Source organism: Eublepharis macularius, chromosome 1 (genome assembly GCF_028583425.1).
Source record: "Eublepharis macularius isolate TG4126 chromosome 1, MPM_Emac_v1.0, whole genome shotgun sequence".
In the NCBI taxonomy this organism is placed as follows: domain Eukaryota; kingdom Metazoa; phylum Chordata; class Lepidosauria; order Squamata; family Eublepharidae; genus Eublepharis; species Eublepharis macularius.
Window position 1 is genome coordinate 57,299,296 of NC_072790.1, and position 144,179 is coordinate 57,443,474.

The 144,179-nt window shown below is 42.3% G+C and overlaps 3 protein-coding genes across 5 annotated transcripts; 2 read left to right on the forward strand and 1 right to left on the reverse strand.

The window, feature by feature from the left end:
- Positions 1-15,944: 15,944 nt before the first annotated feature.
- On the forward strand, positions 15,945-30,551 carry ALKAL2 (ALK and LTK ligand 2). 2 transcript variants are annotated; one of them, XM_054977581.1, is made up of 6 exons: positions 15,945-16,403; positions 18,109-18,419; positions 23,262-23,315; positions 23,413-23,493; positions 26,918-26,994; positions 30,080-30,551. In XM_054977581.1, the coding sequence occupies exons 2-5, from the start codon at positions 18,155-18,157 to the stop codon at positions 26,980-26,982; spliced, it is 465 nt and encodes a 154-aa protein (XP_054833556.1). In that variant the 5' UTR covers positions 15,945-16,403; positions 18,109-18,154; the 3' UTR covers positions 26,983-26,994; positions 30,080-30,551. The 2 variants fall into 2 exon arrangements, with proteins under 2 accessions (XP_054833556.1, XP_054833546.1); XM_054977571.1 differs by having other exon boundaries at positions 26,918-26,983.
- A 3,854-nt stretch (positions 30,552-34,405) lies between these two features.
- On the reverse strand, positions 34,406-48,273 carry ACP1 (acid phosphatase 1). Of its 2 annotated transcripts, none has more exons than XM_054977558.1 (6): positions 48,143-48,273; positions 42,135-42,208; positions 41,763-41,876; positions 36,627-36,688; positions 34,865-34,970; positions 34,406-34,732 (listed from the first exon to the last, which is right to left on the reverse strand). In XM_054977558.1, the coding sequence occupies exons 1-6, from the start codon at positions 48,186-48,188 to the stop codon at positions 34,655-34,657; spliced, it is 480 nt and encodes a 159-aa protein (XP_054833533.1). In that variant the 5' UTR covers positions 48,189-48,273; the 3' UTR covers positions 34,406-34,654. The 2 variants fall into 2 exon arrangements, with proteins under 2 accessions (XP_054833533.1, XP_054833526.1); XM_054977551.1 differs by lacking the exon at positions 41,763-41,876 and adding an exon at positions 41,927-42,040.
- A 272-nt stretch (positions 48,274-48,545) lies between these two features.
- Positions 48,546-88,536, forward strand: SH3YL1 (SH3 and SYLF domain containing 1). The gene is made up of 10 exons (XM_054982579.1): positions 48,546-48,698; positions 57,999-58,109; positions 62,701-62,814; positions 65,591-65,655; positions 67,505-67,617; positions 68,598-68,726; positions 70,235-70,400; positions 75,197-75,257; positions 75,877-75,951; positions 88,207-88,536. Coding segments are annotated over exons 1-10 (1,029 nt in total). The 5' UTR covers positions 48,546-48,697; the 3' UTR covers positions 88,401-88,536.
- Positions 88,537-144,179: the final 55,643 nt, after the last annotated feature.

Sequence of the window (144,179 nt, forward strand, 5' to 3'; positions counted from 1 at the left end):
TGTGCCCTAGGAAAGACATGTGGAGTCCAAGAAGGGGGCAAAAAGCACCCCCATCAATTCCACCAGCGAAGCCAGAAGCTGTTGCTCCCCCCCTCAGTTTGGTGTAGTGGTTAAGAGCGGCAGGACTCTAATCTGGCAGTAGAGAGCTAGTTTGGTGTAGTGGTTAAGAGCGGCAGGACTCTAATCTGGAGAACCAGGTTTGATTCCCCACTCCTCTGCTATAAGCCAGCTGGGTGACTTTGTTGACTCACAGTTCTCTCAGAGCTCTCTCAGCTCCACCCACCTCACAGGGTGATTGTCATGAGGATAATAACAATACACTTTGAAAACCACTCTGAATGTGGCATTAAGTCGTCCTGAAGGGCAGTATATAAATCGAATGTTATTATTATTAATGTTATTACAGTGCTCTGCCAAATGAAGCACCGTTAAGGTAAGATACTCTATTCTTCTGTGTGACAGCAAGTTGGAATGGATACCTGTGCCTCAACTTTTGTAAGATGTGATGTTTCATTTGAGCCTCAGCTTAAGAAATATAGAGCTGGGTATCATCTGCATATTGGCAACATGTTCTATTGTCTTCTCCTTGAAGAAATGGACTCACTCAACAGGACAGAACGAACAATTCCATTCAAACATTTGACCTGTGACCCACACTCATTCAATTTCCAACTCCTTTGCTGCTAGGCCACATCTCCAGAACTCCTGCATGACAGTTTTTCTTCAAAGAGCCACACACCAGATAGTCAACTAATCATGCATGAATTACATATCCCATCCCAGATCTACAGATGATCTCATCTAGCAGCTGCTGGTGCTGGTGCACTGGAGATGCCTCAGAGCAGCAGGTCCCTTAACCTGCCCCCCTGGTGCCCCGGGAGAGCAACGGGTAGGCAGAAAGGAAGACCTTGATTCCCAGAGCAGGTTACCTGACCATCTAATTGCCAACATCAGTGGTGATGAGATGACCTCTGTGTCAGCAATCAGATTCTACCTCCTCCCTCAAATGTACAACCCCGATAGGGCACTCAGGACAGCATGGGACTCTGAGGGCAGGATAATGGCCATCACGCCTCTGAAAAGGGCAGCCCTTCATCTCGCCTCACCACTCAGCTACAACCTGGCCCACTGGTAATCCAGGCAAGACCCTTTTATACATCAAAATTGAAAGACGTAGATGAAAGCATGAAACCATACAGGTCCCATACAGATCTTGGCATATAAAATGAAAAATGTCTGTCCTACCAGACAAAAAACCTTAAAGGTTCTGCTGCCATGTTTATAGAGGTAACTCACACTGAGACAAATAGATACAAATATTGTTTAACAAATCACTTCACCCCTCCTCCCCAAGTTACATGCTCTTCCTTTCTTACTTTGGAAAACTCTGGTTAATGACTGTGAAGGTTCTGTAACTAGATGACGCTGAATAAATTACAGATTGAGGTGAAAGTTGTGGTCTTACTGTTTTTGATTCTCATTTCACCCTGCTGCAGAGAACACAGTTAATCTTTAACATCATGGGAAAGAACACCGTGAGCATTTAGACTAAATCCCAGTTCACATATCAGCCAGTATTCCAGGTCATGTGGTACAGGAAGGGGTAGGCACCTCTCTTTGCCACTTTGCATATAACATAATCTGTGAGGCTGGTGTTCCACATAGAGACCCACAGAAACAGTGACCTAGTTTGCGTGTTCTTTGGCCCATTTTTAAGAAAGTAGAAATGTGCAGATTGAGTCCCCCCCACCAACACACATGCAAGTCCCCATCAGACATTTCAGTTCATGGCAGAAGCAAGGACCACACCCCTCCATTTTCATTTTTCCACCCAGATGGATTGACCGATTGGTTATATATCTTCAGAGAGAAAAGTTTTTTTACTTAGTAGCTATCATCTTGGAGACAGATGCTAGAAGTTACTCTCTTCAAAACTATATCCTTTGTGTATCTATTTGATTTTAAAAGTTAAACATTGGAAAACTGAGGGGAGTGGAAGATGTGGGCTTTCAAAACAGGATACATGGAAAAATTGAACCAAGTAGCATGTTTCAAAACTGGCTGTGGTTGACTCCAAACATATTGATTTGTGTGACGGCTGCTCGAGATAGTGTTGAAGATGCTCTCTTGAGCAAGGCAGCTTGATTCCCTCACTCAAGAAAAGATGAGCAAACTGAGCTTCTAGGACTAGAAACCACCAGGCGAGCATCTAGCCTCATGGCTGCAGTAGATACACAAGTAATGCATGCTCCCTCGGGATGGTAGGTCAGAACAAAGCGTGACTACACCGTGACTATGTCTCTTAGATATAGTCAGATGCCTCAAAATAACACTGTTGACTTTTATTGTCATTGTTTTGATAATAAACATTATATAATATAGTCCTTACTAACATCTATTAAAAGCATAAGGTATGAGAAGGCTGGGATCCAAAAAGATTCTTTAGTCATGCCTTTGGCAGGCCTATCAGGATTTAAAACTTTTTCTACTGAAAAGCAGCCCGTCCTCCTTCCTTAAGCCAATGCCACAACACAAACTACTTTTGAAAGTCCCCTTCATGGCAAACTGCTTTTGAAATAATATATGAGAATTAATACTTTAAGCGAAGAGGCCCCAAGTGGCATGCAGTTGTCTGACTTCAGAGGGTCCCATCAGTATCTTTAAACTCTTAATTTTTAGGGAACCTCAAGACAGATTATATAAGTAAAAACAAGGGAATGTATCTCCTGATTCAGAGGCAGCCCTCTGCAGAAGCCCATATGTGAGCATGCTGTAATGGCTCCTGTTTTGTAGTGTCCGACATGAATCCAGAAACTGTTCAGTTACTGCTTCACTAGAGAGCTGATTGAGCTGTGAAAGACTTCCGTTCTCCATCCCATTAAGTGTTTAAACTAAGCATCAATTAATTAGTGTTGTTTGGTACTTTCCACACAGAGATGGGCTCGTGCAGTTTCTCCATTGATGGTGCAGATGCAGATAAGGCTCAACAACAATATGGCTTCCAGATGTCAGGTTTCCCATCGTTTCCCTGGGAATTCAGACAACATCATACATATATTGGTATAATGTCATATCAATATGATATCCGTGCTGATTTCTTTAAAAAAAATTAAATGCCCCTGGAGGCAGGGGAAGGATATGACTGCTGCAGGAAAAGGGTAGGGGAAAATGGCTATCATATGAGCAGGAAAATCCAACCACACAGTAGCCATTCAGACTGTACTGTGATCTTTTCCAAAATGTCAGAGCAAGCCAGGTTTGAGAAAGATCTGAGAAAAAACAGGGAAACCCAAGATGTGCATGGGGAAATGGGGAAGAAAACACTTCCCAAAAGCATTGAACCTAGGGCAGATAACCTGGGCAGAAATTACCTTTATTTATTTGTACTTACGTATCAAACAAATATAACCTGTCTTTCTCCAGGGATTCAAGGCTGATATAATGCGGATGGCAAAAATAGGATGAAATCACATTAAAACATTCTGAGAATCAGAACACTACAAAGCAACTTGTCTCAAGTAAACACACTTTTTTCACCTTCACTGACATAGGTGCAAACTCACAGAAACCCCTCAGCTAAAGGCCTTCCGGAATAGGAAGGAGTTGTGTATCTTCTGGAAAATAGGCTGTAATTGATTGGTCCAGTGACCAAGAAGGCCACGGAGGAAAGAGAAGAGTGGTATATAGCTCCATGAAAGAGCACTGTTAGTAACAAATGACTGGAAAACATTTGGCACACGAGCTCCTCACATGGAGGTAGAGAAGACAAGCAACCTTTGAGTACAATCCTGGTTCCCTGGATCTCATCCATCATATTTCACTTAATAAAAGCATACATTGGTCCTTATAGCATTAAAAGTGCTTGTGCTTTTATCATTCAAAGACAAAAATGTGCCAAAGATTCCCACTGAGAGGAAACAGTTAAATCATTCTCCATAGCTGTCAAGCCCATGCCCCCCCCCTTTGTAACAGCTCCTTATGACCTAAACCATCCCTGACATGTGTTTATCCAGCCTTTCCTTAAAAACCTCCAGAGAAGGAAATTCCACAGTTTCCCTGGGCAAATGGTTGCATTGCCTAATTGTTCTTTGCATTAAGGATTTATTTCTTTCCCAGCCTAAGGGCATGTCGGCACAGGAGTTTCACAGTGTTGCTGATTCCAGTACTTCAGCAGAGAAGGGCAAGACAAGGTAGCCACAAAAAGGAGGTGCCTTCCTTCTCTCTGGAGCTGTGCATGACCTTTTCCGATGTGGTGTTAGGCACTGTGAGGTAGTTGGCTTTAAGGCAAAGCAGATTGGAGGGGGAGGGAGCCCACCTTCCAGTTATATTTTTTCTACAAAAGAACTTCCATCAAGAGTGAGAAGTTTTCATCAGTTTTGTTGAGGTAAGACAGGGGTTTTTTTTTCTTCAGGTGCAAGATCTCCTGATTCATTGCACTTCTCCTGATTAAGAGAATGGACAAAATGCTTTATTGGTCTCCCATATAATTTTACTGGACTTCATACCTTTCCATTCCTTGTGGTTATTATTACCACTAAAAATGCTATCACAAACAACCATGTTGCAGTCAAGCTGCAACATTACAAGTATAATGGCAAAAATCCTTAGGATTAGTTTATTAAAATGAATGCCTTTGTTAAGATCTACCCTATAGATACGTTGATCTACACATTTATTGCCTTTCAACATCTGTTGCTTCATCACATTCCTACATTACAAAAAGTTAAAATAATAATAAAAGCTGGAGGGAAGGGGTTCTTCAGCTGGGCCTGGATAGTGATGCAACGGATCGGTGCTTGGCTGCCAGCCCCCCTTCCTCTGCAAGAGCCAGTGTAATGTAGGGCTTAGACTGTCAGACAAGAAAGTAGGGAGACCTGGGTGCAAATCTACACTCCTCTATGAGGCTCCCTTAAGTTGGTCGTTTTCTTCCAGTGTAACCTACTTCATAAGAGTTGCTGTGAAAATGAAATAGAGGAGGAAGAACCATGCACACCATCCTGAGTGCCTTGGAGGCAAGACAAGGCAAAAATGTGATACTGAATAGAGACTATGAATGGTTATCACATTATCACAGGTAACAGATTCTCTTTACAGAGGCGTGATCTGGGGGAGCCCAGTGATGCCTGGTGTGGGCTTTCGGGGACCACAGTTCTCTTTGTCAGATGCAGCTGGCAGGGAGAGCTGTGGTTATCGAAGGCTTATACTACATAGGAATTGGATACTTTCACTGCTACAAACTAATACGGCAAACTGACTGCACACCAAAAGGAGATGTTTACATTTCCAAGCAAAGGAATGTTTTGATTGCCTCCACGCTAATTGCATTCTGTCCCCTTGTGATATATGTCCCCTTCTTTCCTCTCTCTCTCTCTTCTCCCCTCCTCTTCTGTATCTGCCCAGTTTTGATCAGGCATCTGACGAAGAGAACTTGATTCTCGAAAGCTTATGCTACAGTAAAATTGGTTAGTCTTAAAGGTGCTACTGGACTCTATGTGATACACTGGCCTCATAACTGGGTTAGAAGTTGGAGGGAGGAAGTCCTCCGCTGGAACTGGACTGAGGCACAGTGCCTGGCTGCCTCTTGCCTGCTCTCTGATGGTCTCTGCACCAGCAGCTGGAAACTGAAGTGGTCCTCAGTGAGAGCTGGCCCCTCTCGCAGACCACCTCACTCATTGGAAGCTGGAAGGAGAGGCCCCTCAGCTAGATAGGGATCCAAACACAACAGTAAAGTACTTGGCTGCTACCTTCACTCCTTTCCGAGCAACAACTCATTATTTATTTATTAACTAGATTTATATTCCACTCACCCCACAAGTGGGCTCGGGGTGGATTACAACAAAAATTATAAAATCAACAGGGTAGCATAAAGATATAAAAACAGGAGCATAAAATTCATTTAAACAGCAGTGCACATCTTGTACAACCCTCCAGTGTCTACAAATCTGTAGGGCAGGGTAGCCAATTGATAAGGCAGCAAGACCAGAGGGGCATACGCAGAGGGGCATACGCGGGTGGGCCCACCCGCCTCAGCTCCCATATGCCTGGCGGAACATCTCTGTCTCACATGCCCAGTGGAATGATAACAAATCCTGCTGGGCTCAGGTCTCCTCAGTCAGAGTTCCACCAGGTTGAAGCCAGGACTGAGAAAGCCCTGGTCCTAGTCAAGGCAAGGCAAACCTCCTTGGGGCCAGGGATCACAGGGAACATCTTATCTATCCATAATTTTATAACCATCACCAATTTGCTATTAGCAATTTGTTTCTTCCAGGCAGGGAAATGCCTAATTCATTATTTTAACAGCCCTTTTTACACATAACTATAGGCAGATATAGACTGATAGGCAGGAAAACATCTACTGGTGGTCCCTGGCCCTAGGGAGGCTCAACTGGCCTCGACCAGGGCCAGGGCATTTTCAGTCCTGGCCCCAACCTGGTGGAATCTTCTGTCGGAGGATACGTGGGCCCGCCAAGACCTTGTGTCCTTTCGGCTGGCCTGCAAGACAGAGATATTCCGCCAGGCATTTGGTTGAGGCCAGTATTCAGATCCACCAACTGGCCTCCCTGCCTGTCTCCTATTAGTGGGGGGCTATATGAGTAATCTGCCCCATGTAGGAATGGTGGCAAATCATGCACCAACTCATGCCTCCACCCTTTTCTTCCCCTTATGGTTGACAGGGAAGGGTGAAGTGAATCCCACCCTGGGATATTAGGAACATCGTACAGAGTTTGTTTTTATGCCCCTAAACCTGGCTTTTATCATTATACTATATTATCAATGTTTTTTTATTTGTATGTTGTGATCCGCCCTGAGCCCGTTCGTGGGGAGGGCGGACTATAAATCCTATTGTTGTTGTTGTTGTTGTTGTTGTTGTTGTTAATAATAATAATAATAATAATAATAATAATAATAATAATAATAATAATGCTGGCTTTTTAAAAAATGCTTTTCTGCAAGACTGTGGACCTGTCTGACAGGAACATCAAAGTCATTGAGGCAGTTTCCCAGCAACATGAAGAACTTAAATTTGGCATTCATGTGCTCCAAAAAAACTCCAAATGAACAGGTCTGAACACAACTAAGTTTTTAAGTGCATATTTTAAACATCATTGTAATGATCCAACATTGAGCAAGCCAAGTCACACATGGGACTGAATGCTGAACTGCAGGAGTCTCAAACTACACTAGCGGCCAAAATTGTGGAAACTTTTTGGAAAAAGTGTATTTTTGAGGATTGATGGCTCATAACACCACTTTTTTTTGGAGTAATACCATAAAATTATATATCGGTGGAAAGATAATTTAATCAAGAATGTAATGCAATAACTTTTATGAAGGAAATCTTTTTAGAACAGTAGTTATAAAGAAGAAAATTGAAACACACAGAAAAAATGAGTTATACAACAGTTCTCACCATGTCAGTTAATACTTATGTTGGGTAACCTTTTGCTTTAATTACAGCCTTACAACACCTTCCCATGGAGTGAACCAAGTTTTTTAGTTCTGCAGCTGTTATAATGTGAAACCACGATTGAGTTATTGCTTCTATTAATTGCGGTTTATTGCTGGGTTTCTTCTCACTAACCAGTTTCTTTAGTTGGCTCCATAGATTTTCAATGGGGTTAAGGTCTGGGCTATTCCCAGGCCATTCCAACAGTGGAATATGATTATCTTGAAACCACTTTTGGCACACAGCAGCAACATGACATGGAGCTGAATCTTGGAAAAGATCACGTGTGGAAGGCTTCAGTTTGGGCTCAAGTATTTAATTTATGTATTTTGGGGCATTTATATTGCCATTTATCACGCAAATTCTGCCCACACCTTTTGATGCCATACAACCACATTTCATAACACTAACTGGGTGTTTCACGGTAGGTGTAATGAATCAGGATGCAAATCTTCTCCAATTCTTCTCACATATTTTATGCCATCACTACCAAACAGGGAGATTTTGGTCTCATCACTCCAAATAACACTGTCCCATTGTTCCGCTGTCCAGTTAACATGGGTTTTAGCCCAGTTTAATCTTTTCAACCTTTGTTTGAGAGATAACAATGTTTTTTTTTTCGTGGAATTCTAGCATTAAGACCAAATTCCTCCAGTCTGCACCGAACAGTCCTTGCACTCAACTTCACATTGAATTGCGCCATTTCGTTCTGTATACACCCCGAGGATTTTCTTCTGTCACCTAGGCTCAATCTCTCAATTCTTCTATCATCCCTTGCTTGTGTGCACCTTTTCCTGCCTTTACCAGTCTGGTTTTGTAGTGACTGAGTTGCCTTATACCTCTTCAAAAATTTAGAAATGCCACCTTTGGTTAAGTTTCCAACAATTTTTCTTCTAATTTCTTTGTAACTGTAGCCTTGTTCACTTAATAGTACTATTTTACATCGCTTTCTGGGTGACCAGTCAACTCTTTGTGCCATTTCTTTAATTGTATTACATTGAATGGCTACATTCAAATGAAGGAAAGCTACTTCATATCAACCTAAGCAAGTTGTGCTTCCTTTTCCTGGTTATTTGGCTATAACATTTGATATAATACAGATAATTGAACAAACTTTGTTGCATTACATTCTTGATTAAATTATCTTTCCATTGATATATAATTTTATGGTATTACTTCAAAAAAATTGGTGTTATGAGCCATCAAACCTCAAAAATGCACTTTTTCCAAAAGGTTTCCACAATTTTGGCCACTAGTGTAATTTTGGATTAGAGGAAGGACATATAGGGCATAAATGTAGCAACAAACAGGTGTCATAAGTGATTAAACTGAACAGTATGGGATTTTCTCCTTCACGCACTTTAGCAATTCTGATATAGAAACGGGGAAGGACAAAGGATTGAATTTAAGCTAAATTTTCCACTAATGGGGCAATTTCCACTGATTCCTCCGATCCACTGTGAACCCTCCACTTGTTATTCTTCAGGGTCCCCTATCCCCATAGAAAGAGCATTTTGTGGAGATCAGTGGGCTACAGAGGGGGAGGGGAGGCAGAAAAGTTCCATTCCTCTAATGGAAAATTTAGTCTGGATCCAACCTCTTATTTCTAAGAACCAACTATACTTGCAAAATGCAAGCTAGTTACCAGTGCTGATGTACATTTATTGTATTAGTAACTTGTGTGACTATTTCATATGTATAGTCTATTTAGAAACAAGATACATACCCCATAGAACTATGGGCCTGAATTCATTATGCACTTAAGAGAATTTTGATAAATGATCCGGTACAATTTGTATGATGGCTCAAATCATCACTGGCAAAGCTATGGAAATGTGGCCGTCTGATCAGAAACCAGAGTCACTGGTTTCAAGAGAGGTACAAGAAACAAGTCGTGTCACTTTAAACTTTTGCACATGATTCATGGGCTATTTGCTGCCCATGGAAGAAAACATAGGCTGAAGCATTGCTTCTTTTTCTTTGCCTGAAGAGGAATTCCCCAGAACTCAGCAGTACCAATTATCACCACTCTGGGTCGCTATTATTGCTCCCCAGATAGGGTGAGTCTCACCTGACTCTCAGCCTCTTGTCATCTTTTTCTTTGCACTCAAAGCATTATTTTCATTTGTAAGTACTTGATTATTTATTCAAGTGAGCAAGAGTGCATCCTGATAATCTCTACTACTCCTTCACCATCTCTGCCCATTTCGTGCAGGTTGTAGAAAAGAGTCACAATGTCTGATCCAACTTTCTGTTTACTTTATTAGCAGAAAAGGGAGAGGTTTATATACACACCATTAGAGCAAATAGAGTTGTTCCACTGGATCCTGGTTTGGTAGAATATATACACATATATTATATTGCTTAGGAGGCACCTTTAAGGAAATAATTCTTTCTTGATTTAAAAAAATCAGTTTGCTCTGTATTTTGTAGATATCTTTTAAAACATTACACATTCTTTGTTCATTATTGTTGTTAATAATTTAAGTAAGCCTTTCTTCATGCATGATGTAGCTTAAGAATCCTTAACTCATTCATTTCCATAACAAACTTGTCTCCATTTTACAGGTGGAAAAATGAGCCTTACATAATCTTAAGCAGAGTTATACTGACTTCAGTGGACTTAAATGGTGTACTTTTGCTTTGTGAGTCTGTGAGATAGCATAGATATAGAGTGAGTTCAAGATGCAGTTTTTCATTTATGAAAAACGACCTACAATTGCATGTAAATCTGTATACAATTCTAATGTGAATGGAGGACACATAGGAACATAATTTTTTTAGTATAAATCAGAGGTATGCAGTCAGGACTGACTTTTAAACTGGTATTTGAATACAAATAACTTGTGCAAAGCAAAATTAAAACTATATCTTTGACTACTTCAAGTATTACAAGTTAAGAAACTAGGTACCATTTGCACACTGACATCTGAAGAGGGTACATGTCACTAAACAGCAAGAAGCTGTGACTGGTTGGAACTGCCCATTGCAAAATGCACATGTGGCAACCAGTAAAGGATCTCCTCCAGCACATGCACATTTGGGGAAGTGGGATATAGTTTATTCCCTTATTCTTTCCCTCTGTATAGAGTTACAGGTTGGTGGTGAAGAGTGGTGGCAAGTCATAGCTGACTTATGGCGACCCCTAGTGGGGTCTCCATGGCAACAGACTAACAGAGGTGGTTTGCCATTGCCTGCCTCTGCAACCCTGGTCTTCATTGGAGGTCTCCCATCCAATTACTAACCAAGGCTGACCCTGCTTAGCTTCTGCAATCTGTTGATCAGGCACTCCTGGGCTATCCAGGTCAGGGTTAATAAACTGAGTGGTGGTAGAGAGGGCTGTCAAGTCATAGCTGACATGGCAAATCTGCTGGGATTTTCAAGGCAAGAGGCTGACAGAGGCAGTTTACCATTGCCTGCTTCTGCAGCCCTGGTCTTCATACCACTGCTCAAATTATGTGGAGGAAGGTAGGATGAATCATGACCAAATGAAGCTACCCCCCCGAGCCTTCTAAAAGTAGTTGATGAGGATTTATTACAACTTTGTAAACTGCTCTGAGTGGATGTTAAGTCATCTTGAAGGGCAGTACATAAATTGAATGTTGTTATTGTTAAATGCTACAACTCAGGCAGTGGTATGCACACCCAAGAATGGATCACCAACAATACAACAACCAAAAACATACATATTACATCAGATACTAAGAAGCCCATATGCACACCTTACACTTTTATCTATGATTGTGAGGAAGAAGCTCTATACCTGCTGGATTCTCCTGAGGTAACAGATAGATGGCCAAGAGGAAGGGAAGGCCGCAGAACGAAATAGGAATAAAACAATTACACCTTACATTACATTGACTGAAAGTAAAATATAGCTTAAAGGTGGGGGAGGAGACATTTAAAAAGTTGAGAAACAAAGGCTGTGAGTGCCAGCAAAAGTGCAGGAAATGAGACAGACAGTTTCAGAGGCAGACTGGGAGGTTCATACCTGGAACAAAACACAAGGGTGTCTGCCTTCTGCCAGGAGAACTTAGAAAACCCGTAACTGCCAGGAGTTACTCCGCTCTAGAAGTGTTTCTTCAAGTCCTCTCCAACCCATGTGTGGTTGAATGTTGCATATATTTATTTATGTTATTAGGTTATTTATAATCTGCCTTTCTCACTGCAACTCAAGGCAGATTACCCAGTGTAAGTCAATATGAACATTGGCGGGGACGTTTAATCAACAATACAATAAGGTATGGATTATGGAAATTTGAAAACAAGCAGAAATCCAATACAGAACTGAAACAATGCGGAAACAAAACATAAGCAATTTAATATGACGTATTAAAACAATGCAAAAACTACCTAGTAGGAGCATACTTGCAGTAACAGACAATACGCAATAGTATAGTCTACAGTTCCTATCCCTTTATCAAAGCATCTCTCTGAACCATTTCCTTACCACACAGCCCTATTACCTGTGTAAAACAGCCATCCTGAATCGTTCTATTTTCTATAGTTTGTAGAAAGCCAGGAAAATGGGAGCTTTCTTGACCCGTTCAGGCAGGCCATTCCATAAGATGGGAGCCACCAATAAAGCATGCAAATGTACAGACAGCTGCTGTTTTTTTTCCATTTTCAGGGTGGTACCTGCAGAAGGCCCTGTGCAGATGAGTGAAGCTGCTGTGATAAAGCATAACGATAGGGCAGTTCCGCAGATATGAGGGTCCAATGCCATGAAAGTGAAAGCTAATACCTTGAACTGAGCCTGATAACTGATGGGCAGCCATTGGAGTGACTACAGAATGGGAATAATATGCATACTCTGCCCAGCTCCTGATAATAGCTAAGCTGCAGCATTTTGCACCAACTCCAAGTTTAGTCTTGACATTATCGTGGCATGGATCTGGGTGATCACGTTGGCCATATTAAGGTAGGAGGCCCTCTTCTAGGCTAGACTGAGTTGGAAGATCGCCTTTTTTGCAGCTGCATTTATTTGCTTCTCTAGCAGCAGCACTGGATCCAATTAAGGTTGCCAGCTCTGGATTGGGAAATTCCTGGAGATTTTGGGGATGAAGCCTGGGGAGGGCAGGGTTTGGGGAGGTTAGGGGCCTCAGTATGATTCCAAACTAACCATTTTCTCCAGGGGAACCGATCGCTGATGCCTGGGGATCTGCTGTAATTCTGAGAAATTTCTAGCCACCATCAGGAGGCTAGCAACCATAGATCCAGTAGAACCTGTAGCTTCTTAACTGAGGGCAAAGCTACAAGTGACGAATGACACTTGAACGGCAAGTGTATTTCTCCCTGTTCACTTGCCCTCCACTCAATCCACTTGCCGTTCAAGTGTCATTCGTCACTTGTAGCTTGGCCCTGAGTCTGCATTGGTCAATTGAACCTGATCAAAAGTAAGGAGTCCAGTGTTCTTCAAGATCTCTACCTTTCCAAACAGTATCACTTCCATCCTGAGTTCAGATTCAGTTTGTTCACTTTCAGCTATCAGGCGGTGACTCAAGACCTAACAACAACAAACAACAACAGATTTATATACCACCCTTCAGGACAACTTAACACCCACTCAGAGCGGTTTACAAAGTATGTCATTATTATCCTCACAACAAATCACCCTGTTTTGTGGGGATAATAATGGGTGGGGCTGAGAGAACTCCTAGAAGTTGTGACTGACCCAAGGTCACCCAGCTGGCTTCAAGTGGAGGAGTGGGGGATCAAACCCGGTTCTCCAGATTAGACTCCTGCGCTCTTAACCACTGTACCAAACTGGCTCTCTGAAGCAGTGGATCTGGGTAGAGAAATATGGATCTGGATGTCATTCACATATTGATGACATCAAATACCACAGCTACAAATGATTTATCCTGAAAGCTTTACATAGAAATTGAATAATGGTGTGTGTGTGGGGGGGGGGTACAATTGTACCCTGTGGAACCACACAAGATAATTCCAGTACTGGAGACAGCTGGTCCCCAACAACAACTCTATGAGTCTTTTCCATGACGAATTACTTAAACCTGTTCAAGGCACATCCCCTGATGTCTACTTCTGCCTCAACAAGATGGCATGATCTACAGTATCAAAGGCTTGTCACCAGACAAGGAGGAAACAAGCAGCAGCAAGGAGGAGACAGGCAGCAAAGGCACCAACAGAGAACTGGAACGCCAAAGAGGGCCCAGGTGTTGACAAGCCCTCCTCAGCAGGAGGCAAGCTAGATGGCAGCTCCTGGGTCCTAGCCACCGCTCACTTCCCATCCAGGCCCTTAGAGCAGCCCAGCCTAGCTGGAGAAAGAGGGCACAGGGGGCAGAGACAGTCAGCCCATGCCACCACAGGCAGCAGATCATGGGCAGCACCGGTGGCACAGGATTGCACCCCAACCCAGTGGCAGGCACGGGAAGAACTACAGCCCAACAACCCAGCAAACAGACTAGAAGGGATGGAAAAGGGCCAGGAGAGGCTGAGGGCAAAACAGGCACAGCTGTGGCTACCTAAGGTATCCAGGGCAGCAGCTAAGTTGTTGGGGGTGGGGCTAGGAGGTGGTGCCTGGGAATGGTGAGGGGACAAAAGGGAGGTCCACCCACAAGTGGAGGAGGGAGATTGAGAGGAGAGTGTAGGAGCAGGAGGTTTGTTTGTTTCTGGAGTGGAGGTCAGTCTACTCAGGATTGTAGAGGGGCCCCTGGGAAGTACCCAGGACCAATCACCCTGCTTCTGAAACCTTCAGGAGACAATATCCCTGCAGCTAAGAGGCGCTAGTGGGCCAGCAGTGGTGGAGTAGACCCAAAGGCCAAGAGGTAGAAGTCAGATAGGCGGTGGGTGAGCACCACCATGGCAGAAAGAGACACGTGAGGGGTGGAGCATGCCTGAGCCTGACAATACGAAACTACATTTTTAATAGAATGAAGCTAGTTTAAGTCTCAGTGTGGCTTGGTGTGTGGAAAAAGGCTGTGGTTCAGAGATGGGCTAGACATCTCTCGTGTCCAAGGCAGAAAATGCAAATATATATGATTTCTTTTTTGCCACGACTGGCCCTGCTGTGAGTTTGGTATGAGGGAAAATCCCTTCACAGGTGTTCAGAAGAAACCAGTTTTCCTGATTATCACTTTTTCCAGAATGATCTTGGAAAGCACATTCCAGAGATTGATCTGTGGCACAAATTAAGACCTGTCTTGGTTTATCCACTGGTTTGGTTAAAGATTCATTGGGTGGTCTTTTTAGCAACTCAGCAATGATTTACCTGTAAAATTGAAAGAATGGTGTAAATAAATGTAAACAAATGTTGGAGAATGATGTAGAAATCTATCCCTCAATAGTACTGTAACATGGGGTCCCCAATGAAACTGATGGGCAACAGATTAAGGCAGGGGTCCCCAATGTGATGCCCATGTGCTCCATGGCACCTTTCCTGGCACCCTTGGAGTGTTTTTGGTGGGTGGGGCAGTTGCATAGCAGGGTTTCTAACTGGCCACTGGAGATCAAATTGGCGGTGCAGATTAAAATATTGTTTCAGGAGCAGTTGTCACATCCAAGTTAGTTTTATTCTCTCTCACGCCTCTTTCCTACTATTTTAAAAATTGCCCCTTTTCCTATGTGTGGTTGGCTTCACCGCCTGTGGCCATTTTGTGGTTGTGCCCACCACCCTGTGTAAGAATTCCAAAGGTGCCCACAGGCTCAAAAAGGCAGGGGACCCATGGATTAAGGATTGGGAAAAGAACAGTTCATAATGAACGAATTTGGCTGATTTTGACTATTTTATAGGGACTAGGCAAATTCATAGAGGATAGGCCTACCAACCAATGTGACTATACCGGCTAAATGTAATCTCCGAGGTTCAGGGCACATGGAAGATGGTTTATACCAAGTCAGACCCATGCTCTACTAAGGTCAGTAATTTTTATTGTAAATGGCAGCAGTTCTCCAGAGTCTCAAGTACAGGCCTTTCACTTTGCTTCTTACTCGTTTCTTTTAAACTGGAGATGTTGAGAACTGACTACGGAATCTTCTGCACCCAAAGCAGATGATCTACCGAGATATGGCCCCATTCCCTAGACTTTATGCTCGCTTCTAAGGCTGTGGCTGGCAGCTAGACTAATAGGTCCTTGGAATGACCCAGTACGTCGCTATCCGATTCGAGGCGCTCCAGTTTTGAGGGAGCTGCGTCGACACCACCTGGGCTTCTTTCCTACCGCAAGGAAGGCCCAAAGGCGCTCGCCTGCTTTCCCTTCCTTCCCGCTGAGAAGCAGCTAAGTGGGAAGCGCATCGATCCGCAGCTGCCGCCGTTTCCCGCTCGGGCAGCTGAGCTAATCTTCCCCACCCCGGTTCCCCGTCCTCCCACCCCGCCCTTTCCCGCCCCACAAGAAGGAGAAGACGAAGCCCGCAAGCAGCCCCGCCAAGTTGCTGCTGGTAATCCCTCAGGCGCAGATGCCGGAAAGATGCAGCCCAGGAGGGCGACGGCGAGGAAAGGGGGGCGTGTGACGAGGCAGGGCGTCCAAGGAAACCGCGGCGGGGGGGAGTGAATATTGCAGGCATGCTTTCTCATTGAAGAAATTTGGGGTCTTGCCCCCCACCCCGCGCAAGCCAGCTTGGGCTCTTTCTACGTCTGCAGGGAGGCAGCATAAGAAGGGACTGGAGGCAGCTGCCAGGGGAAAAACTTCTGTGGCGGCGGCAGCAGGAGCAGCAGCAGCAGGCGAGCCAGCCAGCGGCGCTTCGCGGGGTCGCCTTACGGGGGACTGGGAGCTCGCTCGTCCACCCACTTGCAAGTCGATACCCGGCGCTGACTCTGCCGCCGCCGCGGCCACCCCACGGACACCTTCGGCGCCTATATAAAGCTCGCCCATGGAGTAGGCGGTGGAGACGGGACAGCGTGCGCGCTACGGAACTGACACCGCGCAGGGCAACCGGCGAGGCGGGCTCTCCGCGGCGGCGGCACAGGGGAAGCGTCCGAGGCAAGCGGAGCCAGGTAACGCGGGCGGCGGGGCCCGCGGCTCAGAGCGCAGCAGCAGCAGCAGCAGCGCGCGGCAGTTCCCGCCAAATCCCGCTGCCTGCCTCGACGCTAGCTGAGGGGGGAGGCTCACTAAGGCCGCCCGCCACTGGTGCTGGGTGGCGCTTCCAAGGCAGCGCGCCCAGCCGCTTGCTAAATGGGGCGCCTGAGGAGAGTAGGGAGAGGGCTTGCCCGCAGTCTTACACCTGCTCAGAAACTAGGGCGCGGGGAAGTCCTCTTCGGCACGGCCAGCCGCTCCCTGCCTGTACGAGTTACTACTCGGTGACGGTCGTCTGGACCCAGCGTCGAGCTTGCAAAACTTTTGCTCACGGTGCTTTGCCTTTTGCTCGCGCCGCTGTAGTAACGCAGAGTCGCTCCGTCCCGAGCAAAGAACGGGAACTTCCCTGCCTACCTGCTTCTGTTCATTTATGCTTAAAGAAGCTCCGAGTAGTTTAGGGTCTTCCTCTCTATTTTAGTTTCGGGGCAATCCTGGGAGATAGGTTAGGCTGTGAGTGACTGGCCGGGGGCCAGTGAGCGGAATGGGGATTTGAACCTGCGTTTCCTTGCTCCTAGCTGAGCACCTTAACCACTATCCCGCACTGTTTCACACTCAAGCTGTGATTTGACGCTGACTCTCTCCGTTGGGTGAATTTAACCCTCTCGGGGGAGGGGGCGGCTTCCTTCGAGTCTGCTTATTGAAAAAGCACAAATTCCACCCCCACCCCACCCCCCCAGAAGACCATCCCAGTTTGTAAATGGGTAGGACTGAAGACACAAACAAGGTTGTGGCTTTTTAGAGGCAGAACTGCTGGGCTGGGCTTCTTAATCCAAGGACACCAGAATTGACGGGAGATCGGCGGCTGTGAACGGATTGGCTCGGATGGGAGCTCTCCAGAATCACTTAGAATCCCAAGTGAAGACCCAGCCCCCATAGCCACTAGGTGACACTGCTGTTGCCTCCCTCCAAACGAAACTTTAACGTCTATGGGAGGGGGTAGCTGTGTCCAAGACTGCCCATCGTTAATAAGAGGACCGAGTAACCAGTGCGCATGACGCAGCCTGCTAAGGCTCCAGCCAGTACCAGACAAACAGAAGAGTTTTCTGCATGGGTTTCAGAACCTCTCAGGCTTTGCTTTTGACAGACAGTTCGGGAAAGTTTCTGTGCCAAGCCTGAGGGTCACATTCTACAAGCCAACTCTTCTAAAGTTTCTTATGCCCTTACAAGATCTGGACTAGTGCAGAAGGGAGAGGATTTGCGTTTCTGCCTTGCTTTCTAAGCTTTTTTCTCCCCCAATGAGCTTGGATCTTGGAGGAAGAGCTCCGTGCCTTTTCTGGAAGGGGCACCTGCCCGCCGCCCCTTCCTTTCCCCCGGTATAGCGTGGGTGGGGGGAGAGGTCGTCTGGATTCCCATCTTTCCTTATCTAGTGCCGTTATGCTCAGGAGGACTTCCAAGTAGCGGATCGGACTATTTAGTCGCGCGCCAAGTGCGCTGCAAAGTCCTCTGGCCAGGATTGCCCTGAAGAGCACACAGTCGCGCTGCCGTACCGCGGCGAATCTGAGGAAAGACGCCAGAGATCAGAACACCCGATTGTTTCGCCTGTTGTGTTTCAGCAGCTGGCAGCCTCGACCCTGACACTTTTCTCCCTCCTTTTCTCCCCCGCCCCCCATCCTTCCCTTTTTGCAGGGAGTCAGCTAGGAACGTGGCTCCATTTCCTCGCTCTCGCAGTGCGATGTGCAGGCTCCTAAGGTCTCCTGCGCTGTTGGGACTGGTGTTGGTGATGCTTTCAGCGGGACACTGCAAAGAGAGACTGGAGTCCAGTGCAGGGCTGAAGGAAAGACAAAACCTCCTAAACCTGATCATGGAGATCATTCAAGAGCTGAGAAAGTATCACCTGGAGGAAGAGGAGGAGAAGGGAGCTCAGTACAAACAAGACTATCTGCTGGACCGGAGGGAAGTCACTGACTATGGAGCATACTCAGACGAACAGAGAGTTGGTAAGCACTGGACTGTGTTGTGTCAAGAGACAGTAATTCAGTTCAGGTCTCTTTCCTCCCCCCCCCCCCCCGCCCCACCTTCCTGGGAGAAATTGACCATCACTTTAATATTTAGATCTCATTTGAGAAACCACCCTAACTTGTTCCTTGAGAGATCTTTTTCTATTTATCTCAGTTGTTAGAAAAAATACTTCAGTGACTCCTCAACAAGAAGACTGGCCGTGAGGGAAAATCTGATTCCTCAACAAGAAGACTGGCAGTGAGGGAAAATTTGAGTCTAGAAACTCTCCCCTCCTCCAGGCATAGCGGAATACAATAGGAGGGATTTCAGTGCTTTTCACCATTGGATGGTGCTGAAGAGCACATTCTATAGACTGAAATCAGAGAACTATCATGTAAAGATCCCTTTAGAGGACGGTCCATAGTCTGGTGGCCCCTTGGCTGTATTTATTAGTATAGTTGATCACGATTTGAAAGGCTTTTCTTCCAGTCTTTTACTTTTAAAAAACTGTTTCATAGCTCAAGAAGTTATTTTCACTGTACAAAGCCTGATTACGTTACTTTTTATCTCCCGTGATACTCTATTCTCTTTTCAAAGGCTGTTTTCCTACGTGATCCAATAGTGATTTGTGTTTAATAAACCATCAGTGCAACTTCTAAGCAGACTTACTCCAGTTCAAGAACTTTGAAATCTGCAAAAGACTGCAGTGTAAGGGTGATGGCTTGCTCCTGTTAAATTAATGGGAATTTCACTACTGGTTTGGTTTTGAAGGATGGTGCCCCTAGTGGTTATATTGTCTTTTGTGCTCTTCCTCTGTGTAATAGACTAGAAATCCTAATACAGCTCCCTTTTTTGGAGATTTTGTTCAGGTGCAATCATGCTAAACACTTTAGAAATGTATCAGACTGTTAACTTCTGCAAGTGCATACTAAGCCTTTCTTGGTGCCTGTATAACACTGAAATTGTAATCTCTTGACTACTAGGTATCACAAAGAGGTATCAGTTGGTCTGGCTTTCTACTGTTTGATTTAACCAAACTTTTACATTGAAATGAAACTTTTAAAATCCCATTGACTTCTCTGGATAAAAATGATGAAGCATGTTTAATAAAGCACATGCTGACTCTCGTATTGTCCTGTCCTCCCATTGGCCAGTAGCAATTAACATTAGCTGGGCTACTGGGCATTATGATTTATGTAAGGTGTTCATTTATTTGTTGACACCTAAGAAATCTAAGCATGTTTCTGGTTAAAGTCTACACCAGTGACAGGGTATTTTTTGTTGTTGTGGGTATTTCCTGTTCAAGAAATCACTTGTGCTGCAAACTTGGATTGTAGTATGTTTTATTCTTATTTATGGCAATGGAAATAAAACTGCTTACATCTGAGCATTTTGGTTTAAAGCCATTAGTAACTGTGTACTAATAATTTTTTTTAAAAAAAACTTCAATAGAATGATTCTTTCTGTTGACAGTCATTTTAGGGATGCAGCTTTAGGCATATTTAGAAGTCTGCATGCTCTATACAGTACCTTTTAATATCAATGAGACAGGACTGTTCATTTCATCCGTTTTACTCTTCTTTATTAGTGCAGACTGTTATACATGAGGTAGTACTGTCTCTCTTCAGACTTCAGGTGGAGGATGTTCCCCATGTGAACAACTATACAGGCATTAAAGACAGCTGTTTTAAACTTTTTTCCTTGACACTCTAGTTCTCTACATGAAGAGAATTATTTTTTAAAAATATGGTGCCATCCTTTCTGATATTTGTGTTCATGAGTAGAATAGATTTTGACAACTAAAAACCTGTTCAATCTGATGGATTAAAAAGCCTACACAGCAATTCTATATCACTTAATTAGAATATAACAACTCTGATAGTAATGTGAACCTGTTATAATCAAAACAGAGCAAGTTCTGAAACAGAGTTCCCAGTTTCTGGAATATCTTTTAAAAATTATTGTCAGAATAGATATGCTCCTCTCTCTGAAAAGAATGACTACCTAAAACTGTTACTAATCTGTTGTCTGTCAGGGCCATGAGGAACTTTTGAGAGAAACATGTCTTTTCTGTTCTATATGACACAATTAGGTCAACTTTGATAAGGTCAATTCTACTGAGGCTGCTTCTACTAAGAAATAAGAATGAGTTTCAAGAAATGTTTAAACTCACCAGTGAATCAGATCTAGTTTGAAATGTTCTAGCTGTAAATGCGATAAGAGGTTCCAAGGGAATTCAAAGGCCACTTAGACATTCTTCTATGGTAAAATAAATAAAGTACCATGTTTCATGTGCAATCAACATTAAGACAAAAATGCAAGTAACTAAAAGCAATAAAAGATGACAATGAATCAAGGAGACAGCCGTAAGTAGTGAAAGCAGATTTCAGTAAACTAGTTATATTCCCATCTACTGAATACAAGATGTGGGAAAACTACCAGGAGCACAGACAAAGTACTTCATTGGGCACATTTTCTGTTATGTTTAAAGCTTCACTTACATTCCCTGTAAATATAAAGGCATTGATTTATGTACATTAAGTTTTTTAGACAGTGTTGAACAGCATTTTCCCTGGATCTGTCCAATAGGACATTATAGGTCCATGAGTGGTACAGCAAAATGGGGATACAACATGGTAGGTGTTTCTACTTACTCAGGAAATTCTCTGAAGAAGCAGAAGAGTACGAGTTTGTAAATTTAAAAGGAAGAAAACTTGCTTGAATGCACCAGTGAGCACTGAATATACTCAATGCCTTCTTACAGCAATACTGAGCATCAGTTAAAAGTATAAGTTATAGGATCCTGGAGAATGAGTTTATCATTTGGGATGGGACACATGTTTCTCCTTCCATTCCAGGATACTATAAGCCTCTATGTATTCTGACCACTTTAGAACTAAAATAAAGGCCTGGTTTGGGGATGAAAAGCACTTCCAGCCTTGGCACACTAGCGAGGGATGACATGATAGAGGTTTACAAGATTATGCATGGGATAGAGGAGGTAGAGAAAGACGTATTTTTCTTCCTTTCTCAAAATAGAGGAACTCATGGGCACTCAATGAAATTGCTGAGTAGTCAGGTTAGAATGGATAAAAGGAAGTACTTCACCCAAAGAGTGATTAACACATGGAATTCACTGCCACAGGAGGTGGTGGCAGCTTCAAGCATAGACAGCTTCAAGAGGGGATTGGATAAACATATGGAGCAGAGGTCCATCAGTGGCTACTAGCCACAGGGTATAGATGGAACTCTCTGTCCAGGGCAGTGATGCTCTGTATTCTTGATGTTTGGGGGGGAGCAATCAGTGGGAGGGCTTCCCTTCCCCACTGGCAGACCTCCTGATGACACCTGGTTTTTTGGCCAGTGTGTGACACACAGTGTTGGCTGGATGGGCCATTGGCTTGATCCAGCATGGCTTCTCTTACGTTCTTATGGGATTCCTCAAGTTGTACAGGGAGCACAGCTCCTAACAGCAATGATTCCAGACTATCCTAGAATGAGGCAGAGATGAAATAAGAAAGGGGTGGAGGGGATAGGAATGCCAGGAAGTGTGCATTCTTCACTCCCAATATCCTTCTCCACTCTTCCATGCAGCACAGAGTGGTAAAAACATTCAAACAGGATTTCATATTCATCCAATCTCAGAGTTTTATTATGGATGTGGAATAACAGCCTCTCTGAGATGACATCATTCCCTAAATTCATATTAGTGACCTCATACCTCAGCATCTATCTTCTGTAGAAGGTCCTGAAACAGTTCAGCCAGTTGGTATGACCATAGTACTATGAAAGACTGTGATGTGTAGGCCCTGATGCAATGCAACTTAAATGTTGGCCATGGACCTAAGAATTCAAGTGTTTATAGTGAGGGGGGATGAGTATACTGAAGGACTGGGGGCAAATCCCTGTCATCCGAAATTCTTACTCTTGTGTGAGGCCTGATGATATGGTGAGGTCAAGTGATGTCACATTGAATAGTATTACTCTCATGTTCCACTAACTATTGTACTGTCTGTGAATATAGTCACAGTTATGAAGTTTGGAAGAGATAGATTATGTGCTAAATATAAACTGTAGTTCAGCTGGTAGTGCCAGATACTGCATCTCACCTCCAATTTACTGATGCAGCTGTTAACACAAATGAGCACACAGAGTAAAAAGTGATTTTCTTATGAGTCCTTTGATTTAATTATTTCACCTATATTATTCCTTTAATTCCAAATGTGTGTGGTTATTGCGTGAAGGAAAAGCCCTCTGCACATGAGCAGAGTGTTTGCAGTCTTAGTATTCAAAGAAGAGATTGTTCTTGACTCAGATTTAATTACACCCTCCCAAAGACCTTATTTTTCTGTACTGAAAGGTGGTGGTGCTTAAGACTGGCTGGATAGTATACCTCCTCAGTCTTTTGCACTCCTACAGTGAAGTACTTTCTCTGGTAATTCTATAGTATAAGTAGGCCTGAATATTATGCCTTTTCCATATTCTACTATAGAGACTTCTTTAAAAAAAGAAAGCTGGAAAATTTATTTGCCCCCTCTAGTTATGGGCCTGCCTAATTTACCAGTCTATTGTAAGTAAGTACTAATGAAATGATGGATGTAAAAATGTTCTTTTTATTTTTATTCAGGTCCTCATTAATTTGGATATGATTTACTCCTATGTAGTTTAGTGGTTGGATTATTTTTGAGGACGGAGAATGATTAATTGTGCAAGTAAAGCAACTATACATAAAAATACAGTTGTTCTTTTCAGCTGTCTTTAGTTATATCTTAAGAGAAATGTATTGGAGAATATGTTGCAGAATGTGAATGAGTATAATAAATGTCCATTTCTTTCAACAGAAATAGTTCCTAGAGATCTAAGAATGAAAGACAAGTTTTTAAAGCATTTAACAGGTAAGCAAAGTTTAGCATTTGGATATGTTAATGTTAATTGTTATCCTGTCTTCTGATGCAAATTCAGTTGATACATGTTTTCATTTTCCCCCTCTAGGTCCACTTTATTTTGGTCCAAAATGCACTAAACACTTTCACAGACTTTACCACAATACAAGAGACTGCACCATTCCTGCATGTAAGTGCCGCCGTTTATAAGCAATTGCCAGTTAATGAAAAGGGTAGGTTAAGTTGTTAAAGGGCTGCCTCCTTGTGCAGTTGTCGTTCTGTTCCTGCAAGGAGCTTGTGGAGTTAACAAAAATTAATCAAGCCGCAACTTGTTGCTAAAAATATAATGAAGCTCAAATGTGTAAACACAGTACCTATAACTGTTGATTGTAAAAGATGCATCACATCACATAAAATGATCATCCTCAAGTTGTATTCTGTAGAAAAATATTTTGCTGTTGATGCAGTTCCTTGGAGAGGTATTAATGGCTCTCATTTCATATGCCATTTCTACAGTCAACGGGTGGCATCTCAAGTCAAAACAGACTGCTTGCATATTCCAATTATATTAGTCAACTCCTTTATCTCAGATTTGCAAGATATTAACTCTACATGTAAACACACATGCTGATATACATTAAGAAATCAAATCCACTTTAGCTTGGGATAAGTTTGTTTTTTTTTTTAAAAAATCACCATTGCAATTGTCAGAGAAATTACAATCAATGCTCAAACAGGCCAATTAAGATATATTTTGCCCTTCATTCTTAAGAACAGAGGCGTATTATCAGCATCTCAGATAGTTGTGTGTTTGATGCTTTGCAGATATGTACTAATCAAATAATCACAGAAGGTCACCTATGGAATGTGATACCTCCAGTGAGACGCAACTGGAATTTCAAAAATGCTTTCATCCAATCTATTCATAAAGTACATTTTTATTTATACATATATTAAACATATCATTCCTTCAATGCCAGGCAGCTAACAATTCAACAACCAGGTTGCAAAGATACAAAATATACAACTCCAATGTATCATTTCTAAATTGCAAACAAAGGCAAAATGAAATGTGTACATATTACATATTTTTGTAGGCAGCTTCCTGATTATGTATTGTGTCATTTGTCATATGCAGGCATTAGTTTGTCTGTAAAATGCACAGACAATAAAGCAAGAATGGAATTCCGCTTATGTTTCATTTAAATAGCAGATAATACACACTTTTGCAGTTGATATATTTTGTGCTTGGGTATTTGCGCTAAAGAACAAATATTGTGAGAATGTTGCCTAACAGAAGTAGGCACAGTTCTGCTTTGGGCCCATAGATTCCAAATAAATATTTTATTCTAGGAATTTAAGCAAGTCCTAAATTCTGGATTGCTGATTATGCCTTTACAAGCCAGCTGAACCTCCCATCTATGAAATATTTTCCCTTCCTATTGTACAGTGCTGGTTGAGCTATTAGTGAATCTTCAACACTGTCAAAGCCCTTCTACCTAATAAGTAAACAAATGGGTATGTTATATTAGTGTCACATTCTTCAGGACTGCTTAATGGAGCATCTTTAAATTGTCTTACCCTTCCCTCAATAACTTTAGCTTAACTTGGCAATCTTCTAATACAACTTGGCTCATATTTTAATTTTAGGTTTAGTTTACATTCATTTTTGGCAGCAATTCATAAGACACTTACTTTGCAAGTTGGACAATTGTCATTTGCTGCATTAGCAGAGTTATTTTGATGCCAGCTACAGCAGAGTTTTCCATGCTATATGAACTTGACAGTATTCAAAGGTTAGGCCTTAGACAAAGAAACATCCTAATGTTTGCATTTTAACTCATGCTGAAGGAATTCTCAACTAAAAATATGAAGCTTCCCTAAATATTTTCCTTTCTAACTATTGTTTCAAATTGGATTTCTTGCATAAGCAGTGCTGGCATGGAACGTCTCTCATCCTAGTTCTCAAGTGTTCTACTGACAACTTGTTGCATATTAGTAACTCTTTGTAGAGGATGTTTCTCACATGGTGTCTGTAAATCCAGGTTTGTCACCAAGGCTGCATCCACATGACACTTACTCTGTTGCATTCACTGTGGCAGCAGAGCCATGGAAGCTCACAGGGTGACCTTGGGCCCAGTCACACACTTTCAGCCTAACCTCACAGGGTTGCTAAAATGGCGGAAAGGAGAATGATGTAAGCTGCTCTGGGTCCCCATTGGAGAGAAAGGTGGAGTAAAATGAATTAAATATATGAAAGGGGCTAGAATTAGGTTTATTTAAAAAACGAAAGCTTAAAATGTAAGAGAATCTAGTGGATCGTAGCAGCAGATTGCTTTAGCACAATAGCACTTTTAAAAAAGCCTCCTGGTGGTCCACTGAGGAAAATGGCACCGATGTGAGAAGAATCTTCAGACTGTTACACTTTCCCATCCAGATGGTGCTTGGACTGCATTCTTTAAAAAGATATATATTGAATCAAAACAGGTTTGGGAAAAAATCAGGGCAGCCTGGAACGTGGATGATTAGAGGATGATATTGTGTAAATGCTCAGAAGTCAGAAAATAAAAGCACACTTCTGTTTGGAAGGCAGATCGAAACGTCTGTGTGGAAGCAGCAATAGTATTTGGCAGGAAGCTGCAGCCAAACCTAGCTCCAACTGTAACTTTGTGATTAATAGATTTGTAAACACAAATTGGTCATGTTCACACAGTACAATTTTAGTGTATTTAAAGCAATGTGTAAGATAGAAAGTAATTAATAGAGCATCCTTGCTGAAACAAGTATGTATGCGTTTGGTTGGTGCCTGAATGGAAGGCTCCAAGTAGTCCCGGGCACCTCCTGCATGCGACTTGGAATTTTACGATGGAGGAAAGGCAGACTGTAAATGCAATTCATATCAAATGATTTTTCATGTATCACAGTCTTTCTATAGCCATGTTAACGAAAGACAGCACTGTAATTCTATTCTGGTGCTAGATTTCAAAACTTCATGGTTGCTGTACTACATCCAAACTTGCACGTGCATAATACACAATGTCTCTTTCTGTAGCATATGTGCACGGACATATGCTGTTCCACTATCCAATGTCCCACTGTCCACTACCACATTTGCATCCAAGCTCTTAGGCCCAGCACATCTTAAGGAGTGCCTTCTCCTATATGAACCTGCCTGTCCGCTTTGCTCATCTTTGGAGGCCATGCCTCAGGTGCCCCCACCACTTGAGGTCAGATCAGTGGCTACTCAAGAATCTTCTTGATCATGGCACCAAAACTGTGGAACTTCCTTCCCAGGGAGATTTGTCTGTCACCCTCATTTTGTCTTCCACCAGAAGATGAAGACTTTGTTTTGTTAATATACCTCCAATAACTATTATTGGCCCTCCTCCCTAGTTGTGGTGTTGTATGTTTGTTTTTATTGAATTATTCTATATATGATTTTAAATGCTGTTTTAGTGTTTAAATGGAAAGGCAGCATACAATGTTTTAAATAGGAGTAATTTGCAAGATGAACTGTAATATTTTTTAAAACAAAAATACAGGATGCACAGGGGGTTGCGAAGTCAATGGCAGCATGCTGGTTCTTTTAACTTCTATTTATCTTTTCATTGTAGACTATAAAAGATGTGCCAGGCTTCTTACTCGGCTAGCAGTAAGTCCAATGTGCATGGAAGGATAAGGTAAGCTTTTGGTAAGAACTAAATGGAATATTTTTAGCATATGTATAACCCCAGCTACATTGTAGGTATCAAAATAATAGATAGATTTCAATGTATTGACATAGGTCATCTTTTTATTTATAATTGTAGAGTATGTACATGTTTTAATAAATACATGTGCCTATTTTATACATAGGCACATATATTTATTAAATAAGTCTATTACATAATTCAGAGGAGTTAGCTGTGTTAGTCTGTAGTTGCAAAATAGTAAAGAGTCTAGTAGTAGTGTCGAAGGCTTTCACGGCCGGAGAACAATGGTTGTTGTGGGTTTTCCGGGCTGTATTGCCATGGTCTTGGCATTGTAGTTCCTGACGTTTCGCCAGCAGCTGTGGCTGGCATCTTCAGAGGTGTAGCACCAAAAGACAGAGATCTCTCAGTGTCACGATCTCTCGTGACACTGAGAGATCTCTGTCTTTTGGTGCTACACCTCTGAAGATGCCAGCCACAGCTGCTGGCGAAACATCAGGAACTACAATGCCAAGACCATGGCAATACAGCCCGGAAAACCCACAACAACCAGTCTAGTGGTACCTTTAAGACTAGCCAACTTTATTGCAGCATAAGCTTTGTCACATGGATTTCTTTGTCAGATGCATCTGACAAAGAGAGCTGTGGTTCTCAAAAGCATATGCTACAATAAAATTGGTTAGTCTTAAAGGTGCTACTGGACTCTATTATTGTAATTCACTTATACTCCTAAAAAAATTATATGGATCTGAGGTTAGGGTTGCATTTATAGCTTACTGAAGTACGTGCTTAACTAATGTAAGCAATACCAGAAATCTCAGATGTTCTAATAATAGAACATTCAAAATGCACAAAACCCCATAATTCACTCCTACTGAAATTAGCAGAGATGCAGTATCTTTGAAACCTTGTAAAAGGAAACTATTGTAGCTATTTAATATAAAAAACAGACCCACAAATGAGTGTATTTCAGAGGTATGACTCAATATTCTTTTTGATAGCTCTTGTTTATTTTTTAATTCGTTAAATTTATTATATGTATAGTGATGACAACCACAAGTAGGAGAAATCTATGACTTTCCAAAGGCAGGCATGGCTATACAAGATAGGAATCAAGGGGAGGCATAAGAATCTAAGCCAAGTTTGTTCAAAAGTTCCTTTGCCCCCTCCAAAAAAAGTACGTGCAAGGTTAGTTCTAGTCTAATCCAAAAGGGGTATCATTTCTCCATTTTCATGTAGACCATAAGGGAGAATTGCCCTTATTCTGTGTTATCATTACAGATGCATGAGATACTTGCAGCCGGCAGACCAGCTGCTCTCTTACTGTGTGTGAGACTGTCACGTTCCCTCCTAGGTGCTTTAGACATTTGTTGAATGATATCAGATAAATACATAAGAGACTGGAGAGTGTAAACACTATTTGTCACACTGCCATCTCAGTAAGCCAAGTAAATCAAGATTCAAAGCAAGGAGGAGGGAGACTTAGTTCACTGTCTATAAAAACTACTTCCTGGGCTTTATTCCAGGATTTAAACCGATCTAATGAGAAGAGAATTTGTCCTTTCTGAGATGATGACCAGTTTAGAATAACGTGCCAAGCAGACATGTTTCATCTAAGCTCTTGTTTTCTCTTAAGACCTGTTCACACAATTCACATCTGCATGTGGTAGCCATGGAAAAAAGCGAAAGGAGGAAGGCTAACAGACAACTTTTATCGAGTCGGTTACACAAATTCACTACACCGAACATTACTAGTTGTGAGCAGAATTCTGACCACAACAGCAAGTTGCGTAATTGGCTTGGAAACCACATGCAAAACTCAAAATCACTGTGGTGCACTCAATATCTGAATGAGCAGACAAGTTCATAGTACCTTTCAAACTGAGCATCATGTGTTATACATAATTGTCTAATTTCCATAGATGGCAACCATACAGTGCAGCTTTATATTTAATAGGTTTATAATCTTACTTTTTCTGTTAACAACTCAAACCAGCTAATAAAAAAGTGTAAACAATAAAGCCAAAATGTCTTTAAGCATTTCCATATCTGCCTGTGATATCAGCATGATGTCAGTTAATGACACTGCTTTAGCACAGCTGCTGATATAATTGATCCAAAGTAATTAGATGCCAGCATATGGCAGCTGGTATTGGTTAGGCATTGAATAAAGTTGACATCATTAAAACAGAGCTGATCCCACAAAATACTTCAGTTTAAAGGTATGAGGCGTACAGTTATAGACTCCGCAGTGGTTTTAAGGACAGAATAAATTGTAACAAGTGCCCATCCAAAATATGACTGTAATTGTACTAATTTATGTGCACAGCCAATCAGTAAAAGTATGGTAAAGATGAAGAAGTTATGATATTAAATCAAGTTTACCTGTGAGTTTATTGCTTAATAGAACAAACAATATAATGCATTTAGCTTGGGCACTAAAATGACACTTAAAACCCAAATAAATAAATCACTACTTTCGTCTGTTGAGGAACAGCATACAGATATATTTGCTTGGGGTTGCCAATGGAAAGCAGAGCACCTTTCTCCCCATGGCATTTGAAAATACTCAAGACGTACAAGCCTGTATACCATCTCTGACACAAAACTGATGATGATATCCTCTTCCCAAAGCTACTAAAACCCACCATTACCATCCAGACATTTTTTTTACTGAATATGCATTTCTATAGCTGTCCTGTTCTAATATAGTGATTGGACTTGTTTGGTGGTGCAACAGTGCATCTTCTACTGAATTTTGCAATCTACTGCTGTTTAAAATATGCTCATTTCTGCCTTCTGTCTCAATTACATTAGCACTAAGATGCAATTCCACTAGTGAACTTCCTATCTGATGGTGCTGCTCCAGTTCTAAAGTAAATAAAATAACTGAATTCTGTTTTCAAGTGCGTCTGGGGAAAAAACAAACCAAGAAAATTTTTCAAAGCACTTTTAAAAAAGATCTTTTAGCTCATAGAAAGAAAATACTGCACAACCAATTATAAATTAACCAGTTTCTTTAAAAATGTGTGTGGAGTTAATAAGAACTGATATTTCATGAAAAAAAAATCTTAATTTTTGTTCCAGATGTTACCGCTATCAAAGAAAAAAATAACTATCACGAATCAAGAAAAGTGCCTTGGAAACTAACAGGGAAATCAAATACCATCTTTGTAACATATTCCATTGTGAACAAGAGATTTATTTTTGCAAGTTGATGGACTAATTCCCATAATTCTTTAAACATGTTTTTTGTATACTTGTCACTGCTGTTTACAGATACATTCTTTGTGGTAGAAAAGCTACCCCTAGAAGAACTTCAGCGTTACTTTTAGCTGCCCTACACCAGAAATGTTGCATTGCCAAAGATCTAGTAGTATCACCCTTTTCAAGTACACAAACATTCCACATTCTAATACTTTGTGGGATATTGGTCAAGGAGAAGATACTGGACCTTTCATGCTTACGCAATTTCAAAATGTTTGGTTACAACCTTATTCATGAATCCATATGTAAAAGTCAAATCAGACTCCTAAAGTACAAATTGCATGCCATGTGCAAAAGACAAATGTGTTTTAAGTGGAACTTTGGATTCTGACACATGTTTTCTGTACAATAGAGGTATAAACATTCCAGCTAAATGTGCAATATGTAAATATGTAAATAACATGAGTAATAAAAGTGTTTGGTATACAACTTAAAGCATTTTCTTCCTGCTTCTGAACTGTAGTTTCATAGGTGTAAAGTTAAAAGAAACATTGTAGTTTGATAACAAACTATAGCTGGCTGAAATAAACTTTTCAAATGTTAAGACGCCGCTTACACTAATGGATAGGAGAAAACATGAAGCTTACTGGGACAGCATCCTTTCAAATAGTTCGAACAATCATCCAACATCTACTCTACAGGCCCTACTTTATCCTATGTAGCACTTACCAGCCATATAAACTGTAATTATTCTTCACCATCATCAAAGGCCATCACTTTTAGGCTAGGTGGAAAGCCATTCCGTATGCACAGTCAACTCAGAGGAAGGCTATATTGCTTTGTTTATGGATGGCTCTGCTTCTGTATCCCGTGGGGCAGTGGAATCAGATGGATCCTAAACTACTCAGAAAGAACAAAGCACAAAGCCTTATTTCATCCTTTTTTTTTAAAACTGGGAAAGGCCTGTTGTGCTAAGGGAGGACTAGGCAGAACTATGTCTAATGCAAGCAGCCCCTTCGTGATTTGGTAACTGTGTTCAGTATCAGGGCTTCAGATAGTCATCTGTATTTCATGTATAATTTTGATTATAAGCTATATTCACACAATAGCCGCGCACTTTACAAAAAGTACAGATGTAAATAAGAATTAAAAAAATTACAAGGAAAAAGTATCATTTAACTGGTCTTGCATACCATTTTATTTGGTCTTGTACTTTTTAGGCATAGCCCTGGATGTTAACTGTTACGGCTGTAAAATTTCTGGGAATAAAACCTTTATTAAGAAGAGATTTGTAAGGAATTTAGAGCATCAGCAGAGTATAGCACTTATTCAAAGAAATTATGGTTTTTACAAAGTGTCAAGAGTCTGAGAAACTGCAGGGGGAAGCAGCACAAAGTTTGGTTTGTAACAAAATAAGTCATGTACAGCCCAACAGAATCACTCTTCAAGCAAAGCTGAAAGATACCAAAATTATGGATCTCTATGAAGATCATTTCTGCTAATTAATACAGGCCATTTGTCTTTATGCCGCCCAGAAAGATTCAGCAGTGTCCCCCCCCCCACATTCCTCAGCCTCCCACTATTGTAGAATGCCTGCATTATAAGAAGTAGCCAGAAGAGATGAAACGGTTTAGTGTACTACACAGATTTTGTGCATAGGGAGTACAAAATTCTTCAACAGGCAACGTTTACGACTACTGTTAAGAACACAACAATTTCCTTATCTATAGACTGCATTTGTTAATGCAGCAAAGTATGGACTGATACCAAGCACCAATCCAAGAATGCTTCACAAACTCAGTTTACAAAGAGAAGAAATGCATTCACCCTCTCTGTTCATACCTTATATGGTGTATATTTTATAATCTTAATTCAAAGCATAGTTATGTTCACAACGGTATCTTTTCCAAAATAACATGAAGATACTGAGTCTCTCTACACAAGACATCTTACATGGGTATGCTCCAGTGACTTACTTTCTGTGTGGTCTTATATTCAATTGTACTCTGTCTCCTTAGCAGTGCTCAGGTATCCACAATGGAAGAAGTGTAAGATCTTTCACTTGATCCTACTCATGTGAGATGTCTTGTGTAGAGAGACTAAGTGTCAGCACACTATGGCAATCCAACATTTGCCTCTGCAAATGAGTTTTTTTAAACAAAACCCCCAATCATATAAACTCTAAATAGAATGAGGTCATAGAAGGGATTTTGCTGCCTTTTTTAAATACAGCCAGTTAAGCTGCTTAAGGGGGACCTTAGGTATCACATGATAAGTAACACAGGTGGCAGTTGGGCTGCACTTGGAGAAGGAAAATCAATAGGAATTGTCCTTCACCTTGGTTGAGCCACAGAAAAACTTCACACCTAGGATTTTTGCCAACTACTATAGCTTCCATGCCCCTAAAAAGCCCTATTTTGGGTTCAAGGAATTTTCAGAAAAGTGGTAAAGGTGGCAAAAATCCCTCTGTGAATCAGCTTTAATGCAGAAACTAAAGATTTGCCTTCCTTTCTCCATGTAAGATAGAGAAGAGGCAGGAAGTGAGAGAGACAGACCAAGTACCTTAACTTGCAGTTGCATATTACTGCCAGACAAGGATTTTGTTTCTTATCCAAACTTTGTTGTATCTAGCTTTAAGCCAGAAGGAAAGTAATGCAAACAATGACATAACACAACACAAAAAGACCCCTTCCTTTTAGAAACTGAACTAGCTGGATTTATAATCCCATTGATGGTCTGTTTAAAGGAAGAAAATTGGGAATAACATTAAAGGCCCTTCAGTTATTAAGTACTCTAAAATAATGTTCTTATCCCCCTGCATCATACAGAGACCTTCCTGCAGGATTGTGAGACCCTATAGAGCTATTTTTACTCACTTCTGAAAGGACCTGCTACTCAGGGAGCAGGGTGCCACACCTCCTCTTTGCAGGCATATTGAGAACATCAGGAGGATGGAGAGTATTCCAACGAAGTTCGGACCCTTTGCTTGTTCCTTACTACACTATGGTGCTTGGCTTGTTTCTTGACCCTAAATCTTTTGGTTTTCTGCTTCTGGTCCTGGCCTTTACACTAATGAGGTCATAACTCTGGCTCCCCTTCTTCTTAACACTTAACTGGTATTAGCATCGTAGATTGTAGCTAGCATAGTAGCAGACAATGAAGAGTTTCACAGAGATGGGAAGAAAGATTGTGATGGAAGCATACAATTCTGCCTAAGGACATTCAAGAACTGCACTCTTACAAGTAAGATAGGCATGAAGTGTACAAATTAAGAAAGCAGTGAAGTTGGATGTGATCTATGAGAGATATGTAGCTATAACCAAAAAGAAAGCATTTAATAAAGAACAGAAAAGACAAAGGAAATCCAGCTTCTATTTTTGCTAGAGAAAAGGGAAGATAGGATGCTTATTTTACAGAAGGAGCTGGTCAGAGTTTCCACTGTGACAATTACTGCTTTTTATTCCTACCTCCAGGGCTGCAGACATTTCCATTTTTAACAAGCCCTGACAAGGATATGTATACTGATGCTTTTAAAAAGTGCTAAGTTGTGATTCTGCTCATACAAGGAGTCCTACTGTGAGCGGAAAGGCACCTGTGGAGCTTGGATCCAACCAAAAGTCACAATTCTTCAGCAGGTCTGCAATTTGTATATATTTGTATGAACAAAGCTCATGTACGTATTTTCGCATCATTTATTCCATTTGTGCTAACAATGGGCAGAATCAAGGGCACTGAAGACCCACTTATGGTAAATCTCTTTCAGTCAACCTCCTGACTTCTGAGATTTCACAAGGCACTGCCTACTCACTTTCAAGCATCATTTCAACAGTGAGGAAGAATAGAGCTTTTTTGGTTAAAACAAAAAAAGAAAACCAAGACTGAACTCTGCCAATTAGCACATTTTGAGTTTCTCCTGTGATTATGCTAAACTGCAAAACTCACACCTCAATTACATTATTCTAAAGGGCTTGTGAGCATTTACAAAAAGGTTCTCGGCTGTAAACATTCTTGTTTTCAGTACCTATTAATGTGACAAACAAAAGTGCTTATGCAAAAAACTTCTCAAACTGCCTAGAAGTGTAAATGTATTTCCAACAAAGGTTAAAGGGTTAAAGTTAGGGTTAAAGTTTTGCCATTTAAAATGTCCCATATTTAGAAATTGTCTGTTGATACAAGTTCTTATATATACTATATAGAATACATATATTCAGAGTTGCATCTTTATTCTGTTTGTCGGACAATCTTTCTCTCATTACAGGGATGATCAAGCACAATACTTTTTTTGGTAGTCTACTATTTCTCAAATAGGAACTGCTTTACAAAACTAAAATGAATAAAATTCAACTTGCATGTCTCCTAGAGGCACATTATTACAATTAAGATATTAAGTATGTTTTAGAATACTTCTTCTATAGAATAACTACTGTTGGTTACTTTCAGGAACACTCAGCGATGTTAATGAGGTTTCTCTAAAAATGCTTTACAGCATCTAAGGCACTGTTCATAAACAGTATCAAAATCTTCATCATTTCCCTACGGCAAAAAAAGAGAAACAGAAGATTAGTGATCAAAGGGACCAATTCCAGATGTAAAAAGATTTATTAGATACTATATTACTATAACTGATTTTATGCTGAAAAGGGATAAATGGGTTGGGATACTTACATAGTATGGATCTTCAATAATAAGCTGTTTTTGTGGATCATAGCTGCCTAACAGTTCAATTAGAGCTTTGCAGTTCTTAATTTGATTGCTTTTCCTTTTTAGATCTCTGCAATTGAAAAAGTGAAGCAGTTCTTTATCATGAAATACATAACACGTTTTGTTTTTTTTTAGTTGGACATCAGCATGTTTGTAATTAGAGTTTGTAAAGTATGAAGGATACTGAAAAACTGGCAGCGGCACTTTCTGCATGATGCACTTTCCCTACAAACGGTATTGAGGACACTGTGTATCTCTGCCTTTCACTGCAATAAGCAAATGACAATAAGGCTAACTGGGTATTGTCGGTGAAATGCATTTACTTTTTCTCCCCAATTCTTTTCCCTTATTCAACTTTAACTTTGTGTAACAAAAATGTTGTTCATGTGCTTCTAGGAGATAATGGAAGCACTTCCATGCTTCCATTGCACAATACTTCTTTGTTTAAAGTTCCCTTTATTTTGATTCCAGTTCACACTGAAAACAATATTCTTCATGAACATTCTCCAATAATGCACCAATGACTGAAACAATGAACAATATTCCTTTCTACCATATCTTCACATTTTTTCAGTTTTACAAAAACTAGAAACTTCACTTTCTGCTCCAGGCTTCTGCCCATCATCACTGACTTCTAAGCCAACCAGGCAATAGGCAGTACGTGGATTTTCCCCACGAATGAGTTCCTCCCATCAGTCCCTTTTGACCCTAGAAAAATGGATTGCCGCAGGGTTTTTCTTCAAAGGGAACGCACCAAAACAGAGAATTGGCACCTCTTGGGCATGCAGAACTTGGGCTGAGAGGGGAGAACATCATGAACACAGCATCTCTTTTTTGTTGTTTTTTAGAAAAAAAACTGAATGGCTGTAATTGTGGGACCCACACGGATGAACAGCTGTGCAGTTCGAGGGGCTTCAGTGAGGAGCCCCTTTCCCATCCTCACTGCAGCCCACCAAACTCTGGGGCTGTTTATCTGTGAAGGTTCTGCAATCCCAGGAATAATCTTTCCAAGGTTAAAAAGGACATCTGGGGTGGGGGAGGGGGAGAAAACGAATGTAAGGAGAATCAAACTTCTTCTGGCAGGGTAACAAGCCAATTCTTCTACAGCTGTCATCTCTGGTTTATATGATGGAAGTGTAACTGGTAGCCCAGAGTCAGATGTGGCTAGCCAAAGACAGACACCACCCGAAGGTCTCTTTGATTTTGAAGGCAACTAAATGTATGTAAAACAATGCCTTCAATAACCCCAAAACAATTATAAATGGCAGCAATCTTGTTATGGATTTCAGACATTTGTGAGGAGCTCAGTTTCTGTGGCAAGATACGCATTTTCAGCCCTATCACAGGAGAGGAATTTAAACACTTAACAATTCTACAGGATGTTTTGATACTCTGCCTTTGAATATAATGATTCGTCACAAAATCACATTCGTGTCAGCAGCTTTTTCTCCCACTGCAAAATCAGACAGGTGATCATTTGCTTGCAGGGAGAAGAGATTACTGTGCTGCAATTAAGACAACACTAGTCTGTTTGCTCCCTGACAATCGCCAAGTGATTCTTATACTTCGGAAGAAGGATGTTGTGGGAGTGCCTTTTTAAAAGGCTATTGCTTCTATAAAGTGAACAGCTACTCTAATGATAGTTATGAAGCCTCTAATGAAGCCTCAAAATGTTTTAACAGAAACAACATCAATAAAGGCAAAATGATTCTTTTTTACAACTTACCGTAAGTTGCTTTCATCCATACAAAGTATATAATCGTATGTCAGGAAATCGTCCTTTGTAATCTAAAATTCAACAGAGACTGTTAGAGATCAATGGCACATGTATGGAATACTAAAAATATACACATGGTTAAATAAGAATTCCACATTATCAGTTGTACATCTATTCACAGAAATGGGGTTGTTAAACAAAGAAACTGAAGTCTAAATGCTGACAGAAGTTCTGTAAAATCAGAAGTTTTGTATCCATGCTAAGACAATTAGGCTATCTCAAAAATATAGTGCAAAAACTGGTCTCTTGTAAGCATGCATTCAGACAAACAGGGCTTTTTTTCAGGGGGAACACGGGGGAACGGAGTTCCAGAACCTCTTGAAAATGGTCACATGGCTGGTGGCCCCGCCCCCTGATTTCCAGACAGAGGGGAGCTTAGATTGCTCTCGGAGAGCAATCTAAGCTCCCCTCTGTCTGGAGATCAGGGGGCGGGGCCACCAGCCATGTGACCATTTTCTCCGAGGGCAACCCACTGAGTTCCCCCACCTCTTTTCCCAGAAAAAAAGCCCTGCAGACAACAATTGTATTCCCTACTTTCTACGACCAAACTATTCCAGGCAGAGAATCATGAGTAGGTGATAAAAACAGTAATATATATGGGAGAAAAAAAGCAGACCACAGGGTTAATTAACTAGGCTAAAAGCATATACTAGCTAATAAAGTTTGTTAGACTTGAAAGTGCCTTCGGTCTCCTGTTTTGTGTAAAAAAACCCTTCTACATATGAAACAATTTGCTAGATGCATCTTGACTTTCCTTGGACAAGGAAGGTTGCTGCTAAACAGGTAGCTTTTCCCCCATACTTACAAATGTGAATCCATAGATTGCAGCTTACAAGTACTTAGGACAAAGGGGCCAACAACTATGCTAACTAATCATTGAATTAAATTAATGTTGCAAAAAGGGTTTTAAGATTCAAGCATGTACAGAAGTCCATCTCATGCTAGAATCAGAAAAGGCATAAAAGGAAACTTTCTGCTTTACTGGCTATTTAAAATATACTTTACATTTACAACAGTTTCCAAGTGGCTTACAACATCAAGTACAAAAGACAATCAAAGCTAACTGAAAACCAGAATAGAGTGGCAAGTAAAACATAAATCACAGATAAAAATACTTCTATATCATGTTGTGAAACAACGTGCATCCTTTCTGTTCCAACTCATAATGTATAATAGAAATTAAAGGCCCAAGCCCAAAGAATTCTGCATGTAGTTCTGTACACACAAGGGGATTTGTGTTCCATGCACAACAACCTTCCTTGTTACATAGCAAACCCTCATGAAAGTTTGTTTCATGGAGCCAGGCCTGTTCTTCAAAGCTAGGGATGTGCGTCAAATATTTCTTAGGTGTGCCTAAAGAAGGTCATCAGTGCCTGACTTAAGTTTGAAAAAACCTTAATGGTTTCTGTGTATATTAGAAAAAAAGAGGCAGAAGAACACTGATTTGAGATTAAACCTGAACTTGCATTGGGATACCTGATATCTTTGTGTGAACACATAACCAAGAAGATTGTTTTTTTTTACAGTACTCTTCAAAAGATCTCATGTACCAAACATTCTTTAAAGAGCATATAAAGCTCTTTAAAGGAGACAATCCTGATCGTCCTGTTTACTGTCGGAATGTAAACTGTGCGTGTTTCATAAGTTTTTATTGGTTTAAATTTTTTATATATACATAGTTTTAAATGCTGTTTTAGTATCTTTAATGTTGAAATGTTTTGATGTTTGCTTCCTTGGGGACTCTATTTGGGTGGAAAGGCAGCACAGAAATGTTTGAATGAATAATTAAGAAATTCTGGAACACAGCTGCTAATATCATGGAGATATTTTAAGGGGTTCCCCCATTCCTTTTCTTTTGAATTATTTTAAGGAAGATATTCACAGATAACATTTTGATGCACTGACAGTCACAGGTAAATGTATTATACTTTAACTACAGCAAAGATTTTAATTGCTAAATACTGGAAAATATCTTAAAATGCTAACAAAACTACATGCCCCCAAAGGTAGAGAGAATCACTTAATTGCTGGAAAAAATATATGCTCAACTGTATCGGTAGGTAAGATGGGCTAAAGGGAGCATAAAGTTAATGATGAGCATTAGCTTAGCTAAAAAACGTCATTAAAACGATTACTCTATTTCTAAAGGCAAAAAACAAAGTGTGTTATAGTGGCAGTGTGAAGAGAACAGAATGGAAACATACATTTGACCTAGCAGAAAGGCTACAGGCATCATCCCAGCTAATATACATCTTAAAAGGAAATTTTATATGTAGAACAATTGAAAAAGTTACATTTTAAAGATGCGATTAAGCATGATATTATTCTTTAGCTTCTCCCTTTATGTTTAAACAGAGTCTGTTACATGCAAACGGCAGAATATAAGCGCTGGTGTCACTCAAGCATAAGTATTAAAACAAGCACTATTTATCTTGCTCCCAAGTGATCTGGAGCTAGGAATGAGCAATGAAATAGCCGAGTTTGCTGATGATACCAAACAATTCAGCCTAGCAGGAACACATGCAGATTGCTAAGAGCTCCAGAATGATGCCCTCCAAACTAGATAAATGTGCAATAAAAATGACACATGAGACTCAGTGGAAGCAAACATAAAATAACATGCATTAGGCAAGAAAGAAATCCTAATATACGCACTGATTAACTCTGACCTGGCTATGACAACCAGGAAAGAGATCGTCATATTATGGTGGACAGCCCAACTGTCCCTGTGAACTTGGCATACAGTGATGGTAAAAAGAAAAAAAAATCCATGCTGGGGACTACTACGAAAGGAACTGAAGATAAAAACAGGTTGGCTATAATTACAGTAATATATCTAATTCTCAATCCTGCCAAATCTGTGGATACTTAGATCTGGAAATTGCAGCAGTGAACAGACAAGACAAATTTTTCTAAAAACCTGAAGGTTTGTGGAAAAATACATTGGGGATGGGGGTTTAACCTCCCCAAAATGATAAAAGGAAAGCCTGTAGCTTTAATAAACAAATGCCTTCAATAAGCATTGCTAGGCAACCACAATAGTTTTGCTAGAAATCCAGGTTTGGTTTCTGTCAGCAAAAGCTGGGGGAGAGGACAGGGCACTTTCCAGGGCTGTTATGGCCTTTGAGGGAGCACTCACCACTGCCAGGGGTGGCAAGAACCACCAGGCAACTTGCTAACATGGGACTTGCATAACTCACCAGGACCCAAGGACTTGCTACTATTTCACAGCAACCGCCCTACAAAAGCCAGTGTAGTGTAGTGGTGCAAGTTTCAGACTAGGTTCTTATCCGTATTCTGCCATGGTAACTCACTGGGTGACCTTGGGTCAATACACATTCTCATCCTAATTTACCTCATAGGTAGGGGTGACAGATTGGCCATTAAGAGCACCAGGAGGCTTTGAAGTGGCTAATCCTCCCCACCCACCTGGACTGGGCAAGCCCTATAACAAAAAGACTGAATCTGCTCTGCCCTCAGATGGCATCCCAAGCCATGTCCCTAGGCAGCTGCCACTGAGCCCTGTCCCGAGGCAAGGGAGGTAGCACCCGGCTTGGTCTCCCTGAGCCTTGCATGAGACAAGGTGAGGGAAGAGGTGCTCTTCCTTCCTTCCTTCCATCTCCCCTCTTTGGAGGAGACAGGGCAGGATCAGGCAGTCTGCCTCTGCCTCTTCCTCTTTTCTCTCTTTTGGGGGACGAGGCCAAGGCAGGCTGGGAGAGGGGTCCTTTCCAAGGGTTTTTCCGCGACTACAAGAACATTTAACTGGAAATGCTGGGGGGAATTGATCCTGGGTCCTTCTGTGTACCAAGCAGATGTACTACTCGCTGACCCATGGCTCCCTCCCATTCTCTTGCAAATCATAATTTGAAGGTCTTACTTCAGCCTATCGGTCTTAAGCTCAAGTCACCATGTCACAGACTGGCAGAGCACCTTTGCCAGAGAGTATCAGTATCACAGAACCATGAAAAGACAACAACTAATACATGTAAGTGCAGATTGCTCAAGGGAGCTAAATGATCTGGCTTCACCATTTCATGAAGTTTGTTTAATTTACATGGGAAGTAAAGTGAATAAGTTACTCAAAATGCAAGCCATATTCACCTAAAAAACTACCAGACCTAAACATGAATATTTGCAACATGATAGTCAGATGTGGCTCTAGCTGATGTCTTTTTTACAGACCCATCCCCACGAAACAGTATTTCTTGGTTGAAAAAGTAAAAGATGACCCTCAAGATCTGGATGCAGCTTTCTGTGGACACAGGAGAATCTAGATAATTCCCACATTCTCATCCTTCCAGCAGCTAATTTCAACCCCAGGAAAAGTCCCAGGGTTGCACATGGGCCAGGAAGCTGCAAGGGAAAAGATAAAAATTACACTCTCCCATTAGTACAGCTCTAGGGGCATTTTTCCCTTCCCATCAGCACAGCTCTGGGTTAATTTTTCCCATTCCTCCTCCTGTTAGTCCGAAAGGGTCCTACAACTTTCCCCAAGCTGGAAAGGACAGCTGGGATAGGAGGCGAATATGCAAAGTTCTACGACCATCAGCTGTCAGATCACTAGATCAAGCCCTTTGCTTAGTACTCAATAATATCAAGCCCCCCCCCCCCCCACACACACACACAAATAAACACCACTGGGTGGGATCCAAAGTGCCATGAGAAGGACAAAACGCACAGAATGGGACTTTCTCTAATCCCTGAGGAAGCATACAAATCCCCTTGAACTCTACTTCTGTGGATTATGACTGCATAGTGTGCAAAGGAGTGGCTTGCAGCGTGTGCATGTGGTGGGGGAGGGGAGACAGGCAGAAGTGCTTCTGCTTTTTTGCTGGCAGAACAGCACCCAAATCCAACCCACTTTCCTAAATATTCAAGGTAGAGTATTCAAAGACACTAGAATCTGACTACACCCGATTCATCATAAAGATGCTATCAACATTTCCACTTACTTTAAAACAAAGATTCTGATGCTTAGTACTTTGTCACTGCATGTACTGAACAACACCATTACCAGGACTTGACAAGGATTACAGAATAACACTCCCATGATGTCTGCCAAACAATGAAACAGATTCCTTCTACCTGTCGTGCTTTATGGGCCGTTTCAGTGCCATGATTTCTTAGACAGCTTAAAGCTCTTGCATCTGGGGAGCGCCCCACGTTCCAGTCAGAAACAGCAGCACTGTCTATCATCCACTGCAAACAACAACAATACACACACGTTTAAAGGAACATGGGTACAGTACCTGCCTGGCAATATGATTCATGGTAATGCCATGTTTCCGCATGCAATTCTGGCCCCGATAATCTGGAGGGTTTCCTATTTCATACGTAGATGTTGCTGCACTGTCTATCCTCCACTACAGAAAAACAAATTCAGATATTTACATTTTCTCTTCACATTATTATAATACTAAGAGAAGTATGGCTCTGATGGCCAGAAAGAAAATTTACCTTGTTTTCTACATTCTGATCAATCACAAGTTTTCTGAATACAGCTTCCGCTATAGGTGATCGACAAATATTCCCTGTAGAAATAGAAACAGAAAGATTTAATACAGTAATTCCAAAAAAAAAATGACATGCATCTCTACCTGAAAAATTCCCAGTAGCTATTGAAGCAGTGTAGGTAAGTTGGTAAACTAGTAAAATTCTAAAGTAGCCACTTGTTTTTGAACATATTAAGATGGCATACAAATTAATCCTGCCTGAAAAACAGAAAATGGGCTGACTGCACTTTTGATAGCTTATTGATTCATGCATGTCTGAGACCCACAGCATTAGAACTTCAGCTGGGTCATGACAAAGATACAAGACAGCCCTCTGTGAATGCTGAAGACTCTTTCTATATTATTAAATCAATGTCCTTGCCAACTTCCAAGTAAAATGTTCATTGCTTGTATCTTCTGCCTGTGACTTACTGTCAAACTGGAAGCTCTTTATTTTGCTGCACACCAGTATTCCCCAGGAGTGTTCGGCAGCTCCTCAAAGCTAAGCACAGACTGACTCTGAAAAGTTATTATGGATGGCAACAAAATTCCTTTCCAGGGTTCTGAGAAAGTAAGGCAGTAATGTTGCCAATGACCGTTCAAGCCTTCATAGCTTTGGGGCATGATTATCTTAATGTACCTAACATAAGACTACCTTGATGGATGCTTACAAGTTAAGACTTTTAAGTTCTGAGCTAACTGCTGAAGAGTGGTGAGGGGCGTACTAGTCATGTGTTCTAGGGGCTTTTACTATTTCCAGCAGCATTACTGACACAAGGCACTTTTATTGACTTATGGTCTTCAAAAGATTGAGCCCTGTATGTACATCAATGCATCCCACTGGAAATCACCAGAATTCAACCATTTCCAGATTTTAACCCTAACTCCAAATTACCTAGTGAAGCCAGAGCACCTAGTCCTTTTGTCCAAGAGCAAAGAATGTTATGTAGTCTTCATATAAATATATAAAATTCAGTTGAGCCTGCATATGGAGATCGACTTAGTTTTGGAGGCTGCATAAAAACCTGCATGTCCTGTTGTCCTACCTTGTACCACATGTAGCTTTCAAGGCGGAATTAAGCGGCCAAGATGACACTGACCAATCTTCTCCCTCCTTTCAACTTCCTAGTCAGTATAATCCAGACTACAGCCTGCCTCTCCATTTGTATTTATGGATGATACTGAGAAGGGGATATTAATGGATTCCCCCTCCTAATACAAAAACATCTCTCTATTGAGCTTCATTCTATTTATCTCTCTGTACTTCACCCTTTGCTGTCTATTTTTCCTTGAAGCCCATTTACAATCCATTAATTCAGAAAGAGACACACTAAATAGATTCTAGTTTATTTCCCCAACACTGAGCCAGCTTTGCTGCTAATTTGTAACAGTCTCAGATCTAGACTGAAGACATATACTATGATCAAGGACTGAACAAATGCATTTGCAAGCTCTTCTCCCCCTTTTAAGTTAGCCAGGCTTCTTTGGTGATTTAAACTACTGGAAGGGCCAGTAGTTACCTGTTAATGTAGCAAGATGCTTTAATGTTATACTCAACTTAGTGGGAATGGCAGGCTGAGGAAGTATGAACAAGCAGAGGCTTCTAACCCATGCCTCTTAGGAGTCAATCTTTAAGGAAAGAGCCAAGTCAACCTTTAAAGAAAGAGCAGTTCCACAGAACTGTGTACGCAAATCATGACCAGCAGATGTGTGTTCTTGTTGCACAGCATTAACTGAAAAGTTTTATCTCTGGAAAAAAGCACTCAGAGATGTTTTTAATCTAATAAGTACTTCTTCCATCAGTCACTGGGGCCTAGTTTGCTGGAGTCTTTAGCTTTCAGTTATGTTATACATTTTCGGTTATGCCACCCCTGGAATATAATTAATTTAGTAAAATATTAATCCTGGTCCATATGGTACAATCTCTTCTTCTACTTCTTCATAGGTCATGCACTCTACTTATTGTTAACAGCAGGAGAAATTCACAAACATATAACTTTGCAAGTATTAACTAGATTAAGGATTGCTATGTAAAGAATATCTGCTACTCCTGTTACGACCAGAAGGCAGATGGTATAGTGATATTTGACCAGCTTTATATTTTGAAACCAATGTAAATGTTGCCAGATGCCTTGCACCATGCAACAAGGGCCATAAGGTCAAGTTGTGACTGGTTAAGTCAAAATAACTATAAATCAAGTCCCGCCTAATTGCAACTAGTTTATACCACAAAGGATTAAGCATGACTAGTTGTCTTCTGCTTGGGCTACAGCAGTGTTTCCCAACCAGGACTTTGTGGCACCTTGGGCTTCCATGAGAAATCGGTCAAGCATTCACTAGTCGTGCAAAAACAAACAAGACTAAGTAAACCTTGACTTTTACTCTGGATGTGAACTTTATTTTGATGTTTAAGTAAACTATGATTTGCTATTTTGGTTTTTTTTAAAAAAATAGATAATACAAAAAGAAAAAATGCTTCACATTTTTCTTATGATGTAAGTTGACTCGTGTGTGTATATAGCAGCTCCTTACAAATATGTTTTCTTGACAATAATTTAGCAGTAATTGAAATATACCTCCTGTTGTTGACTTTTTCTGGCCTGTAAAAGTTTTCAAAGGTGGCCGTTCCTCGGGATTTGAAAAATTAACTTAGGGTTCCTCCATAGGAAAAAGGTTCAGAAATACTGGACTACAGTCTTTATGTAAAGAATGTACCTGAGAAACAACAAGATACACACAGGGGGCACATGCTTTAAACTAGAGAATGGGGTCCTAAGGAGTCATTCATACATTTAACAAGCAGGGAGAGAGTTGCCCTGCCATGTCCAGCTGTGATGATCAATTAGATACTAAAAGCAAAGTGAAAGCATCATGTTCTCCCACTGCTCCCAGACGTTCAAGGGATTTGTGTCTCTCATTTGGTCTGAAGACACATTTGACCAATGGTTGATGTTTGTATTTTCAGTGGATTGCTTCCATTCCACATTTGTTCTTCCCAGAATGCCTGTGCCTACCATTGGCTGAAAGATGTGTCTTCCCCCTGCCTGCACACATCATTTAGGAAAAAAAAACAAAATATCCACCATGATGAATAAATATAGAGAACTCAAAAGCTAGCATGCTGTTTTGCATCATTTTGGCTCATTTTAACAAATGGTATCTGTAGTGTTTAGATTTTGCTCTGGACCAAGGCAAACTAATGCCCCTTCCTACTCGTCAAGGAGTTGAGTATTGAAACTCAACATGTACAAACACTTACATTATCCTCTAGTAAATCTAGCTGGTGAGCTTTACATTTGTTTTTGAATGTATTAGTTTTGAATCCAGGTAACAAGAGCCTTATAAAGTAATAGATTCAAGATGTATTAGTATAGTGAAACAAATAAAAAAAATTATCTCAACTGAGTACCATCTGCTTCAGTATCATGTGGGCCCAGATGTTTCACATTAAATAATAGCAAGTAGGGACCTAGAGCATCTGAATAGCGTACAAGGATACTGGGCCTTCAAAATGCTTCAGCCCTCAAGGTTCTGCTTCTTGCCATTTTCATAATTAGAAAGAGAAGATTCTGAGATTCAGAGCATTCAAACAGCAGCCTTATACATACAACTGGAAAACCTGCCAAGGTAAGAGCTGCTTTCAGTTGACAGAAGGAACTGGTTGGCTCATTTCTTTAAACAAAAGACTACTCCTACAGCTTAGTGAACTGCAACATGAGCCACAATAAAAAAAACCTAAACAATAAAAAATTCTAAACAAGAATCAGAAATGCATGAAGCATGATGTCACTTTGCAGCCCTGTGACTGCCCCTTTCAAGCAAGTGAACAAATGGAAAATTACTAGGCATCATTTAGAAAAAGCATAGTCTAAGGAATGGCTCCTCTTTTATTATTTCTTTATTTAAATACTAGCTCAATACCCGTGCTTTGCTACAATATTTAACCTGCCAGCCACACAGGAAAGCCAGGCCCCACAGGGAGACTGGCAACCCTAGCAAACTTTTAGGGGAAGACTGAGAGGTGCATTTTACCTCAGGACACATTCAATGACTCCCAATAGCAACTGCATACTGTTTAGAATGGGGGGGGGGGCAATCAGGCTGGCCCAACCAGGGAAGAGTGGCCGAGCTGGCAGTGGCGCAAGCAGGCAGCAAGATGCCAGTGACACAGGGAAGCTGTATCCCTTTTGGAAAACACATTTGACCCCTTTTACGCCCTTAGGGGGTGAATTTCTTAAAACCCCTGCTTTTAGAGGGAGACGGAGAGTGTGCGTGCGTGTCCTGCTTTTCTCTGTGGCTCAAAGTGGCTTACAAGTAACAGTTAAAATAGTACAATTTAAAGCCAACAGAATGAACTCCCAGATATCCCTCTAACCCTCCTCTCTCTGCAGGTCTATAAGGCTATTTGCAAAATGATACTGATTTAGTATAGTAGCTTGGAAAGGATTTGTGACGACTTCAGAATTTACCAATGGCATACAGCAAGGATTGGGGAAGAAAATGTTTTGAAGTTTCTCCTATGTGCTACTCTTCTGCAAATTTGAAGTGATTCCTGTCTAGGTAAAGGCATTGCTAGGCGTCTACACACTCTTATCTTTGTAGCGTGACAAAAATAACAGTTGGGATCACTTAGCAGACCACATTCAGACAATATAAAGTTAGTATGCAACTAAGAACTGTGGACCAAGTTCAGACTGTGGGAAGAGAGCCAGTCCTTGAAAGAGCAGGAACTTGAAAAGTTCTCCTAGCGAATGTTTATAGGATATCCTCATTTTACATTATAGCTCAAACGTACAATAGCATGTTTGTAAAAAGCTCCTTCCCTAATAATTTAGGGAAAGCAAAAATTACTCCCAGACAACCTGGGAGCTGAGGTTTCATCAAATGGGAGACTGATGCCACAAATGATTAGTAGAACACCTAGGTACACATAATGATAAAATTATAAGTTAGTAATTTTTATCACCCTTTCAACAATTGGACAAAGAAGCAGATCAAGAGCCAAAGAAGTGATTTTGCATCTTCCTATACTAATTTTGCCACACTCATAATACAAAAGAGGCTAATTAAGAAAGTACACAACAAGATAGTGTAACATAGTAATTATAGCTTACAATGTGATCTTGTACTTTATCACATTAGCAGATTAGATTGTACAAGCACAATACTCTTTACACCAGCTAGTTAGTCCTCTGGACCCACGGAAGAGATACATCAAAGGAGGAAAATCACAGCATGATTATTTTTTAAAAATCCCTAAGGTTAGCTGCACCTGCTCATTTTTTCCGACACAACTATTACAAATGCTTTAACATGCTGTCATCTCAGAGCCCACAGAGCACTTTCTAGATGAAACCCTTCCAGGGCCACACCCCCAGAAAGGCATGCATATACATGTCTAGGGGGGTCTCATTTCACTGCCCCCCTTCCTTCCTCTTTCTCAGCAAGGATTAAAGTCAACATTCCTAGTCACACTTCCTCACAACTAAGTCTATTAAACTCAATAGGTCTTAGTGCCAGAGAGACCTACTTAGAACTGGCTATTACCTTATGCACACGACCTGGGAGCGCTGAATAAACATGCATAGGAATACAGTGTAAGTACCCCCCTCTCCGAGGCTGGGGCAAGCAGCGCAGATAACAAAGGGAAACCTGGAAGAGCAACAGCCACGTCAGAAACAGCAGGAAAGAAAGATAGAAAGAGAAGCTACTGCTGACGTTAGATAAAAAAGGAACGTAATGCAACTAGAGATAATACTACAGTCCTGCTGTATTGAGTAATTAGAACGAAGGGCAAGGATGAAAAAGAGGAAGTTTTAAATCAATTTTCTGCCCAAGCTGCGTTTTGCGCCTTCGTCCCCATCTCGTTCGCGCCTCCATCTTTTGGTTTCTACCCAGAGACCCTCTACCTTAGCTTGCCATGCAGCCTCCCCACCTTTCCTTCGCGCTTGCCCCGCTCCTTCTTCCACTCACCCAGGCACACGAACAAGACCGACCTCGCCTCAGTCGCCATCTTCATTCAGGAGCCCCTTGGCAGAGGAGCAGCCAACGGGCGAGGGAAGACCAGCCGCCAGCAAGCGCGAAGCTCCGCTCTAGAACTGTCGCGAAACTCTTTCGCTGCTTTACGGCAGCAGACAAACGAAAGCCCCTAAAAGTCCGTTCTTGTATATTGCCTGGCTAACAGGTTGTTCTTCTTTAAATAAAAGGGAGAAATAAACATTGTTCTTTTCTAAATTAAAAAAAACACATGTGGTGACTAGAACATGACTTCGACACTCTCCTGTTTTCCTTCACTGAGAAAGGTGCCCTAAAACTCAGGCACTGGGTTGGCCCGCTATTCTCATGCCCAATGCACCTGCTCCAGGTGAACAGCAGCTTCTCTTATAGGTGGGGCTTTCCCAAAGGGCAGTGGCAGCATTCTTTCCTCTCTCTGTTTTTTAGCTAAGTGCTTGATGGGTCGCTGTTAAGGTTGGGAGACTGCTTTCCAGCGAGGGCTTTTGTGCGTGTATATGTGAGCGCACTGAAAGGAGTAAGTATATGGATACTTATAAATAAGCTCAGGTACTTTATTTGTCGGGGAATCTTTAGGGGAAAGTTTCTTTCTCCTTTCTGGCTCTGCTGTATTGCTGTCTAGCTCTCAGTGAAATACATGGAATATTTTAGTAATGTTTTGGAATAAAAGGCTTATATATCTCAAAGGTCTTCAGTTTGGAAAAGCGACCTGTGATTATTAGAGCATAAGGCTCCTAGTCCAATTGAGAGAGAGCTGTAACTTTTTCTGTGTGCCTTGTTCACAAATGACTTCCCTGTGTGTTTTCGTAGTGTCTGGTAGCATGTGGTTGCTTTTAAAAATGGTATTGGGAACTTAACTGAAGGGAGTTGCCCAAGTTGTTTTGCCTAATCTCTTTTGAAATTGTTTATTCCATTGGATTTGAGGATAGGTTACATCCAAAATTGAAGGGCTAGTAATGCTATCCTTTCCCTTGTGAGAAGCAGATCAACCCTATGGCTTATGAACTAAATCAATATTGTATTAACTGGACCTCCTCTTTAAGCGTAGTTATGTTAACCATGGGCTAAACCAGTTTACACTCAGTTATCGTGGTGTGCCAAAATTGTGGATTGTGTTAAAAGTTGGTTCACTCACATGTGCATCTGTATTCTTCAGTGCTTAAAAGTGAGCTTATAGGAACTTCCAACGAAAAATATTGTGCTTCAAGTAATGACAGCTGATATGAAAGTTCTGCCTGTGTTGATTGTTGTTGTTTGATGGTTGTTCTGCAAATGAGTTATTACTGTGCATTTGTAAATCTGGACTCTTCAGTGTTTTCTTGTTATGTTCAATGGCATAATATTCTGGAATAAGATATTTAATGAAATCTTATTGCCGATAGTTATTAAGGTTATATTATTCCAATTCCTTTCCCACTCACTCAATAAAAAGTAAGAATTATTGCAGCTGGTTCCTGAAAGCACAGACATCTCAGCTTGTTAAAGATCATTTGATGAGGAAAGGTAGGCACACCCAGCCAGATTTTTAACAAAATTATTCCCCACTAATCTTTTACTCCTGTATTTAGTTGCCTGCCATTGAAATTAATGGGATTTTAAAAACTTAATGTTAATTGAAATGTATTTAAATTGAAGAGAAATAATGGCTTTGTACAACAATGCATTTCTAATTAAATGGAATTGCATAGGAATAGTAATTTATGGGGCATTTATACAGGCTCATCTCCAACTTGTAGCCATCTCTTCTCTGACATCTCTTCAACTGGTATCAGCGATATCAGAGATAAAGAGGAAACAATTTGACATTCTTATATTATTCTTGTTCTGACACCTCACTGAGATCCCACTCCTTGAGAATCTTTTAAAATTCTGTTTTAATCCGTATCAGTAGCAGTTTTAAATTGATGTCAGCGGCTTTGGAAGACAAAGTTTGATTGAAGAGTAGGGAAAAACAAAACAAGTTGTATTGCACCAAATAAATAGACTGTTGAAGCTATATCATATACATTATTTGGGAATCCTTAACGCGATCCTGCAAGACGGCCCCTATGTTGTTATTCCCATTCTGCAGGTGGAGACAGAAGCCAAGAGAATGAACACTTTGCTTAAAGTTACTTATGTCTAAAGTGGGATTTGAATGGTTTCTTCTTAGTTTAGGCTATTTCTTCAACACCTTCCCAGGTCTCATGGATATTTATTAAAACAAAAAACGATCAGACTGTACCCTAGAATCGCCACTGTATAAATGGAAATGTGTATGTGTGTGTTCAAAGCCATAATTCAAACTCTTGAAAACATCTTGTTTGCAACGCTTGCTGAAATTCCAAAAAGAAAAAATAAACTACTGGGCCACTGATACATAATCTACAAGACGACAGGGATAAAAGGCACACACACTATAAGGGAATGATCCTAAGCAGGCATACTCAGAAGTAAGTCCTATTTTATTCAGAGGGCTTACTCCCAGAAAAACGTTTTTAGGCTTGTGCTATGGGGCTCTAATGCAATTGTTAATTGTATTTAGATAAACCTGTTTACTTGTATTGGGGATCCAGAACTGCCCAGACTCTGTCCTGCTTCTCCTTCCATTTCACCTACAATAAGAAACTTTTACATTAGTTGTCAGGAAAATATTTTATTTATGTGAGATTATGCAGGCTGATTTATTTATAATTTAAGCAGTCTTTTCTGCATTCATGTGGCCTTAGTAGGGACAGGACTAATTTAATTCAGTGTCTTCCAGCTTGTATACATGTTGCTGCCTCAGCTTTTATAGATTTCAGTTCTAAGGGTTAGGGTAAGCAGAGCTTCCCCGGGATGACTTCACAGTCCTAGGAGAACTCATCCATAATTGTGGAGAGAGATGTCATCAGCATGTTAATGACACCCAGCCCTATATTTCTGTCATGAATCACTTGAGAGCAATCCTAAGCAGATCTACTCTGAAGTATGTCCCATGTTATTCAATGGGGCATACTCCTAGGAAAGGATTGCTGTTATTGTCTGTGTTCTGAACCAACATCTCGAAATCCATACAAATCAGAGGGGATGCCCTCAGGTCCTCAAAGAATCTAGGTTATAAGATTTCTCCATCAGAATGAGTACATGTATTTTATATGAGCAGGGAGGAGGCTGTGCTTGGTAGCTTTTTATTACCTTCATTTGTTATGGAAGTTCCACCTCTTCCTTAGCAGAAGGACTTTTCAATGCTGATTCATGCTTTTATGACCTCTAGGCTTAACTACTGTAATCTGTTGTATTTTGACTGCTCTTGAAGACTCAATAACTTTAGCTAGTTAAGACTGCAGCTGCTCCGCTCCTATGAATTTGGGGGACTATAAACAACTTGTATTATATCAATGGCACTTCCAGGGCAGGCCTAATTGTATTTATTTATTTATTTATTTATTTATTTATTTATTTATTTATTTATATTCTGCCCTCCCCCCACAAGCAGGTCCAGGGCGGATTACATCAAATAAAAACATATATAATAATTTACATCTTAAAATCAACACGTAGCACAAAAATACAATATGTAGTTAACATATACAGCTAATTTGAGGGAGTCAATCTGCTAATTATAACTAGATGGTGGACGGCTCGAATAGGGAGGGATCTGGTCTTTCCTTCTCCTCTGTCCAGGCCAGTGGAGGCTAGGCTAGCCTCAACCATATGCCTGGTGGAACATCTCTGTCTTACAGGCACGGTGGAAGGATAGTAAATCCTGCCTGTCCCTGGTCTCAATAGACGGCGAGTTCTACCAGTTTGGAGCCAGGACCGAGAAAGCCCTGGCTCTGATCAAGGCCTGGCAGGCCTCCCTGGGGCCAAGGACCACCAATAGGTATCTCCTGATCGGAGCATCCTCTGGGGCACATATGGAGAGAAGCGGTCCAGATATGCTGATCCTAGTCCACATAGGGCTTTGAAGGTTAATACCAAAAGCTTGACTCGGATTCGAATCAGTACTCCATTGGCTCATTTTAACCCTTTAAAGCTGTTAATGGGTTGGCTGGCTGGCACCCATTTATCCTTAGGAACAGTCTCTCTCCCTACATGTTCCTCTGTACCATCTGCATAATTTTAATCAGTTCTTGCTTCATATTCCAACAGGGTGTGAGGTAACAACTGTAGCCACTACAAGCAGGGGCTTTACTTTGATAGCGGAACTATCTTTCCCCTCAAGTCCAGGGTATGTTTTCTTACTTGCGTTTAGAAAAAAGCGCAACTGCTTTGCCTGGCATTGCGTTAATGAATTTGCTGCTGCTTTTTTGTTGTTTTGTTTTATTTACGTTATTTATAGTCTAGCTTTCTCACTGAGTCTCAGGGTGGATTACACAGTGTAAATCCATGAGATCAACAGCTGGGACATTTAGTTAACAATACAATAGGGTAGGCATTGCAGAAATTTGAAAAGAAGCATAGATTCAAATACAGTAATACAGAGAGATTAAACATTGCTGAAACAAAACCGGTAATTTGATGTGATCTATTAAATAACATGGAGGCTACCCAATAGGAGCACATCAACATCAATGGTCTCTGTCCCTTTACCAAAAGCATCTATTTAAAACAAAATCAATGTTACCTGAAAATAAATACTTTTCTGAGCACTTCAGAAGGACTGTTAGTAGTAGTGGGCTGTTCGCAATGGAATTTGTTCAGAGAGTGTGGGCCCTACTGACTGGACCCAAAAAATAGATTGGGAAACAACTAAGCTGGTTAGGGAATAAGTTCACTGCTTGAATTAGGGAAACGTATGTAGTTGGGGAAAATCATAATGAGCCCAATAGCATACATGCTGCTTCCCCATTTATTAAAATAGACTCCACCTTTTCCTTGTAAGCCACTTGGAGCCACTGCTCATAATTAAGACTCCAAATGTCGGTTAAAGAAACCAATTACAACTCCAGCATGTGCAGCAAATTTTCTACCATTTGAGCCATTGCCCCATCTCTAAAATACCTTCTGGTGGAAGAGCAGCTGTAGGCATACTTAAGATCTCCTTGACCTTTTCATTCTAGTTTTAGGCCTGGCTAAGGCACAGCGACTGTGTTTGTTGCACTGGTGGATGATCTCCATTTATTTCGGGAGTTGCTGGAGTATATTACTCTCATGGTTCTACAGTCTTACTTGTTTCTAGGTCCAATTCAAGGTGCTGGTGCTTCCCTTTACTTATTTATAACCATTTAAAATGAATATACCCACCTTCTCCCAGGACCGAAGCCTTTAAAGCCCCCGCACTTGAAGGACTGTCTCCCTCAGCATGAACTCATGTGGAGGCATGACACTCACAGGTTGTTTCACTCGCACAATGAGAATGTGTACTGCTATTGCCTGTTTACAGTCTTTTTTACATAGTTACCCCAATCCTTCAGAATGGCTTCTCAATAAGAAGGCCTCGACTCTGAAGGAGTTCCCCGACTAAACTTTTAAAGAGAACCCCTGGGCCACCCTCATATTGGAGAAGATTTAAGGACTTATCGATTTAAAGGCTTATACCACATACATAAAAGAAGATTGTCTAGAATTTGGGGGCATTGGACTGCTAAATGGGCATTATTGATTGTATTGGAGAGATCTGTGAGTTACAAGGTCAAGTAGTATCTGTAATTTGTCTTAATTTGTTGGCCCTCTAAGCTGTAGCTGGCTGTTTACAGTTGTTTTAATGTTTTATTTTTGTTTGAATATCCCTTAATTTGTTGTTGTTACCAACCTGCCTTGGGTCCTAGTTTTCTGGGATGAAGCTGGGCATAGAAGACTGCTAAGATTTTGATATTTTCTGTCAAAGAAAGCTAAACCTCATCTAAAGCTGGGAGTACAATCCTCTCAAGAACAAGCACCTTACCAGGCAGCTGCACCTCCATCTTGTTCAGTTTTCTCTTCCTCAATCACACAATCTCAATCCCTGACCCTAGCACGCAGGATTTACTGTTATGTAAAAGCTGTATTTTAGATCCTTTTGGATCTGACTGCTTCCCTGGATATGGGGGATCATTCCATTCTTTTACAATGGATTGCGAAATTGATGGAGATTCAAGGAATGGCCCTTCAGTGATCCTGATCTCTTTTATCTAGGTGAATTCACATCATTCTTATTGGCTGTCTAAATGGCTATCCTCCCCCTTCTGTGTGGGATTTAGTCTTTGGAATATTAGAAGGCTCCATTTTGTCATTTTTTTAAAAAAAAAATATTTATGTTCAGCCACTGAATGAATATTCTGAAGCTTTAGTCTTGGGTGTTGTCAGTATGCTGATGACACCCAGCTGTACATTTAAGTCTGCACAAGTTACTGCTGTCTTCTTCCTAGGCCAGTGCCAGGATTCCATAATGAAGTGAATGAAGGTGAGCTAAGACAAGTCAAAATTAATACTGGTAGGAAGTCCGATGTCCTGAACATGGGAGTGACAGTATGAAGTTATTCTTAGTAGACTGTGTTTCAGGTCTAGGGATCTTAGTAGAACCGGCTTAGTTAAAAAGTCACCCCTGCAACATGTTGAAAACCATTTTTTCCCTCTCTATGCCAGGTTCATAGGTTATCTATTAATATTTTTATATCCCATTTTCCCCCCAATGCGTCCCTAAAGCAGGCTTACAGTAATGTTCTCCCCTCTTAATTTAATCCTCAAACCACATCCCTTTGAGGCTGAGAGTGAATGAATGGTCCAAGGTCATGCAGAATGAGTGAGGGAATCATCCAAGGTCCCCTCCGTGGCAAAAGGGATTTGAACTTGGGTCTTTCAGATCTTATTCTGACACTCTAACCACTACCTCACACTATGGTTATTAGCCACCCACCAGGAGAGGGGGATCCCCTACCCCAGCTGCTACCCTCTGCCACCACTGACATGGCAGACAGGGGAAACCAAACCTTTATGGAGGAGGCACATGCCTGAAGCACATGTACGCTGCCTCATCATACCAGAAAATGACATTTTCAAGAGTGACATAACAGTGATAGGTCACGATGGGAGCCAATTTTTAGTGAATCAGCCCCTGGCAAGACCCATTGCTTCCACATTGTGCTAGAAAATGATGTCATTTTCCAGTGCAGTGGATGGGTGTGTGGGTAAGTACCAACTGCTCCCTGCACCCCCTACCACCCACCCACTGGTTTGGTTCCTTAGGGCATGACAGCCCTGCACCACACTGGGTTTCCACCAACCTGGACCGAGCCAGTTTGGCTATGCTCATCTGTTCTACTTTAACTTCTAGATTAGGCTATTGTAACATACTGCATGTAGACTGCCCTTGAAGACAATCTTGAACCTTTCACCATACAATGGCAGTTTTGAAGCTCTCCACTGGTTTCTTGTTTTTCTGGGTTCAATGTAAGACCTTTGTTTGTAACTTTAACCCGTCGTGGTTTGGAACTCATACATATAGAAGACTTTCAGAGGATATTCTTGTTAAGTTTTGTGCATATATGCACATGGGTTATTTCTGTGACCTGAGTGGTTTTATGTAAAATGTTTTAAATGATATGTTGTTGGACACCTTGGGTTCTTAAGGGGAAAGGTGGCGTATAAATGTTCAAAAAAATTAATAAATAAACATTCTGACTTTTTAATGAGACAAATTTCTGCACACCTTTTGCCCCCATATGTCCCAATGAGGATAGGTTTTTTCTCTCTCCAATGTATTTCAGGTTTCATTCAGAAAGATTATCCTGCTTAGGAGGATGTTAGACAATTGTTTGTGTTTACTTAGATGCTCAGTTCCAGCTGTTCTGTAATACAAAAGTAATTTCCTGTGAGATTCATAAAATCCTGTTGTTAATATTTTGTCTTTTAATTAGGTCATCTAGCAGATTTCCTTGAGATAAAGTGGTAAAATAAATTCGAAGCATCTTGTCAGGAGCTTATTTAATGGCTTCTGAGTTGAGGCAGTAAGCCCATTCATGAGACTATATTCTTAGATCACAGCCCAAAGCAGGATTTCCATGATTAAACTATACCTTGTATGCTAATATTTTAAAAATAGTACCTGTAGTCAGTACTTCTGTTGTTTTATTGTACAGTGACAGAGTACAATGAAAAAGCAATTAAAATCAGCAAATGTATCTAGATTTCTATCACCTGAGGGCTGTGGGTTGAAATCTAAGTTGTCTTTTCGTTTTTTCCTATAAACACACTAGTTTCCTATAAACGCAATCTGGTTGGCACTTGACAGTGGATCAGGACTCAATGTGTTCACCCTGTAGCTACACTGTTGTTTCTTTGAGGCTATCTTGACTCTGTCATTAAGATCAGTGCCTGTTGTCTATATCTCTCATATGAAATACAAACTTGCAAAAGACAATTTGTACAATAGTCTGTGGAGAGATCTGCAAGTTACAAGGTCAAGTAGTAGCTGTAATTTGTCTTAATTTGTTGGCCCTCTAAGCTGTAGCTAGAATTCAGCTGTCTCTAAAAAGTCTTTGAGGCAATTACAAGATTCCCTTTGGGATTTTTTTCCTGTATATCTCAAGTTGCAATTTTTTGTAAAAACATCTGGACCTAGTAAAATGTAACCTATTTTCTAAAATTAATTTTTGTCATTTTAAAAAGCCCCATTTTGTCTTCTGTTTTGTAAGCATTTTTTAAATTTTAGTGCAGGAATAGGTGTATATTGTTTCCCCCCCCCCCCTTTCTGTTGTGAAGAATAGGTTGCATAATTTTATTCACAATAGAGCTTATGGTCCACATAGGTCAGATCAGATTATTTATTTACAGTTAATAACCAGTACAGACTTATAAAAACATAAGTAAGTATCATACACAAAATACACCGCTTTGTTAAAATAATTATATAAATATATAATTATATAAAAACTTGGCAATATAAATACAAAAGTGTGGGCTGGTCCACCACATAGGGTTGCCAAACTCCAAGTGGGGCCTGGAGATCTGGAATTCCACATCTCCAGACTATATAGATAAGTTCCGTTGGAGAAAATGACTGCTTTGAAGAGTGGATTCTGTGGAATTATGCCCCACTGCAGTAACATCCCTCCCCAAACCCTCCCCTCCCCAGGCTCTACCCCCAAATCTACAGGAAATTCTCAACCCAGAATTAGCAAATCTTTGTCCACAGGTTCTGTAGATCAATTTTTTATTCTTGTAACTTGTCTCAGTTTGTCAATGAAAATGACAAGCTTTGCCTTATTAGGGCCGTAAGTGTGATTATTTTAAAGATTTCAGCAAAGTCATCAAAGTAAAAAGAAAGCTTATTTAATAGGAACTGTGCCAACATAACACAGCTGGAATATTAATTATGGACTGACAAGCTTCCTTTAGAATCTGCACATTTTCCAATGACATTCTGCCCTGGAGCATGTTGCACAGTGCTGATTCAGATGTGGTTCAATATCATCTTTTTTGAATAAGCATTTCTTACCAAATACTCCAATCTATCAATTAGCAAATCCCCGTTCTGGAACCTCTGGTTGTCTACTTCCTGGCGCTACGACCACCTCCACCTCCGAATGCTGTTGGAATGGGAATTGGAGTAATTCTTTATGTAGCGTTAAGCACAATTCAGACCTGCTGAAGGAATGTGTCACCTACCCACAGGCTTTATTCCCAATGTTGTGATATCAAAATAATAAATCTTACTGCATTTGATTGGTGTGATTTCCCAAAAGTCCTGCTATTATTACACTGAGATTGATGGAAAGTTGTATAGTATTATACATTTTGTGCTAAATTGGATACTCAGGATCACAACTGTCCAAACAATGCAGATTGTTAAAATACCATGACTCCTTCCAACCCTCTGATATTCAAGGTTTTGTTCTACTATCACTTTTATAATGTTACCAATTTTTTTTTCCAGTGAATAACCCTATACCTTCCAATTTGAAGTCAGAAGCAAAAAAAGCTGCTAAAATCTTAAGAGAATTTACGGAAATAACATCCAGGAATGGACCTGACAAGATCATACCTGGTTAGTAAGCAGATTTTTAAAAAAACATTAAAACTTTAGTTCATCAGTCTGTCTTCAAGCAAAGCTTCCATCTTGGCTCTTCTCTGAGAGCTTACTTGAGATGAGAATAAAGACATGAGCTCTGTCTGTAGTGTCAGATGGCAAAACCCTGTTGTTGAGACCACAGCTGTCTATAAATTGTTCAAGTGGGAATGTACTGAGTCTCATTCCAGGAGTCAGTAGTGGCCCAAGAGCTCTCTCAGCTTCAATCTTAAAATAAATGCCTTGGTCAGTGAAGATGTTGAAGAACATCTGGATTTTGATGTTCTTCAGCGTCTTCACTGAACATGGCAAACTCTGGTTTGCATTTACTTCTCTGCCATCAAACTGGAAATGTCAACAGTGATATGAAGTTGGTATGCAGTGCAATGTTTGGACAGACTATAGTTTGGGTTCTAACCATGGTTTGAGATTGCGCTCTGGCTTTGCCTGGACATAGAAAAGGGAGTAGAGAGAGAAAACCAAATCACTCTTGTGGCCCTCTATCACTAATGTTTTCCTATATCACTCCTTCCTATTTCTTGGCCTCTGCCTTGTCTCCGTGCCCATTTCGCAGCTCTACTGATTTTCAAAATATTGCTGTTGCTCAGATTATTCCTTTTTTAAAAAGGTAGGTCTAACAGGGCGCGCGCTGATTACGCAGTCTATATTTATTAATAACTGTTCGATGTGAAGTCCATAATTACAAACATCTAGGACTTTTCCCCTGAAATAACTCCTGCATTCAGAATCATAGATGTTATCTGTCTTAATCCCATCAACATGTTAAAAAATGTGTAAAGCCACAAATGGGTGCAGCTGGCTTTTTCGGTACCCTACACTGAGGTATAAAGTGTACAGTGATCAGAAAGGATTCACCATGCTACTATAGCCCTACCCCAACGATTAGGCATGAAACATGGAAAATAGCAAATGTGTACTCTGTACAGCAAGTTGAAATTTAGCTTCCCCAGTATCTGGCGGAACCCTCGGTTACTTTGGTGCCCGTGGTTCCTTTGCAACACATCCCATGGCACGTGATCACACCCTGTCCTGGCCACCGTTGCTCATCAAGACAGACATCAAATCCTATCTTTTGATGTCACCTGAAACTTACCCTGGAGTCCAAGACCAAAAAAGCTATGGCTTGGTCCAACCCAGAAATTGGGGTTTTCATAGACTTATAAGTAACTAACAACATTCAAGATGATCTGCAGGACCCATTTTAGCAGTGTATCTGATGAAGGGAGCTTTGACATGAAAGCTTATACCCTGTAAATCTTGTTGGTTTTTAAGGTGCTACTGGACTCCGGTCTTGCTCTTCTAGCAATGTAACTTAATTCAATACAGATACAAAGAGGAACTTGAACAGATTGTCTTCACAATTAAAAAGTAATTCGGGTGCTCTGGTGTTCAGCAGAACCATGCTGCGTTTTTGAGAAGCTGGCACTGATGCTTCTTGAATGGAGAGAGATGACTACCAGCTTTATTGTTGGTAGTGGAATAATGAAGGGAGCAAGCGATGGAGGGCTAGCAAAACAGCTGCTATTTTTGTTATTCCTGTCATTATCTCTGGGTTAAGTAAGGTGGCCCTCAGGGTAATAACCTCAACAGATTGTCATCTGCCTGTGGAAGCTATCTTGACCATAACAGCAAACAATGCCAAAGCCTAGTCTTCAATACACCCATCAAGTTCCCATAGTGAGACCCCAAAACATGATGCCCCACCACAGAAACATCTGTGGAGGTACCATAAGGCTCACTCAGCCTTGCCTGCATGCAGAGAGGTGACTAAGATACCCATGACCACAGGAGCCTCCCTCATGGTGTATGAGCTGGGTAGAAATGTGAAGATTCCACTGCACTATCAAATTTAAGGAAGACAAGTTAGAAGGTATGGACATTTCTGAAGACATGGCGATTGCTGTGGAGTATATGTTGTATTGGTAGGATCCATCATATGACATTTATCTGGCTTCTTTGGCTTTCTACTTGTTCACAAATTTCCTCCCCCAATACAATGTTTCACTTGGTTGGATCACAGCAAACCAAGTTTCTGTGATAAAGTTACTGAAGAAGATACAGCAAAAAACAAGCAGCCCTTCTAGAATGACTCATGATATCCTCTCTGATTGATCAGCAAAGCGAGTAAACATCATGCTAATGTTCTCATTTCATGCGTTCCTTTCCATATTCATATCCAGTCATCCAATGCATTATTGCCAAAATAATGCATTGGGTGATTAGGAGTGGTTGATGTATGTGTGTGTGTTTTGAGGGGGGAATGTTTTCTAGCAATGCATGTGCTTACTGATCTCCCAAAATCCATACAACGACCATGCAGAATCTAAAACCCATTTCTGCTGCCAAGTATAATAGAATTCCAGTGATGAATGGCAAGTGTGCTGTACCAATAGCAGTACCAGTTCAAGAAACACTTATGCTATGTATTTTCTTGTCTGGTTGTCACTTACAAAACTGTCTTCAATATCCCTCTTAAATCAACTCTCTCATCTAATGCCTATTTCCAGCCAAACTAATTTTCCTTTGCCACTGCTATATTGTACAACAAACATCCAAAGTCCGCTAACTGAATTGACACTAGTACTTAGTTGGGTATCTGTTTTGTGCTCAGGTTCAAAAGATATATTACCATTCAGGGAGGCTGTGGTGTAAAGCACTTCCAAGGAAGATATGGTGCTCCAAGAAGAGCCTATTCATAGGGGAGGCAGTGGGAGTCAACTAAAGTCTCAGAAACCTAGACTACTGCAACCTCTAGCTGGTATCCAGCCTGTCCAAATGAAACTACTATCCATTGCTGACTGGTGAACCCAGGGAACAGAAGGAAGATGGTGAGGCTACTGTGTGCAAAATGGGCAACTGAAACTATTTGGACTGGACAAAGCCTCTGTACTAAAATGATTGTCATGAATACAAGTGCACCAAGGAGGTGTTTCAGTGACCAACACACAATGGTTTGTGTGTCGCAAGAAGTAATCAAGGGCATGTCTGAAACCATCAGTAAAGCCTTAGGAGACTTCTCCAAGTTGGTGCTTGCTGCCCTCAGGGAGTCTGACACTATGTCTGTGCAGCAGACAGAGGCACATATTAGGGTACTAGAGGAACCACAACCAGGCCACAGCAATCAATGACCATGGTCTGAAACATTACAGAGGGCTACCCCAGAGCAACTCACAACCAAATGTGATGACTAGCACATGGGAAATGTGAGCAGAACTGACTGAGTGGCTTCCATCTTTTCCTACATCCTTCCTTTCATTAGCTCAGCATTCATAAGGCCAACTGCATAAGGGGAAACTTTGCTACCTGTGGTGTGATATTTAGAAATATATGCCTAGAAAATTATTGTTGGTGTGATCATATCAGCTAATGTGACATGACACAGTGCATCTTAAATAAAGTCTACTGACTTAAATTGACTTAAAAGGGTGTAACTGTGCTTAGGTTGGCCCTGCTAGTGTGGCTTCTTGGATTGGAGAACTGGAACATATGGTAGCTTGCATGTTCCTTCCCCTGATCTTTTCTTTCTTTCCCAGCACCATTTTCTTGGAATCTTTTCCTTCTTCCTCTCATCCTCCCAATAACTATTGTTTGCTATGTTGTCCAAATCGAACCAGTTATGGTTAATGCTTACTTTTAAGCCATGTTTTTCTAAGTTGGCACAGCAAAACATAGGCTGGTCAACATAAAAACTGAGGGAGGAATCTACACATAAGGGAGAGGAATGTGAAGTGGTCAAGCCCGTAATATGTTTCCATTTTTCCAAAGTATTGTCTGAATTTGTGTCTTAATCAAGTACATCTGTGTAGCAATACTGCCAAGACATTCACAAGAGAACTGAACTGATGTGATGTGAAAGGTACATGCATTTTAGTAGAAAAGTATTGGTCACTTGATCCAATTCTTTTTCATCTTCAGTTTAAATTGGCAAGGGAGGGATTAGAATGGTTCCTTAAATTTAGAAGAGTGTTATTACTGAAGAGATGTAAGAGAAAGTGACATTCTTCCAAGTGTACATATGTAAGATTTTGGCTGTCTTCTTGTTTTCATTTCCTGTAATCTTGTCATTATGGTTTGTTCCATCATCTCTTCATTCCTATACATGAAAGGTATATAGAGTATATAAGAGAAATCCTTGGCTTTTGTTTTATTTCTTGCAGGATTAACATTTCAGATCTCTTCTCTAACCTCAACCCCCCATTTCTGTAAGCAGTTTTATATTTATCTAGATTTCCAATGTTAAAAAAAATTGAACTAATTCCCCACACTCAGGAAGGATTTTGGATTTTTGTTTCTTGATGTCACATCCCCACCACACATGATGGTGAAACATAAACCAAAGGCAGTTGCAAAAGCAATTTGAGATAAAGTACAGGGATTTGCTTCTTTGAGAAGAAAAAGTAAGATATTGAATTGAGAAACTTCAGCTTTAACTGCAGTGTTTTGCAGCAGTTTAAAAAACTTGGTTAGGTCTAGTTTGATTAAAAAAAAAGACTTGCCGTTTGTAACATTTATTTTCATTCTTTAATCTTTAATTGTTCTTTATTTGCAGCCCATGTGATTGCTAAAGCAAAAGGCCTTGCAATCTTGTCAGTTATCAAGGCTGGATTTTTGGTAACAGCACGAGGAGGCAGTGGGATTGTGTTGGCTCGTCTGCCTAATGGAAGTAAGTTTGCCCAATCTCATTAAAAGAACTAAGCACATAATTCGATGTTCTACTTGCAGGAAAAGTTGCATGAGCAATTCATTAGCATTTCCTAGCATGCATGTTATGCACAAACTTTGTGCCTTTGTGGTATCTTTCTCTCTCTTAGCCAATCACTATAAAATTAAATACTCCCGGAGTCCTGTTGAATTGAAGCAAAATAGATTGTTTAATTAAACAGTGGATGAGCTCCCCCTTACATGGAAAGTAAAGGGATTCCCTCATGCCCAGTGCTCATCCAAGCTACAATAGAAGTGCAAAACAATTAATACCCTCAGGTTAATTATAATAATATTACAATAGTCTAATATTTGTTATCTTATTGGCTCATAGTCTTTGACACAGGTGTCTAGGATTAGTTTGATTGGAAGGCGCAATTCTGGGTCAGCTACCTACTTGGGGGAATTCCAAATTTTTGCATCCCCTTATCTCGTCCTTGTGCTTGTTCCCCTTGGAAGGACATCTTCTGCCTCCACTTTGCCCACTTCCCTTTTGCTACTGTTACCTTCAACAGCGCCATGGAGTCTCATCTTGGCAGCCTTGGGGCCTTCAGATAACTGAGGTCCATGGGCAGAAAGGAATGTTCCCCCACTTCTGCACTCTCTCCCTTTTTTCTGCCTTGAGGGAGATAATGCCACAGGTGGCCGACCCAGCTTGCTGCATAAATCAGTTTCTACAAAAGGCTCTCTTGTATTGATTCCTATTGGAATCCTATAGGAAAATATAACGTGTGTAATATTTTTATAGGTGCATCTCTACAGGCAATATATTGTTTAGTCCTCCGTTCTTACAGAGTTTCAGCGTACATTCTTCTTTGGTCTTCTCGTTTCAAGTGTCATATTCTTACAGGTTGCATTACAAATACTACATTGGCTCCTGAGCATAGAAAAAGTGCAAGGCATGTAATACTGAAAGGCACAGAAGTGGTATATAAAATCCCTTTCTTCAAATCCATATTCCTCACGCATGCCAAAGAATTCCATTGGGCCCAAATTAACATATGCAAACAGTGTTTCAAGTCTAAATCCATTAGCAGCTGCTAGGGATATATATGTAACAAAAATCTAAATTGAAAATTATCATTATATCTTTCTTGAAGAACTTTCCTTCCAGGCTCAGTATCTGAGCCTGGCAAAGAAAAAAAATGTTTACAGACCCTCAGATCATCCCTTGCTTTCTTAACATACCAACATAAATATTTCAGGGCTCCTCTATTTATTGTTGTCTGTGCTACTAATTGTCTTTGTGTGGTACCACTTGCCTCCTTATGCCTATTCTGCAAGTGAGAATTTTAATTCCCTGTAAGACAGGGATGCTTTCTCTTCTGTATCTGACATTTGACAAGAATCGTTCGGGACAGGATACACTGCCCTAATGTTTCATCTGAGATGGGTAAAGAGGGGAAACAGAAAACCAAACTGAGTAATTGAAACAAACAATATTAACTAATTTAATGAAACGAGATCAGGTTTTTCAATAAGAAAAAAATTATGTACATTACTCTCAGCTGAAGCGGACAGAAGAAAGGAGCAGAGCATTCTATTCAGATTCAGTTGTAAGATTACATCATCGAACTTGGCAGTGTTAAGAGTTTTTTTATTTAAAATTGTGTCCATAAGAACAATGGCAAATTAGTTTCAATGCAGTACTGGATGCTATATGTTCCATTCTAATGCTATGAACATTTTCAGTGCAATCCAAAGAAGAGTTAATCTAGTCTTAGCCCATTGAAATCAATGGGCTTAGACTGGAGTAACTCTTCGTCGGATGGCACTGTCTGATACCTGTGAATACTTTCTTGTTACTCATTTGGTGACAGGCTGTCATCTTCTCCTTCCCATGCTTCTGGAGAGCAATGGAATTCATGAAAAATGAGGTCAGGTTTCTGTCTCAGTTACTAAAACTGAGACAGAATTGAGTTACTAATGTAGCCGCATGCTTCAGATGTGTGTGTTGCTGGCAGACACCGATAGCCTGCTTCTTTAATTCTGAAAAATAGCTACAAATGAATGTTCTCTTTGTTTTGAGTCTATACGTACCCAGAAAGTATTACAGGAGTCCACTGTGGTATATAACAGCTCATTATACCCTGTTGTGAAACTTTTCAGATTAAATAATGAAACCATTTCGGTAAGCAAGAATCAGCTGTTCAGTTAGTTCTCACAGCTAAAGATTACTAATTCCAGGAAGCTGGATTACTAATTCTAAGAAGAAGAATAGCCTGACAGGTCAGCCAGGATCAAAGTTGTGAGGCTGCAGCATTCTCTGCCCCCACCCCCCAATGATATCACAGCTACATACTTGCAAATGTAAATCTGGAAGGAGTCTTTCTTGGGGGATGTCGAAGGAGTTGGTGCTTGGGTCACATTCACAGGCAACCATTTCTGGCTTTATTATATTTTTGATACCCCCATCTAGCCTGCATTTAATTTGGCATGCCTAATTTGAACTAGATAAACTATTATTGGTATAAAATTTCCAGTGTTAAATTATGGAAAACTGAGAGATCTTAAACTATGATGTAGAATGATGTTCAAGTGCTTGCTCTTCTCCCCCACCCCCCGCCCCACCCCCTTGGATAATGTAGTATGCAAAATGGCCTGACTTATTTGCAAATGAAAGTTCAATAAAAGCGACAGATGTGAGGAGTACATCTTCTCATGTTGCATCAGTGAATGCCTTCCTTGTTCTGAAGGATGCTATGTCACCAACACGTATCTCTGTTCATGTTATCCAGGCTGGTCCGCTCCTTCTGCAATAGGGATAGCTGGCCTTGGTGGTGGATTTGAGATTGGAATTGAGGTAAGCAGGTTATGTATAGTAAATATATATTAATATTTTCACAGGCATGCATCTTCTGTTCAATACCTGACAAAGGATTATTGTCTGGCCTAGGACCTTACAGCTCTATAGCCATATGCATCATATGCTAATTTAGTAAAAGTTTGAGTTTATGGCCAAGCAATAGGCATTCTTTCCTATGTCTTCTAAATATTTCCTTCGTGATGGAAGTTCTGTCTCGATCCAATTGGGGTGGGAGGGTGGGGATCTGCTACAGCCAAAATAAGTCTTGTGATGCCTTAAAGACAGGAAAATTTACTGCGGGATGATTTTCTCCAGTTTATGCTGCAATATGTTTGCTAGTCTTTTTAAGGTGTCACAAGACTCGTTGTTTTAATAGCTGATAGTTTCGTTTTGTAACCTAATTTACTGCTAATGTTCAGCAGTAATGCTTTCCATGAGAATGACTCCCTAAGAACAAATCAAGGGAGAAGCATGCTGTTTCAGAATACAGAAAGCAAGGAACTGATTGGCAAGGCTACAGAGCCTCTAGCACCATCTGTGGGGACTATCCTGTAACCCAGTTCATTAGCATATACACCTCCTGACTGACCTCTAGCCAGAGAAGTATCAAACCCTATCTTGAATCCAGCCAGTTAAATCAAGCAACCAGCTCCTCTGCCCCTGCAACCCAATGTTATGTTCGCCAGGCCCAATCACATTGTTTAGAGGGTAGGGAGGAGGCGGAGGTGGCTACTAGACTGCTGATCTGTCACAGAAGCCAGGATGGACACTTCAGTAAATATATATAGGTGGAATGAAGACTCAAGGGACCATACCACTATCAGCTCTGCATCGTTAACACAACACAGGAAAAACATTTTAGGTGGGTGGCTGTGTTGACAGGATTTGAGTCCAGTAGCACTTTATAAGCCAACAAGATTTTCAGGGTATAAGTTTTGAGAGTCTGAAGAAGGGAGCTCTGATTCAAAAGCTTACACTCTGAAAACCATGTTGGTCTCAAAGGTTCCACTGAACTCAAATTCAAACATTCGCCTTAATCTTAAATAGTTATTGTTTTACAAAGGTCTATCTCCACAGCCCCCCTCAGTTGTTGGTAGGATGAATATACAGCACAATTAATAGCCTATGTAACAGGCACGTATTTCTCAATAACCTAAGTAACAGGCACACATTTCTCAACTTCCAGGTTTGTTATCTATATTTTTTCCTATACATATTGTAAACAAAGGGACTTTTTTTTGTCACTGCTGAAGGCATTCTTTTGCTGTTTTATGCTGAACTAGTAAGTCTTGAAAGGCATGACAGATTACTTGCCACTCCCACTCTTGGGCCATACTCAAATCCTGTTCCTTTGAATTTGTTGTGGCGGGATGTAATTGTTGGAATGGGGTGACACCTCCTGCACAGCTGTACTGGAGGGGCAGCCTTGCGGCTCTGTGTTAAAAAGCTACACATCAATTGAAAGTTGAGTCAGCAGACATGGGTTTAAAACCCAGGGAACCCATCGCTTGTAGTACTGCCCCCCTAACCTTAGTAACTCCCTCAACTGATCTCCCAACGGATTTTCAACTGTCACTTGGCCCAGCATTCCACCAGCTCTCTTTGCTGTTCCTTGGGAGAGACTAAGCTGGAACCAGCTCTGTCCATCACACAGGCCTTATATACTTGTGTGCAGAGAGGAGCACAACCTCAGAAAAATGTTACTCAGCTGAGTTTCTTTCTTAGCTTATCTTCTAGTAAAAGATTTTGATAATACCTATTATGTGAAATGTTTCCTATGCTATTCTGCTGATTGGAAAATTAAACAGATCAAAATTTAAGGATTTCCCCCTTTTTCCTTCTGCAGGTATCAGACCTTGTAATAATATTGAACCACGAAAGAGCCGTTGAAGCATTTGGAAAGGGTGGCAATCTTACCCTGGGAGGAAACTTTACAGTGGCAATTGGGCCTTTAGGGAGGTAAAAAGATGACTTCTTTCCAATTTAGCATACCTTTTCCTTCTGTAGGTTGTTTTTTCTTTCCCCTATCAGCCTTTAAAGCAGCCCTGAAGAGGTGGGTATAATTTCCAATAAGGAAAACAGCATGGAGTGTAGAGACAACCAGGGCGGTGCGGAGGGCAATCTAAACTCCCCTCTGTCTGGAGATCGGGGGGGTGGGGCCACCAGCCATGTGACCCTTTTCTTCGAGGGCAACCCACTGAGTTCCACCACCTCTTTTCCCAGAAAAAAAGCCCTGGAGACAACTATTTTTTTCTGTCACATCACAACCTTGCTCCTTCCTCTCATGCTTATTTTTGGTTCTAGTGAAGCTCCAATCACAGAACTAGAGTAACCTGTGATTTGCTCATGAGAAGTGGGTAATACTACCAGTCAGATATCAACATACTTGTACTTGTGGCTATCTTCAGAATTTGGGGAAAGGGTAGTGACTGCCACCACAAAATGGCTTCCAGGGGTGTTAAAGGGGCATGAGCAATCACAAAATGTTGGGAAGTTCCAACCCAAGTGTCCTCCTATGATGAGGCAGCTGTTTTTTGGTATGAGATCTCCCAGTAGACCCAACAGACTACTCTAGTCTCATTTAGAAGTGCCTCCTGCTCCAGTGACGTGGAGGAAAAACAGGTTTGGTCCTTTGTTTGGGAGAAGAGCCACCCTGAAGAAGAAATAAATGGGAACAAGGAAGCACATCAGCAGACACTTAGGTGCTGACAGGTTGTGCATTGGGAATCACTGGTACAACCACTTATGGGACTCCACTGCCAATGTACAGTGCTTGGAAGCTGTAGTGACTTTTTGCAAATGTAGTTTGATGAAGAACATTTGTAGAAGTGTATATATGTGGTTGAAAAAAGATTGTGCGTGGCAAATGAGAAATATGTAAATGCTCAAGCAGTAACTGCCAGCCAATTGTTACGAGTCTCTTTTTCTCCCACCCCCAGGAATCTAGAAGGTGATGTAGCCTTGAGAAGCTCTGCTGCTGTCTATACTTACTGCAAATCCCGAGGGTTATTTGCAGGAGTTTCTTTAGAAGGAAGTTGTTTAATTGAAAGGAAGGAAACAAACAGCAAGTAAGTTGTAAGAATATTTGTTTGAACGTTTAGTTCCTGTGGTGAGGATACGTTAAACAGGTGTTACTGCTTTTAAAGTCTGATGCTAAATATGCTGCATGCAGTTGGGGAAGAATTATCGTTCTTGAGTCTGTCCAGGAACTGGTTCAGTGTTGCAGTCACACAGTAAAGTTCACCTTTGTGCTAAGTATGTTCCTTCCTACTGGAACTACAGTTACTTACGTTATTTATAGTTTCTTTCTCACTAATGCTCAAGGCAGATTACACAGTGTGAGTCAGTATAGTCAGTTTCAGAGACATTTCAGTAATGTCTCTAGGGTATATGCATGCAAATTTACAAAGATTTAAAACTAGCAGAAATCCAATACAGAGTTGAAGAAATAGCGAAACAGAGCATAAGCAATTCTAAGACTGACATTTTAAACAACATAGGAACTACCCCGTAGGATCCTACATACAGCAATAGTAGTATAATCTAGTCACTCCATCCCTTTACTGATGCATCACTTTGAAACCACTTCCTTGTATTACAGCTCTCCTATCTGAGTAAAAAAAACACTCTTGATTTGAATAATTCAGTTTTGCATAGTTTGTGGAAAGCCCAGGAGAGTGGGAGCTTTCCTAACCTCTTCAAGTAGGCCATTCCGTAAAGTGGAGACCACCATGGAGAAGGCACCACGGAGAATGTAAGGGAAACTGTTGATTTTGCCCATGTGCAAGGAGGCACCTGCAGGAGGCTCTGCGGGTGCTTTGGTGGAATACAGAGTGAAGCTGCTTTGGTGGATAGGTGGTCCAGTAGATATGATGGTCCAAGGCCGTGAAGAGCTTTGTATGTGAGAGCTAATACCTTGAATTGAGGCTGGTAAGCAGATTGGATCCCACCAAACACTTACTGCCTGTTTCCTATTGCACCCCCAAATGCCCCCAGGAATGCTGCTTCTGTGGGTCACAGGGACCTCCAGGAACAGCATGACAGGGAGTCAGAGGCCTGTCATGGGAGGGAGCAAAAATTATCCCTTATATTAGCAGAATTTTTCTACCGGGTTGAACCCATTATGCCCATTTGCCCTGATCTAGACCTCTTGGCCCTCAGTAGAACCAGGCCTTTAGTTTGAGCCCCCTGGGGGTAATCTCCTTTTTGCTAATTTGGATCCACAGCCCCCAGCATCTGCTTCTCGGGGTCAAAAACGTTACTGGAAGAAAGGAAACAGAAAGAAGATTTGCACCTGCCAGCATCTTGCCTACCTTTTGAGTGTTTAAAATCTGAACAAACAGATGCCATAAACCTGAATTTCACTTGTGTTTCTCTTAGAAGCATTAATAAATGCAGCTTAATTTTCATCACATGCTCTAACAAGTATCCCAGTGTTAATTCATATGTACTTGTCATTTTCCTTGGCTAGAAATCAGTCAAAGACATTAAATGCGTCGTCTTGTGACAAATGCAGAAGTGAGGCGACGCTTTCCTTGACCAGTTGTGTACCCCACTCCCCCTATTTTTGAACTAGATTCTACGGTCGGGACATCCGTGCAAGTGCCATTCTGTTTGGTGATCAACCTCCTCCTGCCCAGGCACAGGATCTTTACGATATTCTGGAGTCTTTTACTCTGCAATATGAAACTCAGGAGGGGAGGAATTATGGATGGGCACCAGTGGTAAAGGAACCGAAAAAGGTGGGCACAATTGTGTTCTCTATCTGTTAATTCCTTCAGTCATACTCCTCAGTTTGTTTTTATGGCACCATTGACTACTTTTAGAGAACAGTGAGTAAGGCTGGGCTTGAGGCTCAGTTGCAGAGCATCTGCCTTGCATGCAAAATGTTCTAGCTGAAGTCACACAGGTGAACGGCCCATGTGCAGAATGTTCTGTGCCTCCTCCAGAGCTCATATTACTGCCCCACCCCCCACCCCCAGTTGCTTGACTACCAAAATTGTTGAGTGCAGGTACTTGAAACAAGTAAACTTCAGTACAAATGTGGAAGCACTTGGCCGTGTTTTGGGAGCTGGAGAACGGAAATTGTGAAAAATGATGGGTATGTGCTCTGGGTGGTAGACAGTATTGTAGAAATTGTTCCAGCATGGCAGTAGTTGGCCGTATTGTGATCAGAAAGAAGAGGGGGTTCTTTCTTGTAGTTCTTTACTAAGTGGGATCTTAAAGTAATAAAATCAGCAAGTCAGAGATTGGGTTGTTGTTTTTTATGCTGTTTAGGTAGTCCCAGTAAGGACAGAGTCTGTGGATATGCTAGTAATTATGGGTGAGATACCCCCTCAAGAAGAATGGGAATAATTGGATAAAACAGTGAGAAAAAATAAAGAGACAAAGAAGAAAAGATAAAGAATCTCTTCAGCTGCAGTTTTGTGTGCCTTACTTGCAATATTTTTAGACAAGAACACTGTGTAAGGTTACTGGCAAATTATGACCTGCCAGAGGGCATTGTTTTGAGCCAAACTCACATCCAGATGTCCAATGTGAAGTGCACTGTTCTCCTAGCAGTGTGAGGCAACTGTACATTTATGTGCTTCTTGGCAACCCTTTAAAGGGAGGGCACCATGGTGCCCTGTGCACTAAACATCTCCAGCAGAGATGCTTAGCATCCCTTCCTTACAGGACACCTGGGGTGGAGAGCACCAGAGGTGGTCACAGGATGACCGCCCCCTGCTAGCTTGCTGGCAGCCATGTGGTGCCAATCTCTCCCCCCCCCAAAGAAGCACTGCCTGGTGGTGCTTCCTCATGGGGTTCCTGAGGCTGGTCATCAAGAGATTATTCACATCCTTCTCTTGACTGACCTGAGCCCTACAGTGTCAAGTCAGTCAAGGACACTGCAGGGCACTTGCATACTGGGGATCTTCCGTCTTCTGGAAATGCTCCCAGTCTTTGGAGGACACGGAGGACCACACTGCCCTGCAGCTGCAGGCACCCCAAGAGACACCTCCTTTGAGCTGCTCAGGCCAGATACACTGTGTCTAGGATGGGCAGAAGATAGCCGAGGGTGAAGGGTTAGAGATGTAGGGGTTACCACTTCCACAATCTCTTCCTTTTCCTCCATCATCCTATTCTCCTGCTTCGCCCAGGAAGGCCTGCTGCTGGCTTCAGAGGAAACTGCAGAAGGTCACCAATAGTGGGCCCCTCCGCCAGTTCCTTCAACATCCTCCAAGCTCCTGGGGTGAGCACAAAGGATGGAAAACTCATGTCCCCCAAGCCCACGCCAAAAGACCACTGCTGCTGCTCCTCCTGCTGCTGCTAGGTCTCAACAGAGTGCCAGCTCCTGCCTCAAGCACCTGTGGTGGGGGTGGTGCGACTGCGGCTGCCTCAGGAAATAGGGCCTTGTGAACTCTCTTACTGTCACCAGAAAGCAGGCTGGTGAATGGCAGCTGTGCTGGGGTGGGCCTCCTCTGCGCAGGTGGAGGGAGAGCAGCATCTCTCTCCCTCCCTCCCTCCATCTAGTCTTATCCCTCGTCTTTCCACCAGGACCCCTTCCTGGTCTCCTATCACTCTTTTTTCTGCCCCCTGGAACCTACCCTAACTAGCAAATAGTCTTATGAAGCAGTTAAACCCACCCAAAGCACCTAGTCAAAAATAAGTTCCTTTTAAAACTTGCCTGCCTACTCTGAAAGCTTGTTTTTTATGTGTCTAAACCTGGAGATAGACACACACACTTATTTTTAGAAGGCCCTCTTTAGGTACGTGTTGGCACTACACTATCAAGCAGCTGAATTCCTCTTCAGGTATCAAGCTACCCCTGGGCCTGAACCCCAATCTACAGCTAAGCCTATAACAAAAAACCTACTTCTAATGTGCCTGGCCTTGCTCCAAGGGAGCCAGAGGTGGACAGGGAAAACCTACTTAAATGTCAGTAACAGGCAGCCTATATATCTATAGAATTTCTTAATTCCAACACAAGCTTATTAAAGGAGAAAAAACTCTTTGGACCCTAAAGGCTACCAGTTAAGTTTTGCTTTACAAGATCTGCAACTAGTCTATCTTAACAACACTTTTTAAATGTTCACCCAACCCTTTCAGAGATTCTGAATACCCAAAATACACCCAAACATCACTAGGTGATCCAAGCATCGTCCCTACCAACGCCCTCCCCTACCAGAAGAACAACCAACCAACAAAAATCTACAGAAAACACCAAGCCAAGCTTCTATGCCAACAGAAAACACCAACCAAACTTCTATAAAGAAAGAACAGCGCCAACAACTGGGTAAAACGGCCCCTCCCCCTCCCACAACCAGCAAAAATTTACAGCAACAAAACACGCACAACAGGCAAAAACACAGAACATCCCCTCCCCCAATAGCAAGTGAATCTAATAAACAGGGATTATAAATCAGCAAACAAAGCATCCCAACAACAGGAAACAAAGCACCACCACAACAGGAAAAAACAGAACTTCCCCCCTGGAATAACAGCAAAATAAACACTATAATAAGTAAAACCCAAACCAAAGAACCCTCACGTACACAAAAGTCAAACAAAACTGCACCCCACCCCACACACAGCAAAAAAGGCCAGCTTTTAAAATGCAAACTAAAAAAAACTTCTCCCTTCCCTCCCACCCCTATCCCTCCTGGACACCAGGCCAACCCCCTACCCCTAAAGAGAGAGAAAAACCAATGAGTCTACGACTCTCAAACCAGGCAGCAGTAGAAGACCTCCAGGTGCAGGTCTCAGCAGGCAGCAGCAGGAAGGAATCCACTGGGCAGCAAGATCCAATTGCAGTCCACATCAAGTCCAAAGCAGGCCAGGCCCAGATCAAACCCCAGAAAGAGAGTCCACAGCCAACAGCTGCGTCTCAGATCTCTCCAGGCAGACAGAGCACACAAAATGGAGGCTGCTCTGAGGGAAGCCTGACTATTTAACTCCTTGTCGAGTAGTTTAAAAAAGGTATTTTCTTTCTAGAGAATCCCATTGGTCAGAGAAGGAGAGCTCCTGCAAGGATTGACCACTCACTCCCCCTCTCTTCCTCCTCCCTTCTGCCTCTGCCTAATTCCCCTCTCCTTTCTCCCCCTCCCATCTGATTAAAAAGGTATAAAACAGTGTTCATATTCCTTAGCAAAGGAATAGCCCGGCCACTATTACCAAAATTTACCAAATTAACCCAAATTAATTTGGTAAACTTGAGTTTGGGATACCAAATCTGATTCGATATTCCTTTTTGAGTTCAGTAAATTTTAAAATTTGCTATTTTTAAAGGAATACCAAATCTGAATTGCACATTCCTAATAGCTGTTCTGAAATCTGTGATGGCCTTATGTTTACTTTTATAATGAGTGTCAGTGATAAGTTTTATTATCTAGTTACCAACTTAAATGGAAATAATACTTAATACTATTGATACACTTAGGCAGGATAGCCTTGTGCTAGTGAGGCCCGGCAGCTAAAGTGATCCTCTGACATCCATGACAAACCTACTCAACTACTGCTCGGGTTGCCAGGTTTCTAACCACTAGGAATCAGTTGTCTAAAGGTATGAACAATATTAATGTGTTCTTTCTATTTAAGCTGGTGACTAGATAGAATGCATAATACTTTGTACATATTAATGGAACACAACTGTGACTGGAATTACATTAAGTAAAGGGATCCGTTCCATTGCTGTAATTTTATTTTGGTTAAATCCTGAGATAAATGTGAACTTTTAAAAATTATTCATGGGATTTTTAAATAGCCATATGAAATACTGGGGAACGTAGTGGAACTGGCATCTTCAGGAGGCTCAGACATCATGTCTTGTGTGCAAGGATTTATGTGCAATTTCTTCACAGGAAGACCAATTATACTAGGAAGACTAACAGTACAGTCTTAAAGTCAGTTAGAACTTTCTAGGCCTGTAGACTTCAATGGACTTGGAAAGTGTAACTCTTCAGGTTGTACTGTTGGGCTACCACACACAGATTTCTCCACACTCAACTTTTATAAACCTCCTTGAAGTCAGGTTTGTTATTTGTCTTTACAGTGTGAAAAGCAGGAATGTATTTTGGGCAAATGTGACTTGAGACTGCCAAAAACTTTAGGTCAGTGCTATATTACTGGATCCCCATAGAGCTTATGATGATAACATAGCATGTTTGAATAGTTCACTGACAATTGGAAGATGAACACGGAGAAACAGCCATTAAGATGTAAGATTCCCTGAAACTCTCCATGCCGAGGCAGGTGTTGGGGTTGAAATACATTGGGCGATTTTTATGTTAGTTGCACTTTTGATTTCACTTTAGTCACTGTAGCTAGGACCAAATTTTTCCCAGCAACTGCATGTGGATTGAGATTGATTTTGATTCAACAACGCAATCAATTGCTCTGTTTAAATAGCTGAAAACTAATACTTCTGCATAGTAAGTTCTGTATGAATTGTGCTGTGGGGTTAGTGTCTTTGGATTTCCTCAGAACTTTGGGTTGGATTTCACTGTGTACTAAGGATGTTTCATTTCTTCTCCCTTTCGCCCTCCCCCCTTTGCTGTAGACTAATGAGCACTCCTCAGGGCAACATTCACGCAGGACTTCTGAGAGCTCTACACCAGAAGGTATTGTATTAGTAGGAGGGTAGGTTCTCTGTCTGTGTGTGTCTGTACAATTTTATGTGCCTTCAAGTTCTGTCTTCCTATATTGTCTGGTAACTTTATAATAACAATTGGTAAAAACAAATGTATTCCTTGTGAACCTTTTAGTATTTGTACCTTCTTCCCAGTGGGTACACTACGTGTACATAGTCATTTATGTATACCTACTTTATGCAGCAAATTTTTCCTGCCACTCCAGCTTCTCTATTTATTTTATTGAGGGAGTGAGGGGTGGGACAGGGGAACACCCTTCTATGTACATAAAATATGAGTATACTGCATATACATGTATGTAAAACTGCCTCCCTTCATTAAAACAAACATGGTAGGCAGGACTAGATGAAACTATTAAAAATGCCCTTTCCCAGCTCCAGTTTTTGTCAAAATGTTCAATGCATCACAAAGGCAGGCTATTAAAATGGAGGTTTCCTTTAATACTTTTGTGATCTTTGTCTTTCCCCTATGTTATTTCTTTATTTTCTCTTGTTCTACTTGTTTTTTCACTAGTTCTGAGAGAACCATTATAGCTTCACAATATCAAACTGAGATGAATTAATAAGATATGTTTTGGATTCTTTGACAGCTGTAAGAGCACCAAACAGACTGTATCCTGAACTTCCCAGTTACTCTGAGCTTCCCAGTTACTCTGCCACAGTGGGTGAGTGCTTATGAAATTATAAGTGAGGACCTGCAAGGAACTTGCCAGGCTGAGGAGCAGCAGTGATGACCTGGGGGGAAGGGGCAGGGTCTGGCAGTGATGCTGGGAGCAGTACTAGGCCCGGGGGAGGGCTGACATTGGGGGAGGGAGCCACGCTAGGCTAGGAGTGAAGTGGCAGTGATGGGGAGGGGGAGGCAGGGAGGCTGTCAGTGACGGTGGGGAGAGGCATCCCCGCACTGTGCCCACCCACCTCTCCCAGGGGAGAGTAGGCCAGCTTCCTTACCTCTCTTTTGTGGCAAGGCAAGTGGCTGGGGCCAGTGGCGAGGTAGGCGGCCACCCACTGAGCTTGGAGCTTCGTTAATGGAGGAAGGAGGTAAGCATTTAGCAGGCAATTTAAAGCACCAAAAGGAATTTTTTCAGGTTTTCAGATTTTCTGCAAACCTGGGGGGACCCCCAAGTTTGCAGAAACTGTTTAGTAACAGTGTGGCCCTGATCCACAGATTTAAGTATCTCCTGGTGGTTCTGCACTTGCCGTTAGAATATTATAGTTTTATACAAGTCCAAGCGGAGTTTAATTCAAGACATTCTTTGAGAGTGATTATGCTATTTAGAATCCAGATTAAGTCGCTACTCCATGCATAGACCTAAAACTGGAGAACTTACACACATTTCTATTGCTTTAATATTTGGCAAATGCTTAAGGAAAAAATTGTGGTTTTTTTTAACAAGGTTGAATCAAATCTATTTTGACATGGCCATATCCCAAGGGCTGTGCTACTTAATGCTAACCTTTATTTGCTGTTATTGCTGGGAAAAGCAGTGCCTCTAAGATTTTTTGCTCCCTTTTATCGAGTTTTGTTACAATACAGAACCAGTCACACATAATTAAGCAATCACTGTAGCATTAAATGGAAATCGCAAGGCCCATGAGATCATCTCCTTAGTGTTTCTGTATGTAATATTATGATTTTTAAACATTTTTTGATGTGGCTTTCAAAGCACTGTTCTTTTCCAATATAAACTTCAACTATGATTCCTTCATTTCTCTTTTAATTCCCATCTAGAAACACACAGTACATGAGTATCTTCTGTATTTTAAGTTGCGAATAAACCAAAATGACTCTTGTCATTTTGTTTGCCACCCACACCGTCTCACTTCCATTCAACAGCAGCACCATATTTTAGAATTCTTTAGTCCTGTGACTGTCTACACATAGTCCCGAAACACTGCCCTCCATAACAAGGCAGCCTGCTTGCAGTAGCATGATGAAATTAGCTTGTGGAGAAAGTCACAATCATTAATCCCTCAAGAGTGCTTTCAGATCCTGGATACAGGTTTTCTAAGGCTTGCATTGCACCACCTCACAATCACTGCTAATAAAATGGTGAGCTGTCCTTCCCTTATCTGTTCTCATCGCTACCTATCTGTTGTGGATGGTAGGATGGGAAGGGCCAGCCTCAAGTCATGTCAATGTGATGTGTAACACCTGGAAACTTTGTAGAGCATCATTAAATCTGTATTAGTGGGCAAAGATGGATGTACAGTAGGGTTCCAGAATGGGCTACTACATGTGGATGGTGCTCACTGCCACAACAGTGCCGCTATTCTGCTTTCAATGGATTGTGCAAGAAAGTCAGAACAAGTGTGAGTGAAGCCTTGGCTTACGCATACTGCTTTTTCCAGGTGAAGGCTTGCTTTGCATACCTTGCTAAAGGTTCCAAATCCATTGTTGTACTGGGCTTGGCTGTTCAGATTTGAGATACCAAGTCTGAAGCAGGAGACGAGCACAGGAGAGACTAGCAGTGGGAGAGGGGCACCTAGTGTCGGCTCATACGCTTCCTTGGATTTACCCATGAACATCTACTGACAGTGCCATCCTCTCAGGTAGTCCAGCGGGTCTCTCCAAGGAGCCGGGCTTTCTCAGGTGTTGCTCCCCAGTTATGAAATGACTTTGTCCCCAGCTGGTCTTTCTTCATGCCTGTAAGACCTCCCTGTAACAGAAAGCATTTTTGTTAACTCTGAATCAGATTTATTTCTGTGGGTTTTTCTGTGAGCATGAGCATTCGGCATAACCCATCCCCCTCACAGGATGATTGTTGTGGGGATAATGATAACATATTTTATAAGCCACTCTGAGTAGGTGTTCAGTTGTCCTGAAGGGTGATATATAAATCAAATGTTACTATTTTGTCATCAAGTTGCAGACAATTTAAGGTGACCCTGTAGCGGTTTCAAGGCAAGAGATGTTCAGAGATGGTTTGCCAGTGCCTATCTCTGCATAGAAACCCTGGCCTTCCTTAGTGATCTCCCATCCAAAAACTGTGCAGAGCCAACCCTGCTTAGCGTTCAAGGTCTGATGAGATTGGGCTTCCGGAACCATTTAGGTCAGGATGGTTCTGACTGCCATGCCACAGGCTTTTTGGTAATAAATGGCAGCAGAAGCTCCTCTAAGTGATGAAAGGAGCCCAGCAGCTCATCTATTTTTGTTAGCAAGTAGCTGCGGCAGCTATACTTTGCAAATGTCAGCATTGGTTGATGCAGAGCTCTAGTATAAGGACCATTTGGCTTTCGATCCCCAATTCTTTGAGAGCTTCTTAAACAATAGTTTTCCCTTGCCTGTTAACTGTTGTGAAATAAATCAGGCTCATGAAAACATTGCTTATATTTGGGGATCTGTGTTCAACTTCCTGTGTTCCCCAGTGTTATTTCAGTATTGCATTAACCTATCACTAGCTTGCACAGCGCCTTCCATCTGAAGCTTCCTTTTGGACAGTGCAGCTTTGCTGACAGTTGCTTCAAAGTCATCTTAACATGGTCCTGGTCTTATTTGCTTTCTTTGGAGCAGTGATCTGCCAGTGTAATGCATATGAGTGCCATCATGTCTGCCAGTGTCTTTCCTAGTACTCACTACTCCCTCAAAGCATCTCTTCCTTCAAAGCAAAAAGCCAGTCTTAGCTTTTTCCTCCTCCAGATCAGAGCAGGAGAATTCTTCACAAAAGCCCAGGAAGCATCACCTTTGTGTCTTCTGGGAGTACCTTTTCAGAATCAGCTGCCTCTGTTAAAAGAAGAATGCTTGGCATTAAATTCTGCAACATTTTAGTATGGAACCTTCCAACAATTTCAGTATTGTGATTGGCCAAAGCTGTCCCCTTCCGCCATTCTTGTGTGGTGGCATCCGCTACGTAATCTGAAAATTCCAAAATGCCGACAGGTTCAACAGGTTGGGGAACCTAGACTCATGAATTTAACAGCGTAGATTACTACACTGTTAAATTCATGAGTCTAGGTTGTTCGAAAAAAGTTCCATTGTGCCCAGTGGGGCTTGCTTCCAGGTAAGCATGCATCAAATAGCAGCTTCAACCACTTTAACACTTGTGACATCATTTTAGCAACCATTTCATAAGGAAATGTCCCTATATTTTATTGTGTGTCCTTTACTACAGGACAGACAGCTCACTTGACAAACAGTCATGATAGCAGAGTTATAGAAAGGAAGGGTGCTCCAAATTAAACATCACTGCAGTTTTGGCAGCAATTTTTGCTTCTCTTCCAAGCGGTGCTGCGTTACCCTGAGAAACACTGCCTGAGGAGGTGATCCTCAGCATTTCCATAGTTAAATGCCACCGCACAGATGCTACAAGCTGTCTAGCTGCTGATTAAAGCCTTCTCAATTCAGAAGTGACCTATAGTAAACCTATAATGTTGACAAATCCCAAGAGCGCATTTCTATCTTTTTCAAAGAACAGATGTTGAAAGAGAACAGGAATTGACCCCATATCTCCATGGTTATTAATCCAATTCAAATACAAAAGTATCATTTTTATTTATGCTGTCTGTACTCGAGAAAGAGACTTGTAGCTTCTGCCACAACCGGTCCCATCATAATCTCCAATCTCACACTTACTGCCAAGGGCTCTGAGCATTGCACTGCCACCCTCATGTCCCCTGAGATACAGAGGTGCTATTTAGAAATACTGCTCTTTCTCCTCTAGATTGAAAACGCAGGAGGGCAGACAACGTACCACATATTTAAAATAAAAATACAAATTTAGCAGCCTGAATTCTTGTTCCAGTTTCTCAGAAGGCAGAGGAAGAAAACAAATAGGGACGGTGAATTTCTATATGTCGTTTGGGGCTCCTCTTTCTCAGTGCCATGTTCCCTATCAGTAAGAAGGACCCCTACATGCAAATGGGGATACGGTATCTCCTTTTAGACGTAAATTGATATGCTTTTCATCAGCATAACATTCAGAGATCCAGAGAACAGCTGTAGAGCACCCTTATGTGTATGCTTCTGTTTGCACAGGCATAGTTTCCCTGCATGGCAAAAAGACTGAGTGTTTGTGACAGTGATGTTGCAAAGGTGCAGGGTCAAATTAAGTGGAGCAATGGTTGCCTTGACTTTTGATTCCTCTGTGACGGACTGCAATTTTTAAAAGTTTAGAAGTGCTGTACAAAAAGCTGAAGGACTGTGAAGGGTTAAAGCTTCATAGAAACAGAGAGCTTTGAGTGACAGACTACTCCAAGGAATCTGATTGGACAGCATGAGCTGAACAGAGAAAGACCTCTGAACTGGATGCTGGGGAGAGGGGAGTCTGATTTTAACCCTAGTTGAGGAGGAGTCAAGTGTCCGGGGTCAGCAGCACATCCCCCGGCCTTGCTGACAGGCAGCGGCAGGGGACAGCCGGGAGACAGCAGTTCAACTACTCTGTCTGGCAAACAGAGCCAGAACCTGCCTACTCCAGGGGGAAGGGGTGAAAGGCCAAAGCCTCAGAAGGCTGGAGGGAGCAGGGAGAAGCCAGCTAGTCCCCCCCTTCAGGGGGAAGAGAGGGGGCTAAGCAGGCTAGAGGAAAAGGGCCAAGGCAGGGGGAATAGGGACCCAGCAACAGCCCAAACAGAGCCCTTACCTGCCAAGGAGGAGAAGCATCCACTACAGTCCAGGGCCACACCCTGGCTAGAGGACAGCAGCCTGGCTCAGGAGGTGCTAGGAGCCAAGCCCCTCCAGGTGGAGCTGCCACAGGCATTCTGGGGGAGGAGATGGGTAGCCCCACCCGGCATCAATGAGCAGGCAGCCCAGAAGCTGGTCAGGGCAGCTCCTCGCGAGCAAGGCCAGGCATGCTCAGCAGCACAGAAGCTGGCTGGGGCAGCTCCTCGCGAGCAAGGCCAGGCATGCTCAGCAGCACAGAAGCCGGCTGGGGCAGCTCCTCGTGAGCAAGGCCAAGGAGACCTCAGCTGGGGATGGCTCATATTCAACCCCACCCTGCCAGCAAGGCAAGGAAGCCAAGAAGGGATTAGTGGTAGGAGGGAAACACCTGAGGGAAGGCACAGCTGGGCCAAGTCAGGAGAGGGAACAAGCCTAGAAGGAGGGCAGGGCAGGGAAAGGAAGCCCTATATAAGGTGGCTAGGAAGAGCTCTGAGGTGGTGGGTGTGAGTAAGGAGTGATGGTGTGGAGTGAGAGCAGAGCAGTGCGAGAGTGGAGGCTTGGAGGAGAGTTCTGGGAGGAGGAGATGATGGAGGACGCAGAGGGTAAGCAGGCCAGGTTGAGCAGGCCAGTGAGTGGACTGAGAGGGAGTCTGGGTGATGTATACCATCCCTCCTTCCACAGAGCAGGGTCCTGCAGTATCCCTGGCGCCCCTCTGACATCAGGGCCGGCCCAGCTGGGGCCCTGCCCAGCGGCGGCAGCGACAAGCCCTGACATCAAGTACTGACAGTTTCGAGATTCAGCCCTGATGAGAGCAGGTTAACACAGACAGGAGAACTGGGGAAAAGTTGGCAAGGAAGTTTGGGAAGTAGGTGCAGACTCCCATTCAGACCAAAGAAAGGGGATAGATCTCTAGCGAGAGGAGAATTTCCCTACCCAGTCAAACAGGGAGTTAGCTCTGCAGACTGAAGAGATCCCTGGTCTGGTGTGCTTAGAAACTGCCTTCGGAGACCTCAAGGTTCAGTTAAAAACTCAAAGACAAGTACTGATGTTTCAGGAGAAGGGGTTTGAGTACTGGAAAGAGGTTCCAGCCTTCTTAAAACCAAAAGAGTAAGAAAGTACTTAGAGAAATGTGCTAGAGTGATTTGGAAAAACAGGAACAAAAGCCTCCCAACATAAAGATTTAAGTAACTGTGAAGAGCTTATGAAACTCTCATTAGTCTGAAACACAAGAACCACAGTCTATGTATTGATTTTACCTACGATTTATTTATTTATTTATTTAATTCAATTTATATTCCGCCCTCCCCGCATCAGCAGCACCCCGCATCTGGGTGGATTACAATTGGTATAGTAATTTAAAATACATATAACTTTAAAACCAATAAAACCACATAAATATTTAAAACACACAGCAGCAGACTTCTCCAATAACCATCACCACCACCCAACCATCTCCAAAGTATTCTGGGTAGGTAGGGGGGTATGTTTTCCTCTAGTTGGCCAGTGGGGAGGCCCAACCAGCATCAACGATATGCCTGGCGGAACACCTCCATCTTGCAGGCCCGGCGGAAGGATAACAAATCCAGCCAGGCCCTAGTCTCTTTAGACAGAGCGTTCCACCAGGTTGGAGCCAGGACTAAAAAGGCCCTGGCCCTGGTCGATGCTAGGCGGGCCTCCCTGGGGCCAGGGACCATTAACAGCTGTTTGTCGCTGGATCGAAGCATCCTCTGGGGCTCATATAGGGAGAGGCAGTCCTGCAAATACGTCAGTCCCAGTCCGCATAGGGCTTCATAGGTTAAAACCAAACCCTTGAATCTGATGCAGTACTCCACCGGTAATCAATGCAGCTGGCGCAATACTGGTGTAACGTGTGCATTAGAAGGCACTCCAGTGATGACACGTGCCGCCGCATTTTGGACCAGTTGTAACCTCCGGATCAAGTTCAAGGGAAGCCCTGCATAGAGCGTGTTACGGTAGTCTAACCTAGAGGTAACCATTGCCTGGATCACTGTAGTTAAGTCATGGGTTGAAAGATAGGGGACGAGTTGTCTGGTCTGTTGGAGATGGAAGAACAACGACCTGGCAACCGCCATGACCTGGGCCTCCATTTTCAAGGAGGCATCCAGGATCACCCCCAGGCTCCTAACTCTTGGAGCCGGTGTAAGCACCGCCCCATTGAGTGTAGGAAGCATGGGCCCCAAATTCACACTTCCGCGACTCAAGTACAGGATCTCTGTCTTTGAGGAGTTTAACTTCAGCCAACTCTGCCTCAACCATCCAGCCACAGCTTCAAAAGCATGCTCTAGAACATCCGGGGCTGATCCAGGCCAGCCATCCATCAACAGGTATAGCTGGGTGTCATCAGCATACTGATGACAGCCAAGCCCAAAACTTTGCACCAGCTGGGCAAGGGGGCGCATATAGATGTTGAACAATAACGGGGAGAGTTTTGCCCCCTGCGGCACACCACACACTAGTGGATAGCGGGATGACAACTTCTCCCCTAGTGCCAACCTCTGTCCCCAACCGTGGAGAAAGGAGACAAGCCACTAATGCTGTCCCTTGAATTCCCACGTTGGCGAGGTAGTGGGTCAAAAGATCATAATCGACTGTATCAAACGCTGCCGAAATATCTATGTATATTGAGTTACCGCAAAAATTTTCAGCCCTGATTTCACCTGACCTCTCCCATCTACGTTAAATAAAATATTTATTTTTTAATTTAAAAATACCTCTAGTGCCATTTAAGTTATTTAAGTCAAAAGCAAGGGAGGGCGTCATAGCCTTTTCATGTATAAAGCAAAAAATGAGAGAATACAGTTTAAACAAAAGAGATGTCTAGGTGAGAGGAGCAGAATGTCTGCTCTCACCTTACTTTCCCCACCATCCATTACCCAGGCTCTTTTCTCCCATGTTAGGTGTTGGAGTAAGGCTGCAAGTTTGGGTGCTTTACATTGGGGGAGGGGAGGGGTAAGACAGAGAAGTGGAGGAAGACATCTGCATCCCTTAACTGCACACTTCTCTCACCATTAGAGTCAGTAACTCTGTGCTGATGTCTGATTCACACACATACCACATATGTGAACAGAGCAGACATGAACAACAAATGAGGTTGCACTCTCACATTTGTATACTGAATGAGCAGTAAAGTAATTTGAGATTTGGGTCTATCAGACCTCCGCAGTGTCCTTCAATGATCTATTCATAGGTTTCAGATGATCTAGACACCTGCCTGTCATTTGCTGCCTTCATAAGCTGATAGGCCTCAGCCTCAAGCTTCGAATTATTGCTGGATTGGGGAGGAATTCAATCATTTTGATTCTTGACGGCTTGTTCATTCCAGCTGTAAGCCATCATTCATGTACTAAATATTTGTTTAGTCTGTAGAAGTTGCACAATTGCTATGAGTTAATCATTCTAAAAAGGTATGTTTTTTAGTGTCTGCCAATTACTCAATTTAACAAAATGGCATTGACTGAACTGCACCTAAAACCGCACCATTTTCTAGCCTTATCATGCACAGGCCTCAGTCCCTGCAGCTTGCATTTTCAAGGTATTTATTCCCAGTAGGATCCTGAATTCTGCTTGGTACAACCCTCCCCCCCCCCACACACACACACTTCATTTCAGTATAAGCCAGAAAAAGAACCTCAATTTAAAGGGCCATAAATAGTATTATCCTAGTAAAGCAATCATAAAAATAGACTTAGAAATTATTTCCTGGGGATTTCCTGCCTTATGATAAGCATTAAAGCAGTCTATAATAGTAACAGCAGAGGAAGGGAAGCACTGAGAAGGATGTTTATTTTAACTGAACGTAGGCTACAAGCCTGATTAGGAAATAGAAAACCCCCAAAAGAGAGTGAGCCTAGGCTACAATAAACTCCTTTAAAAAGAAGAGGGAGGTTTTCAACTCTTCATATTTACGAAGTTGAGCACGTCATCGGGCTTATAAACAGATATACCACATTATCCCTACTGGGTAAGAATCTTCTGGTACAAATATCCATTAGTCACCCTGATGGAGTATGTTGTTTTTATCATTCATAATCAGCTATGGGATGCTTTCTAGAAATTATTACAAACATACTGCCCTTGTGAAGTGCAAGACGGAACAATTTCTCCTACTTACATTCTCTAAGGCATGAGTCATGACATCACATCCATTCCAGCAGAAATAAGTCACCATTATGTTCTACTACGTATTAAAAGGTATTGAGCAGCACCAAGTTGGGGATAACTATGTGGATTAATTCAGAGAACTCTCTTATTCCAAATGGAAGCCTTGCTTATTATGATCTGTGTAATTCTATTCCTACCCCTTTTTGAATCCTACCATTTCCCCATTTCGATTATAAACCTTTCTATAAAGACATTTTTGGCTTTCTTAGTAAATACATTTCTCTGGGACATTTCTTTGAATCTCTTCCTTACATGCCAAATCACTAGGGTGCTACATAGTTGCTATTAGGTATTTTCCAGGGTTTCCACCCTGATGCTTATTGTGCTCGCTGGAACAGCATCTTCTCAGTGCGTCAGTCTAGATGTTCTCAGGAGAGAACTGAGTAGAGGCAGCTGGTAACCAGGGTGCTTTCCAGGGAAACTTTGGACTAGGATCTGGGAGAACCAGGTTTGAATCCCCACTCTGCCATGGAATCTTGTGGTGTGACTTTGGGCTAGTCACGCTCTCTCAGCCTAAACTCCCTCACAAGGTTGTTGTGGGGATAAAATGGAGGAGAGGAGAATTATATAAACCATCTTGGTTCCCCATGTGGGATGGGGTGAAGTTATAAATGGACCCTCATACCTACAGGACTGCTTCTCCTGGTATAACCCCCCACGTGCCCTGTGGTCTGCAACTCAGGGCCTGTTAGTGGTTTCTGACCCTAGGGCCATTTGATGCTCTTGGACCAGAGACACTGCTTTCACAGTTGCGGCTCCCTCCATCTGCAATGCACTAACAGAAGAAACTCCCTCTGGGATTTCGTAAAATTCCAGAGGGCCTGCAAAGCAAAGATGTTTTGTCTTGCATTTGGAAGCAGATTCAGATATTTTTATTGGCTTGACTCCACATGGTTTAATTATTATAGACAATGAGCATGAGTAGGATTTAGTGATGGCACTGTTCTTTTAGATGTATGGGTTTTAGTGTTTGTATTCTACTATGCTATTAATGTTTGCACTTCTGTTTTAATATCGTATGACAGATTTTAATGTTTGTATTTCTATAGTTTTAATACTGTGTTTTATTTGTATCTTGTAAACTGCCTTGAGCACTAAATATGGTGGGGAGGTATATAAGTCAAATAAATAAATGATGGAGAGGTATAGAAGTCAAATAAATAAATTTAGTTAAAAATCCTTGCTCTAGTTCAGAGATCTTTGAATACTCTAATGGAGAACAGCTAGTCACTTATGGAGATCAAGAAACTTTCCCTGGTGATCAAGCAAGAAATCTTGGCAAATGTTGGCTTCTAAGATTTATTTTGATCACATATTTAGCGCAACAGGGCTGGTGGTATGAGCTAGCAAACTCTGTGGACTCTTTTGTTAGATTGTGGAAATAATTTCTGGTGCTCTCTAGAGAGGGAGAATTAATTTCCTGGGAGCCCGCTTTCTTGTTCAAGAGCACTATTGTGTGGATGCCAAGAAAGCATCATTTGGGAGTTCTGGGTTCCTGAGTTTCCTGAGGGTGTTATTGTTGGTGGTGATTTGAGATATTTTATGCCTTGTTTTCCCTCAAAAAATGTGCCCCAGGCAGCTTTTTAAAAAACAATTTGCCAAGCATAACTTTTTACATTTCTGGAGTTCTCCGATGCACCAAGCTGTTAACCTAGTCCCCAAATAAAGCCACAGGGCAGAAACTTCCTGCTTAGGAGGACCTAATTAACAATTTGCACTTATAGAGATTCCGTGGCCTATACAATTTTAGGTATGGGAAGCTCTAATGCTAAAAACATGGTCATCTCTGAAATGGTGCTTGGGCCAGTGGCTTCCCTTTCTTCCATTTCCCAAAATTAAAAATGAGAGAGCTGTGTTTGAAGGCTTTTTTTTTTTTTTTTAAACAACTACTAATCATGACTTTCTAAATTATCAAATGACTTCCTTCCCCTTTTAAATTGGATTTACTGTAACAAAGACATGGGTCTCACAGTTAACATCATCATAACTTATTTGGTTTGCCAGTTTCATCTTAACTGATCAACACAGCTTAGATATTTGTTGAATGTGGCACCATAGCACCATCTTGTGTGGGTTGGGCGGGGGGGGGGGGGCGTGTTCATTTCGCTCTTCAGAGTACAAAAAGTTTTGTGATGAAACAAATTATGTAACAATGACTTTGCACTTACACAACATTTCAATTAAACTGGCTTCTATACACGTGAAGAAGCTTTTGCTTTGCTAGCATTACACTTAAATCATGCCTATCTTCTCACTTAGTTTTTTCTTGGTCAGTTTCCACTCTGGTTTCCTAAACAGTGTTGACAATTAAGGTAAACTCCTCACAAAATGAATTTCTGAAGGTTAAATAGTCTCTGCTTTTCTACATGCTTTGTGAGCCTGACTACTTTTTACATATTAATTAAGATGACAGCTCAATTTGAGCTGGTAGGTAGCTCAGATTTCAGACCTTATAAGCAGTCTGTGCAAGACTTTAAGAGCTCAACTTTCTAGTTGTTCCACTCTTTAACTTTTGAAACTCTTAATTAGTCCCTTTGTCAGCAAACCTAAGCTGGAAGTGCCCTGGTCTGTTTGCAGATGTTAATGGTTTCATCTACTGTTCAGCATTACAGTGAGGCGCTATGAAACATTTTCATGTATTGGTTCTTAGCAAATATTTTGACTTTCAACAGTTGGCAGACATGCAGCCTGCCTAAAAATTTGATGATGTTCCATGATCTTTGAACTATTTCTCTCTCTTTATTTTTTCACTCTAATAACACTGTGTGTGTGTTTAATGCAATATATCAGGAAATTCAGCAAACTATATCCGAGCTGCATACCAGCGATATACTTCTTCAGCTTAGCTACTATCCCTTTCCCACCGTCAAGTCCCATTAGTCCATCTACAGCAGTTGACTAGCCGTTTGCTACTTTCTAGATGGATAATGGAAAAAAAGAAAAAGAAGGCAGTTTATAAAATGGAGCAAACTAGACCCTTAATAATATTTGGTACCCATTTTTGTACTGTTTTGTTGATGCTAATTGAAATCAGGCTCTTTTCTGTAGCCTAAGATGTCACATTTGCTATGTTGTATCTCTCCACTGTATGAAAGTCTTAGTTTACAGTCAAGTATAGCCTTAGGTCTTGAATGCATTTCTTTTACAGGAAAGTCTTGTACCAATTCTACGATGGTGACAGCAGTATATCCATTTGAAGGACAACAGCCAGGGGACTTGACTTTCAAAGCTGGAGACCAAATCAAGATCACAACGAAAACAGATTCACAGTTTGATTGGTGGGAAGGAAGTGTACAAGGCAGAACTGGTATTTTCCCTGCCAATTATGTCACAATGAGTTAAAGAATAATACATGATGTTATCCTTTTATCTACATACTTTAAAGTATGCAACAGATTATCAATTGTATTAGATTATACAATTGATCATGCGTGTGCCACCTGCATGCAAAGGAGTCACAAGGAGACATACCCCCCCCCCCAAAAACCATAAATGCACATGTGAGCAATGCACATTGCCTGGAAAGGGAGGTTCATGAATGCCTCTCTATCCAGTCCTCCTTTCATGCGTTATGGAAGGGCTGGGTGGGGATATGGTAGGCACTCATGGGTCTCACATTCCCTGCAAGTACTTTTGTGCTGCCTGTAAACCTTTCCTTTCACCAAGGTAAACAAATAGTTGATCTCCATGGGACTTCTTTGTGCACGAACACTGTGCCTATGCTTGTCTGTATTGAGCCTTATGTTTTTAGCAGAATTTTTTAAATTAATATTTTCAAAATCATTCTATAACTTTTGGTAATGGAAGAAATTATAAAACTGATCAAAATGAGCTGCATGTGGAATGTTAAGTTTAATATGTGTATTATAGCATTTTTCTATTTAATAGTGCCTAACATAAACTAACATTTTACTTCTTGCCAAATGTTAGTCTTTATACTTCCCTTCCCCTCAAACAAATGGGTATTTACAATGGGTGGCTTGTTTAAGCTATTGATTGCAATAAAGCAAAAATAAATCCAAAAGTAAGATGATCCTTTATTTCTTTAATCTGATCTTCACTTCTGTGAGTTAAGCTGCCTTCCAAGCAGGTCTTAGTTACCCTCTCCAACTTTGGCCCTGAATAGCTGCATTCCCTGCTGTGCACCGTGTCTTCAACCTGCTGGCTCAAAATGTATTCCTGAACAGCTAACAAACTCCGGAGCTGAAGTGTGGGCCACACATAGCTGAAGACATCCTGATTCCTGGAGAAGTTTGAAAATGGAAAACTTGTACACTCAACAGCCTTCATTTGGAACATTTTTTTACCTTATAATAGAGGCCTGTATTCCTGCACAAAGCAAGCTATGTTGCATTTAAGGCAGAATGTTGACATGTTCTCTTGTCTCTTCAGGCTTGGATCAGGTGGGATAATAGCACAATATGCCAAGACATTGTTCAAAGTGAGACATTTGGGGGGTATCCTTGTAAAACTGGCAGGGTGGGGGGAGATGAGAGAGGATTGCCAGGATAGGTACTCTAGGTGGGGAGGGATGGGATTCACAGCACGCACAGGAGGGGTGTGCACTGTGGTTGGGTGAAATATTGCTGCTTGCTTGCAGGGGTTCGTCTGCTTGCATCGGATGGAGCAACTCAATTTGACATATAAGGGAAGTGCAGATTGTGAAAAGGTTGCAGTAAAATTGAAAATCACAGTAGTGAAGTTCCCATTTTTGAAATGGATCCTAACACCCCACCCCTACTGTGGTCTTGGTCAAAACTTTTTTTGACAGTTTTGAGTGTGTTGGCTTGTTAAGCATCAGATGGACATTGTAAGGGTCAAAATACAAGTGTGAGATGTTTTGGTTGCCAGGATCCTCATTATAAGCCATACGGACAGCCAACATTATGCTGTTATACTCACAAAATTAGCTTGTTAGTGTGCTCCCCCCTGTCGTTTACCCATACACCTGAATTCATGAGTCACAGGTAAGAAGAGCTAGATTCCAACCACGATTTTACACACAAAAAGAGACCAGAGCAAAGCATACAAGCACAGCAACAAGCAAGGTTGATGCACATGTCAGCTAAGAGCCAAGCTACAAATGACAAATTACACGAGAACTGCAGGTAAAGGGAGTCACAATGTTGGCTGGGAAGTTGAGTTTTAAAGAGATCGGAAGGCTTTGTCAATTTCCCCTCTCTACAGAGCCTGGAGATTGCTCCTCAAAGGATTTGTTAAATTCCTCTGAAGGCTCTCAGTTTCATCTCCCACCTAGGTAGTGGAGAGGAAATTAACAAACTCTCCTAGGAGGGATCTCCCCAGCACTGTATAGAAGGGAAATTGACAAAGCCTTCTGATCTCTTTTAAAACTCAACTTCCCAGCTAATATTGTGATTCCCTTTATGTGCAGTCCTTGTGTAATTCGTCATTTGTAGCTTGGCTCTAAATGTCTGTTTCAAGTAACCTCTGAATGCAGCCCTGGAGTTGGTGGATATAATTTGCTAATTTGGTCAGTAAATCTGTCACCCATAACTGTGTCAAAACCAATTTGAATTCAGAAGAGCTGCTGCTTTTTTCAGGACTGAGGTTTGTTTAAAATCCCAAATGGATGTTCGTTGTTAGTGTTAATTCTTTCTAAAATGAAATATGGTCCATTTGCTTTGTCAGCCTTCTCTCTCCGTGTTACTGCTCGCAACCTACGTTTTTCCTTTAGCAGTTCCTTTGTATTTTAGGACACCTTATGCCTTTCCTTCAGATTTGATTTTCAAACACAGTTACAAACCCAAACCATCATTCACCAAAAATGCACATAATAGCTCCCCCCACATTTCAAGTGTTTTGGGTCACTTATTTTGTATATGTTTTTAATTAACTTCAACTGTGAGCCAGCAAATATCTACATAGCAGAATGAGAAGTGTTTGCCTGGGGCTATAAACAGGATGCCAGCGATCCACTGACCTTAGGAAACTTTTGAAGTCTTTCTGTTGACTTCATTAGACTTCGGGTCAATGTCAAAAATGTGTCCACATGCATGGGATACACCGAATTGGCATTTCCATTCATTGTAGTAGTAAGAAGATCTTTCCCATTAGGAATAGCATGTAACTCAGTTCTTGTCAGTTTGGGTAGGCTTATAAACCTTTCCCGTTCTGAATGTTTCCTCCTTGCCAGCATATTATACTCCTAGGATAATTGGTTTTTCATATGTTTGCTACTATTATTTAGCTTTAAAGTTAAAATTGCAATTTTAATATATCTTAGCCTTGCTAATAGCATCCCATTTTACCCCTTTAAAATAAGGCTTGTAAATATTTAGCCCATCTTTTTTTGCATGAGCTATTAATCAACAAACTTCCTTTCTACAGAAATGCTGTAAAAGGACTGAACGTTTCCCAAATTCTGCTATCCATAAAGTAAACGAACATGCCTTGCCATCTCCCTCCAAAAGAGCTTGGGCACCATCCAAGTGCATTGTAAGTTCATTGATGTTTGGGTGCATACTCAGTTTCCCACTGAAATTGATGGGTCTTAGGGCCAAGCTGCTTATGATGTCATGGATTCATAGGTGGATTCTCTGACATGCACAGCAGGGCTGTGTGGTGCTGGGCAAATCTTCCCTCTTGTCATTTCCCAGATGAACCTGTCACCTTCCAAAAAAAGAAAAGACGGATACCCATATTGCATCTGTCTTTTTCCATGACAATAGATGTCAGAGAGAAATCAACCACACCCTCTCCCCTAGCGTTAGTCTCCATTTATACCAAGCTGATCTGCACCTGCTTTTTGAAACTAAATGGGGTATTAGTAGACCCCAAAATCTTCTGTAGTCTAGTTCATGAACATGCTTAATGCGTGCCTCTTATTAAGCAGTACTAGACAGGCATCTTGAATGTGTTGCTGTGCATGTTCTAGATTTGAGATGTGCATTTAAAAAGAGAAGTTTGGGGGATTAAGTGCTCCTTCTCTATGCCTACCTGATCATCTCCTCCTGTCTCACTAGCTGTGCTCTTTCATTATGAGGACCTTACTTTAGGTCTGCCTGACCACCTCTTGAGGATGCTAAGCAACATATTTCCAGCTTCTTTGCTCTGGGCTGGAAGATAGAGTAACTCCTTCGGGGTGTGGATTTGGGTACTCCTGAGCTGAAAAGACATTCAAATACTGAATTCAAGTACCAGTCCTCCACAATGGAATCCTGAACCAAAAAGAGCATCCCAAAATTCATGGTAATGAAGTAGGTGCCTTCCAATAATTCAGATCTGAGACCATATCAAAAAATTTAAAGTGCATATTTCTACTTCTTGGGGTCACAAAGTCAGACACTATTTGTCCTTTTGGAGAGTCCATGTTTATGGATGGTGTATTGTGAAGGTTCTCCCAGTTTGACAAATAGCCCCCCCCCCAGCTGTTTAAAGTACAAACAATGGCACAAGGGGAGGTTTAAGCAACCTTTCCCCATACAACATGCTCCCAATCTGAATTGGGCTTCCATGCACTTGGGAACTGAGTTCCTTGTGAAGCTGCAATGTATGTCTGGTTGAAAGTCCTCCTGGGGCATACAGACAGAACCTGAGGGCTTCGTATTGAGTTGGATTCAGTGTGAAACTTCTGCTTGTGCTGGAGCTCTTGTGTAAGTGGAAATGCAAGGGAAAGACCACTTATTGTGATCTTTTGCATTTCCACTTGTAGAAGGCCTTGTGCATCTAATTTTTGAGCACTATGATACATAGGGAGAAAAGTGTTAGTTGTTACCTAAGATCTTGCACAAGTGGAATTGTGCAGTTATGTTTCTGCTTGTATATTGCTGGATCCAAGCCGTAATATATACACTGACCATGCCTTCTGGAGAATATAAAATTCAGGTGGCGCCTAAGAGCAGCTATTTGTTCTTCTGCTTCAGTGCCGAAGCACTCCACCAGGCCTGTAGATCATAGCTCAGAGGATAGGACACGCCCATCATTATAGCTATGACCATTGCAGAGCCTGTACCAGTCCTGTACTGATACCTAATCGTTGAATGGACTGGTACGTGTTCAACAACCTTGTCTGTACTGAAAGACCAAAACGGCGTCCCTGAAATAAGAGCCAGGAGGTTTTCCTAAAACTAATTCTGCAAACTGGGTTTGTTTTGTTTTGTTTGGTCTTAAAATGCCCAGCATCATGCTCATTCACTCACTCAACATTCCCCTCCCCCCCACTTTGCTGAGGAAGATTCCATTAATGGACTCCCGGCATCTAAGTGAGCACAATGTTTAACAGGAGCCTCAAGAGCCTGGTATGAATAGCTCTTGCCTGACAATGTGACATATGCACATTATTGATTGCCCTCCTGGTGCATTGCGCTCCACTGAAGTACAGCGCTCAAGTAGCATGTGCAGGCAAGCCAGATGCGAAACTGAAACACTATCTAAACAGAGCTGACTATGAAAGTAAATAATCCAGCGGGTGGTCCTCGAGATTGTCAGCAATCATTACAGCCTGCAATATAAACAGGCTTGTCAAACAGGATTCCTGTCACAACGCTAAAGTCTCATTCTTCACCACCAAACCTTCAGGCAGTTTCTTCGGGGGGGGGGGATGTTCTCTCATTAGAAAGCCTCTTTCCACGTTGCAATGTTCATTCATTAAAGAACCTGGGCCTGAATCCTAAACCTTGCTTCCTGCTTGCACAGGGAGGGTAACAGCATTTATAAAGACTACAGGTTGGTGACTTTATTTGCTCAAATACCTTAATTTTTAATCATAGAAAAGTAGGTGAGCAATCCTTGAACTCAGTCCCTATTTCTGACTCCAGCCCTTCACATCCTCCTAAATCCCAGTGCTCCAGGGAGGTATGGTGGTGGGACACGGATGAGGAATGGAAGGCCACGGAGATGTGATAGGGCTCGGTGTCCTTCAAATCTGTGTCCCATCCTGAAACATGCTGGTTGTGGAGCTAGGAAGACAAACTGCCTCCCTCCGACACTGCTGTTGTGCAACACCAGGTCCATTAATAATAAGACCAGAACATTGCATGATTTTTTTGCGGTAGAAAATGTGGACCTGGTACGCGTGACCAAGACATGGGTGAGGGATGGTGAAACGGTCGCCCTGAAAGAACTGCCCCCCACACAGGGTTCTCGGTCCTTCATCACTTTGGATGGATGGTCGGAGGGGGAAGTGGCTATTCTCATTCGGGAGTCTTTCTCCTTCAGGCCACTCCCCGCACCAAAGATCACTGGCATTGATTGTGTGGGCCTGACGTGGGATGCCGAGGAGAGTTTGGCTATCTGTCTGGTGTATCGACCACCTAGTGCACCAGAAGCTGCCCTGTCGAACCTGTTGGAGGAGGTGGTGGGGTGGGCTTTGGAGCACCCTAGGCTACTCGTCTTGGGTGACTTCACTGTCCATGTCGTTGATGCCGCCTCCTCACAGGCTGCGGACCTGGTGTCATCCATGGCAGCACTAGGACTCTCCCAATTTGTTTCAGCTCCCACACATCAAGCGGGCCACATGCTGGATTTGATCTTTGGTATGGGGATTCAGGTGGACCTTGATTCCATTAAAGGAGTGCCATGGTCGGACCACTTTGTCCTGAAGGCTCATTTGGGAGTACCAGCCCCCCCCCCTGCATAGGCGGCGAGCTAATTTATGCTCGCCCACGGAGATTGATGGATCCAACCGGCTTCCAGAATGCTCTGCATGATCCGATGCCCCCTGGTGGTTCGTTGGATGAGCTGGTGGAGGACTGGCATGGCCATCTCTCAAAAGCCATCGATGCAATCGCCCCCACCACCCACCCCCCCGTCACCCTCTCCATCCCCGTGCCAGACTTGGCCCTTGGTGTACAGAGAAGCTACAAAGGATGAAGTGGGAACTGAGATGGCTGGAGCGACTGGGGGGGGGGATCAGGATGGAGAGGCAAGATCATCTTATAGAGCGTTTATGAAGGCCTATAAGGTGGCTGTGAAGGCAGCAAAGAAGGCTTACTTTGCCGCCTCCATAGCGTCTGCTAGCTCACGCCCAGCAAAATTGTTTCAGATAGTTCAGTCCTTGGTCTCCCTATCACAGGAAGACTGCCAAATTGAAAATTCGACCATTAGCTGTGAGGCTTTTGGGAGCTTTTTTGCAGATAAAGTCCTGTCTCTCCGCCAGTACCTACCAGCCACAGTTGACACAGTAAGTGAACTGGAGACCCCTTGGCCGTTTTCTGGTCCGACTTTAGATCACTGGTCTCCCAGGAGGATGTTGACAGGATCCTGTGACTGGTGAGGCCTGCTATGTGCATCTTGGACTCCTGCCCCTCGTGGCTGGTTAAGGCCAGTGCGGATAGGCTGAGGGCCCCATTGGAGGTAATTATTAATTCAGTAGCAACAAAGCCCATTGTGGGGGAAAAAATACAATGGACTCTAGAAAGGGGAGGGTGGGCAGGCAGGCATTCGCTCCTCCTCTGTCACTGATTCCAGCTGGTGAAGGAGGGGGGGCATTGTCACCTGCTCCACACCTGATCTGCCTGATCTCAGCCATGTGAAGGGGTGGTGGGCTTTGCTACCTGCTCCATGCATGATACATGCCACTTAAAGGGGGGCATTGCCTCCTGTTCTGCGCCTGACTACGTGTGGGTGAAGGGGAGCAGGCATTGCTACCTGCTCTGAGCCTGCTCCTGACAGGTGAAGATGGGTGGCGGGCATTGCCACCTGCTCTGCTCCTAATACCAACTGGGTTAAGGTGGGGGTGGGCATTGCCAACTGCTTCACTCTTAATACCAGCTGGGTTATGGCAGGGGGTGGGCATTGCCAATGGCTCCGCTCCTAATACCAACTGGGTAAAGGCGGGGGGCAGGCTTTGCCACCTGCTCCACTCCTAATACCAACTGGGTTAAGGTGTGTGGGGGGTGGGCATTGTCATTTGCTCTGCTCCTAATACCAACTGAGTTAAGGTGGGGGTGGGCATTACCACCTGCTCCGCTCCTAATACCAACTGGGTTAAGGTGGGGGGGGGGAACATTGCCAACTGCTCTGCTCCCAATACCGATAAGCAAAACAAGCCTGATACCCATTTACAAACAATAGCAACAATGTGTTAACACACACAGATATCCCATGTTGTGATTAACAAACTTTATCAATATGGCAGGCATTGCCACCTGCTCCGCTCCTAATACCAACTGGGTTAAGGCAGGGGGTGGGCATTGCCACCTTCTCCATTCCTAATATCAGCTGGGTTGAGTTGGGTGGTGGGCATTGCCACCTGCCTCACTCCTAATACCAGCTGGGTGAAGGTGGGAGGCGGGCATTGCCACCTGCTCCCTTCCTGCTCCTGGCCTGGGCTTTCCACCATGGCACTTTTTCTGGAGGGTCATCATGGTGCCTTGCCTAGGCTTCCCTTCATGGCAGCACCCTCTAGTGGTGCACCAGGGTATAAAGTGAGCTGTCTGAAATATGCTTACTCAATTATATAGTAAGAGATGTACTGTTTTATTAATGTGTTTTTATCTGTATGTTGTAATCTGCCCTGAGCCAGTTCATCAGGAGGGCAGACTATACATTTAAATAATAATAATAATAATAAATACTGATCCTGGAGTTTGGTAGATCCTACTGCATACAGCCTTTAGATACCCCACCAGTCTGAAGCTAGAAGCATTAAATATTCATTCCCCTGTGCAAAGACTGAACCAGAGGTTTCTTGCTGGTAAAATGTGTAATCCAAATGTCCCCCACAACAGGTATATTATCATGTACTGAATAACATTTTAATAGCACACTGAAGGTCAAGAGTTGGCCAAGAAACTAATTTTTATTTCATTTTCACCTTTTTTTTGTGCTTCCTCTTCTTAACAGCTATCTCAGTGCTCCAGGAGTTTATGCATATTACTAACTGAGCAGCTAAATTTCTTCAGCATATTTCTTCCAGAAGAATAGGTAGTAGAACTCTCTTCCTCTCCTCAAGACATTGACATAGCTGAAGCAGGCACTCCAGGGGCTTTGGAGCCCTGGACAGTTCTTCTCAGTTTGGCTCTATGGTTGCTCTGACTTTGTGTGCAGAAATCTGTTGTTCTTTGGATCCTGAGCAATAGGTAGAAGAGAACTGACTGGAGCATTTAATTTGAGCCTCATGGTACAGTCATCTTCAACCCACAACTCAACTTACTCAACATCAGGCAAGTAATAGAGGCAGTTTGACAAAACACTGCTCTGCTGTGTTTCATGGACACTGGCCTAGATCAGCTCAATCCTGATTGCCTGGCATATCCAGAAACTGCGCCCCCCCCCCACTTTGCCCCCTATGCTATTCTCAAGGGTCTTTTGATTTCCAGGACAATGGAGGGGGGGAGCTCAGTGATGGTTGTTGTGGGTTTTCCGGGCTGTATTGCCGTTCTCTGGCTGTGAAAGCCTTCGACAATACATCGGAGCTCAGTGAGTTTTGAGAAAGGGGAAGTAGAAAAGTCCTGTTTTGTAGTCCACAGATGGTTGGATGCTCTCTGTTGGTTTCTGACTTCTTGACAGGCTATTATGGAAAGCTGGGAAAGAAACAAAATGTGCGGGTAGTCATTGCTTTCTATTTTCTCCAGCCTTTCTAAGGTGATAACAGACAAAAGGAATGCTGGAGGGAAGGAGAGGAGGGGTTGCAGAGACGAACTGTCAGCAACAACCACTTCACAGGGAAGGGAGAGAAACAAGCACAGAGACAGTGAAGCAGGGTAGGGCTTAAAGTGTTCTGACACCTGAAGTTAAAAAAAATCCGAAAGAGAATATCTGTGATGTCCAAAAAAAATAATGATACAATATTGGCCAGCTTTTCTCCTCCATAAGGAATAAAATGAGATTTGAAAATGGTATAATAAATTAAAGTATATTAAAATTTCACAAAAGTTTCTGCCTGAAACCAGACTCTGCATACGAGTGGGACTGGCCATGTGCAAAAGTTCCGAGAGATCATAGAGCTACCTCAACAGCTGAGTAAGCACAGCAAAATTGAAAGGGATGGTAGGGGCCAATGCTGCATCATCATGACTGTTCTCAGAAAATGGCTTTGTGGTTGATTTGTAATTAAAGAACAAAATAACCAGATGAGATGGCACCCAAATAGGGAAGGTGAAAACTTGTGGGGGTTCTGTGCTTGCACATTGATAGCATTGTCTCTCCTTACTCCTATAATATATTAACATTGTCTTAGTTTATTAACCTCTAGAAAATAACTTTTAGAAATGTCAGCATCGTGACTTTATAATGAAACTGCTCTAAAGATGTAAAGCTGAGCTTGCAAGTGCAGCATTAAGAAACTGCAATAAATTAGCTGCCAAATGCACCCCCAGCCACAAACCTCCTTCCTTCAATATCTGACCAATGCTAAAGCCATTTGTAGGAAAGCTATTGCAGAATCAACATGAACTTCCTACGAAGTCTGAAATGCTGCTCTCCTTTTTCTCTCTGGGCTGAAAGAGATTTGGTTTCTCATTCCCAGATGCAGCTGCCCCGGTTTATGGGCACATTTTAATCATTGTACCATTGTGTTGTATCTGTATCTTCCAATGCATCATCAGTGTGTTCAAAAGCTTCCTGAAAAGATGACAGGTGGTGTCTCTCTTTAGAGAAGTTGTTTTCCTTCTCAGCCCACTTTTAATGAAATGGTTGCAAAGATTGCTTACTTCCATTAATGAACTGAAGGAAGCTATACATGAACTTGGTGTGACCGTGATGGTATAAGAGACCAGGCTCTGCAATTTATGTGGGAAGGTCTGTGCTGTGTTTCTGTAGATCCATCTTAGAAATGTGTGTCTTTTTTTAAAGCAAATAAGGGGGCGATGGGTTGAGGCTCATTTCAATTAGTGGGCCCGGGTTTATGGGAGATGAAGGGTTAAGTCCTCTTTCCCATCCTTGCATTATCCAGAACTGAACCATTTATGTTTGCCTTTTGCTCTCTGTCAGTCTCTCTTGGCTTTAAGGGTACTTGTATACATAAAATGAGAAAATGACATGGACCCAATCAGCCTGTTGAGATCGTAAGTGAAAGGGTGTCTGAGGGTCTTTTCACACATGGTTCCTCCCTCCATCCTAGTTGGGATTCTAAACTGCAGCTTTTTTCTCTGAGTTTCTTCACAATGTGGTTTTCCATTTTGTTGTTTTCCTCATTATTTCTCTGTGCTTTCTCAAACCATCTCTAATGTGATTTGAGCAAGCAGGGAGGAATGAGAAAGAGACAGATAATAATGCCCAGAGAAAAACTGCAGCACTTTGGCACCCAAATGGCAGGGAAAAACCTTCATCTGAAAAGACCCCTACAGGGTAGCTTCTCTGTGACAGCTGTTTCATATTAAAAACTTCTCATAGCACTATATGCAGCTATCCTATGAGTCACATGGTGATACCATTTGGAACGAAAGGACATTGAAAATTTACTGCTGCAGAGCATTCACATTTAGGCCCTGTTACTTTGCTGATACTTACAAAAATTCTCAATTTCATAATTAGGTGTGAGAATTAAGGAATAAGCAATTTTGCTTGATGATTTCTGTACACACCCTGCCTGGCAAAGTACTAGTATAGTATTAATAAAAACAACAGCAACAACATTTAATTTATATACCATGCTTCAGGACGACTTAATGCCATACTCAGAGCAGTTTACAAAGAGTGTTATTATTATCCTCACAACAATCACTTTGTGAGATGGATGGAGCTGAGAGAGCTCTGAGAGAGCTATGACTGACTCAAGGTCACCCAGCTGGCCTCAAGTGGAGGAGTGGGGAATGAAACCCGGTTCTCCAGATTAGAATCCTGCCATTCTTAACCACTACACCAAAGTGCCTCTCTATTGTGTTTAGTCTTGTCACACTAACATAGCCCACCAATTGAGGTCTGCCTCTCAAGCTGGGCTCTCTTTTCTACTGCCTTCAGAGGTGAGGGAGCTGGTGACTAGAGATAGGGCATTTTTTGTGGTGGCACCTCACTTATGACCTCTCAGTTTGGCCTCCTTCACAGGGTTGTTGTGATAGGAAAGGAAATACAATTAGGCTTCCTTGGGTTCCTTGGAGGAAAGGTAGGATATAAATGTGAGGAAAAGATCAACAGTTTGTCTAGTTTTACAACATTCTGACTCCTTGAATTCTGAATGATGTGAAGAGAATTAATGTCTTTTGGCTTCTTCCAGTTCAGCCTTTCACATACAACTTTTAAAAAACATCTAAATATGATGTCTAATTTAGGAGATGCAAAAGAACAGACAAAACTAATATCCCTGAACTGTCTTATTGCATGACCGCAGGCTTCAGTTTCACAGAATATCTCAGTTCTACAATATTCCCACAAAAAGAGGGGAATTGCCAGCTCTTGCAAACCCAGCTGTCCCAAACACCCATCACTCTTAAAGCCTCCCTTGGCCCCTTTTTATTTTCATAATTATATGTATGTTATTAAAATGAAAAAAGAACATGGGAAAGGAAAGGGTTTTTTTTTTTTTTGCAAGCAAAAACTGTGGGAATCTAAGATGAGAAACAAGAAATGGGGACCTTTGGTGCAACAATGCAAAATGCTACAAAGGTCCAATTGTTTATACATTGCATTTATTTATAGGGACACCCATTGCGTGGGCACTTAGGTGCCCTGTGCTAAACAAAACAAACATCTGACCGAAATAGACTTTGTAAAATCTACTAAGGTCACTGCACAAACTTGGAATCTTTCCTTAGCTTTTGTACTAATCTATCCCAATAATGAAATAGTTACAGTAACAGGGACAGATGGATTTCATCAGAAAGTCTGGGTTTCAACCATCCATTAACCACCTTCTAATCAACCTACTATTAGATGGTTGGTTGAATCTTCCACACTTCCCGCACTTTCCCTTCACCTGTTCCCCATGGTAATCTGCCATAGGACAGTAGAGTAGAGGCTACCAACTAGGGTGCCCCCCAAATTAGTTCAAAATGAGGCATTTCATCTTCTGACTGGAGTTCATACATTATAATTGTATTATGGCCATTTTGAAGCATCTACATTGGTTGCCTATTTGCTTCTGGGTTCAGTTCAAGGCACTTGAATTCCCTGGGGGTGTTCATACTCAGAAGATATTTTTCCCGGAATAAATCCATTCTAGTGGTTCTATTCTTTCCACCAGTAACTCCTAATTGTATCCTCAACAAGGTTGATTAAATCTGTCCCTGCTAAGTCAGGGGTCTTTTCAGAGGTAGATCTACCACACAGAACGATTGATCTGAGAATGTCTGACCCTGCTGATTTTTGGGAAGCTTCATAAATCAGTGTTGTTTAGAAGGTGGCGTAGGGAATATTAATCTTTGTATAGCTTTTGTTTTCAAGGACTGGCTCTGTTTTCTTTGGTTTACTGATGTTTCTTAATGGTTTAGCATATTTTTTGTTTCTCACTGGCCCTTTATATATGGATTAATTATTCCCATTGACCCTTCCTCCCTGTCCATGTGTTTATTTATGTGTTCTATTTTATTTGTTTTTATATATGTATATATGCTTTTAATCTTATTTTATTTTTTATTGTCACCTTGAGGACCATCAGTTGGGTGGAAAGATGGGTTTAAAATATTTTAATTGTAAGTAGATAAATACATGTTATTGTTCTTTCTGAGGCTGGTTTTCTGGACCATCTGCCTTCAGGTTGGTATTTGGAACAGAGACTGCACTGGTCACCTTGGCTGGTGACCTTTACCAAGAAGTAAACAGAGGGAGTGTGAACCTGCTAGTCCTGTTGGACCTCTCAGAGGCTTTCAACACAATTGACCATGTATCCTTCTGAGTCACCTCTCAGCACTGGAACTAAGGAATACCATGTTATGGTAGTTCAAGTCCTATTGGAACTCAGAAGTTTGTGCTGGAGGATTCCTGCTCTGCTCCCTTAGCCTTTGGCCTGTGGGGTTATTCCATCACTGATAAAAAATTTCTTCTCCCCAGAACTGCTTTAAATTGGGAGGAAGAAAGACAAATGCCCATATTGTAATCTTTTTAAAGCGAGGCTGAAAATAGCTGAGGAAGTGGGGCAAATCCAGTCAGAGAAACAGCACAAGATAAATCTTTGTTCCTGTTCTCAACACCACACAGCCCTGATACCAGCCACCACTTTCAAGAGCCGAATCACACATTTTGGGTTCCAGTTGTGGAACTGCAACATCACTTGCAATTTGGTACTAAGCCAATGATGCTTTTGGTAACAGCTGAGAGGTTCCTACAGGCATGTGACATTTGTGCAAGGGCTGTCTAATTTTCACAAGCAACAGCCTCAGATTATAATGATTTCTACGTGCCTTTATTTTTGAAAAATCATGGCAACTATAAGGCAATAATGGAGAGTAAACAAATGCACTAGGAAGGAACAATGCCAGTTTTCCATGCTTCTCCAATGTGTAACGAGTTCATTGGTGGAATTAAATAGAAATCTCATTGCCTCAATTTCTTTTTTCTCCACTAAGTTTTTCAGAACTCATCAGACTGTTCTTTCAGAATCAAAGACAAATGCTCATAAACACAGTTTTTAGAGTTTTTACATACTTAGGGAGTATTTGTCATTCTATAAATACGGAAACCTTACAAGCATTTAAACAGAGAATGTTCTGGTAAACTAATGTGTTGGCATTTCATGTGATCTTTAAATAGCTCCAAACATCAGAACTGATTGTTTGTAGTATCTTTGTTTCCCACTTTTTTCCCTAGTGGATTTGTATTTTTAACACCCTGTCAGAAAACTCGATGCACTGTAAATATTCTGAATTTGGAAAGAACATCAATATTTTTACATTGATTAAGTGACTTTTTGCTCTTTTAAACTTAAGAGTATCTGTTTTTTATTTTGGAATATAGCAGGGAAAAGGGCAAGACCTTCAGAATTAAATGAATTCCAGTTACAACTTGGCTGACATTCAACAATGTAAAATTCTATTGGTTTCTTGAGATAGTTGTTATCAGATGTTCTGAACTGTGATCTGTTAGTGGTGAATAGCATACGGAAGGGAAAGTTTTCCCATAAGTGATACCATTCAGAGCCAATATCCTTTCTCAATAATTAAAAAAAATCCATTTTGTCTGGTCACTTTTACACATACACACATTCACACTCACACAAGCTGCTGATCTAGTGGAAGTGTAAGGGCCAAACTACAGGTGACATCAGAGTTCACTGAGAGGATTCAGTGCTAAAAAGTAGTCATGGAGAAGTTCCCCAGTATGAATTCAGGCTAGGCTACTGTGGGTTATGGGGTACTTCTGGGATGCCATTTCTCCAAGTGGAAACCCCTCCCCCACCTGAGCTAATACTCCAGTAGGGAAAAGGAGAGATTATTCCTCTCCTTTTTTTCTACCAAAGCTTAAAGCATGGGTGGGGGGGGATGCATTTGCATTAAGGGAAATGTTGTGGAGGAAGAAGGAATTCCCTCCTTTTTCTCCATCACAACACCACTCTCCTGAAGCTGAAGTACATGTGTGAATGTGGGGGGAGGAGTCTTACAGATCCCCAGTGCCGTGTGTAGTTGGCTTTAAGAATCCATTTGAAAGGATATTCTGAGAGCTGCCATACATTTGAAAACATATCCCATGGCTGTGTTTGCCCTTCTTCATGCAGAGTGAGTTTTATTTCATTTTTAATCAACTCTATCAAATTATTCTGTGTGTGACACTAATACAAATCTCATTATTTTTGGTATCTGGCCTTGCTCAAGGTTTTGAACAGTTTGTAAGATTTCAAATGCATGCCGGAGAGCATTTTATTAAATAGGGGCAGGGTAGGACTAAAGATGTTGCTCCTAGAGGTAAATGTTGTAAGTTTGGATTCGGCTTACTGTAGACCAGTCTATCCTACTGGCTTGGCCTAAAGTGGCCAGCCTGGGAATGCTGATATTTGTTAAGGATGGCCCCTAATTGTGATAAAAGCTATTACATGAATGTTAGTTTCAGATGGTAGCCATGTTAGTCTGTTGTGGTGGTGGAAGAAAGTGCCATCAAGCCATAGCCAACTTAATTAAAGCCTAGTAGTACCAGGTGAGCCTGATCTCATCAGATCTCATAAGCTAAGCAGGGTCGGCTTTGGTTAGTAATTGGATGGGAGACCCCCAAGGAAGACTCGGGTTGCAGTGGCAGGCAATGACAAATCACCTGTTAGTGTCTTGCCACGAAAGCCCCACTAGGGGTCGCCATGAGTCAGCTATGACTTGAGGACACTGTCCGTCACCCTAGTAGCACCTTAAAGATCAACAACATTTTCCATGGTATAAGCTTTTGGGAGTCAAAGCTTCTTCAGAGACTGTAACCAACTTCTCACTTGCAATAATGAACTACTTAACATGGACATGGACTCTGAGACCAGGGCCTAAAATTAACCAAGACACCAGCTTGTACCCATATGCACTCTAACAACACAGTCACCAGACCTAACAACACCAGCTGTACCATCTCGAGTTCATTCTTTTCTAGTGTTACACAGTGTGAGATGGCATGAACTTGAATTCATCAGGACAATGGGCCCCCTCCTCAAGGACATAGGATTCTTATCTCACTACAGATGCTAATTTGCTGCATGTCCCACCTCTATGCATATCTTTTAGCTTTAATTCAGCTGCTTATATTTGCATTGTACCTCAGCATCCTGACTCCAACTGGCTGCTCTTGGTAACACCTCTCCCACTTTCTGATGTCGATATAAGGGCTGATAGATCTTCATTTTCATTTTTCACAATTAACAACATTATGAATGTTGTTGATTGTGAAAAATGTCCACCAAGAAATGTGTAGGGCTTATATCACCAGAATGGATTGAGGTTTATACCCAGTCAGACAATAAAGAGAAAACTGTAATGGCAGGAATTTTACCTAACATTTTAACTAACACTGTTAGTTACCAAATAATCTTATCTGAGTTGATTTAGTGGGTGCAAACTCATTGATTCAATAAAGAGAAAACTGTAATGGCAGGAATTTTACCTAACATTTTAACTAACACTGTTAGTTACCAAATAATCTTATCTGAGTTGATTCAGTGGGTGCAAACTCATTGCAAATATGAACAGTTAAGTCAATTATGCACCCTTTGGCTGTCATCATATCTTACCCTTCTTTTAAGTAAACATCCAGGAATCAAGGGATCTAAATTGCTAAATTAGTCAGTAGTTCTTAGCCTTTAATCCACTATTGCTAACCAAGTTATCATCCACTGTGCTCCTAGTCAGACTGACAACTAAAAACTGTGGGCACAAAAATGGCACTTCTGATGAGGCAACTATTTATATAGATAAACATGCATATGAGACACAGATCTAAGGCATACAGTCAATGAGAGCCTTGTGTCTGCTACTCCTTAATGTTAGGTTTGATTGCTATTTGCCAGGTGCCACTTTTTAAGCATCTGTGGTGAAATCTTAGATCTGAGATTTTAATCTCAAGGCAGGGTGGACGGCATAAAACAACTCTGCCTTTCTTTGCTATCACATGTCACTGAAGTGGGGAATAGCACATGCCTAAAATTCCATATACAACCCCTCCCCCATTTTACTCCCAGATGATTTATGACTCACCTCTTGGAGCAGACTGATGTAAATTGTTCTGCATCTCCAACTGGCTTTTGGACTTGTGCTTCGCAAACAGCAGCATCCCATATATAAGATACCCCTTCTTAAAACTGAGGGTAATTTCAAAAACAGCTTGGGTGGCAAGCGGGGGAGGGTGTCTTCTAAGCATGCTGGAATTAGCTATTTAAATTCCAGATACCGATTGTATACATTTCTGTGCCAGTATGGGGTATGATGATTTGTGAACTCTGCCTTGTTGCAGCCTCTGGTATGTCAGCAGGTAATGTTGGTAAATATAATTTACAGTAGTTTTAGGTACATATTTAATGGTAGTAGTAGTGCGATGAGGTGGCCTGGACAGATGTGGCGGGCAGGTAACAGGCATAGACACCGATATGAAAGCATTTCAGCCAGGATGGGGCAATGCTTGTTGTACAAATCATGTACACATAACCATTAACTGGTGAAGTGTTAGAACTGAAGTGCAGTGGATGATCTTTCACACACTGCCCCTGTAGAGCATTGGTCCATGATGGAACTTGGTGGCTGTTACTGCTTTAGGATCACATAGTAGCTCTCCAATCAATTAAAAGACCAACATAAAAACAGTACATCTACTTGTACATGTGATTAAGATGGAGCCTTGAAATAAGTAACTCTATTTGTACTTCTCTGATTTTTTTTAACACTTAGCCTTTCATATATGTACAGAATACTCTTCTGGGATCGAGCCCCACTGAATAAACCTCAGTAGGATTTTGAGTAGAGCTGCTCGGATGACACCGTCAAAAGATTTTCTCTTAGCTGTTACAATTTACCGCTTTGTTGCTTGTGCTGTTGAAGTTAAAATGCCACTTTACATTTACATTGTAAATCTGAATTTTCTAAAACTTGTAGATCAACCCCATGGATTTAATCCAAGCAGGAACTTGGCCTCCAACTTCATCGCCCAGGAGAGAGAAGTTATTAAATTAGATAAAAATAGGCTTGACCATTTGTAACACTGGAGGAATGTTATAAACAAATAAATAAGAAGAAGCCTCTGTCATTGGTTTACTCTCTTTGAACACTCAAGTGATGTAGTTTCGAGAGACATTTAGTCCATATTGGGTCTAATCCGACATTCATTCGAAAAGAAAAAACCATGTTTTCTACAAGGTGCTCTAAAAGTGCCACGATTGTAGATTAAAATCTCTTGTGGTGTTTAGAGAATTAGGAAGAGGACCAAGATTTATTAGGACAGGATTCTGGCAGAACTATGACTGCAAACAACAGCAACGCTGATTCTTCTTTCTTGCCAGAGGATCTCACACAGCATTCAAAGAGAAGCGATACATATGCAAGTACATTATGAAGGACTCTGGGGACTGACTGTAATGATATAACCTCACATGCCTACTTCATCTCAACGTTACAGGTAAACCAGATCAGGTAATTTCCACTTTGACTTAGAGCCAAGATACAAGTGACGCCTAACACAGGTTGGACACTTGTCAGCTTCCCTCAAGTCTTGATGGGAAATGTAGGCGTTTTGGTCTTGCAGCTTGGCTCTCCATTTAATTGAAGTTTACAGAGCGGCAGTCTATGGGAGGGAGAACATGCGGTTGGGAGGGGAGTGCAGGCGTTGGGGTCTCACCGGGCGTCCCCCTTCCCCTCTGCTGGGTGTGTGTGTGTGGGGGGTCTGTAAACTTCAGTTAAATGAAGAGCCAAGCTGTAAGACCAGGACACCTACATTTCCCATCAAAACTTAAGGTAAGCTGACAAGTGTCCAACCGGTGTCAGGTGTCACTTGTAGCTTAGCTCTCAGAGTTACGTTTCATCCCTTCTCCGCCAGTTCAGTGTTAACCTTATATCACAACTCTGTTTCTATGACCCAGAAACGTGCATGGTTAAAAGGAAAATACAGAATACAACAACATCAGTGGACAGACCAGAAAGAACTCCTGGGCTCTCTCTACCCCCACCCCCCATTGCTCTCTTCTTTCAATGATCACTCTTTTAAAAATAAGGCTTTCTCTTGATCACAGCTTTGGATTTACTTTGTTGTGCCATCTCTCTCTTTTTTTTTACAAGTCGAATTAAGAATCTATATCAATTAAGAAGTGAAAACCCAATTCGCTTATCAGTTGGTTGCAATTCACTTGCAATCAAAAAATTCTGGCTACTCTGTGCCTAACCTGCAACTGCATTTCATGACGCGCCCCAAGTGATTCTTTATAAATTATATAGGTCACTGTTGAATTTAATTTGGTTTGTCCTAGAACAAACTGCACCACAAATTGTGTTAAAATGTGTGGATCAGACATACTGATTTAACCCCAGCTATGACTTCATTGGAGCTGCTTGTCTTTAAAAGTATCTGTTATTGCTTTCCATGTAATTTTTGCTTGGTAGAGTTTCAAAATTAACAAGGAAGTAACTCTATTCAGATGAGCAAGCTTTGCTTCCAAGTAAAAGTGTTTAGGATTCGGAACGTAAGTGTATGTCAAATGGAGGTGTGCACTGAAAAAAATTCCGTTTCAGTTTTGGATCCAAGGGTTCCAAATCAACTATGTGCCATTATTAGTTTTTTTCCAGGTGTGGCATGGCTGGCTTGGTTAATCCATTTTGTTTTTTCATGATCATGAGTTTTGGCTGTGGTATTTGCAATGAGGGGTTCCAGGCATTCTGGGGCAGCTTTTTTGGCTCTTAATGAACCCCAAACCGCACAGAACTGATTCCCCCAACCATCAGTTCACCTAGATTTTCCTCTGTTACACTACACACACACACACATACAAAAGACCCTGAAGAAGAAGAGTGTCAGTGAGTGCATGGTTTGGTGGGAAACTGGCTGGCAAAGCAGTAGCAGCCACAGGGCACTGGTGACATTAAAAAACAATTCTGCTTTATGTTCACTTTTTTCTTTTCTATAATGCCAATAAATTATTACCTTTGCATCCTTCTGTAGCCTGTTAGTTTCCTTGTGCTTACTTTCAGGGAAGTGTCTTTAGAATTACAGCCTATGATTGAAGTGTTCCAGGACTTTTATCAAGTTGGACTGATTGAACAGACCACTTGCACCCCCCCAGAAGCACTTCTCCTTACAATGGCTGATTCCACACACATTGGATAATGCACTTTCAATGCACTTAATCAATCATTCGAGGTAGATTTTTTGTTCCGCACTTGAAAAAAACCGTTCCAAATGATCTATAAAGAGGATTGGAAGTGCATTATCCAACGTGTGTGGAATCACTCAGTGACTGTCCAAGTGCCCTGATAAGGGTGAAAGAGACAGACCAGTTCCTGGGCCACAAAACAAGCCAAGATGCACCCCCCCCCCAAACAGATCTATTCAGATGTAAGTCCCATGTTAGCTAATAGTGTTTATTCCCAGGGAAATCAAAAAAAGTCCAGTAGCACCTTTAAGACTAACCAACTTTATTGTAGCATAAGCTTTTGAGAATCACAGTTCTCTTCATCAGATGCATCTGATGATGCGTCTTGCATCTGACAAAGAGAACTGTGGTACTCAAAAGCTTATGCTACAATAAAGTTGGTTAGTCTTAAAGGTGCTACTGGACTCTTTTTAATTTTGCTACTACAGACTAACATGGCTAACTCGTCTGGATCTATTCCCAGGGAAGTGTTTTTTGAGTTGCAGCTTATGACTGAAGTCTGCTCATTCCCTTCCAAATGTTTCCAAAGCTGTTAGGTGGGGAGGGGTCTCCCCTTGTGAGGGACCCAATTGGCAGAGAGAAAATGCCATTGCCCAGGTAATGATAGGGGGGAAAGATGCACTCATGTGAATTGTGCACATTCCCCCTTCCTGTCAACAGAATTAATTAATTAATGTAAGAGCTCTGTCTCCTTGGCGGATGCCATTAAGGAAAACAAGATGCTGTACTGCAAAGCATGCCCAGTGCCTGTGTGCTGCTGCTGCTGCTGCTGCAAGGTACAAACTGAAATGAAACAAAGTTTTTGGTGGGTGAGTCTTGTTACAATTTAGTTTCCCAGATTTGGTTCCGCATTCCAGAAGCTGCTTTAACGAAACAGAACATCAATTTCCGGGTGTCATTCCAGCTCATTTGTTTCATTTTGCACAGCCCTGATGCCAAAACTGTGATATACGAGTGGAAAGATTGAAAGGGAAAGCTATGGAAATGGAGCTGTAAACACAGTAGCAGTAGAGATGGCCTTTGTTTAAATCTACTTTGCTTTGGAAATATTGAAAGGAAAAGCATTTGCCTGTCTTATAGTGGATATATGAGATTTTGGAGCACTGCAGTCATTGTGAAACCATCATCTGTTTTTACCCCAGTGGGTTAAAGTATCTTTGATTTTTATACACGTTGCAAACTGTCATGAGTTCACAGAAATATCGTAAGCAATATTATGCACACCTTGTCATCTGATGCAGAGGAGTTAGCCGTGTTAGACTGTGGTAGCAAAATCAAAAAGAGTCGAGTAGCACCTTTAAGACTAACCAACTTTATTGTAGCATAAGCTTTCGAGAATCAAGTTCTCTTTGTCAGATGCATGATACAGAGACTGGTCAAATATAGAAGAGGAGGGGGAGAAGAGGGGGAGGAGAGAGAAGAGGCAATTAGGGGGGGGAAGGGGAGGGTGCAACCAAAACATTCCTTTGCTAGTATATGTAAACATCTCCTTTTGGTGTGTGGATCAGTTGGCTTCAAAGGAGTTTGCCTTGTCATCTGAGTAATACAAGCTATCCCACAATGAAAACTTTCCTCATCTTTTGGACTTTCCCTGCTACTACTCTATCCAATTCTTAATGGACTGGTTTCACCAGTTCTCCTTTTGTGGAGATCCCATACTTGAGTGGAAGAACGCATATTTTTTTTAGAAAGTTTGATCATGGGCATGTCTAGCTGAAAAGTTCTCAAACTGAGAACTTGGAGAGTCGCTGCCAGACCAGGATCCCCCAACATGGTGCCCATGGGCACCCTTTCAAATAAAAGGGTTTCCCATTAGAGGATCAGGAGGACTGGTAAGCACCTAGTCATCCCTTAGAAAATGTGTGGTTCCATTCTCCCCTTTTCCTTCTTTCCAGGAGATGTGAGGAGGAAATATTCAGTTTGGCTCACCACCTCCTCTTAAAATCCCAAAGTTGCCCACAGCTTCAAAAAGGTTGAATACCCCTGGGACAGACAACTTCAGTCAAGGTGAAATGTACGTAAACTGCTATGTGTTAGCTGTGGGGTCTTCGAGGGGCACGCAAGATGAGATTCAGAAGGATCATCTATTTTGGCATATAAGGTGACTGTTCCTTGAATATGGAGTCTTGTATTGGCAATTTCGTTCCTACTGAAAACTACCCTCCAAACGTGCCACTTTGGCTTAGTAGAAAATCAGCCCTCTCAACTTCTGTTACTGGATCTTACTTTGGGGGGGGGTACATGTCATATTTTGACATTCTGGATATTATAGTACTTGGGAATGAAATCTGTATAACGTTTCTGTTTGCGGGGGGTGGGGTACAGAATTCACATATATAGGTGACAGAAAATTTTACATTTTATAGTTGTTATTTAAAACATCATTTAGTCAGCAGACTGCCAAATCCCATGAAATCAAATTGTTCATGCAGCTCCATTACGAGGAGCTACACTCTTAGTTCCAAACAAGATGTGACACAAGGTGCTATGTCTCTTTTCTCCACCAACAGATTTTACTGAAAAATATACTCAGTAGCTACATTTGAACTAGAAGATTGTGGGGAGGAGGAGAGAAGGCTCCTTAGCGCTTTCCTTCTCAACCATTTTTCTACTCATAATTTGCACCCCTCTAAGCTGCTTTCACACCTGTGGAGAAAAAAGATACAGGTTTCCTGCAGCTATTTGCCCCCACAGAAGTGAAGGAAATTGGGAAGGGCAGTTCTGAGATGAGAAATGGCTAGAAGGAAAAGGACAAAGCAGCCTCTTTCATCCCAGCCTTCCTCTGCTCAGTTGTGGCAGCCTACACAAGCTGCTTCTAGTTTACAAAATGTGATATAATCAGAAGAACTCACTATCATATCTCATTTAGTCCTCAGAGGCAACTGAATATGCATCATCAGTTTATCATTCATTTACCACAGTTCCATCTATTTTCTTTAAAAACCTCAGAATAGTTCATGAAGAACTCTGTGTCCTCCTAGCCAGGCAGAGATCAGGTTTGATAATCATGTCAACAATCCAAATGGTCTCCCAGACTATCCACTAGTCCTCAGAGGTGGTCTTACATAATTGTACTGAAAATCCACACGGAGGCCTGTGGGTTATAGAAAATGACCTTCAGTAAAAAAACCCACTTCTCTTTGCAGAGAGCAAGCTAAACTAGCTTGGGAAGTATTCTAATGGCAAATGAAGAAAAGCTTGTTTAATTTTTCTGGAAGAAATTTGATATTAAGCATTGGGGAAAGAGATGTGTCAGCTGTTTTAAATTTTAAAAGGTTATTCTGTGTTCAGAACCAAGAAAAAATGCAAAAAGTTTTGGTTATTATGCTAAAAAAAAATTCTTATTTTCAAATTGGTCTGTGATTTAAAAAATGTCTCTTATTGAATCAAAATGAAATATTGATTCAAAATGAAAATATAGGTTTTCTTTATGTCTCAACTTTTTTCTTTTAATCAACAATTGATAGGTATATTTATTTGTAGTTTGCTGCACTCATTACCTACCCTGTTGTCATTTCATTGTTTTCTACTGATGTAATACCATTTTTCTTCATTATACTCATGCTCTGTATCATGCCTAATATGCTACGCTTATTCAGATTTCAATAATCCTAGTCCTAATACTTTGCTCATACAACCTACTTTGTATGAACTGACTTACACTGTGTAATCCTCTTTTAGTCTTATTGAGAAAGGTGAACTATGAATATAGTAACTAAATAAATAAAATAGTAAATATTTCTATTCCCACCCTGGTTCTCATAGTACAGTCCCATGTAGAATTAATTCAGTATAAGAATATAAGAAGAGACCATAAAGGTGCCCATTGATTTGAATGGATTTGGACTTGACTAATGCTGCATATAGTTGCTCTGCCAGTAGCCTAAAAAGGCCAAAACACATCTGAAGCCATGAGTAATCGTTACTTTTTAAAAAATTTCGTGGTGGTTCTGTATAACAAACAGTATTCCTAATGTAATTTCAGAGGTTGCAATATCACACAATAGTCCCTAGATGTCACTAAATACCATGGCTGGTTTCAATATGAAATAATTAAAGCTTTCTTTCAGAATTCATTCCTACTTGTCAGGAAAGCCGCATTCTTTGCTCTCTGAGTAATTAATGAAGTGTGGACATTAATTCCCACAAAATTTGAAAATGCTAGTGGTAATTGTGTAATGGGAGTGGGAACATAGAGGGCGCTTCTATCTGAAACCCCCTTACACTCCACATGGGAAGCAAAACCCAAGAAATTCCTAGTTATAGTAAGCCTGTTTGGATGAGATGGCCACCCAATGGTGAATTAGTAAGCTCACACGCATGTATTGAACTGAAGCATGCTAAATCAATTGGTAGGAAAAGAAGAAGCATCCAATAAAAACACAGATTAGATAAATGGCCTTTCAAGGCCCATATCCTGTTTCCCACTGTGACCAGCGAGATGTCTGAAAAGCCTACAGGAGGGGCACAGAGACAATGGTTGAATCCACATTACTCATTCTAAGTCGCATGTTCCCCGCATTCCCCACGCAATCCCGAGTGCCGGTCACATTACCTCATTAAACAGACGCTTTTCATTCGCATTTCTCCCGAATATGTGGTCACAGGTTTTCAACGGGAGTTTCACGGTGGCCGTGAACGGGCCAATGCGCAATTTACGCGGTTTTTTTAAAAACCTACCCCCTTCCTGTCTCTCAGGCCGTTCCGAGAGTTCCTATTGGCTGATTCAACTTGCAAGTGCTCCGTAGTCTGCAAAAGACTTGTTTTTGACTTCATAGCATTGGATTTATTGATTATGCTGTTTCTGAATCAAATCTGGTAGTTTGAAAAATCATTTTGGGGTGAATCCATCCTCAGAACGGACTCGCAAAAATTCCTTTTTAACTGTTTTTTATTTTTTTTATTTTATATTACTGTAATATCAAAATTACAAAATATCAAAATAATGACAGTCCAAGGAAGTGAAACTTCAGTAAAATTCAGGCACTGAACTGTCCTGCATAGGAAATGCCCACGAAAGCTTCCCACATGCTTCCAAATTTCCAAAAAAGAAATGGGAGAGAGCCATCAGTGCTGTCAGTGGGGGAAAGAGAGGCATCATTATCTTCAATGATGTTTCTTTATAAGGCAAGATCGAAATAACGGAAAAGTGTGCTCAAAAAAATAAAAAAAATGGGTGGGAAAAAAGGTCCCGCCCAAAAAAGCGGTTTTCGAGTGGCCGTGTGACCGGAGGGATGCACGAGAAAGACGGATTGGAAGCAGGAATGTGAACGAAGAGGAAAAAATCGCGGATTGGAGGCAAACGGAAGATATCCGATAAACATGCGGGTATTGGGTGAATGTGGATTCGACCAACATCTTTGCTGCATAGCAAATGGCCTTCAAACATTAACTTCTATTATTTATGGAAATGTTTCTATTATTTCTTTCCTCCCTGTCCCTCAAAGGGGGTCTCAAGGTATCTTACAAAACCAATAAAACCATTAAATAAAACATTCTAACCAAAACAGTAAAGCAGCAAACATCAATATTAAAGCAACACTGTTAAGAAACATTGAAACCAGAAAACTAAATCCTGTATGAGCTGCCAAAGGCCCTCCTAAAGAGGACTGCCTTACAAGCTGTCCTCAAGGCCATCAGCACAGGCAAATGTTATAAATGCGGCCCATGTAATGCAAAAAAAAAAACATAATGACCAGCAGCAAGACATGGTACATCATCGGCTACTTTAATCTGAGTCACCAAGAGGAGAGAGAATAGGGGTTCAAAATGCCAGGGGCTAATGATACCCAAGAACCAGACAAAATGCCTCTGGAGGACATTGGCGGCATGCTAAGTATCTGGTGTGTTCTTATGAACAGGGGCGGCAAATCTGGAGTGAGGGTGATCCCAAAATGAATCTTTGTTGGGGATGGGGAGGGCTCTTGGATTTAATTTGATGCACCAGCTGTGTTACTATGAATAATGATCAAACTAAACAATCCAGTAAAGATGTGATTAACAACAACTACTTTGAGCTAATATACCGCTATTCAGGAAGGATAACTTAATGCAACACTCAGAGCGGTTTACAAAGTCAGTGTCATTATTATCCCCACAAACAGGCACTCTTGTGAGGTAGGTAGGGCAAGAGAGCTCTGGGAGAACTGTGACTGATCCAAGGTCACCCAGCTGAAATCAAGGAGTGGGGAATCAAAGCCAGTTCTCCAGATTAGAGTCCTGCTGCTCTTAACCGTACACCAAATGGTCCCATGACTTATTTTTCCTCTCCCCCATAATGTCTACCGTTATTTAGCTCGTGTTATGATGTCATAGTGTTCTGCCCCTCCCCACACTCACACAATTTGGAATACTTGAAATGCAGACCTTGGCAGCATATAAGTATTAGTGGATAATGATTGAGGGAGGGGGTTACTAAGTTGCAATTTAGGGCTGCTTCTGTACGCTTACTGTAATTTCAAGTATAACCTAAATTTCAGATACATTTTTCATACCACTAGCCTTTAATAACTAAAAAGGGGCACTTATGTTTTAAACGTAATTTTTGAATACAGGCAAAACAAATAATCCCAAGACTACTGCCATCAGAGAAAAATTCTTCCTTGCAGATTTACCAGAGCTTATTTGGATTTTACAAGTATCTCAGAATCATCCTCATTTTATTTCCACCTATTTCACCATGAATAGAGATTTCCCCTAGTAATATGAAAGTTAGAAATATGGCAATTAATGCTCCAGGTACTTCTAATTGCTGGCATAAATTCACATTTGAAATCCTGTTGATCCATGAAAGCAATCTTCTCAAGAGGAAGTTCATTCTGGAAATAACCTATACTGTGTTGGCCTGGTGAGTATTTGCCTTGCTTTAAAAATACTGAGGGAATAACAGCTTCTTCTTTTTTTTTTGCTGGATTGGAAATAGTGGCAGAATTTCAGTGAAGCAAGAATATAATCAGCTGTGCTTTGTGCTTCTAGAAACTGAAGTTTATAAACACTGAGGATTTCCAAAAAGTTGTTTTAACATCGCTGCTATACACTTTCTAGAGAAAAACAGAGGATTATATCACTATTTTTCCTCTAATCACTATATGGCAGCATCCACATAGGTCCCCCCACAGTACAGGGGAACATCCAGACAAACCCACATCCAATCTGTGCAGAATTTGCCTGGCTTCCATACCAGTGAAGTAAAAGCTTCAGAGAAAATATAGATCTCATTTTCTCTGAAGGAAAGGGGAAAGTGTGGGCAGCTATAGATGGAGCCTCCAACTAAATGTTTCCTCATAGCTACCACAGGGAGGTCTGCCTTCAAAATGACAAATAAAGATGAACACGAACCGTGAAAATTCCAGACCATGCGGTTCGTGGTTCGTTGTGTTTCACGAACCACGAACTTTCACAAACTTGCCCCGGTTTGTGAACCGGTTCATTTGCTTTGTGAAAACATCACTTCCAGGACAGCAGAGGGTCTGCAGAAAGTCCATCCCCCCTGTTGCCTAGGAAACTGATTGATTGGCACCAGGCTGTCTGCAGGGGCAAACCAAAATATTAATCAAATGAACCAGCCTAAAGTTCATGGCGGTTTGTCAGAAATGGACTCTGATGAACTGCCAGTTCGCGAACCACAAACCAGCCCAGTTCATGACAAACTTTGGTTTGTATTTCAATTCATGCCCATCTCTAGTGGCAAACCTGTGCTCCATTTTCTTCCCATTTTCAGCCTTTTAACACACTTTCCCTTTCCCTGCTGAGGTGTGTGTGTTGGAGGGGGTGGGGGTCCTGGGTTGTGGAATGCCCAAGCAAAATGCTGATATCATGTGAGAAAGGGAGAGGAGCAGGAGTGCAGACAGCAGCAGCAAGCAGCTTGAGAATGGGGCTGTGCTCTTAGTTGCTTCTGCTGTGGTGAGAGCATATTTTTCTGCCCCCATGGGGATGCAGCCAATCACGTTTATATGTCACACAAGCCTTTTTCACATCCAGATTGGATTATTGTTATACATTCAGTAAAGAAACTTCAAGTGGTGCAAATATGGCTGGAATTCAACTGGCTATTATGTGACTAGGCAGCCTCTGGTCTGGACATGGATCACCAGCGCTCTGTCAACTATATTGGCTTCCAATTTGTTTTTGGGTTCAGTTCAAGCTGCTGGAGTTGGACTTTAAATCACACAATGTTACACAAACACTATGTGAACAACTGCTGGAACCTAGACAGCAGGTTGTCCTATACCTATATATACCTATATCTGTATGGCACTGCTGTAGGAAATGACACTATCAGAAGTTGGAACAGATAGCGCCAGTAGTGGGGGCTTTGCTTCCATGTAAATATTCAGTATAAATTCATTAATAATATTTTAAAGTTACCCTAGTGTTGGTGCAGTTTGGCCCTATCTTTTTGTGCAGCTGCATCAGCACATTTATGCCTGACCTTTCCTTTTATTTATTAAAAAAGTAACTTACACTTTTATAATATTGTTTTTTTGGCAAGATGGGAAAATATTGGTGTCTTACAGTGGGCTTCCAGCTAGGTACCTGTTAATTGGAAGGTGTACTGACTTTACTGGAGTATTTCCCACCCCAGTAAAAAGCAGAGGAATACAAGAGCATTGGACTACAATGAAACATAAACATGCTGTTCACACATACATTTTGCAGATATTAAAAATTCCACATATTCAATCACGTCTCCTTGAAAACAAAGTATATACATCATACAACCAGACAGGCAGTAAGATGGATTTTAAATGGAAGCCCCTGAACATTTTACAGTGCAAGTTAGCTGGCCATAAAGTATAGACAAACGTGCATGTCATAAAAATGTCCAAATGGTATTGATTTCAATAGGATTCTCAGGACTGTCAGAAAACACCTTGAGATAGATTCAAAGATATCTTGGTATGTACATGGACATTCTCAAGAACTGGAGAGAGAGTGATGTGTAGTGTCTGACTAGGATCTGGGAGACTAGGATCTGGGAGTGGTTACAGTGTCTGACTACAATCTGACTAGGTTACAGTCTGCCATGGAAGCTTGCTGGGTGACCTTGGGCCAGTCACACACACTCAGCCTAACCTACCTCATGGAGTTGTTGTGAAGATATACTGGAGGAGAGGAGAATGACATAAACTGCTTTGATACTCCGCTGGGGAGAAAAGTGGGATAATAAATGAATAAGTAAGGGGAGCAGATGGAAGAACTGTTCTAAATATGTAGGTGGGACATATTTGTATGTATATATATTGCAGGAACCAGCTCGGGTCTAGTTTTATTCAACATCCAGGAGTGATAGCATGTTTAATCTATCTCTCCAGTGGATCAAAAGCTTCCAGTATGTGAACTGAACCTCAGAAAAGATATTGGGTTCAAGTACCAGAAATGTAGGGAATGGACAATTAAACGATTAATTACTAATATGCTTATGCGATTAAATTATTAATTACTAATTACTAATATGCTTACACTATTAAACATACTATTAGCACATATTGCTTTTAAAAGAGATTGAAAAAGTAGGGTGCCCTGTGTCTTGGAATTTCAACTGATCTCCAGACTACAGAAATAACTCCTCTTGGAGGAAATGGCCGCTTTGGGAGGTGAACTCTACAGCATCACATCCCGGCTGAACTGCCTCCCGTCTCCAAACTCTACCCGACCTCCCAGCACCAGCCCCACACCTGTAAAGCTGGCATCCTTATAGCTGTAGCCCCTCCCTCTCTTTCTGCTCTGATGGTGATGCCGTAGAGATATTAAATTACTGCCTGACAGCTGTAGTCAAATGGCTGAAAGTGAACAAATTGAAATTGAACTCAGACAAGTCAGAAGTGATGCTGGTTGGGAAAGTCGAGATATTGAAGGCCGTTGTAGTCCCTTCTTTTGATGGGGTTCAGTTGATTCTTGTAAACTCAGTGAAGAACATATGGGTTATGCTGGATCCAACATTGATGCTAAGGAAGCACATTAATGCAGCTGCAAAAAATGCCCTCTTCAAACACAGTTTAGCCTGGAAAATGACCCCCTACCTTGCCATGGCCAATCTGGCCACCTGGATCTGCACCATAGTAACATTGAGACTAGACTACTGTAACACACTCTACATAGGTCTCCCTTCAAAGTCAATTCAGAGATTCCAGAGGTTCAAAAGGCTACAGAACAATTATTAAGAGCTAGGCTGAGCATGTATATTACTCCCTTTCTGCAGTAAAACAATTGACTTCCCATTAGTTACTGGACTCAATTCAAGGTTTTGGCTATCACATACAAAGCCCTTCCTAGCCTAGGTCCCTCATATCTACAGAGCAGCTTATTTCTCTATGTCCCACCACAGCAGCTTCGCTCATCTGAGCAGGGTTTCCTGAAGGTGCCACTCAATTTACTTATGTTTTGTTTCAGTATTTTATCTCAGCTTTATCGTATTAACTTACTGTGTAATAAATCTGCCTTGAGCTTCAGTGAGAAAGGCAGGATAAATAACATAAAACAAACAAACAAATGATGCCAGAATAGCAAGGTGGTCTCATAACAACAACATTCGATTTATATACTGCCCATCAGGACAACTTAATTCCACACTCAGTTTACAAAGTGTGTTTTTATTATCCTCATGACATTCATCCTGTGATGTGGGTGAGGCTGAGAGAGCTCTGAGAGAGCTGTGACTGACCCAAGGTCACCCAGCTGGCTTCAAGCGGAGAAGTGGGGAATCAAACCCAGATCTCCAAGTTAGAGTCCTGCCACTCTTAACCACTACACCAAACTGGCTCGAGTGTGTGTGACATTCTTGATATGTGAATGGTGGAAGTAGTTTAACTAGCCCATAGGTTAAGGAACACTAAGCCCAAGAGACTTGAGTACTGTGCCAGGATATAGTATATCCTGGAGGATGACCCTTGAATATAAAGGAGCCCTCAGGATAGGTAAACACTCTGATGTGTCAATAAGGAGGGAGGGGGGAGTAGGAACAACAGTGTGCCATAAGGAACAGGCTGTACAGTGGCAATGGTGGTCCACTGGAGTGGGAACCTCCTGAAATAAGAAAGGGGCTCTGTCCAAGTGGAAGCAAGTGTAAGGAGCTGAAGGAGGAGGAGGTTTTTGCCACAAATGGAGAAACTGGTCTACTCTACGCACTAACTCCCACATTCAGCTGCCAACTCTAATGTTACTCAGGGAAGGATTTGGCTCTTCCATAGCCTCAGAGGAAAAGATGCAGTGTGTCCCCCAGCTCCCATTATACTCCAATGGCGACCTCTTCAGGTCTCTCCCACAGGCCCTTCTGGTGACAGAGCAGTTCAACCAACTTCCTGACTATCTTCACTGGGTCCAACTACCTTTTGATGCACAAGCAAGATGCCCAGAATAGCATTCTGCAGACAGATAAGGAGAAACCCCCTTACTGGAAAGATGGTACTCCCCCTACAGACTTTTCTAACTAGAGCTTGTTGCCCCCTGCAGGATCTTTTCTTCTTTGTACACAAGATGTTGCGGTACTCTAACATGAAGTAGGTTAGGCTGAGAGAGAATGTCTGGGCCAAGGTCATCCAGTGAGAGTCACAGTGGCTGAATGGCAATCTAAAACCTCAAGTCGCTCACATTTTAGACCAGTGCTCTGACCACTATACTTACTGCCAATGCATGGATTCCTGCCAGCATCAGAAGGAGGGCTGACACCCTAGGTGGGTGAGGTAAGGTACTTCCTCCTTCTGCAATGTAGGACTTGCATACTTTTCAACCCAACCTGCTGGAATTATTTGGTAGAAGCAAACTGCCAATATTGCCTAAAAGTGATCGTTCACAGTTGTTAGCGTTCCTTTTTGCTGTGGAGGTTCTTATGGCTCCTGTTTTACAAATCTTCACTGTGCAGAACATTTAAATGGGTCTATAAGAAAGACATTTTAGAATTGTCATTCTTTTAATGGTGTCAATTAATATATTCCATCCAGGAAACCACAACGACAAAGATCTCTTTTACAGCCATCTTTAGCCACTCGGGGGTGACATTTATGTGCCGATTGCAACCAGGTGTTTTAAACTGGAGACAGAAACCATTACGCTATGTTCTCTGTCATTTGTTAATTAGCTTTAATTTGTGTATATAGAACCATTTCAAGTACTGCTATTACTTCAAACTCAGTAGATTAAACTCATCTATGGTGGTGATGAAGAGGAACTAAAATACATTTAATTTCCTTCTGGGGTATATGTTCACTTCACAGAGCTAGGTAATAATCACCTGCATCAAGATGAAAATGCACTTGGTGAATGTTAAAGCGTTTCCGTCAACAAAGAGCGGAATCCCCATATCACCAGTCCTACTATGTTCTGGAACGATATCGTTTCAGGAGCCATTGCAGTGATTCATTCTGTCTCGTTTGCCGGGGCTATTAACAATAGCTGTGAGTAGGATTTGTATTTCATCTTCGCTGGTTGACAAGAGAGAGAGGGAAATCAATATAGCTAGATCACCGCACATGCCAAGTGCCCATAGATCCTCTGGTTCAAAACACTGCCTTGAGTTAAACTGATTTGCAAGCAGCCTGAAGGCTGGTTCACATCTGCATATTTCTCACTTAGCTGTTTAATGCTTGCTGGCAATAACCTGTTTCAGACAACACTGGGCTATATCATGAATGATGGGGGGGGGGGGACACGAGTTTGAAGTGGCAAGTTCCCCTACCACCTGTTTGAGTATCTGAAGAAAGCCTCAGTGTATTCTTCGATTTTTATTTATTTAGACAGAATGACTGGCCCAAGGTCATCCAGTGAACCTCCGTGGCAGAGCAGGGATTCAAACTGAGTCTCCCAGATCCTAGTCAGATACTCTAAATACAACTATGCCATATGAAATGCCCTCCATGTAACATAGAAAAAAAGTGCACTACATACGTACGGTTGTGTACATCGAGGTGACTTGCAAATGAATGTGTGTAAGTCAGGGGCAGGTACCTGCCATTGCAGTATTTTTTCCACTGCCACCCATGTGTATTCATACTGTACCCAAAAGTAGGGTTGCCAGATCCCCTGAGGCTGAAGGCAGGGGGATGCAGGTTGCGGGGAGGCATGCCGGCAGGGTCTTGCCTTACAAGTGCATGCTTCTGAGTGCTCCTCCATCATGCTGAGAATGACATCATTCCCAGGGCAGAGTTGGGAGCATTCCAGAGCACGCACGCACGCACGCACGCGCACACGCGCGCACGCACGCACACACACACACACACACCAGCCAGGTGAGAGGTGGTAGGCAGCAGAGGCTGGGGGCAGGGACTGGTAACCCTACACAAAAGTCATATGAAAAGGACTTCTTTAACAAATATATTTTAGTACATTTATATCCAGTCTTTCCTCCAATTAGCGAGCCTACATGTTTCTTCCATCCTTCATTTTATCCCCACAACATCCTTGTGAAGTCAGTTAGGCTAACAGAGAATGACTGGTCTAAAGGTCCGCCAGTGGTTTTCATGACAAGAATGAATTTGAATCTGGATCTCCTCAGGTCCAGTCCTGAACTACTGAGGCCCTTTCACATTTTTGTTTCAACGCAATTTTTATACACTGCTGCTCCAACTCTATGTTAAGCGATGTAGGGATGGGAGTTTCAAAAAGCATTTACATCTGTTTATGAACTGTATGTGAAGCACCATGTCCCTTTCAGACCGTGCCACTTTTTCTGGTGCCAGAAGTGGCCACCCCCATGTCCCCTGAGCCACTTGGGCATACATGTGTGCACCAAGAAAGTTTCCGTTTCCATATCAGTTCTAGAATAATTCTGTTCCATTGCTAATTTGTTTGGGGTCAGCTGGTGCCAGCTCAGAACTGATCCATTTGGTTTTTTTGTTTGCATGAGTTTTGGCCCATCGCTTGCATGTTGGCCACACATGTACAAATAAATGCTTTTCTTTTTTTGGGAGGGGGAACAAGGTTCTGAGGCAGCTGTTTTTGTATGTAACTGGTCCAAAATCTCACAGTCCTCCCTATAAACCATCAATTCACCGAGAGTGAGGTTCCATGTTTGTAGACCCCAAGGAATGCTTTGGGCAGGCACACATCAAGGCAAGTGTTGTGCTGCGCAGTGCATGTGCACGCACACACTTTTCTTTTCAAGGGTGGAGGTTGGGGAAACAAAGCTCTATTTGTGCTTAACCAAAAACCGCATCATCCAAACTCCCTCAATCCAATGAGCTGAGTTTCTCCTCAAGCACATGAAAAGTCACACAACAATGGACCCCAAAGAAGGCGAGTGTTGGTGGGCACACACAATGGCAGGAAACTTACTGGCAAACTGGCACTGGCACGGTACTCCAGTATAGTACGCAAGCAGGAAAGCGTTCCATTGCCAACTGGCAAAATGCAGTGAAAAAAAAAATCTTCTTTATGAGCCAGTTTGGTGTAGTGGTTAAGAGTGCGGGACTCTAATCTGGAGAACTGGGTTTGATTCCCCCCTCCTCCACTTGAAGCCAGTTGGGTGACCTTGGGTCAGCCACAGCTTCTAGGAGCTCTCTCAGCCCCTCCCACCTCACAGGGTGTTTTGTTGTGGGGATAATAGTAACATACTTTGTAAACTGCTCTGTGTGGGCATTAAGTTGTCCTGAAGGGCGGTATATAAATCAAATGTTATTATTATAATGATGACGATGATAGCAAAGCCAATAAATTATTACCTCTGAGTCCTGTTATGTCATGTTTCCCTGCTTTAATGAGCTGAACGAACAAGTTGTGTGTGTAATTTTGACTCTTTTTTTACATTATGCACTCCCCTATAATGCACTCTACATAGACTCCCCTTCAAAGTTAACTCAGAAACTCCAACTGGTACACAAAGCTGCAGCCCGATTATTGTCAGGAACTAGGCGGAGCATGCATATCGCTCCCATTCTGCAGTCAATCCATTGGCTACCCATCAGTTACCAGGCTCCATTCAAGATTTTGGCTATCACATACAAAAGCCCTTCATGGCCTTGGCCACCACTTGTCAAAGGAAGTACATTTTATAGACACCACTGTACAAATAATACATGACAAAACCTTAAGAACCATCTTATACAGTAAACCTACTGATCAGCAACCATATCTACAGTCCTCCAGTCACTATCCTAAACACACCAACAGTGAAATCCTAAGCAGAGTTACTCCAGTCTAAGCCCATTAGAATTAGGATTTCACTGATTAAGATTTCACTGCAAATGATCCATCTTCTACAGACAAGCTCTACTTTACAACCACATCTATAAGTCCCTCCAACAGAGATTCTCACCTGTGGAATCTACAACAGACATTTTTGGAATTGCAATACTCACCTGATGTAGTAAAGAATCACATCAACAAAGCCAGAATGATACCCAAAGATAACCTGCTACAAAACAGACCCGAATGAAACAGCAGTAGAACACTGGTGGCCATATAACAGCTCTCAGCTCAAACCAGTTCAATGCTTCATTAATGACTTGTGACCTATCCTGGACAATGATACTCTTCTCTAAAAGAGTATCATAAATAGTCACAAAAAGTGGCTGTCCTCAAACATAGAAGCTTCAAGGAGAGATTACAAGGTGAGATTGCTGAATGTGAGTTCATTTACAAGTTCAGAACAATGGACCACCTGAGACAAAGGATTCTTCTCTCACTACAGATGCTAATTTCTGCTTTAATTAAACTGCACTGTATCATTATGTCCTCCTGACACCCTTCTTTGCTCCACCCCTCCCCTGGGTGGAATATAAAGGCTCAGGGATCTCTACTCCTCTTTGTATCTGAAGAAGGGAGCCTTGACTCTTGAAAGTTTATACCATGAAAATCTTGTTGGTCTCTAAGGTGCTACTGGACTCATATCTTCTGGGACAGTACTTTAGACTATACTATTGGCTTCTGTTTCAAATTTCTGCAGTGCATACCCTATTGCATTGTTTAAACTGCGTAATCCACCTTGAGTCTCAGTAAGAAAGGTGGATTATAAATAACATAAATATATTGTGTTATTGTTTTCCATAGATATGTATGCAATCGTGTTTATCTATCTGCTCATTTTAGTAGCATTTTTTCCCAAACTTTTGGCTACAATGAAAATTCTGTATGAGGAGTCAATGAGAGTTTTATGAAAGGAGAAATTGACAGGACTATGGCATGTTCACAGTGGCGTGCACCAACCTGACGGATTTAATGACTGCAATTTATATGGGGATAATGCATTCACAGGATTTGAAATGTAAAATGAGAACAAATCTGGCGCTTGAAGCCTGATTGCAATTGGCCTTGAGCAGCCTGCTCTGATGCATATTTATTTGGTTCAATTGATTCCAGTGGGATTTACTCCCAAGTAAGCATGCATAAGACTGCCACGGTAGCATTCTCCATTTTTCTCTTGGTCATACAAAATTTCTGCAGCAATGTGGCCAGAATAATTTAATATAACAGACTAGAGTCTGGTTTTGTGCACACTACAGAATATTAGTGTACAAGAACTGCAGAATAGAGAAATGCTGGCCAACCCTAATTTACTGTGGACAAATGCTTATAGCATTTTCTTGGCCATTAATCCTAGGCCAGCTTCTTTTCAGATCTACACAATGGCTAAGTGGATGGAACAATTCAATCAAAAAGGGAGCACAGGAGATCTGTGCACATCCTTTTATATCGGCTTTCTGTTGCACATACCTGAGTCATTTTCTGATGGATGGAGGTGTGATCATTATCTTAAATGTAAACCTTACCTAGGATCTTGGGCAGTAAAGACATTAGTGTTTAAAACTTAAAGCACAAACAGGAAGCTGACTGGAAAAGAAACATCTTGCAGTTATGCTCTATTGATAGAGAAATGGCAGTAATTCATCCTAGCTTCTGGAGAAGAAACATAAATAAATAGGGTCTTTTGTCAGGCTAAAATAGACAGACACAGCAAAGGATAATATTAGTGGCTATTGTAACTGCTGAAGAGAATTCAAGTTGTTATCCTTTGCAGACAAGTGTTTGAAGAACTACGGAAGGGGCTGACTGATGCTCGCAGGCATTACCTCCCCTGCGTTGGTAGCCTGGACAATGTTATGAAGGTTTTACAGAGTATATTTCTGATGGATCTGATAGCTACTTTTGTTGTGTTGTGTATTGTATAAAAAGGGAGGGAGGATCTGACTCTATGAAGGAAAGCTCTAGTTCCAAAGTTTAAGCTATAGTACTTATTAGTGGTAAGTAACGTTTTGAAACTGTGCCAAGCATTTTCTAACGTATAGTAATGGAATCAGATTTCTTCTTCTGGTTTGTTTTCTGAGTAACATAGACAGAACATTTCAAAATTCAAAGGATGAAAGCAAATTATCCAATCAAACTTTCTCTTTCAATAAATCTGATGTCCTTTAAAAATGCTATTAATCAATATCTGATCAAGCCCTGAGAGGAAAGCTGTTGGAAGAAAAGCTTTGCAAATAGAATAATGGGTAAGGTAAAGATAAAGGTAGTCCCCTGCACAAACACCAAGTCATTAGTCTTGGCAGACTTTTTGTTATGGGATAGTTTGCCAATGCCTTCCCCAGTCATCTACACTTTACCCACAGGAAACTGGGTGATTGAAGGTTTTTCCCACTCTCATCTGAAACATTTGGACAGTTGCATCTGTCTGTAACAGTGCTTGTAGCATTACTGTGGGACTGTTCCCGCATTACATTTTCTCACATTAAGCTGGTAAGCTGGCAAGCATAGGTCTTAGATACTATATTCTATCTTAAGCCTTTCTATGCTTTCACATAGAATCCAGCAACTAGTACATCTCTTTCTTTTAACCAACCTCCAGGGCCGGTGCCAGAGGTTCCAGTGCCCGAGGCGGCGTGCGCGCGCCATGGACTGCATGATGACATCATTGCAGATGTCATCACTCACCGCAGGGGGGCTGGACAACCAGCCCCGAGCTCACGGAGCCTCGAGCACAAAAGCTTCAAGCTGCTGCTGGGGCAGCGCCCGGAGGCTGCGCCCAGCTGGGGTGTGTGGTGGTGGCGGCAGCAGCATGGAGCTGGCTGGCTGGCTGCAGCAGTAGCTGCATCCCAGTCATGCCAGCTTCGCTGTGCGCGCCTCCACCCCCGACACCCCCTCCGGCGCCCCTCCAAAACCCGCACGCCCGAGGCCACCGCCTACCTGGCCTCCATGGGCGCGCCGGCCCTGCCAACCTCACACTATGCCCCAAATATTTATAAAGGGACTTCAATAATGGATGCTAGCTATGCAACCACAAGGACCTGACTGTAAGAAAAATTTAGCTGGAACAAAATGCAGGTAAGTTCAGTATGAGATAAATGCATTGTCTCTTGCTGGACACTCCCAGTCAAATAACCAAGAACCTGTTGCCCTGATCCTGAGAAAATCAGCCATGAGTCAGTCTCACACAAGTTACTGAACCTTAAGATTACAGATGGGCATTGACCAGGGAAAAAACACAGGCCATTGGACCATGGTCGATCGTGTTCCTGGACCACAGACCATGAACTTTTCACGGATCTGCCCCAGTTTATGGACTAGTTCATTGATCTTCTTTTATATGTCTATTTTAATGATATTCTCATCTATTTTTACATCTGTTTTGTCTCGTTTGTTTTTCTTTGCTCCTATGCTGTTGTTTCCATGTTTTCAGTAAACATGTACAAAGTATCACAGAGAAATTGTGAAAGGATAAGAGCTACAGTTTATATTAGGTTAGTAGTGCAATCCTGAGCAGAGTTATACCCTTTTTAGTCCTATCGGATTAAAAGGGTAATTAACATCTTTACTGTTTAGTCTGAATTTTTTTCCCTAAAACTTCAAATTCTCTGAATCACTAAGTGCTTTCCACCTAATTTCACACTTGGGGACTACAATTCTTCACTTTTTTTGTATGTCAGTCATTATTTTGCATCTAGATGAACTGAACGATGACTGCACAAGTCTCTTTCCTGTAAGATCAGTGAGTCCTTTTCTTTAAAATGTATTTTAAAAAGAATATTAGAAGAAGCATCATAATCAGGTGATCACAGAAGCCAACCTGCACACAGAAACCGGAACTGGAAGGATTATTGTATATGGGGATGGTATGATTTTTCACACTGCTTCGTTATCTTTTTTGAGATATATAATAAATGCAGGAAGCTTCAGCTAAAGGGCCCATGCTTATTTGCATAAAATAATTAAATGTAGACCAGATTTTGTCTAAATTGAAATACATTGTTGTTGTTGTTGTTTATTGTTTATTTATAGTCCTTTCTCACTGAGATTCAAGGCTAATTACATACTGCAAGTGAATACAATATAATCAATAGGATTATATTGGAGCAAAAATACAATATGGATACAATATGGATACAATATTGCTCCATTCATGGAGCAAAAATACAATATGATCAACAGCTACGGCATTCAATGAAAACAGATATAATAGGGTACAGTAGCAGCAAATCTGAAACACTAGCATAAACGCACAGATGTAACCTTTCTGAATTGAAACATAATTAACATCACATCTTTACGCAATGTCAAACTACATCAGCAGACCGTACCCAATTGCTTAGTCTATAGTCCCTGTTGCTTACTGAAGTATCTCTTTGAGAGTTCTATCTTATGACACAGCCTTATAATCTGAGTAGAAAGCCCTTCTGAATAATTCAGTCTTGCATAGTTTACAGAAAGCCAGGAGAGTGGGAGATTTCCTGACTTCCTCAGGCAGGCCATTCCACAAGGTGGGGGGATACCACAGAGAAAGTGCTTGTATGGGCAGTTGTTGATTTATCCCAACTGCAGGGTGGCATCTGCAGAAGGCCCTGTTCAGATGAATTAAGTTGCCGTGAAGAAACATAGGGAGAGAGGTGGTTTCCCAGATATGAGGGGCCTAGGCCATGAAGAGCTTTGAATGTGATAGTCATGACCTTGAATTGAGCCCAGTAACTGATGGGCAGACAATGGAGTGACTGCAGAAGGGGAGTGATAAGCATGCTCCATCTAGCTCCTGAGAGTAAATGAGATGCAGCATTTTGTACCAGCTGGAGTCTCTGAGTTGACTCTGAGGGGAGAGCTATACAGTATTCATTACAGTAATCTAGTCTTAGTGTTATTGTAGTATAAATCCAGGTGGCCAGATCAGCTGTGTCAAGGGATGGAGCCATCTTCCAGGCTAGTCTAATTTGGGAGAAGACCTTTTTCGCTGCTGCGTTTACTTCCTTCTCTAGCAGCAGTGCTGGATCCGGTAAATCCCAGGCTGGATCTGGTAAATCCCTCTGAGTCAGCCAGGGTCAACTGAACCCCATCAAAGGCAGGAAGCATAATGTCCTTCAAGATCTCTGCTTTTCCAACCAGCGTCTCTTCTGTCTTGACTGGGTTCAATTTCAATTTGTTTGCTTTCAGCCATTTGACAACAGCTGTCAAGCACGGGCTCATAGCATATATATTAGTGAATAATGACTAATAATTATTACATCCATTCTGCACAATAGTACAGATTCCAGAGCAATGGTTCATATCCAGGGAAACTGTTTAGGCTCTGCCAGCTATTTTCTCATAGGAAACAGAAATAATAGAAACTGTTTTCGTTCTAGACTGGTTCGTGATCTCCTACAGGGAGCTGCTCTTTGAAGAAGTACACACCAGCCTTGCTAACAAAGGAACAAATGCATCCTGATTTCTTTATAAGTATACTAACTTACAGCTTGCAAATCAGTTTTCAATTACAACTCCCATCATGTAAGACCTGAATGACTACCACCCCAAAGTCACAAGATCAAACAAGTACAAATCACAGAAGCGTGGATGTGCAAGCCCAGCTGTCTTCACATCTATCTTGGTTCATCTTTCAGAATTCCTAAAGAGCCATTTTTTGTCCCCAAATTTGACATGAGATTATCTAGGGCCTATAGCTACTGTTTTCATTAAAAGAAGATGGGATTTGGCTACCAGGTATTGCTTAATCTTTGAATGAAAACACTGAAATGTACAGCTTTGGAACTCAAATCTTTTGCAGTCAACACTATGAGTTAGCCAGGCACTGTTGCTAACCCCAGTCCAGCTGTGACTCTTCTCTTCTGCAGCCAGGCATGCATTAGCATTGCTTTGTCAATGTGAGCAGATGGACAACTGCCTCTAACAACTGATTGGCTGGCTCTATTGAAAATTACTCACAGCTGCTCTATTGGACTGTGGTCTCAGGCACCACCCGAGCACATGATTTGCTGCCCAGCTACGTCTTATGTGCTTCAGCTGAAGTAGCACCCATCACTGCTTCTGCATTTGAGACCGAAACCTAGCATCTGGCTGCCCAGCCTTCTCCAATCCAAACTATTAAGTGGCTGATGGCAACATTTGGTTATTTTTTCACAGCATGAAGTTTCCCTTTCTCGAGCTGTGTTCAGCATGTACACTCCTCCTGACCCATATTCTGCTGCTTATAAGACTTTTTTATGGTTCAGGAATTCTCCAATAATGCAAAACTAATTGCTTCATATTATTGGTTTAATTTCATCCTGATGGCATTTTTAATCTTGTACAATTTTATATTGAAAACCTGGCTGATTAAATGCCAAGGAGTTTTATTGGGTTGTTGTTTTCCTATTATGTTTTTAAATTAATGGTTCACATTGATTTATTTGCTTTGGGGCTAAATCCTGGAGTCTTAAAGGAGCAGAATTCCTAATGAACATTTTGAGTGATGAGTTTATTTATATACACACACACACACACACACACACACACACACACACACACACACACACACACAAATGTTGATCCTAAAGATCTGGACATTGTGTTGAGTGATATGTTGCAAACCAGCTATCCCAACTGTGAATTGTGGGTGAATGTTGGTGTAGAACATGTAAAGCACGTAAAATGGATTGCTTATAATTTATATAAGAATTCTTCTGCCGCGACTTTTCTTCTGAAAAAATACCTAACTAAAGTACAAAAACCTGTTGTGCCTTTGATAAGAATTAGAAAGCCAGTTTTGAATTAAGGTTACTATATTTCAGGGAGCTCTTCACTTTAAACATTAGCAAGATATGGATTTGTCTGTCATTTTAAAGACAGACAAATAAAGATTTTTAACCATAGTCCAAGTGAAATTTATGTCCATATTCTCCAACCGAAGATCCTCACTCTCCCAATTGATTTCTGGAATTTTGCCAGGTAATCTTTGCTGGGAAACCAATATTACATACTCTATGTTAGAAGCTGTTCAGGGACAAAGGCATAAAAAGGAAGATGAACATTAAGAATCAGTGTCCTAAATCTGGAGGTAAGGTGACCTGGCCTCCCTCTGTGTAATCCTGACTGTGCTGTGGGGAGGGAGGGGGGAGGTAAAGATTTGAGTTATTCCATATAAGGAAAAAAAAGTGCGGTCTTCCTAGAGTGATTGTAAGGCCTGGAGTAGCAGGAAGTTTGCCTTAAGAGGACTCCAACTTGCTTATAAATTATACTTTAATATCTCGGCGGGACTACAAGGAACTCTTGGAGAGAAAGAGGACAGATGACACACCAAGGCAGAGCAGAGCTGCAGGTCCAGAAGAGTCAGAAGAGTGTGAGACCCTCAGTCTGCTTAGGTCAACCGGTCTGAACTGTTTCCTGTTAGTTATTGTTCTAAATAACTTAATTATTGTTATTTTTACATCATGTTTTATGTATAAAAAAGAAAGAAGAGGTTTGAAGTTGCTTATTGTTATATTTTTTATTAATATAAGAATCACAGGACGGAATCACACTGTCCAAATACTTGAACTCCCTCAGTTTTAAATCGAAGAAGGATTTCTTTTGAGATCCCTCTTTGAGTTTGACTTAAGGAGAAATTACACTTGTGTGCTTACATTTGAAGGAGTAACTGTAAAATTCTCTAAAGGGAATCTCCTTATTTGTTTATATGGCTAGTTATCTGAAACAATACAATAAAAGTTTAAAATAAAATTGAATAAGAGATTATTCTGATATATTGTCGAAGGCTTTCACGGCTGGAGAACGATGGTTATTCTGATCTTTGGACATAGGAAGCTGCCTTCTATGGAGTCAGACCCTTGTGTACCTATTCCAATGCCACCTACTCCCAGCATCTAATGAAGGGAGCTTTGACTCTTGAAAGCTCATACCCTGGAAATCTAAGGTGCTAGAGGTGCTGGACTAGAGTCTTGCTACTCGCAACTGATAACATCTTCCAAGAAGTTGGCTTACACAGTCTATCAGCAAAAGGGACTGCTGGTCTGGGATCTTTCCCATTTTCTCCCTTCCATCAGTCCTTTCCAACCCCAGGAAAGCTAATTTTTGAGGTTGCGGGACAAGACTGGGCTAACATTCATGCAGCTGGGCAAGGAGCTGCTTTTAGGAAGGAGAAATGGGCCAGATCAAAGGATGGAAGGGTGGGGTTTTTGTCCCTTTCTCTCACCTCAGTGCAGTCCCCCAACCCACCTGGCTGTTAGTTCTTCCACACATTTCCTATGAACCTGGAAATTAGCTTTTCGAGGGTTGGAAGAGATTGTGTGGGAGGGGAATGCAGGAAATCCTCAGTCTTTTGGACAGAGGATTGTGAGATCCCAAGCAAAGCCTGTTTCTCAGCATTGTTATCTGAGATGCTGTCAGTCTACGGGGTCTGGACGTTGGAGCTTGGGGGAGATGCGCCCTCCAGGTTGGCTCCTCCCTCACAACAGCTGATCGAAGGGTAGGCCTCAGAAAGGGAGAAGAGGGGGGTTCGGCGCACCCTGCTTCCCTCTCTCTCCCAGAGTGTTGCTGGCTGCTACACTCCCCCTCCCCCTCCCCCCTCTCTCTCTCAGCTTCCTCCAGTCTCCACTACTCACTTCTCATCAGCCTCCCCTCTCACCTCTGTGTTTATAAGGGCCTCCCTGATTGACCACCTGCCATTCCCCTTGGCTCAGCCCCATCACCTCCTGCCAGGCAAGCTGGCCAGGTATCCTCTGCAATGGGGGGGGGCATTGGGCCAGCGAGTCTCCCTCCCCTCCTGCCCTGCCACCCAATGGGGCAGGTGTTGTAGAGTTGGGCTGGCAGGGCCCCGCCTCACCCGTCGCAGCTGGGTCCGCTTGGCAGGGGGCTCCTTCCCTATTGCTTCCTCAGGCAGCCGATGGCGGCAGGGTTCCTGCGGGTGATGGTAACTTGAGATACTGCCTGCTGCTCATCAGCCCCTGGGCCACCTGAGGCTGGGTAGCTGCCGCCCCGATCACTTGCAACACTACTAGCAAATCAGTTACTGCTCTATGTTCTTTAGCTGGATTACAGTAACTCTTCATTCTACACTCAGATTTTTATCAGATCCCAAACCAATGAACAGGAATCCCCTTTATAACTGCAGGACAGTCCCTGCCTCCCCGCCCCCCTCAACCCTTGCCAGGTCAACAGGGCTCCAAGACAGAACTGTCTGAGCAAAGGTAATGCTTCTGGAATTTCATGATGCCATCAGCTGTAGTCTGGACTGCTCTGGGAATCCTGATGTCCCCTTACATCCTCCCTAGGATGCCACTGCCTTAATATTGGTGTGTGTTTGTTTGTGGCAGGTGGGGGGAGGAATTGATGTTAAGCTGTTCCTTCCCATTCTGACTGGCACAGAGCAGTGGATGCAGCCAACAGAATCATAGTTTTTCAAGGCATCTTTCAGCCCTTCTCACCACCACGAGAGGGCCAGCATGGTGCAGTCACTGGGGTTTCATACTAAGATCTGGGAGATCCAGGTTCAAATCCCTGGTCTACCATGGATAGTCACTGGGTGAACTTTGGCAAGTCTCTGTCTCAGCCTAACCTACCTCACAGGGCTCTTGTGAGGATAAAATAGAGGAAAGGAGAATGCTCACAGAAAGCTCATTTGTGTCCCTATTGGATATAATGATACAGAAATCTGTACTTCAGCACAAAGTTTGGGGATCAGTCCATGTGCCAGCCCAAAACTTAATCCCAACTCGACTGCAGACTGTCTGAGTGACCTTGATCAAATTACAAACATTCAGTCTAATTTTCTCCATCTGTACGAGGAGAAGAAAATAATTTTCTCTCTCACAAAGCCATCAAAGAGACATCTATGATAAAATTTAAAAAACATTCGGTGTATGAAGAAATAGAAATAATTCATGTTATTTCCCTAGAAAATGTGCCAGTGCATTAGACATAGATCTTATTGGTATGATTAGAAGTCAAGCAAAAGATACACATTCAGATTAGTAATGTTCTTTGTAAGTATTTAATGGATCGGTTGAGCTAAAAGGAAAACAAATAACACCCCCCAAAAGCAGTTAAAATCTAGTTCTTAGTACATTGTGTGCAATTCAATCAGATAATTGTTCCAAACTTGTTATAGTCATATAAAAATTAAATCACTGCATTGTGCACATGTATGACAAACTAATACCCCTGTAGATCCTGGACGGTGAGTATTTTAATTTGAAGCGGAGGCTGCTGTTCTCGTCAGAGATGCCATTTTCTTGACATGTGGCAGTGTTCAATGAGAACCACTAGATGTAGGTACAGAGTCAGGCTGTCACAAATGCATGCCATATTTTTCAGAACAATCTCCCTGAAATATCCAGAAAAGGAGCAGGAGTCTGCCATGCAGCTTGCTTTGCTGAACCATATTCACAGTCCCTTTCAAGGTTGTCTTGACCAGGGGATTTATAAGATTGCTGACAAGAAGCTTTCTTGTTAAACCTCTCGTTTTTTATTCATCCAGCCTGTTTATCATAAAAATTCCCTCTGCTCCACCAATCAGTGCCAAGAATCCACATCAACTTAACAATATTGCTCTGGTCTTCTGTTTCCTCCAGCTTTCTTATTCTCTGATGTGTGCATGTACAGCTCCCTGTTTCCCCATTCTATTAAACATAAAACAACTCTGTTCAAGTAAATAGTTACACACCCATTTACTCACAGCCAGACACCGACTCGAAGTGACCCTGAGGTCCATGAATGGATCTGTCCAGCATTTTAAAAAGGTGAATTTCTGCCTCCTTCCTGCTCCCGACTTCTCATTCAGCTCCCTGTAGAGCAGGGGAGAAACTGTGCAATCCTCAGCAGAGTTGCACTCTTCAGCAGCAGCCACTTAAAAAGGCGTAATGCTGCTTGGGATGGCATTAACTCCTCCCTACATAAAACACAGTTTCACTACCTGTTTTTAGCCCTGGAAGCGTTGGGGTGGGAAGACCAGCACTCTCTTTGCCTGTCTTCTTCCTCCTTTCAGAGCTAATGACAGCCCAAGAAGATCAATCTCAATAAGTGAAATTGCATGTAGGGGATAGGAAAAGACTTCTCCCTCATGCTGTGGCCCTGATCCAACATGCCTTCCCCTCTGTGGCTGCAATTTACCATTAACACCCATCTTTTCATAAAATTCCCAGCCTGCCTAATTTGAGCTCTGACCTGGATGGCCCAGGTGAGCCTGATCTCATCAGATCTCACAAGCTAAGCAGGGTCGGCCTTGGTTAGTGACTGGATGGGAGACTGTCGAAGAAGGCAAAGGTTGCAGAGGCAGGCAATGGCAAACCACCTCTGGTAGTCTCTTGCCATGAAAACCCCACCAGAGGTCGCCATATGTCAGCTATGACTTGAGAGCACTCTCCTCCTCCTCTCCTAATTTGACGCCCCCTTTATCTTGTAATTTGTTATGTGCTTGTAGAATTCCTTCCTATGTGATCTATGCAAACTTCCATCTTCTGTTTTCAGGAGGGACTGATTCCTGGCAATTCCTTTCCTACTAAAATAAACATGGTCCCATTTCTTTCCAGGTGAAAAAGATGCAAGATGTATGCTCAAAGCTGTCCCTTCATGAAAGCAAAATGGGGGATTCCACTTGTGTAGGACTGAAACAGGGAAGCAATAATAACATTAATATCATATTCATATACAGCTGAATGATTCAAACTATGTAGCATCTTTTTGATGACTGACAAGTCCTCTTGCTCATGATAAACCATCAGAAGAATGGTTTGGATAAACAGTAGACATGGGCCCGATCCAAAAAAAAATTCCGATTCAGCCGTTCGTGGATCTGGGCTGCTGCCGAACGCAGGCCACCGATTCTAAACAATCAACTCTAGTTTCCGGTCTGCAATCGGGAATCGGAGAGGCCAGCGCCCAGGGCAACTGTAGTCAGGCTCTTGTGTGCGTGCGCGCGCTCCTGAGTCACCCCCGCCCACGCAGCAAGCCGGCTGTCCCGGTGCGCTGCGGAGCTGGTAGCAGCGCGAGTGGCTCAGAGGCTGCCCGCGCCGCTCACCTGCCCCGCAAGACAAGGGGCAGCTGGCTTGCCCGCACGCCCCTTGTCCTGGGGAAAGGGGAACGGTGCAGACGGCCTCCCAGCCACCCGCACTGCCTTTTGCCTTTCCCCAGGACAAGGGGTGGCCAGCTTGCCCACGTGCCCCTTGTCCTGGGGAAAGGCGAACGGTGCAGGTGGCCTCCCAGCCACCCCCACTGCCTTTTGCCTTTCCCCAGGACAAGGGGCGGCCGGCTTGCCCACGCGCCCCTTGTCCTGGGGAAAGGCAAATGGCGCAGACAGCCTCCCAGCCTCCCACGCTGCCTTTTGCCTTTCCTTTGTGCCCACCCCCTTCCCCCTCCCTCCCCTGGGTTGCTGCTCCATGGTTGGAAGGAAGCCTGCTAATCAAGGAAAGCTGGGCTTCCATTTGTGTTTCAAGGGCGACAGAAGGAGGGCAAACACAGCTCATTTCCCTGACTCCGTTGCCCCGGGAATAAATTACTAGCGCCAGAGTGTCTGCAATTCCGAACAGAAACTGACCCATCCGATCAAGTCCCGAACAAGCAAACTCCCAACCGCTGGATCGGTTGCCATGGACAGAACCGATTAGCTGATTCACGATGGTGAAAACGCCAAAATCGGGGGAGGGGGGGTTGAAATTGTAATTCAGATCGTGCCCATCTCTAATAAACCGCACTCTCTGTTTAATCTTAAACACAATGTGTAGCTTTTCTTTGATCACCATGTAGATGGTGACATTGATGCGATCTGGGCCTTCACCAAACTCAACAGGCCTGACCAGCTCTACCCACCAAGTGGATACTTCTTTAAGTGCTAGAACATCTATACATGTCAGACAGAGGAGGTCCTAGACCAATACTTGAGAAATCTGATGGTTTCTGGAGAGTATTTAGTGTTTTCCATATAGGGCAGACTTGAGTGAATCTTTCTATCTGTTGTGTTTTTTCAAGGTGTTTAATTTATGTTTGTCTGTATTACTGACTGTGCAGTGCAGTTGTTCCAGTCCAAGCCCACTGAAATCAGATTAGAATAGCTCAGCATAAGATTGCACAGTTATCTTTGTTGGAAACAGATGTGGCTGAGTTGTAAGCATAGAAGCTGAGACTAGACCTTCTTTGGTATTACAAAAAAAGAATAAAAAACAACAAAACACTATTAAAGGAATACCCAGGGCTTTTTTTCTGGGAAAAGAGGTTGTGGAACTCAGTGGGTTGCCCCTGGAGAAAACGGTCACATGGCTGGTGGCCCCGCCCCCTGATCTCCAGACAGAGGGGAGTTTAGATTGCCCTCCGCGCTGTGACATGGAAGGCAATCTAAACTCCCCTCTGTCTGGAGATCAGGGGGCAGGGCCACCAGCCATGTGACTATTTTCAAGAGGTTCTGGAACTCCGTTCCACCGCATTCCAGCTGGAAAAAAGCCCTGGGAATACCTATAGAGTAAGTCTGTTTGTACCCTCTCCCCCAAATCCAGTGTTCAATTTTTCTCAACTCCCCAAACAAAACCAAATGTATGACTTTTATCCCCAGATCTTGTTGAATATCAAGTCACCTTGGGTGATTTTTTTAAAAATATAAATGTTTCCAATAAGCAAAAATTGAATATGCTTATAAACTCTGGCTTGCAAGTTCACCACACCTTTTTTGATATGCATATTTGTCTTTTATTAGCACATGGAAAACACACAGATGGAAACAGTAAAATAAGGTGGTTATTGCTGTAATATAAAACTGGTTTGCAGCAGTCCAACTGAAGGTAAGCACAATTAAGTCTCACTGACTGCAGCAGGAGACATAAAGGCATTGGCTGGATCATGTCAATATCCATATGTTACTACTTCCTTATGCAAATGTTTTTATTCCATAGATGGCTGCATTTCTAAAGATAAGAAAGTGTATTAAATAGGCATGCCTTCCAAGATGTTCAAACATTTACAAGAAACTGTAAAGTATGAATTAAACTGTAAAATATAAAAAAAAGTATGGGGACAGGGTGGGGTGGGGGATTATCCAGCAGAAATTGGGTTCCCAACACTGTCTCTGCAAATCCCATGAGATTTGGGGAGCGGTGCCTGGGGAAGTCAGAGTTTGGGAGTTTTTGATTTCATTTCCCGGTGACATTCTAGGCTGCCTCCCCTAGTTATTGTGACCTTTATCATAGAGACTAGAGGAAATTCCTAGAGCATCTCTAGGCGGAGGCCATTTTTTATCCCACTCCTAAATTTCTCAGGGTAGGGAAACTGAGGCTGGGTGCAGGTAGAAATAGGCAGAAATCCATATCACAGTAACATGAATTGTTACAGAGATTTTGTTGCAACATGATATTCAAACCTTAGGAACTGGATATCATTCTGAGCAGAACATCAATCTACTCCATTTACTGTGTTCCACTATACCTGGTACCAGTTAGGTTATCTAAAATCACTGTTTCTATGCCTGCATCTTTTAGTTGGAAGAAAAATCCTGCTGAGTGTATTGAGAATAAAGGCATTTGCTAAAGTGTAACATCTTAAAGGGAACCAACAAGAAGCATGGGGGCAGCCTGCAGGCATTATGGTACTTAAAAGCAACCAAGCATTTATAAGTGAATCTTAATGAATCCAACCGTTAATTTTCAAGGGCAACCAGCAGACCTTGTAAGATCAGACTACACAAACTGAAAAAAAAATGGAAAGGAATTGTGCCAAATGTAAAAAGCTTTGCAAAGGCACATTACGGCACCCTCAGTCAAAAGCAAATTGCATCTGCCTACAGAAAAAAGAACCTTTTGAGGTAGAGTTGAAATGACAACATGGTGCCCATGTCATCTTGGTACTCATATGAACAAGAGAATGGGTGCATTTCTGTCTATCAAAACACAGTCAGACATCAACTTATTCTTACTGATAAAGTTACTGACAAAGACATTGAAAACCCAGGATTTTAAAAAGTTCACAACCTTTCCTGAGTGGTATTGGAATGCTTTGCTATAATGTTCTTAATTCTGTTTGGCTTTTTGCAATAATATTTTCCTGGGTCTATTAATAAAGATGGAAGGAAAGGTGACACAGTATAGCCTGATCTTGCCGGATCTCGGAAGCTAAGTAGGGTTAGTACTTGGATGGGCAGGAAGTCTTGGCAGAGGAAGGCACTGGCAAACCTCCTCTGCTTCTCATTTGCCTTGAAAGCCACTTGCTGGGGTTGCCATCACTCGGTTGTGACTTGACAGCACACACACATTCGCATTAATATAGATAGGAATACAGTAATTAGCCATGACTGAAACCTCTGCCTTTTGTCCATTTAAACATAGCTGATCTCTTCACTGTAGTTGCCAGCCATGGCACTTTGTTCATGAAGGTCCCATGACTTCAGCAGAGGCTTTTCACAGCAGAGATGGGTCTGCTGGGGGAAGAGAAAGATGGGAAAGATCTATTTGTGTGGGATCCAACCTATGGCATGCATTGTACGCTCCACTACTACACAGATCAGGCTATTAGACAGAACAAAAATACTGTGCATTCTGTGCCTGGATTGATGGCAAAATAAAATGTGTGGTGTGAATGACACTGATGACAACATAACACTTACAGAACAAAAGTAGGTATACAGTGAAAGAGACAGGGATGCTGCCTAAAACAGCATCCCTGTAATGATTTCTTAGTTTTAAAAACTTTTTTAAACCTTAGTCTTTGTACTTTTAATCAGGCTCCTCCTTATTTTACTTTAAACTTATACCTCAGGAGGACTCTGGTCACAAACTGCACTCTTTATTTCCACTCACACAGAGCTTGCATTACTTAGATAGAATTAGGATCTCAGGGCTTCCATAGAGTTTGCCTGATTTAGCCAAAATCCTTTTGCTGAAATAGACAAAGGTTGGCTTAATCAGCATCTCCTAGCTCGTTAACTCTCTCTCAGAAAGACAGACACAGGCTCTCTCAGGCTCCACACAGACTGCCTGACTTAATTAGAAGAACAGTTTCTCTCAGCACACTGAATAAAAACTCCACTCTGGCCCCTAGGGTACAGATACCATCCAATCTCAGGGAACTCCATTCACCCATCCAGCCCCCTTCCTTCTTTCCTCAGAGGCCTGCATTTACAGTAAAAATATATTAAAATTCCACTTTAGCAACCAGAATTAAATCCAGATTAAAGATATGACATGCAAGACATTACAATCCCTGTTTCAAATCTTCCTTCTTTTATTAAATGTCATGACATCGTGTGGCTGCCAACTTCCAGGTAGGTCCTGAAGATCTCCTAGAATTCCAACTGATCTCCAAGTGACAGTGATCAGTTCCCCTGGAGCCAAATGTGCCAAATGTAAAAAGCTTTGCCAAGACTTTGGAAGGTGGACTCTGTGGCATTATACACTGCAGAGGTCTCTTCTGCCCTCCTTAGCCTCCACCCCTAAAATCTCCAGGAATTCCAGTCCATAATTGGTAACCCTACATCATGACTTCTGTTCCCTTGCTTTCACCAGTGTCAGCCAATAACACAGGGAGGAAAATGCATGGGTAGCAGGCAAACTCTGGGTGGTTTGGCCCCTTGCCTGCCAACCACCAGCAACCAGTGGGAAGTTGCAAGCCACCTGGCAATTGCCAGCCTCCAGCAGGCACCCCAAGCAAAAGCACGGGGTGTGTGCTTCCAGCAAGCATGACAAAGACACTTGTGGAAGTGATGTCATTGCACTGGCCAAAGAAGTGCTCCAGTGCTTCATGTGGGGCCAGTTTTAGCCCCAAATGGTAGCACTCCCATGGCTGGTGTGACAACCTCACTTCCAGAGACCTGGAGCCCAAGAATGGTAAGTAACACGCCCGTTCCCCCCCTGCCGGTGAGCCTGGGAGACCTGGCAACTCTAAAAATGCACAATGTGATGATGTCAATACGGAGTAAGCCATGCTCCATTTTGAAGGGGAAAATTTGACACAAAGATGCTGTTTTTGAGGCAGTTCCACAACTCCTGTACTGTGCACTTGGGGATCCTGAATCAAAACTATCTCATGACAATCTAACGATCTTTCACACACGTGTCTCAAGACATCTCTTCTTTCCAAAGCCAAAAGGCCAAAAGGTATTTCAGGGTTTTTTTCAGTCGTGAGATTTCAAACCGTTGCTCAGATTAGACCACAAAAGTCTCCTTCGTTTGCTGATAGTTTATCAACTACATAGCTGCTGCCGGGGACTGCTGCTGCTGAAGCTGCCTGCGCTCTGCTGACCAGGGAGGCTACTCCATCGAGGACTGAGCTTTTCCACCTGCTGCTCAGCCCTGCCCCCTGAGTGCTCTGGCCTTAAAGGAGCTGCTGCCGGGGACTGCTGCTGCTGAAGCTGCCTGCGCTCTGCTGACCAGGGAGGCTACTCCATCGAGGGCTGAGCTTTTCCACCTGCTCAGCCCCGCCCCCTGAGTGCTCTGGCCTTAAAGGAGCTGCTGCCGGGGACTGCTGCTGCTGAAGCTGCCTGCGCTCTGCTGACCAGGGAGGCTACTTCATCGAGGGCTGAGCTTTTCCACCTGCTCAGCCCCGCCCCCTGAGTGCTCTGGCCTTAAAGGAGCTGCTGCCGGGGACTGCTGCTGCTGAAGCTGCCTGCGCTCTGCTGACCAGGGAGGCTACTCCATCGAGGGCTGAGCTTTTCCACCTGCTCAGCCCCGCCCCCTGGGTGCTCTGGCCTCAAAGGAGCTGCTGCCGGGGACTGCTGCTGCTGAAGAACTGGTGCTGTTTATTGCTGCTTAGGATGTTTGTATGCTGTGATAAGGGGATGGATATGAGGAAGGCATCTGAGATAGGGCCACGGATACCAGTCCTCTGGGGACGGGGGAGGTATGGCAGTGGGGCCTGGTTTAAAGGGAGAAGGTCACGGAGATGTGGAAAGGCTCGGTGCCCTTCTAACCTACGCCCCATCCCGAGGCACGCCGGTGTTGGAGCTAGGAAAAATCCTCCTTCGACACTGATGTTGTGCAATGCCAGGTCCATAAATAATAAGACCAGTATGCTGCATGATACTTTTATGGCAGCTAATATGGACCTGGTATGCGTGACCGAGACTTGGGTGAGGGAAGGAGAAACAGTTGCTCTTGGTGAGCTGACCCCCCCAGGTTATGCGGTCCTTCATCAGTCACGAACTGAGGGTCGGGGGGGAGGGGTGGCAATCCTTGTCCGGGAGGGTTTCTCCTTCAAGCCGCTTCCCGCCCCGAAGATCTCTGGCATTGATTGTGTGGGCCTGGTGTGGAATGCCGAGGAGAGTTTGGCTGTCTGCTTGGTGTACCGACCGCCCAGCGCACCAGCAGACGCCTTACCGCGCCTGTTAGAGGTGGTTGCTGGGTGGGCCTTGGAGTACCCCAGGTTGATGGTGCTGGGGGATTTCAATGCCCATGTAGATGATGCCACCTCGATACAGGCCACGGACCTGGTGTTAGCCATGGCAACACTGGGACTCTCCCAATTTGTATCGGCACCCACACATGAAGCAGGCCACATGCTAAATCTGATCTTCGGGATGGGATTGGATGTGGTTCTGGATAAAGTAGAGTTGGTGCCATGGTCAGACCACGCGGTTGTGAAGGCCCGGCTGGGCGTGCCACCCCCCTCCTGCAAGGGCGGTGAGCAAATTTATGCTCGCCCGCGGAGACTTATGGACCCAATTGGGTTCCAGAATGCTCTGCGGGAACCAATGCTCCACGGTGGTTCATTAGATGAGCTAGTGGAGGGCTGGCAAGTCCGGCTCTCTGAGGCCATCGATGAAATCGCCCCCCGTCGTTCTCTTAGCTGCCGGAATTGCCGGGCTCCTTGGTATACAGAGGAGCTGCGGCAACAGAAACGGGAGCTAAGACGACTTGAACGCGTGTGGCGGCGATCTCGGGACGAGGAAGCAAGAACATCTTATAGGCTGTTTATGAAGTCCTATGAGATGGCAGTGAAAGCTGTGAAGAAAGAGTATTATGCAGCTTCCATCGCATCAGCTAGCTCTCGCCCAGCTAAATTATTTAATGTGGTCCGTTTATTGGTCTCCCAATCAGGTGGAGACCATCAAAAGTTGAATTTGGAGATAAGCTGTGAGGCTTTTGCGAGCTTTTTTACTGATAAGATCTTGCTTCTCCGCTGTGACTTACCAGCCACAGTTGATACAGTAAATGAACTAGAGGCCCCTTGGCCGTCTTTGGGACCCATATTAGATCATTTCAGCCCTCTTTTCGGGGAAGAGGTGGACAGGATTCTGCATGTGGTACGGCCTACCATGTGCCCCTTGGACCCGTGCCCGTCATGGCTGGTGAAAGCCAGTGTTGAGGGGCTTCGGGATTCCTTGGAGGCGATTATAAACCTGTCCTTGAGCTCTGGGGTTTTTCCCAAGGCGCTGAAGGAAGCTGTGGTACGGCCTCTTCTGAAGAAATCATCATTAGATCCTGCTGACCTGCTCAATTACCGACCAGTTTCCAACCTTCCGTTTTTGGGGAAGGTGATTGAGCGGGCGGCAGAGAAGCAACTGCAGAATTTCCTGAAGGAGACCTCAGCCCTAGACCCCTTCCAGTCTGGTTTCCGCCCAGGACATGGGGTCGAGACATTGTTGGTCGCCCTCACAGACGATCTGGATCAGGGCGGATCAGCACTGCTGATTTTGCTGGATCTGTCAGCAGAGTTTGATACGGTCGATCATGAGCTTTTGACCCACCGCCTTGCCGATGTGGGGATTCAGGGGACAGCACTGCAGTGGCTGGTCTCCTTTCTCCATGATCGGGGACAGAGGGTGGCGCTCGGGGAGAGGGTGTCATCTCGTAGGCCACTGGTTTGTGGTGTGCCACAGGGAGCGATACTCTCTCCATTATTATTTAATATCTATATGCGCCCCCTCGCCCAGCTGGTGCGGAGTTTCGGGCTTGGGTGTCACCAATACGCGGATGACACCCAGCTTTATCTGTTGTTGGACGGGCAGCCTGGATCGGCCCCTGATGCCCTGGAGCGTGCTTTTGAGGCTGTGGCTGGTTGGTTGAGACAAAGTCGGCTGAAATTGAATCCCACGAAGACGGAGGTCCTGTATGTGGGTTGTGGGGAGATGGCTTTGGGACCTCGGCTTCCTACACTTGATGGGGCAGCACTTACACTGGCCCCGAGGGTTAGGAGCCTGGGGGTGATTCTGGATTCCTCCTTGAAGATGGAGGACCAGATCACTGCAGTTGCCAGGTCTTCCTTTTATTATCTTCGGCAGGCCAGGCAGCTTGCCCCTTATTTGTCTCCCCGTGACATGACTACAGTGGTCCAAGCAATGGTCACCTCTAGGTTGGATTACTGTAACGCGCTCTACGCTGGGCTTCCCATGGGCCTGA

Excerpts from the sequence above, each read along its gene's own strand:
- SH3YL1 (XM_054982579.1), top strand. Across the intron at positions 65,656-67,504 it reads GATTTGAGATTGGAATTGAG|GTATCAGACCTTGTAATAAT; the intron begins GTAAGCAGGTTA and ends TTCCTTCTGCAG. Across the intron at positions 70,401-75,196 it reads TGGTAAAGGAACCGAAAAAG|ACTAATGAGCACTCCTCAGG; the intron begins GTGGGCACAATT and ends CCTTTGCTGTAG.
- ALKAL2 (XM_054977581.1), top strand. The coding sequence starts at position 18,155 with ATGTGCAGGCTCCTAAGGTCTCCTGCGCTGTTGGGACTGGTGTTGGTG. Across the intron at positions 18,420-23,261 it reads CTCAGACGAACAGAGAGTTG|AAATAGTTCCTAGAGATCTA; the intron begins GTAAGCACTGGA and ends TTCTTTCAACAG. Across the intron at positions 23,494-26,917 it reads AGACTGCACCATTCCTGCAT|ACTATAAAAGATGTGCCAGG; the intron begins GTAAGTGCCGCC and ends TTTTCATTGTAG.
- ACP1 (XM_054977558.1), bottom strand. The coding sequence starts at position 48,188 with ATGAAGATGGCGACTGAGGCGAGGTCGGTCTTGTTCGTGTGCCTGG. Across the intron at positions 42,209-48,142 it reads GGTCTTGTTCGTGTGCCTGG|GGAATATTTGTCGATCACCT; the intron begins GTGAGTGGAAGA and ends CTATTTCTACAG. Across the intron at positions 36,689-41,762 it reads CGGCCCATAAAGCACGACAG|ATTACAAAGGACGATTTCCT; the intron begins GTAGAAGGAATC and ends GTTGAATTTTAG.